The sequence below is a fragment of the Balaenoptera borealis genome (assembly GCF_965194805.1).
Source record: "Balaenoptera borealis genome assembly, chromosome: 5".
Lineage (NCBI taxonomy): Eukaryota > Metazoa > Chordata > Mammalia > Artiodactyla > Balaenopteridae > Balaenoptera > Balaenoptera borealis.
The window spans coordinates 102,923,791-103,067,969 of NC_138862.1; the positions used below are offsets into that span (position 1 = coordinate 102,923,791).

Genomic DNA, 144,179 nt, shown 5'->3' on the forward strand with positions numbered 1-144,179 from the left:
CTTGTGCTGCTGTCTATAACAATTAAAACTTATAATCATCTTAGTTTTAAAGATGTTGCCGGTTATTACATACCAGACTACATTAACATTTCAACACCACTTTGAATGTGTTTTCTGTTTCTTGGTTTATTTTCTTTTTCTTCTCAGTCATCTTTTGTGCCTCTTATATATGCAGAATTCCTCTTGTCCTCTGGTCATCTGAACAAATGCTGAATATGTTGAAACTTCACGTGCACCCAGCTTAGCTCCACCACCACTGTAATCATCAAACCAGGTATTTTGAAGAGGAGCTGGCCGCTGATATCCATCGCCACATACAGACATCCGCAAGCTTAGTGAGCAACCATCACCATTATATGATGCTCCCAGGAATTCAAAGAGCCCATAGTGGGGATGGATGGCTTGCCGCTGCTACACAAATTCTGGGGTCTCAGGTGATACAGGAGTGGGAGAGCAGGATGACTAAATGGCTGAGGGCAAGAATCAGAGGAAGGCTTCTTCTCTCACTGTCTGGCTTTGGGCTGGGGTGACCCAAAGCACCTACACTTGGCTTAATCGCAGCAAGGTTACTTCTGTGTGGTGTGACTTTCTTCTGGATAGCTCAGTGTTCCAAGAGTGTGGAAATGCAAATGCAGGGTAGCAGGCTGTCCCTGGGACCTAACCTTGGGACTTCACACAGCGTCAACTTCTTCAAAACCACCACAGAATGTAATAAACTAATTAAGTACCCGGAAAAAAAAAAAAACATGACTAAAGGTAGGGAGGTAGAAAATTGGATACAACAGTCATAGTTGTTTCGATGATATTTCAAATAAAAAAAACATACCTTCGAAATGTGCCATTTCACATAAAAGACTGCCAACTCGAGCCTTAAAATTATCATTCCAAATATCCGCCTGCTGCACATATTTGTAAAATTTATTTTTCTAAAGTATTTTAAATATACAGGCAAGTATGCATAATAAAAAAATGAAAAACCACATACACAACATCCAGCCCTTTAAAATCTTAACATATTTTTATATTTGCTTTAGAGATACTTTTTCAAACACTAAAACAGAACAGAGTTGAGGCACCCTATGGAAACTTCTTAATCCTATTTGCCTTCTTACCTCCCCAGAATTAACAACTACAATTGATTTGAAGTCTATTATTACATATTTTTAATTCTATTATTATACATGTATACAGCTATAAAAATATATAGGATTTGTTATGTTTTGAACTTCATATACACAGAGACAGATTGAGCACTTGCACTGTACCAGATACTGTTCAAAGCATTTCACATTTTAATTTAGGTAAAATAACAATGGTCCTATGAATAGAAAATATCACACACACACACCCTACTCCATTACAGATGAGAAAAATAAATGAGGTAAAGAGACATTTGCAAAGAACTGTGAAGGTCTGAGATTCCCTCCTACTTACAAACTAACAAGTTATCCTGCCAAAGATTCATGGATACTTGTAGAAAACAGGAGAATCATGGGTTAGATGGAAGACAAAGTATTGCTCATAGTAAAGGCAGTGTCCAGAGTATGAGCATTTATTGCATTGGCTCCCCCTGTCCAGTTCCCACAGGGCTTAACAAGGAGGGTCAGATGATATCTGCACAGGCAGTGGATTGCACTGTAGAAGAAGGGCAATGAGCTGAGGGAAACTGTAATAATGTTCTGTAAACATGCCTTCCCTTTGCTCCAGAGGGAGATGCTATCTCTATCATCAAAGGCTGTTCACTATACAGATAGCCTTGAAAAGACAGTTCTAAGTGAAGTGCTTCACTCACAAGAGGGGCAGAAATGCAAGAAACCCATGGAGAGTTGTCTCACAGCAAGATAAAGTAGTTTGCTCAAGGCACACAATTGTAAGTGTTGTAACAGGTTTCAAACAGATGTGACTGATGCCAGAAACCAACCTCTTTACTGCTGTGTTATTCAACCTCTTCACCAGCAAATAAGAATTCCATTTTTCAAATACTGCCCAACATTGGTATGTCTTTTTCTCTAATCTGATAAAACTAAAACAATAACCTGATTACTGGGATTAGTGATGAATTTGTGCATAACATGTTTCTTGGCCATTTAATTTTCCTTTACTATGATTATATCATTTGCCCTCTACTGCTATTTATTTTTCTTTTTTTCCTTACTTGATTTATAGTAATTTTTGTATATTCTGGAATGCAAAACCTCACTGTTTGTGTGCTTTGGAAAAATCTTTTCGTATCTGTAGCTTGTCCTTTTGTCTACAGGGTCTTGTGTTGTATAAATACAAATAAATGTAAAACAACATTTTATTGTAAGCAAATTAATCAGCATTTTCCTTTATGACTTGTGCTTTCTCTTTTTAGAGAAATCATTTTAAGGAAATATTTTCTATCATCAAGTCTATAAGCCTATATTTTAGTTGTTTCTGATAAATATTAAAAATTTTTGCTCTTCAGGTGTAGGCCTCCAGTCTTTAGTGATCTTTGGTTAGGAATGACTATTCTGATATGATATACATCAAAATGCCTAAATATTTACTTAAAATTATTCTAAATTTTATACATCATGAGTGACAATTTACCTCTGTGACCAGCTATCAGTCATGACTCAAAAATAGAAAAGAAGGAGAACCTCTAGAATAACCTCTAAGCCTTAAATGGACTTTCTAAACACATTTTTAATGTTTGTGAGCTGTTAAAATTTATATCTTAGGGGAGTAGTAAGCATGATTATACAATAAGAAAAGTAACTGGAAAGTTACATAAAAGTAATTAGTTACAATGTTGAGTTTTATGATCCTTGTCATATCTATATGGCAATCCTTTAAAATAAACAAACAAAAAATGAAGCTAAACTATTAGAAACCACATTTTAATATCAAAATAAGTATAAGAGTTCTAGTGTGACATGGATTATAAATGTCTGGGTTTTTCGATACTCATGCCATTTAATCTTTTCATCAAAAGAAATTGATAATTAACAGCAATTATATGTCTAAAAAATTTTAAATTTATCTATCACCAACACTCAGCTTTTTTCCCACACATTTATCAGCTGGGCAGACAACGTGGCACAGGCTAACATTTTCATTCTGATTTGTTTTGACTTGATTCTTAATCTAACATTTCAGAAATGCATGCCATTCCTTTTTTTTCCTATAAGCAAACCATCTATATTGAATACAAGAGCTTCAAAAACAGTGGACACCAGCTAATTACAGAATGATTTGGCTATCTGTGACATAATTTCATTCCTATACTTTTTCTCTTATGGAATGTTATACTAACTTTAGTTTTATTTTTTAGAAGGAAAGAAAAATAGTGACTATGATATAAAAATAATCTGGAATTAGAACCATTATGTTCAAGGTGTTTTATCTTTTCAAATTTAAGAATAGCTCTATGAATGTAAAACTTTATTTTTTTTGATCTGTAAAAATAGACAATTTATGTCTGACTATAGGGGTTATAGGTAACTTTAATTTTTATTTTAGTTTCATACTTGATAGTATTTTTCTAGATTTTCTACAGTTATTTACATTATTTCAGTAATATTGGTGGTATTAGTAGGAAAAATATATTTGGGTTGAGAAATAAATGTTGATAAATCAATTAATCACCTATGCCATATATTATTATCTGCCAATCTATGACTTGACAGGAAGATTATAGAATACATGCTGTTTAAATTTAATTCTGAGAATGAAAAATGCTAAAAGAAGTTAAAACTTTAATAAAAACCTTAAAGAAATATTTCAGTAATAGATAGATATAATATTCAATAGTGATATGATTTAACATGGAGAAAAAAAGGAATTGTCCCAAGTTGATATACAAATCCAATACTGTCACAGTCAAAATTTCAGTTGGAACACATATTGTTCCTTGTAAAAATACATGTAAAAAGTGTCTGAAAAGAGCTAATTCAACTTAAAAAAATAAAAAAGAATAACAGACACATTCTTTATGCCAGACAGTAAGGCATAATGCAAAGACCAAGCAATGGGGATGATACAGAAATCCACATGAAGAAACAAATGGAACGGAATATGGAATTCTGATATGTAGTTAATATATTTGAAATTTTGGTAATGACTGATAAAACAGAGGAATGGGAAATTACAGATTGCTTAGCAGGTTGATATTGGGAGAACTAGCTTATTCTATGCAGAAAATATTCTTTAATGTGCATACTATACAAAGGGAAGCTGCACGTGGATTAAAACATGTAAAATTTTTATAGAAAAAAAAAAGGAAAAATAGTAGAAGAACCTCATCCAGCAGTAGGAAGGTTGATTTTAAAAGATCCCCAAAGTGCTAATCTAGAGCAAAAAAATAAAGATTCAAGTACATCAAGATTAAGGATCTCTGTTCAACCACAAACCTAAAAAAAGATTAAAAATAAGAGAAAATATTTGTAACTTTTAAAACTGATGATATTTATATCTAAAATACACCAACACACACACACACACACACACACACACACACACACACCACAAATACACAAGATAATTACAGGAAATTCAGTAGAAAATAGGAGTAAGAGAGACACAAGAATTTCAAAGAACTAAACTGTAAGCAAAGAGATACTCAACCTCATCTGTCATTAGAGCAATAAAAATTAAATGAAAAAAGTATTTTATGTCCATAAAATAGAAAAATAATATCAGTTAGTGTTGGCAACAGTATGGGTACTCACGAATTTCTGTAGAGTAATTGGGAGGGTGTAAATTGGTACAGCTATTCTGCAAGGTAATCTGGAAGATTATATTCAAATTAAATATACTGTATATGCATCCTAAGACTTAGAGGTGTGTATTCTTGGTATACAAACAAAAAAGTTCTTACTAGGATTGGGATGGAAAGTGTGCTGTGAGAATTTATTCTAGCAGGCCATCTAGCAGGTGTGCCTGAGTTGTTTTACTAAGGCTCCTGCATGGCACTGACCCCTGGTCAAGGCATGAAACATATGGCTTAACAGTGCTGCTTTGTAGCCATGAGTCTGAGGACATTTGGAGCGATCTGTACCAATTTGCCAGTATTGCTATTGATAATAGTGAGATTTAATGATTTGAACATGGTCTCAGTGAAGCACTCCCCTGGAGAGCTCTGTGGCTGAGTTTGGTTAGATAGTTTCCTTATTCATCTCTAACTGGCTGGATTTACCTTATCATGCTTTATATTTTTTGTTGTTTTAAAGAAGATCTCATGAGCACTATATTCCATGTGTTTATATGTATTGCAAAATATGTCCACTGCCAAGAACTTTTATAGAATTTGTGCCACTGCCTTCTCACACTGAATGTTGATGTGGAGATTTCCCCTTCTTGTACGTCATGTGATTTTTTGGCCCAGGTGTCCCCACAGAAATCTTTAATACCCAGAAAGATTAACAAGGTGTGAATCAGTGCTGAATGCACCTCGATCAACTTTTTTTTAAGACTATGAAGCAAGCTTTCTTTTATAACTTTTAATACACTTTCAAATCTTTCCTTCAGGGACTTGAGTTATATTTACTCATACCTCCTTTTTCTTCCATATCTATTATTTTCCCCATTTCATTTCATTTAATTTTCTCAGGTCTATACTATATATGTCCCTGTTCTCAGTATTGCCCATTCTTCTTCATTCAGATTCGTAAGTGACTTTATTACTCTTTTTTTCCATTTATTCTGACTTATTCCAGAGCACTTTTCATCTCTATCTAGGCCTTATCACCTCTTCTTTTAGTCCTTGTCACCAGATACAATGTTTTTGGTAGGCCCCTCAAAACATAAGGGTGATTAGCTGGTGTCCATTTGATTGGTCAGTGTTTTTGTAACCTCTAGTTGTTAATTCTTTGCCATCCTTCTCATTTGCTTTATTGTAAAATTATTCTGATGCATGCTTTTCATCTGTATTATAGTTTTCATGTTCATTTCCTTTTCTAAAAATTTTTTAATTTTAAAATATTTATTTTTTAGTTCTCAAATTTTTGTTTAATTAACTATCTTTTCTTAGGTCCCTGGCTAGTTGTTTTTGCTGTTGCTGGTCATTTTTCAATGCAGCTTCTTTCTTTGTAAGCAATTTCTTCATTGACAATATTGGAGAGAAGGTCCAAAGGAGTGAGATGAGTCAACAAGCCATTGGATTTGGATTTCAGTCTCTTTCCTTTGAACAAATACTAACCCACATTCAGCCCAATGGGTGGATTCCTGTACCAGGCCAGCTATAAGCTGACCTGGCTATAAGTGAGACCCTATACAACACAGGTCCTACATATCATGATCTAGTATTTTAGTTAGATGACAAAAACTCATTAGCACTGGAACTGACTGATACCTAGTTTTCTACTTTCACCTTGTCAAGTTGGTAAGGAAGTGTATTTCCTTCTTGAATCTCTCCTTCCCTGCTGATCTTTGATATGCAAGTGTTACTTGGGAAACTCCAACATGCTCACCATGGAAGATGGAGAAAGCAACTCTTTTGTATCTGTCCACAGTGTTTATCATTTGACCATGTACTCATACAATATTTAATTTTCTTTTTAATGCCAAGAAGCATTATCTGAGAGGAAAGGGTAAGGTTCCTATTAGTGATATCTATTTTTTCTGCCTAACTAGCATCCCCTTCTTCTGAGGGTGTTCTGGGTTAATTGGTGCACTCCCAACAAAAGATACGTTAAAGTCCTAACACTCTTGTACCTGTAAATGAGACGTTATTTGAAAATAGGGTCTTCACTGATATAATCGAGGTAAAATGAGATTATACTGAATTAGGGTAAGTCTAATCCAACATGACCAATGTCCTTGTAAGATGAGAAGAGACACAGACTGAGACATACAAAGAGAACACCGTGTCATGACAGAGGCAGAGACTGGAATGATGTATGCACAAGTAAAGGAACACCAGGGATTGCCAGCAACAGCAGAAGCTAAGAGGAAGGCTGGGACAAATCCTCCCCTAGTACCTTCAGAGATATTTTGGACTTCTAGCCCCAATAACTGTGAGAGAATAAATTACTATTGTTTTAAGTTATCCATTTTGGTAATTCTAATGACAGCCCTAGGAAATTAATACAGAGGGCAGCATGATAACTTTGTTTGGAGAACTACCAGCTTGCTGTCACATGTAATCAATTTTTATGGTTTGACAAAGTTGTTTAGGCTTCATTTGCTTGGTAATTCCTCAAGAATAAAAAATTAATTCATGAATTATTTTATAAAGATGATTAGAAAGAAATCTATATTATTTACATACATTAGATTGAAGATAGTAACCAAAATATCTGTAGAGACACAAACATGTCTTTCATTCATTACCTCTAAGTAGCTTTATATATTTTTTTATTACTATTTGCCTAAAATATTTAAATGCACATTTAGCCACATAATTCCTTTCTTACAGAGAACATTAAATATTTTCTTAAGCAGACAACATGTTATTACAGAATCCCGTTCTAACTAAAGGGGAATTTAGAGGAAGGTTTTAGGGTTTTCACGTAGAACCCAAGAACAAGAAGTCAAACTGGGTCTTCCATAGGAAGAGACAAGGAGAGCAGAGAAACAGTAAGCACAGCATATACTTTCTCTTAGTTCCCCTCTCTTTTTCCCTGAGGTAGAACGGTCTGTCATTTCTGCTTACCCTCTTTACTTTTACAGATTAGAGTTCTCTGCTGATTCAGCCATTTGCACGTTGTTCTTAATGATCACCCCAAAACTGCCATCTCAGCTCCTGAGTCTATGTGACCTTACAGGTCCTGTTCCCAGAACTTGGAACTTAGTAACCGTGCTCTAAATCAAAAATTTTAGTAGAAAGAGACTGGTAGGTCTGGCTTAAGTTACACGCTGATCTCTGATCCTATAAACTATGGCCAAAGGACTGAATTTATGTGAAACACAGGGCTGCAAACTCCAGAGTTATGGAAAAGGTAGGATCTTTTAAAAAGGGTTGTAAAAACGAGAAAGAAATACTCAGTATTTCTAACACAAAATCCTAAAGCTGTACAGATTTCAAATTGTTACTGCTTTTTTAAAGGCTCATTAAGATATACATATTCTACTATATTTCATTTTAAATTTAAGTATGAAAATCTAGGAAATGCTCCATAACTGTTTGAATTGATAAATATAGTTACCCAACATAGTGAGAAAAGTAAATGAGATTTGAAATTAGAAAACCTGGAGACCAAGACCACTGCCACTCACTAGTCACAAAATTCTGTCAAGGATTATAACCTCTCTCAATCTCACATTTGTTATCTTTAAAATGCAAATAAAAATAAGAATACATACTTTAAGTGGTTAATGTGAAGACAAAAAATAGTTCATGTATAACAAAGGGCCTCAAAGTGTGTAAAGTGCTATAAACCCTGAATATAATGTTATATATTACTTTGTTGTAACCCCTATAACAGCTTATGCATAGCTCTGTAATTGGTACATTATAAGTGCTTGGATGCCAGCTGTCCACTGATCAATGCCCATTTGTATTATAATTTTATTTCTACTACTGTTATATACTGAGTTAGTTAGGTTTCTTTTAGTTGCATGGAACATAAACTGACTCTGGCTTAAATAAGCATGGAAATAAATTAGATTAAATTATAGGATCCAAGTCCTAGCTGAGTATCAGAATGAACAGGATCCAAGATAGCACTAGGGACCTTGACACGTCCAAGGAACTTCCACTAGAGGGTATGTGGCATGAATACAATCACATCTCTTCTGAATGTCACTCAGTTCAAACAGTTCCAAATTACTTCAAGAGAAAATGGGATCTACCCAAGTTGGCTAAAAAGTCTAACTCTGCGTCTGTCAGCATCACATAGTGAAAATATAGTCCTGAGGAGCCACCTTATTATTGGTGGCAGATTCAAGACAAAATCAGAATGATACAGGGCATCAGCCCAAGAGATATCTGCTATAACTGAGCAGCAAGGATTTTTATCATTCAATTTTATAAATGGCATTTTTTTCCACGAGTATTCATTTTTTTCTATCTTGAATGTGATTTATCATAGAAAAGTTGCCTTCATTCATGTGTTTATCCATATCCTTTTCCCCTGATTCCACATCTTCTCTCATCTTTGTATCTTTCTGTACATGGCTTAATTCTATTGTATACGTATTGGTCATATTTCTCTACCTCAGTATACATACAGCTGTCCCAACCCAAATTCAAGCAACAAGCTAGTCACTAAGAAGTATCTATGAAACCCAAATCCAAATTCCTGTGAAAGATGGGAGCGATTCTGATTTGACCCAACCTGGGCCAGGTGCCTGTTCAGCTGTGGCTGGGAGGCAAGTTACAATGCCAGATGCCTACTTTTTTTTTTGGCAGGGCTGTTGAAGTTGCCTGAAAAGAGGGGCAGGCATGTTAAGAGCTGTAGGTGGTTAATTTTCCTTAAAGAAAAGTGAATGAGGTGGGAAGGCACACAGAAGTTGCAGTTGATAAGCTCTAACCCATCTAATGAACTCCAGAGCAGTTTTTACAGATATCTCCATCTGCATATCCTGTGAGCATTTTACATTCAGTCTGTCCAAAACTGAGCCCATCATCTTCAGTTAGGACTCCAGTCTTTCATATTTCTGTCATCATTCTCTTAGGCCCCCCCACACTTAAAATACTACAGTCTATTATGACTGGTCTCTACCATCCCGATTACCATTTCCAATCAGTTAACAGGTAAGTCATTTTTACATCTATAGTGACTCTCAATTTAATTTGCTCCTTCATTTACTTAATTCCATCACTCTGTTTGACTCTTATTACCTAGCCAGTGTAATATAATATATGCAAAGAAAAAAAAAACTTCTTTGTCTCTAATATCTGTTCTTTAAATCCATCCTGCAAACGGATGCCAGGAAAAGTTATTCCCCAAAGATCAGTATCTATCTCAGAAAGCTTCAATTCTTGGAACCTGCTCAGTTCCAAATTCCAAAGCCAATATTTAGAATAATACCTGAAATGTGCTCCTATCTGATTAATTGTCTGATCCCAAGCTGGCCCCTCTAGGTGGGAAAAATGTGACCTTTAAAGCATTCTCTGTTCTGATGATTTGTTAATGCATATAGGACTTCCTCTACATAAACTGAAGCTCTTCTCTTTCTTGCTACCATAGTTTTGCTCATCTCACTATTTCACTGAGACACTTCGCCATATAGACCAGCAGAATTTTATGCATCAGCTTAGGAAAAAAAAAAAAAAAACTCTTTCAAGATCTCTTTCCTTGTACCCTCCTCACCACAAAACATGGGAAGAGTCTCTTCTTAATATAAGTAGTCATTGCAAATTTTCTGTACCTCTCCTGTATTACACATCACATTCTGACATAGGTGTTTTTAATGGTTTTCATCATGCTTTCCCCTCTTGTCCATCAAAGAGGAGAGAGAAAAGAGAGAGAGAGAGAGAGAGAGAGAGAGAAAGAAAGAAAGAAAGAAAGAAAGAAAGAAAGAAAGAAAGAAAGAAAGAAAGAAAGGGAGAAGGAATAAAAGAAGCAAGGAGAGAGGGAGGGAGGGAGAGAGAAAAGGAAGGAAGGAAAGAGAGAGAGAGAAGGAATAAAAGAAGCAGGGAAGGAGGGAGGGAGGGAGGGAGAGAGGGAGAGTTGTAAACTCCTTAAGGAAACTCCTTGAAGACAGTCTTAGTCATTTCTCTCCTCCTCAAGAGCATCCAAATACACAGAGAATACAGGTAAAAGCAAGGGCTCTTACAGTATTAAGATGGAAGAGTGTCCCAGCAACCCTCAGGTTATCTGAACCTGCTTCGGCCCTCTCTCATAAGGAATCCATACACACAATGTGCAAGAGAGAAACCAAGTCCTCTCATTGTCTCCCCATGGAATCCTTTGCTCAAGGTAGGTTGATAGATATATTTTTACCTAAAAACCAATATATTTCACTTCCTTCCTCAAAACCATACCCTAAAGATCATTCTTCTGATTGATTCACTCAGAAGACAAGAAAATGTGATGACTGAAGCTGCATCAATACCAACATCCCCTCTTCACAAACAAACATAGAACCAGGGCCTCATTCAAAAGCAAAATGATACTATGTTAATAACTAAAAACCAAGTCAATAATTGTGACCCAATTTGGCTCCTTCACCCTGATGAGTTATAGTAGCAACTTCCTTTTCCTCTGTGCATAAGCAGGTTGAGGGTCAGATACACAACAAAGAGATGGAGGTAGGCTGACGTGCAAAAGTGCTTCCCACGCCTACACCCAGAGGGCAGATTTTCCTTACACTTCTGGCAGTAGCTTCATAAATATGAATAGCTGAAAATTAATTTGAATTTAGATGATATAATTTGTATTCTTCTAATGATAATCATCCTATATGTCATCTAATGTGTATGAATACCATAAGAAATTTTTCAAGAATCAAGTTTTCTGCCCATAGATTTTATCTTCAAGATCCTGCATGACTTAGTCCCTGGTTTCCCCAGAAACTGAACTTCCTATCAGAAATGCAGTGACATACATGGAAAATCAAAAATTTTATAAAACTTGAAAATAAAAAAAAATGGTAGTAGTGTGAAAGGCAAGGGACCCATGAAATTTACTCCTTTTACAGAAAACTAAAATATAATGCAAAAAAATTAAGCCAGAGGTTTACTAAGCTCTTTAAATGCCCTAATTTCCCAAGAGACAAATGGTAGCTTTCAACTTGTTCTATTTCTACTTTTAAGTTTTGTGTAAATTACATGAAAATAGCAGACTGCACTTTTTTTCTAGTTATGGATGAGAAAATAGCAGTTGCTTAGCTAAATCCCTGAAGGCTTTCTTGGACCATCTCTCTATGAGGGGGGACAATTATTATTCTACTTCTGGCAGCTACTGTCTCATGATGAGGGAACACATGTACAGTAATAATGAAACCCTGTGAAGAATGGAATAGAGATATTGCTTCAATATTCAATATTAAAGATGTTTTACTTTGAAACACTTGGGGTTTGAAAAACCATACAGTAACATCTTTTAGAACCCACCTTGCATAAGCACTATATCCTGTTGGACTATATGAAGTCCCATTGTTAACCTGTAATAGAATGGTAGTTGAAAGGAATTTAGAAATATCCTCTTCAGATATCTGTCGGGTTAATCTTATTTTGTGAATATTAATCCATTATTTTGTAGTTTAACTAAAATAACAGTTTTGTGTACATTATACATGGGGAAAAATTCTGCCAAAGAGATGTCACACTCAGCAAAAGTTTTATTTCTCATACTCACGTGGCTAAAAACTTGGCACTAAGAAAACTTATAAAGTCAATTTGTTATATTTTTATCCTAGTTATCCTGGTCTGCCAAGAGAATTAATGTGCTCCTGAGGAAATAAAGCCTCCCTACAAGTCTGGAAATTAAGTTTTTGTTCAAATGTTTATAAGCTAAAAGTCATAAAAGATAGTTGAATGTATATGAGACAGCAGGTCAGAAAGAAAATGTAGGCTGTCTACGTATAAGACTGACTAAGTTGTTTTGATCCAAACCTTTATTTTTGGCAAATAACCACCTACACAAGAAGAATAAAATAACAATCATCCAGTGAGGAAGAAAATAACTTCTTATGTTTATCTCAGGAGGAAGTGGGCATGTGGAGGAAACATGAAAGGAAATCGTACTGTGGAACAGAGTAAACAACCACAGAGTAAACATCTTAACATAATCTGGAGACAGCCTTACGCACGGCAATGAACCTAGAAGATCATAGTTCCCCACCCTATATTCATACAAAGCATTTATTCCAGGAATATGGACTTTTATAAGAGCATTTTGTGATAGCATTTTTATAGATGACATTAGAAGAGGCAGTTAGGAAAGTTATAGCTCCAGAATGTGTACAGACTTCTGAAACAGCAAGTAAAAGAAACAAGCATGACAACCCATCACCACAACAAAAATAACCCTTTCCTAGCCGTTCTTGGTTCAGAGACATTATAAGGAGACATAAAAAATTAAATAAAAGTATTATTATGATGATCTCACCACAAAAAAAGGAGTTGTGAGATACTTTAGGATGTTTATTTATTCAACACATTTATTAACCTCCTACTAAGTGACAGGTGCAGCAGATACAGCAGTGAATAAGAGATTTTTTAAAACTCTCTGCCACCAGTCTTCTTAAAATCTAGGGAAGAAGATCAAATTACACAAATAAAATTAAGCAATTAATTGTTTAATTTACAACTGTGACACCCACTGTGAAGGAGTACAGGATGCTCTCAAAGTATATTAGAATGGCTTCTGAGTGTGAGAACGACCATTTGGGGAAGGTCTCCAAAGACATTCCATCACCTCTTTGACTATTCACCTGGCATCTGTCCCAACTGACCATCTATTCAAAAGAGCCCTTTGTGTTTTGACTTCACTCCGGTGGTATGGGTGGTGAGGGTGCACTTGCACAAGGGGGAATGATTTAGAATATCAGATGCGGAGGTCACATCTCAAAAATACTAGAGAAGCCTGCTATCTGTCTGTGACGCTCCATTAATTCATCTTGAATCATCTCCTGATACTTCTTCTCTATGACCATATTCTCTCAAACCAATAGTAATCATTTATTGAGAAGTTTTCATCATCATCTCATTTAATCCTTATGGCACTCTCGACGAGTTGGATGCTATTATTGCTATATTAACACAAGGACACCAGGATTCAGAGATGTTAAACCTAAATGAGTCACCATAGAAGATGAGTTTCTACTGTGCATCCATCAGTAGTAAATACACCCTGAGGTCTAGTGCCCTGGGAGCAAGTCTGAGAAAAGTGATGGGTATATATATGCTGCATCCTTTGTTGTTTATTGCAATTTTGACACTCTATTTGAAAAGTCTAGGTCTTAGGTCTAAAGCAGAGTTTTTTCTACATAAACGTTGTGTTAGAGATTGGGGAAAATAAGCTATTTTTAAGCTTGTCTATGGACTAGGAACAGGACTAGACTTCAGATACTGCAGGATGTTCCAAAGAGACTAATACCCATTGAAAAGCAGATAAGACTAAGAAGAATCCTTTATCTAACTCCCCCTACTCCAACCATCACCATCAGAATGCCAGTTTTGTTACCAGGATTGGTACCAGATTATAGTTAAGAAGAAAGATAGAAAATCACTTTGGGTGTTTTTGCTTGACTTGTCCCTATTTCCTAAGGATCTAGCATCTGATTAAGTCAACTTTTCAGTGAATTGGACATAATGCAGTGAATTGCTTTCATGATATGGACTCACACATTATAAACTAATGTTTTAGTTGGCATTGCAATACCTTAAGTTAAAAAAACTCTTTCAGTTTTGCGGAACCATTCCCCAAGCTGGAGGGTCCTATTTACTCATGTTATGACAACGCTAGTGCACAAATTGGTCTATCCAGCTGGGCAGAACTTCTTTCCCTGTTCAGGTATGTCACGCCTTATAAGCTGAGGAAAATCAGTGGTTCTCCAGCCCGACTGCACATAATCATCACCTGAGGGGATTTAACAAGTATAGATGTCGTGTTCCCACCTTCAGATATTATGATTTATGTGACTCATATGGGGCCCAGACATTGGTTTTGTTTTTTGAAATCACTTCTCAAGGTGAGTCTAATGTCTAGCCAGGGGTGAAAATCAATGAGCTCTGTTAGCAGGATAAAAGCAGGATTATCTATATATGGAATCTACAAAAAACGGTACTGATGAACCTAGAGGCAGGGCAGGAATAAAGACGCAGACGGAGAGAACGCGGACTTGAGGACACAGCCGGGGAAGAGGAAGCTGGGACGAAGTGAGAGAGTAGCATTGACATATATACACTACTAAATGTAAAATAGCTAGTGGGAAGCAGCCGCATAGCACAGGGAGATCAGCTCGGTGCTTTGTGTCCACCTAGAGGGGTGGGATAGGGAGGGTGGGAGGGAGGGAGACGCAAGAGGGAAGAGATATGGGAACATATGTATATGTATAACTGATTCACTTTGTTATAAAGCAGAAACTAACACACCATTGTAAAGCAATTATACTCCAATAAAGATGTTTTAAAAAAAAAAAGACGCACACCTACTGGAGAATGGACTTGAGGATACGGGGAGGGGGAAGTGTAAGCTGGGATAATGTGAGAGAGTGGCATGGACATATATACACTACCAAATGTAAAATAGATAGCTAGTGAAGAGCAGCCGCATAGCACAGGGAGATCAGCTCGGTGCTTTGTGTTCACCTAGAGGGGTGGGATAGGGTGGGAGGGAGGGAGGGAGATGCAAGAGGGAGGAGATATGGGAATATATGTATACATATAGCTGATTCACTTTGTTATACAGCAGAAACTAACACACCATTGTACAGCAGTTATACTCCAATAAAGATGAAGAGAAGAAAAAAAAAAAAAAAAAAAGAGGATTATCTCACCAAACTCGACTCTAAGCCACCTGAGGAGAGAAAGAGGAGAACATTCGAGCTCTGCCTGGTGGCTGTGGCAGAGTTGATGGTGGTGCCAGTTATAGATTTGTTGCATAATTGTTTGTACGCGTGTTTGGAGACAGGTGGCTTAGAATCACATAGCTACACTGGCTGTGGGGAAATTAGATGCCTAGTCTATCCTCAGTGAACAAACAGGAGTAGAAATGCATTTCTGTGAAAAAAAATAGAAGTTTTGAAGTTAAATAAGTCTGGTGGTGAGTTTCAGAGAAAATACAGAGAGGTCAATTTATTAAATCTGAGTATAAAATTTAAGGCCAGTGGAACAAAAGATTGGTGTGAGGGAAGGATGTGAAAAGCTATCTTATTAGATTGGTACTTTTACTTTCTCTTCTGCTCTGTTACTGTGCTCCTCAAATTAACAATCATTTACTGACTAATCAAGTTACAGAGACCATTATTTGAATGGCATTCATTTTTTCAACAACTGTAGAAATGGATTTTTCTCTCAATGCCTGATTGTGAATGCTTGTGCTAGTAAACTATCACTGAAGAGATTACACAAAATAAAATAATTAAAATTCTTCCCAGTTTACCCCAAACCTAAGGTCACAGTTGTGGAACAATCATTTAAAATGCTGGCATACTCTTTGTCTTTTGCTTTTTAGCTCATTTTTCATTGATTTTGTGCTAAGGAGACTTTGTTTTGCAGTGTTTATTTACCTTTGGCCATGATATTTAACCTCACACAATGCAGATCTTTCATAGCTGCAATTTGAACTTACACAGTGTAGCTCTTCCATCTCCTTTGACTAATTTATGTTCCAGAATACAACACCTATCTCACTTTCCATCCTACACAAATATCTTCTTTTCTTTATTTAAATCATATTCTGCTTTATTATTATCTAAATCACAGCATCAGGTAGCATAAGGTAGATACTGTAGAAAAAATAGCATTTATGAAACTGGTTGCATTAGCATTGATGCAAGCAACTTCAAAGGATATATATTAGGCTTCAACTGCATGCCTGGTATTATATGGAATCAGTGGCTCTCAAGCTTTAGCGTGTATCAGAATCACCTAGAAGGCTTGTTAATACACAGATTGCTGGACGCTCCTCCTAGGGTTTCTGAACAGTAGGTGTGAGATGGGCCCAATAATTTGCCAAATATATATATATGAGTATATATATATATATGTATATATGTGTGTGTATATATATATGTATATATATATGTGTGTGTGTGTATATATATATATATATATATATATATATATATATATATATATGTAATGGTTTGCTACTGCAGATCTATTCACAACTCCATGTTCAATAAGATCCTTTTAGTAGATTGAAATTGGCCATGTTAGAAGTATTTACACCACAGAAATCCACAAACCCTGCAAATCAGGGATTCTCTCCTACCCCTCCCTCCATCTCCCATCGTCCAGTTTTTAAACAGTTTGCCAGCAGACCACTGGGGACATTGGTATTTTTTAAAGCCCCTCTGTGATTCACATGTTTGGTTAGTGTTGAAAACCAATGATCTATGGGGGAAGTTCCAGTAAGAAAGACAAACATATACATATATGTATAATGATTACCATATATATTATTATTTATAATGAGGGAACAAGAGTATGGGTGATTGATTCTCTATGCGAGAAATAACTAATGGAGGGAGTTTGGTTTTGAGCTTGGATTTGAATGCCTTGTAGAACTTAGAAAGGCAGCAAATGGCATTTGGAGAGAAAGAGGACATTTCTGTTGAGAACAATCACAAACAAGGGGATGCGTTTGGGGAACTCATTAATTTCAAATTAATTCCATCAAAACCAATATACATTATTGAAATTATAGTACTTGCTTAATATCCATCCCACTAAAATATAGCCTCCATAAGGGCAAGTATTTGCCTGCCACGGTATTTCCAGGCTAAAATATAGCCTCCATAAGGGCAAGTATTTTGCCTGCCACGGTATTTCCAGGCTCTAATACAATATCTGATACTTAGTAGGTGTATAATAAATATTTGTGTATGAATGAATGTACATCCCAAATGGTCTAAGAGTGGAATAAAAGAGAGGCATTATTCTCAGGGACTGGATCTGAAATATGGAATATTGTACTTAATTTTTCTCAGCTGGAAAAGGATATCTACCATTACATACGGAAAAAGAATTGGCAGTTACAGGTGCCTAAGAAGGAACAAAGATTTGTGGAAAAAAGAAAGAACAATGAATTGTGGGGGTAAAAAAAGTCAAGATTTAAGTTTAAGACATCATAAAATCTGGTACTTTTTATGAAAAAAATTTTTTGAAGACCTTTGAAATGATATACTTCATTTTAAAAAAAAATTTAAATACTTTTTTTTAACATCTTTATTGGAGTATAATTGCTTTACAATGGTGTGTTAGTTTCTGCTTTATAACAAAGTGAATCACCTATACATATAGAGATATCCCCATATCTCCTCCCTCTTGTGTCTCCCTCCCACCCTCCCTATCCCACCCTTCTAGGTGGTCACAAAGCACCGAGCTGATCTCCCCGTGCTATGTGGCTGCTTCCCACTAGCTATCTATTTTACATTTGGTAGTGTATATATGTCCATGCCACTTTCTCATTTTGTCCCAGCTTACCCTTCCCCCTTCCCGTATCCTCAAGTCCATTCTCTACGTCTGCGTCTTTTTTCCTCTCCTGCCCCTAGGTTCTTCAGAACCATATATATATATATATATATATATATATTTTTTTTTTTTAGATTCCATATATATGTGTTAGCATATTTGTTTTTCTCTTTCTGACTTACTTCACTCTGTATAACAGACTCTAGATCCATCCACCTCACTACAAATAACTCAATTTCGTTTCTTTTTATGGCTGAGCAATATTCCATTGTATATATGTGCCACATCTTCTTTATCCATTCATCTGTTGATGGACACTTAGGTTGCTTCCATGTCCTGGCTATTGTAAATAGAGCTGCAGTGAACACTGTGGTACATGACTGTTTCTGAATTATGGTTTTCTCAGGGTATATGCCCAGTAGTGGGATTGCTGGGTCATATGGTAGTTCTATTTTTAGTTTTTTAAGGAACCTCCATACTGTTCTTCATAGTGGCTGTATCAATTTACATTCCCAACAGTGCAAGAGGGTACCCTTTTCTCCACACCCTCTCCAGCATTTACTGTTTGTAGATTTTCTTGATGATGGCCATTCTGACTGGTGTGAGGTGATACCTCTTAAATACTTATTGGGCCCTACCATTAGAGGTAGATATCACTAACCCAAGTTGAGAAAATGATAAATGTTATTTGATTTATAAAAATAATTAAGAAGTCAGTTCTCAATTTACCAAGAAGTGTCTTGAGCATGTAATCTACTTAAATCAAGTACAGTCACAGTCTCTTAAGGGAATAAAATGATTGCTTATTGTTTGTTTGTGTGCTCAAATCTCTCATAGGCTGATATTCAGAAAGACTGCAAAATCCAAAGGTAAAACTCAGATAAATAGTAATATACAGGAAAAATACTTAAAACTACTTTATTTAAGATTACATCTCTCCTAAAATGAAGAAACTGGACTTAAGCCAAAAGCACTAGCTATAATCAGGAAACTATAAAGATGTAGAGTTCTACTGATTATTTCAAATTTAGTTAGAGAAAGATATTTGAAAAATCCCAAAATATGTGGGTATTCAGCAACACACATCTAAATAACTCATGAGTCAAAGAGGAAATATGAAGAGAAATTTAAGAATATTTTGAACTAAATGAAAAGAAAAATACAACTTATCAAAAATTGTGCAATGCAGTGAAAGCAGTGCTTAGAAGAAAATTTATAGCATTGAGAAAAAAAGAATGATCTAAAATAAATCATCTAAACTTCCACTTTAAAAAGACAGGGGGAAAAAAAAGAGCAAATAAATCCAAACTATCAGAGGAAAAGAAATAAGAATCAGAGCAGAAATCAACAAAACTGAAAATAGGTAATCAATGGAGAAAATCAATAAAACAAAAAACTAGTTATTTGAAAAGATCAATAAAACTGAGAAGTTTCCATCCAGACTAACTAAAAAAAAAAAAAAAAAAACAGAGAGAGAAAGGACACAAATATGACTAATATAAGAAACGAAAGAGGGGGATCATTACAAATCCCATGGACATCAAGAGGATAGTATAGATATACTATGAACAACTCTCTGCCCACAAATTTGGTAACCTAGATAAAATGGACCAATTCCTTGAAAGACACCATCTGCCAAAACTCACACAAGAACAAAGACAATATAAAAAGATCTGCACGTACAAAAGAAATTGAATTAATAATTAACTTTTCCAAAACAGAAGCACCAGGCCCAGAAGGTTCACTGGTGAATTACAGCAAATATTTAAAGAAGAAATTATACCAATTCTCTATAATCTCTTCCAGAAGATAGAAGTAGAGGGAATACTTCCTAACTTATTCTCTGAGGCCAGCATTACCCTAATACAAGGACCAGACAAATTTTACATTTACTACAGACCAATATTTCTCATAAACATAGATGCAAAAATCCTCAACAAAATATTAGCAATTTGAATACAATAATGTATAAAAATAATTAATACAATGACCATGTTTATCCCAAGTATGCAAGGCTGGTTTAACTTTCAAAATCAATTAATGTAATCCATCCCATCAACAGGCTAAAGAAGAAAAATCACATGCTCAAAGCAATAGATATGAAAAAGCACCTAAAATTCACTTATTTATGTCAAAAATTCTCTGTAAACTGGGAATAGAAGGAAACTTCCTCAACTTGACAAAAAATGTCTACAAAAATCCTACACCTAACATCATACTTAATGGTGAGAAACTCATAGCTTTCCCACTTCAATCAGGAGGAGGCAAGGATTTCTCCTCTCACTACTGATTTTCAACATTATATGGGAAGTTCTAGCTAATACAATAACACAAGAAAAGGAAATAAGAGGTATACACATTGGGAAGGAAGAAATAAAACAGTCTTTGTTCACAGATGACATATTGTTTAGGTAGAAAATCTGAAAAAATCACCAAAAAACCCTCTTAGAACTAATAAGTGATTATACTAAAGTTGTAGAATACAAGTTAATATACAAAAGTCAATCACTATGCTATATTTTTAAAGAAATAAACTAAATCTAAAATAAATGCTTTCAGAAAATAGAAAAAAATAAAACCACTTATTTTCATTTTATGCCAAAATTTAGTAATAATTTTATGAAAATGGAAAATTATAGGCCAATCTCACTTATGAGAATAAATGCAAAATTCTAAAGATAATAATAATGAACTGAATTTAAGAATGTACCTTTAACAATATTTATGTCATAGCTAAGCTGGCTTTACCTTGGAATTGTAATGATGATTTAACATTAGAAAATCAATTAATATGATTGGTCGTATTAAGTTATTATGGGAGAATAACCTCATAATCAGCTCAAGATATTAAACTTAAGTGTTGAAAATCAGTGTCCATTTATGACTTTTTTCAATGTTTCTAGCAAAAAAAATTGAGGAGAATTTCTTTAAATAAAACATGGACATCTACTAAAACTCTATACATGCCATACTTTTTGGTGAAATTTTAGAAGAATTTATTTTAAAATCATAAATATTCAAAGATATTCCCTATCACTTCTTTCTCTCAACATTGTACTAGAAACTTGACAAATGATAGAGGTAGTATTTAAAATTAATCTGGGGTTCAATAAAAGATACTAAGGTAACTGGTAATCTACAGGGAAAAAAAATAAAACAGGATTACTATTACCACAGACTCATAAGCTAAGTTCAGGAAGATGAGTAAACATAAAAAAATAAAGGAAATAAGTATATACATAATAAAATATTTCTTCAGAGTCATGTATAGAACACCATAGAACATCTTAATGAGCTTGCAGTAGAAATGGATTTGTTAAACAAATCATAGACAGCATAAGTCATAAAGAAAGATTGATACATTTGACTGCCTTGCCACTAAATATTTCTATGTATGTAAATATACATACAGGTAAAAGATGTCATGACAAGACAAGCTACATACTACTAGTGAGAAAAATATAAATAAAAACCACAATAAGATAACTTTTAATACCCATCCAATCGGCAAGAATTTAAATTGTACAATTCCTAAAATTTTTGAGGAAAAGGAGAATTGCAACCCTCATACACTACTAATAGTATTATATACATTATTAAAATCACTTTGGAAATGATGGAGACATTATCCAGTAAAGCAGAAGTTACTTATAGTCTATGACCTACAAATTTCACTTCTAGATGAATTGCATGGAAAAAAACTCTTGTAGAGAAATGAGGGAAGACCTTTTAATGATGTTCATAGTAGCAAGTACATTTTTGAACAATTGGAAATGATTTAAAGCTCCATCAACAGAACTATATTATAGTCAAATGACAGGATACTATACATAAAATAATTAAAATGAACTAAAGTTACGTATATATCAACATAAAAAATCTCATTGATATTTTAAGCAAATAAACAGAAAATACATATAAATATACTTATCAAATTTTAAATATTGCAAAGCCATATTATTAGTGACACATACATATAAAAGTTAAAATAGAAAGGTCATCATAGTAAACACAAACACTAAATTCATTTGGGGAGAGACGAATAGAATTGAGGAGATATAATTATAAACACTTTTTAATGCAGAAATAAAAATTCTAATACTGTCTTCATTTTGCCTACCTCCAGGGATGTGTACAAACTGTTATTAAAAAATATATATCTAAAAATCCCTCTGCACCCACCTTCATGTTACACATGGCCTTGCTAGTACTATAGGAATACTTCAAGTCCCTAGGCAAATTAAATAAGGTCACAAATTCATTGATCTTCTTGTTATAGAGAATTAGTATGTCTTCTTCCTCTTTAATCTGGATTGTGTGTCAGCATTGTCCCATAGGTTATGTTGGAAGTGTTGTTATTCTAGTTTTAGAGCTTCATTCTTAAGAAACTGGAAGCTCCCACTTCCTGTCTCTGGGAGCCCTGAGCAGCCTTATAAGAAATCAGACTATGCTGAGACTGCTATGCCAGAGAGAACACAGGTAGGCACTCTGCTGGACAGTTCCAGTTGGGCCAGGCCTTCCCACTGTCTCTGCCAAGAAACTAGACTTGTCAGTGAAGCCATCTGGGACCCTACAGACCAGCCATTCATCAGCTAAATACACCGAGTGACCTCATTAACCTCCATGGAGAGGAGAAGAATCACTCACTTAATACCTACTGGGTACTCACTCCAAAAATTATGCTAAAATAAAATGGCTGTTTTAAGCAATAAAATTTGGAAGTAGATAGATAAATGGAATTGATATCAATAGATATCAATAGATAAATGGAAAAATCCTTTTAAAATGCTTGTAAACTCTAAGTATTAACTCACCATGGTTAAGGCATAGAAAAATAGTTTTTACAGTGTCCTCTAGATGATCCTTTCATGCCAGAAACCACAAAAAAAAAACAAAACAAAAAAAAACAAGGTACTATTTTGAATTCTTTTAACAGGAATTACTCGTTAGAAAACATTATTTTCCCTTCCATTATATTTTGCCTCTATTCTATTCACACGTCATTGACAACCATGCTAATTTCTCCTGCATCTGCCATATGGGTCCCATGAAGCCTTTCAGTTATTTGTATTTCTCTGCTTAACCTCATACATTTCTATTATTCACCATAGGCTGAACTAAATTCATGAATCTTTAAAGCATTTTGAAAACAAAAGGAACAGTTCTGAGGTTGATATGCCATCCTGAGGGATAGCAGATGCAAAGCCCCTAAATAGAAACAGGTTCAGGGAGAAGAAGAAACGAAATGCAAAAAGCCCATGGGTTTGTGGTATTTAAAAGGAGACAGATATACAGGACAAAGTGGCATACTGAGCATGTTAAGATGCTTGCATTTTATTGCAATATTAAAAGCAACGGAGAATCTTTGGAGGGTTTAAAGCAGGAGCATGATATTGATTTTTGTTTCATAACAATCCCTCTGGCCTCTATGAGAGGGCGCATTTGAGGAGTGCTTTTCCACTTACCGCTGGCAGTCCCAGATCCTAGAGCTGAATCTAGTTCTCGTTTTGCCCAGCCGCATCTTGGTCGGACTCTCTGATTAGCTCACCTTGCCTGGAAGGCTCTAATCATCTTCCTTATCCTCGCAGAACTATGTGCTCACACTGCTATTTTAGCATATTATGCTTGATTATAAATAAGGTTGGAACAGCTACACTCTGATGTTCATTTGATCCCACTCTGAAACACCATTTTAATATTCACCTTGAGTTATGTTCTAATTCTCCCTGTTGGGCATGAATGATTTCCTAAGTCCTCAAATCTAGCTGTCTACAAGCTGATCTTATAACTTTTCTCCAAATAAACTGCATTTGGTTCCTAAAACTATTATTAGTCCTTGGCAAGGACGAACATATCTTACAAAATTTTTCATTGTTATCCCGAACTTCCAGCAATTGATGGGGATCAACTAAGTGCCATGTCTCCCGACCTTCATATTAGAGCCAAAGCTTACAGGAGGTCTTTTTATTTAAGGTATTAATGAAATTTTTAGCTCTAAGGAAAAAAGCAAAAATTAAAGATTCTATAATTTTTGGAGATTAGGCAATTAAGAATCAACTTTAATTGATTTAAAAAATTAAAATTTGAAAACTAAAATCTAAAGTTGAAAATTCATAATGAGTAAGGTGTGTTTTGAAGTCTAAAAAAATATTTTGTAATAACAAATGGAACAAAGTAAACTTAAAAGCTTTTGCACAGCAAAGGAAACCACTAACAAAATGAAAAGACAACCTATGGAATGGGAGAAAATATTTACAAATGATATGACTGACAATGGATTAATATCCAAAGCATATCAACAACTCATACAACTCAATATCAAAAAAACCCAAACAACCCAATCAAAAATTGGACAGAAGACCTGAATAGACATTTTTCCAAAGAAGACATACAGATTACTAACAGACACATGAAGAGATTCTCAACATCACTAATTCTTGGAGAAATACAAATCCAAACAATATATCACCTTACACCTGTCAGAATGGCTATCATCAAAAAGTCTACAAATAAATGTTGGCAAGGATGTGGAAAAAAGGGAATCCTTGTACACTATTGGTGGGAATGTAAATTGGTGCCACCACTATGGAAAACAGTATAGAGGTTCCTCAAAAAACTAAAAATAGAACCACTATATGATCCAGGAATTCCACTCCTGGGTATATATCTGGAAAAAAATGAAAACACTAATTATAAAAGATACACTCACCTCAATGTTCACAGCAGCACTATTTACAATTGCCAAGATATGGAAGCAACCCAAGTGCCCATCAACAGACAAATGGATAAAGAAGACGTGGTATGTATATACAATGGAATACTATCAGCCATAGACGTGAAACTCTGCCATTTGCAGCAACGTGGATGGACCTAGAGAATATTATGCTGAGTGAAATAAGTCAGACATGTGAAGACAAATACTGTATGATATCACTTATATGTAGAATCTAAAAAATAATACAAACAAATGTATATGCAAAACAGAAACAGACTCACAGATATAGAAAACAAATTAGTGGTTATCAGAAGGGAGAGGGGCAAGTTAGGGGTATGGGGTTAAGAGATACAAACTATTATGTATAAAGTATCCATAGATAAGCAACAAGGATGTATTGTATAGCACAGGGAATTACAGCCATTATTTTGTAATAACATTTAATGGAGTATAATCTGTAAAAATAATGAATCACTATGCTGTGTACCTAAAACTAATAGAATATTGTAAATCAACTATACTTCAATTACAAAAAAATATTTTGTGTGTGTATATGCATCCATTCAGCAATAAACACATAAATTTTAAAATTTTCTTTTTATGTAATGGAGTAACTTGCTGAAATACACAAACACATACACGGCAATAGGAGGTTATCTGGAAATTGTTTTGAATCAATGAAGATGTGCTTCCATTGACAGAATGACTGAAGTTTGTGTGGTTATCTGGGAATTGCATAGGTAGATAGGATAAATCATCCTGCAGCCACCTAAAGTAAAGAAAGCACTGAGAAATATTACTAGTCCCACATCTATAGAAAATGATATAATGTTGCCTTATTTTATGAGATTATTAATGGAAATTCGCCTCTAAAAGCTGGGAACAGCCCTCAGTTGATGGCTGCAAGATGAGGACCTCAGTTCTACAAATACAGGAACTGAATTCTGCTGACAGTCTGAAGGTGTGGGAAACTGATTCTTCCTTAGAGACTCTAGAAAAGAAAGCAATTCTTTAGTCTGATGAGACCCATTCCAGACCCCTGACCTAGGCACTATAAAGTAAGTACACTGGCAAAATGACATTGCAGCATATGACATCATTTTATGAGTTATTTTCTACCTAGTAAATAATTATTTGATAGTGTATATATTATAAAGCAATTATACTCCAATAAAAATGTAAAAAAAAAAAGCAACGCAGCCAAAATAAATAAATAAATAAATAAATTTAAAAAATAAAAAATAATTATTTGAGAAAGAAAAACTGTTACTGAGAAACTTTCTTATTTTAGTACTTTATTCATCTCACAGTCTGTATCTATAATGTGTTGTACTATGTTCCAGGTGAGAAACTAAATCTTTACCCTAAAGGAGCTTACTGTTCAGTGCAGATTCCAGTTATTAAGATAGAACATTTGTAGTTCTCCTAGGGGATAGCCAGTCATCCATTTTGTTCCAAATAGAGGCTACAGGAAGAAGTAAGCGATAAATCTGAATATCTTGGTTAAAATTTGATTGTTAATGACCAAGATAAGAAAAGTATATATTTAGCTAGGTAAGAAATGGAGATGCTGTTGGTTTTTGGAAAACAGAGTGCTATGATCAAATCTTACTTTGGAAGATTAATCAGGGAGTTAATATAAAAGATATACTGCCAAAATAAAAATAAATTATAAGCATAAATCCCAGGTGGTTACTGAAATAGTTTACAGCATTCTAGCAATAGAAATGGAAAAATGGATCTGATGATAAAATAGCACAGAAGTTAGACGAAACTTGGTAACAAATTTGATGGGAGAGTGAAGGGAATAGATAATTAAAGCATGATTTCCTGTTTACGAATATGAACGACTTAAATACTCATGACTTTCCAACAGAAATTTGGAAGTCACAAGAAGAAGCTGTTTAAAAAAAATGATGGGTTTTGCTTTGGGCCCAACACCAAATATCTGAATGAAAATGAAAAAAATTCACCTAAATATTTGGATGTTTTCTTTTTTCTAAAATGTGCATTTAGAGTGTTTTTATATATAGTTATTTTATATGACATTTGTTTTAACAATTATATTATACCATAGGTATTTGACAACATGACCTTGGCTAGTTTGAATTCATCCTCTATATACTTAGCCAAGTAATTTCTTTAGCATGACTGAGATACTAAATGAGATTGCCAAATGAATCTTCAGATACCTTAACATAAACATTAATGCCTAGTGTTTTTGACAGTGAATATGTTTAAGCTGTCTAGGAAAAACAGTATTCTGAGATATTTTTAGGAATCTGACAGCTATTGAGAAAGAGACTGCAGATATTGGTATGCAGCATAACATTCAGTTACCTCAGTGCGTACAAATGCACAACAGTCTGGTGGACTGAGTCGATCCAAATCTGCCCCAGACTGTACACTGCATACACTTCGGCTTGGCTGTTGAATTTGTGATTTGATAGTCCATACACAGAGCTCTACCATCTTGTGGTATTATCATAGTGGTCAAATCTCACATACCAATGAGCTTGGGCATTGCTTTATCTGGTCACATATAAATAATGTTCTCTAGCTTTTTAGGATTATTTTGTAACATTTTATAGTGTATTTGAAATACAGAATATCAGAAAACTGACATTTCAAGTTAAACTTATTCATTTTTCCTACTACTGTCATTTCTTTCTAATTCTAGAGTAAAAAAAATGAAATTGAAAGTACTAATATGAGAGAAATAAGAAGGCAATATTTTCTTTGGCTAATCTGTTTTCAGTTTTGAGAGAACTGTCTCATGACGAAAAGAAGCATAAAGAGAGGCAGCAGGTAATCTCTCAGACATTCTAAATTGCTTCTAAATTAGAATATTTTTATGATTGTTTTAATATATTATTTTATGTTTGTTTGACCCCTGGGTGGACATTTACTTGAGTGCAGTAAAGATAACATCATCATCAGCTAAAGTACCCTCCTCAACACGGGAAAGTTATCAAAGCCTTTCCATTTCTTAATCATTAAATTCTAGTTTAATTCTGCTGATGCTATTTATTTATGTGAATATCTGAAAAAAAAAAACAAAAAACAACATTGGAATTCTAATACTCACTATTCATGAAGTGACCAGTGTTGTAATGGACTGCAAAATATCCCTAGTATCTGTAAGTAATGACTCTGACTCAAGTACTATTTAATAATATTTAAATGATTAAATGATGTTAAACTTTTAAAATGTGAAGATGCAACTATATGAAGGTATTGGCTACATTTATAGGTTGGTGTTAACTGGGAATAAAGCAGATTGCTTTTATAATTCAATCATTCAAAAATGAATTTCTTAATTCATTCCTCAGTATATCTCAGAACTATATCAAACGTGAGAATGCACAAACCACAGCTAGAGAAACACTATGTAAAAATTAAAATTAAGTCTTATTCTATGGACGTATTTTCAATTGTAACTTATCATTGCAAAAGAGAAGTCTTGTCTTTATTATTTTTATTTATTTATTTATGGCTGCATTGGGTATTTGTTGCTGCACACGGGCTTTCTCTAGTTGTGGCAACAGGGGGCTACTCTTTATTGTGGTGCACGGGCTTCTCATTGCGATGGCTTCTCTTGTTGCGGAGCATGGGCTATAGGTGCGCTGGCTTCAGTAGCTGTGGCATGTGGGCTTAGTTGCTCCGTGGCATGTGGGATCTTCCCGGACCAGGGATCAAACCCGTGTCCCCTGCATTGGCAGGCGGATTCATAACCACTGCACCACCAGGGAAGTCCCGAGAATTCTTGTCTTTATAATTCATAAAATAATTCAGCATTATTGAGATATAAACACCATGGCTTGATTAATCTCCTACTAAGATAACGTTTCTGAACCCCAGCTTGAAAACATCGTTTCGTCATTGCCTGCAAATCTTGTGCCCATATTAAGCAAATGTGTAATATCAAGGTCATCATTCTGCAGAGGGGATGTAAGAGAAATCAGCATGGTGTGAAGCCCATTGGTATTCTAAGATCATTTTCATTTTCAGTACATTATAATTTTGGCCTTTTCTTTACTGTTGAAAAGGGCACTTTGCTAAGTTATAAGAAGGATTCAAATTAAAGGTGTGGTACAGGACATGAGCTGCCAATGTGAGCAATATTAGGTAACAGCGAAAGAGGTTAAATAGTTGATTTAATTTAGTACAGTCAATTTAGCAATAAGTATCAAAAGCCTTAAAGTTTGTATAACATTTGACCTAGTCATTCCACTTCTAAGAATTTCTCTTAAAAACTTAAACGTACAATTGAATAAAAGTTTAGCAAAAAAAGATTTTCACTGAAATGTTTCTCTTAGTGAATAATTTTTAAAAATTAGATATATAACTCTGGAGTACAGCTTAAATATGTATATTATATCCACAAAATAAAATAATAATTATATAAAATGAAAAAAATTATATCACATAGGAATGTTCAAAAATATTAAGTTGAAAATAGGTTGTTTACATTTAGATACAGATGGATTGATAGAGATAGATAAGTATATATAGAGAGAGATAGATGAATGATAGATGATATGAAGATAGATATATAGACAGATTAAAATATTGACAGTGAATATCTCTGGGCAGTGATAAAAATATAATTTCGGTTTCCTCTTCCTTGTTTTCTTTTATATCTGTGGCTTCAATTTTTTTTTTTTTTAACCAAGAGCCTATATTTTATTTTTCAATAAGGAAAAGGCAATTCTTAAAAAAGAAAAAAATTATAATTGAGTCAGCCTAGACAATATATCAGAAAACCAAACATGGTAAATGTTTAAATTAACTTTTCTGAAATATTTTCCACAGGACTCTATGTTAAAAATATCACTTTACTTGTACACAAAGACATGGACTTCGACGAGTGATTGGGGTTTGCATATGTAGAGAAACGGGAAATACATTCTAAGTGGATGGAATTCTTCTATCAAGTGACAGAGATGGAGAGGACACAGGTTTGTTTAGGAAATAGTGAGCAAAATAGTGGAGCATGATAGAAGTTCAATCAGATAAGTAGATTGTGGCCATTTAAGAAGGGTCTTAAATGCCCAACCAGAGATGTTAGGTTATATCAGACAGGACATGACCCCTGTTTACCTCAGCCACCTCAGTTTGTACCCCTTTCCTCACCGACTCCTTGTTCTCAGCTACATTTACCTCCTTTCTTCTCTCTGCCTAATCTCGGCCCTACCTCAAGGCTTTATGCACCTGCTAGTGTCTGTCTGGAATTCCCTTCTCCTTGATCAAAACACTGCTGTCTCCTTTTAGTCACTCAGAACACAGCTTGCAGTTCACCACCAGGAAGAAGCCTGCCCTGACCACCCATCCTGACTAGTCATACACTACCATACTGCTGTGTTTTAATCCACTAAGAAGCACTTACTATTAACTATTTTTATATTTTTATTGTCTCTCTCTTTTGAATGCAACCTCTTTGCAGGCACAAAATTCGTCTTCTTATTCACCACTATATTCCCAGGACCTAGGGAAATGTCTGTGAAATATCTGTTGGATAAAGGAATGAATAAACAAATACTGATCTGTTACTGACAGAGAGAATTGAGAATTAGTACAATAAGGAGGACAGGAGATATTTTTTTCCAAAAAAGAATTCAGAAAGGTGACGGTATCTAAATTATTCTGAGTTTAGCTTATAGACCAAGGGAAGACAATGCATATTATTCTTATTTGCACTGGTATACCATTTCCTGGACTCTATTAAATATATTACGAATATTACTAGTTTGACATTAAATTATTTCTTTCTTCACTTAAAATGTAGGAAAGTAAACATTCAAACTGTGTTTATTTTCCAAAACCCCCATACACACACACCCGCCCGCCAAGATACCACAAATAGGAATAAGTAGCACCTGCTCCTAAACATTCAGGGACAAAAGGATACTAAACTGGTGAAGGTTAGTCATATATGACCAACACATAAAATGAAATCTGAAAAAATAGGTGTATTTTAAGATCAGCTCACATAAAATATTTACATGAAAAATTGCCAGATTAAATTAATTTTCAGAGCATATTCAGAAGATAATTACATCAATAATTAGTGGATTCAAAATCTTATGTGAATGAATCTTAAAACAAACTCACGAACCTACTTAGTATGATCAATGTCACATAATGTCAAGGCATTTTCATTTTGTGAGTGTAAAACATGAGCTTTGGGCTCATGTTAGATATTTTTGATGCTCGAGCTATAAACCACCAACATTATGCTTTTTGTATGTTGTATTTATTCACTGTCTACAGAGGCAAAAGTCAGACCAGTGAAGAATTATACTTTTATAGAAGAATTTCTATCAAACCTTCAATTTGGTCCTACTGTGATGTCTTATTTTTCTAGACTTTGATTAGAATCCATTCAATTCTAAAGGGACTCTCTCAGACATTGTTTTGATCAATTATTATTACACCTAGACATAAATAATGCATCTCTGGAAATATATAGAACATTGTGTAAACATATAATAGAACCATATTTATCCTTTGTATATACAATTATCTGAGATGACCAAGTGTTTTTAGAACTAAATTATAATCTTTAGATTTAAATGCACTGCTCAAAAAGTATCCTAAACAACCTTTTTGACCATTAATCATATGTTCTAATTTTCCTGATACTACATGTATATGTACTTATGTATTACACATGGAAGCAAAACGATACCAAAATTGTAAGTTTCAAAATGGTAAATAAAAACTCAATTTAAAAAAGTACATTTTCTATGAATTTGCCTACTCTAGGTATCTCATTCAGCGAAACACAAAGTATGATAAGAGACTACAAGGAATGGGAGGAGAAGGAAAAAGGTGTTTCTGTTTAATGGATACAGAGTTTCTACTTGGGATGATGGAAAGGTTTTGGAAATGGATGGGGTCATAGTTACACAACATTGTGAATGTATTTAATGGCACTGAATTGTACACTTAAAATGGTTAAAATGGTAAGTCTTACATTATGTGTATTTTGCCACAATAACAAAATTTTTTAAAAAAGAGAAAAAAGTATACTTTATGCTGAGCAAATTCTGGAAGGGTGGAAAGGCAAACTTGAAAACAAGAGACTTCAGGTATCATCTAGCTTCTTATTTAACCAGCTCCTTATGTAACAGAACCAAAGGCCTAAGTTGATCTTCTGAAATTCAGACAGTAGCAAAATTTAGTCTGAATTCAATTACGCCCCAACCCACCTTATCTTCAATAGATTTAAATGATCAACCAACTGGGTATCCCAGCAACACCACAAACTGAATACATTAAAAGGTGAACAAATAATCACCTCTCCAAATTAGCTCTTCATTTGGAGTTCTCTTGTTGACTAAAGGCATCATCCTCTCCCTAAGCATGCATACCTTCCCACAGCCAATCATCCAAGTCCTATCCCTTGAATTATCCCTGAGTCTCTTGATTTTGCCACTTTCCTACTGTCCTGACCCTACTTAAAATCATGAGGCTTCATTTGTTCCTTACCTCCTGACACTGTCAAGCCAACTGACATCTGGCTTTCCTGGATTACCTTATTTGACACTACATGAAAACATATTGTACTCTCCTATTCCATTCCAAACTTTATCTCTTCATTTGCCTATGAACATCTTACACATTCTCCAAACCTAACTATAACACTCAAAATACTATATTCTTCTCATATTTTCATGCAAAAATTATGTATTAAATGCCAAGCATAGTACACATTGTGTTAGGTTCCCGAAGTTTTGATGGTAAGCCAGAGCTGATACCAACCAATCCCGTCTTTATGTAGTTTACAGACATGTGAAACAGACTAATGTTAATCAAACAATGGTAAACCACTTGAGTGTTATTTCTTCCCCAACAAAGCAACAGTGTCAGATGCTAAGTTCCAAGGCAAAATCAATTGTGAGGATAAACCTATGATTCTGGGTCTTACCCAGGGGGTAGAAATTGGTTTGCATACGTAGAGATTGAAAAAGCCTACAAACTCATTATCATCACGATGAACCAGAAAGCAATGACCGTTCCCTTAAGAATGACTAGCAGGGCTTTCCTGGTGGTGCAGTGGTTGAGAATCTGCCTGACAATGCAGGGGACACGGGTTCGAGCCCTGGTCTGGGAAAATCCCACATGCCACGGAGCAACTAGGCCAGTGAGCTACAACTACCGAGCCTGCGCGTCTGGAGCCTGTGCTCCTCGACAAGAAAGGTCGCGATAGTGAGAGGCCCGCGCACCGCGATGAAGAGTGGCCCCCGCTTGCCGCAAATAGAGAAAGCCCTCGCACAGAAACGAAGACCCAACACAGCCAAAAATAAATAAATAAATTAAAATTAAAAAAAAAAAAAGAATGACTAGCAAATAGGCCACATAGCAGAAAAATTTTATGTGGAGCTTCCTCCTCTGCACTCATGACTGGGAAGGTGACTGCTATGGATGGAATATTTGTATCCTTCGAAAGTTCATGTTGAGGCCCTAATTCCCAACATGGTGGTATTTGGAGGTGGAGCCTTTGGAGAATAATTAGATTTAAATTAGGTAATGAGGTTGGGGCCCTCATAATGGAATTAATGTCCTTATAAAAAGAAAAAATGAGATATGAGAATTCTCTTTGCACCATGTGAAGATACAGGTAGAAGGCAGCCATCTACAAGCCAGGGAGAGGGCTCTCCCCAGACAATGAATCGCCTAACACTTTGATCTTGAACTTCCAGCCTCCAGAATTGTGAGAAATAAACATTTATTGCTTTAAGCCATACAATCTACGGTATTTTACTATAGCAGTCTGAATGCACTAAGACAATGACCAAACAGAACTTAAGAAACAAAAGAACTAGAAGAAAAGCCTATTATACACAGATTTTTTATAAAACTGAGAAATGTAAACAGTCAAGTTGCAGTTGCAATAGGAACAATTGAAAAATCAAGCCTTAGCCGTCACAAAAATTCCCAATTGCTTGAATATGTGTACTGAAAGAGAAAGGCATGCCACTGTATTCCATCATTGACGTAAACTAGTTAAAATGTGGTTCTCATTCTAGAAAATAGAAATCTTTTAACTTAATTTTGTTTCCCAGAATGAAAGAGCACATTCTTCATTTTTTATTTGGTAATTTAAATTTGTTACCCTGTGGAATGTGGCACTACTTCCTATGTTTGTACATATTACCATATAATTCAAGGAAATGATGGTGAACAGAATCTACCCCTTTTTAGATAAGAATTATATTTGAGGTACAAACTTGAGGTACAAACAAAAGGAACAAATTTCCAGTTATAAAATAAACAAGTTATGAGGATGAGATTTACAGCATGGTGACTTATAGCTAATAATACTGTATTACATATTTGGAAGTTGCTAAAAGAGTATACCTTAAAAGTCCTCATCACAAGAAAAAAAATTTTTTGTAACTATGTATGGTGACGAATGTTCTAGACTTACTGTGGTGATCATTTCACAATACATACAAATACCGAATCATTATGTTGTATGCTTGAAACTAATGTTAATGTAATAAGTCAATTATAACTCAATAAAAAAGTTTAAAAGAATGACATGTGATGTGAAACTTGAGGAGCCTCAAGACACTGAAACCAGGATAAAATTTAGAGCAATTGTTCAAATCTATTTTAGAGTGTTTATTTTCCTTAATAAATTTTGGTTCATTCATCATATATTTTTGAAATAGATTAATAATAAGTATATCACTTGTCCATAGTACAATGAAATCCTTTTTTTCCTTTTCTAAGTAAAGCAGAAAGAATGGAATTATTAGGAGAATGAGAAAGAAAATTGAAAGGATTCTACTCTATGGTAAAGAAGTAAGAAAAAAGTGAAATTTCCAGAACCAGTTATAATTCTGTAAAGAAAAAAAAAAGAAAAAAAGAAAAGAAAAGAAATTAATGGTACCTGAAGTTTCTAAATTTCTGGAAATTTAAAAAATTCCTTGATTGTTATGTTTGTTACCTCTGGCAGCTTGCCCAAAAAGCTTTATTGTAAATTCTAAAAAGGAAGAGGGTTGTAAGTGCGCTAGGGTCAACCCCCACACTCATCCTCCATCCTCCATGCTCTCCTCTAGACATCCAGGTCCTAGAAGACTTCCAACTGAATTTCTCATGTGCACCTGCCTCCAAGGTTTCAACGACGTTCTGCTGATAAGAGGTAGAGAATAGAGGGTAGAAAAAAAGGAGATGCCGTTTTTTTCCTGCTTCTGATTCCTTTCCTGGGGAGCAACTGTGTGCTATGAGAGATGCCTGTGAGCCCCTAACATAGCAATAATGTCTAAGACAGTCATATTAGTAGGTCACTGGGGTTGGTCATAGAGGACTGAAGGTCCTGGCAGCATTGGCAGCAAATACAACCCTATCAGTGGGACTGTGGGCTCCTGGCTCCCTGCCCTGTGTCAAGAGGCAGCAGTCCCAACTGCAGCAGTGGCAGCAAGATAGCTCCGGGAGCCTCAGTAGCAAGTATACTGTGAGCTCTGGATAGCACTACCCTCCCTCTCTTGTGCTCTGCTTTACTAATCAATTCCCTTCATTAAATGTCTGCACTTATCAATATGATAAACTTTCCAAAGTCCCTCAATTCAATGTGTCTGCTTCAGCTGCTAGGAGTGGATTTAACAATTATTGGTTGGTTGACCAGGATCTGGACTCAACAGTGGTTTACATTAAATGAGCTTGAGACGCCAGAACTTTCTGATTATGATACAGAGGAAAGATCCAAAGGCATAAGGAGATACAAATATTGGAGTACATATTTGAATTATGGGCAACCTATCCAACAATCCCCCAATTATCCCCCAAGTTTGAGAACTGCATTAATGAGGAGGAAGCTCCTGCATTCTGAGAGAATTTCATAGTTATTCCCTGCAGGTCAGAGATAAAAGTGGGAGATGCTGCCAATGAAATATGAGTTTCTGGGCTGGCAGAGGCCACATGGCAGCACCTCAGCCCTTGAGACAAGGTGGTCAGAGTTACTATAATGGGCAGCAGGTCCAGAGCAGTAGTCAGAATATTTTGAACTACAGACATCTTTGTAATTGTGGTTAATTTATCACTAGAAATAAATTAGAGGTCATCCTTTTAAACAGTTTGTCAATATATAATCACAGAGAAACACGAGGGCTTGTTTTGTGGGGCGGGGGGGTTTGTTTGTTTTTGGCCGCACTGTATGGCATGCGGGACCTTAGTTCCCTGACCAGGGATTGAACACGTGCCCCCTGCATTGTGAGCATGGAGTATTAACCACTGGATCACCAGGGAAGTCTGAGAAACATGAGGGCTTGTGAGCAGAGGTCTGATTTCATCACCACAATGGAGAGTCCCATCCTCTAACAAAGTTTCCATTCCAGAGCTAGATCACAGACCCAGAACACTTTGAATGACAGAGAGGCCAGGTCCACTTAAAGGAGGACCCTGAGATACCATGCCAAGAATAGTCTATAAATCTACCTTAAAGCTTCCCTGATGGGACCCCTTTGGCCATTAATCAAGGAAGCTAGATACACATTGAACAAAGGAAAAAACACACACCATTCAGAGATTGGTAGACTAACAATGAGTTGATTTAAACTGGGGTCCCAAAATACTATTGGGATAATTGGTTAAAGTTGAGGCTTATGGGAATTAGGTGATAAATGGAGTTATTGCTTAAGTCTATCTCTCAATGGATTGGCCAACCCCGGTTTGGGTAATTTCACTAGTTCCTGAAAACAAAGTTGAAATAAACAGGGCAGTGGAACTTATCCATTTTGGTTTAGAGAGGGATCGTAGACTCCACAGAATAGAACAGATTGTCAATCATATGGAAAAAGTAACGCAGGCTAAATTAATGGGACCTGTGAGAGAAAAGGTAAGCTCATTTCGCTGGATAAAGATCAGGAAGTGCACCTAGGAGTGTAGCTGGAAGGAGAGCATGGGAAGTGTTCCCACTGGCAGCCTACTTCATTATTGGCCTTCAACATCAACATACAACATACCCTCCATAGACAAGGCTCTAAATAACTACCTTAAAAATGTCTGACAAAAGTGATAAATCTATTTTGCCAAAAGCCCCTCTTGGGCAATATTTTATTTCCATTACCAGCTTGTTTTTTCCTCTGTTTTTCCTCAGGCTGCATTTAATTTCCTTGAATAAACTCATTGTGGTCACTGTGAAGACAATCCGATGACATTAACAAATGAAAATAGTATAAAAGGACATATGCCTTGTTAGCTGTGTTCCCTCAAAAGACTCTAGGGCCTAAGACAGAACCCAGAGAATTATTGTGATTAAATGAAAACCACTCAGAGGAAACAAAACAATTTAAAAATGTCGCTCAAGCCATCCCTATTGGTTTCAATTGCCCAGGAATTCAGTTGTATGAAGTTGTGACATATGGTTTTTGCATTTCATAGCGCTAATGTAATAAGTATCAGTCAAGATGTCAGCTATCAAATAAAATACAACATTCCAATTATTCCAATGATATTGTAGGGGAACAAAATTTGCTGCCCTAAAATCTCTTTGGTATGAGGATTACCTTAGGCTGATTATCTTTAAGAAAGAAAAGACTCCAGAGTCTTTTTTTTTTCCGACCTCCCCCTTAGCTGCCTAAAGATTTAGATAAAGAACCTGTTCACAGAATAGAGCTATCACCAGAGATATCTGCATAGAATACAGGTTAGATGTGTGGGTGGAAACTCTAGTCAGGGCCTAGACATCAGAGTTCACTCTGTGTCCCAGTGTCTCTGCATGACCCAGCAAACATTTATTTACCAAACATCTGCTTTTCCATCTCCATGTGACTTGCCTTCCTCCCCTTTGTAGTCCCGAAAGACTATCTCCAACATCCTGTTTTGGCTTTAGCTGAAGATGGTATTTAAGGTGAATGCTTCACCCATTTTGGTGAATTACTCAGTTTTCCTGAATCTCTCCCATGTATACATGTTATTAAACTTCGGTTTGATTTTCTCCTGTTAATCTGCTCATGTCAATTTAATTCTTAGACCAGCCAGAAGAACCTAGTAAAGAAAAATTTCTTCCTCCCCAACAATAGCAATAAATATTGTAAATAATAAATTATTACATTTAGAGTATGGCATTGAGTTATAATATGCTGTCTGAACTACACCAGATTTTAAACATTTATTGATTGTTTTAATATTAAATACAGCATGTATATCATAAGACTTTTATAGTAAAACTGGCTGCATAATACTAAAAACTGAAATAAATTTTCTGTTAGATTTATGCAGAATCTTCAAAGAATAAAATATGGAAATGAAAATTCAGAAAGAAAATTATAAATTCAACCATGTAAAACATGAACTCAGATAATGGTGATAAAACATTTCAGGAAATTTAAAATATATGTTATAATATTTGTGTGTGTACATAGCTACTTCATTTCTGCTGAATTTTTCTTGCTGCTCAAAATTGAAATATATTATTGCAGAAAATATTTGGACCCTTGAAAATAATGAAATGTTTAATAAACTATTTTAAATATATAATATGTATATTTTATACATATACATATATATACATATATGTATATATATACTGGGGTACTAAGTTTCAAGCATCTTATAAACTTTTCTGTATTAGATAGGTTGTTATCTAATCCTAACAACCCTATGAGGTAAGTATTATTTTTTGTATTTTACAACTGATAAAATTAAGCCTGAGAAAAATACAGTAGTTTAAGTAACTTGCTTGAGGCAGAATTTTCCACTGAATAGACAATATATGGACTCCAGTTTCTTCAGAAAACCAGTGTTGTTTATATGGTGCTATTGCTTCCTTTTTGAATCTTTAAATTCTGAAACACACACACATACACAGTACTGCACAAATAACTGTATATTTCTATATACATTTTAAAATTTCCTTGAAATATATCTCATACAGTTAATTACATCATCAACTATTCATATGCCAATAATACTTATTGGCATATGAATAGTTAATGATGGACACTTTTACAAGGATATTTCCCTGGCACAGCTATTAAAATATGTGCATTAGTGGATTTAAATATCCCACACAATGCTTGCGTGTTAACAATTACTCTTTTGTTAACTAGAGCTAGAAATATTCAATAAAAGAAAGATACTGTATTGCCAACTTTTATTTTAATGTATTAAATACATTAATATATTCAGAAGTATATTAGGATAGCAAGAGTGAGTTCTATGAAATTTTGTACATTATACTCCATTTCCTAAATAAAGACCTCATTTTAAAAATTATGACTCAAATGCATTATGGCCTCATGTCATAAATAATAAGTTAGCAACACAGATATAAATCAAGTCACTTTTAACAGTTTGTTCCATACTCAAAGGTAAAAGAAATCTTTTATTCTATATGTAAACATTTGTGAAGGATCCAGAAACACTTTCTTCATATATACCTTTTGATAGTATTACTTTACTTTTTCTACACAAGACAAATATGAGATCATCGCAATTACATAATATATTGGCTTGTTAAATATATTTTTTTAAGTTTTGGGAGTTTGGTTAGCAGCTATAAAACGGAACATGAGCTTTTAATAAATCCATGCAATTCAGCTATCCCTCTCCTCATCCCACTGCCGCCACAATTTCTTGTTTTCTCTTCATAACACATTTTCTATATATCAACCATTTTTGGAAAAACACACAAGCATACAAACAAAAAACTTCTGCTCAGTGACTTTCAAATCAAATTGGAAACGTTTTCGTGATGTAAAAGAAGAATTGAAAATAAACTGAGGGGACAAGAGACATTTAACAAAAGGTATTCTCTGGAATTTTATGCATACACATGAAATGGTCTAAAATGTTCAGGACCTGTCAAATTCATGTAAGAAATGACATTTATGAACTGTCAGGTGTTTTCTTATCCTGAATTCTTTCCTGACACATTAAGTCATTTAAGAATCTCTTTGCTTGTTCTCTGTTCCCTCCTTCTGCATCTACCAGGGTGTAGACATAAACAGAATTGGCTAACATAGATAACCAACTCACCACAAGCAGAGCTGATTTGCAAGTAGAATATTTTTACTATTTCATGAGAACAAATGTTCTGATCAGGAAATAGATCAACTGGAAACCTTCCCTTGAAACACTGCCAGGATAAGTTTAAAAAGAAACATTTCCTGCTCTGTTCCTTCCAGCCACTGTTCTGTTTGGAATAGATTTTAAAATCTCTTAAAACATGACCTTATAAGAAATGATTTATAATTTTAAAATGCATTTAAAATCACAGAAGCCCTGAACTCTACATAGGACACAAAGTATTATTAGTTCACTAGTTCACTAGAGGCATATATAAAAATGATCATTTTAATATATTAAATAAATATTAAATTACCATCTTAATTACAGGCTTATCAGATCTGAGTGGCTGCCTTGTTGTGCGTAAGCTGCTATTTATTGCTTTGATTGCTTTCCCAAAGATGATCTTCACATAAATGATAATAACAAGTGCCTTTAGTTACAAGCAGCACATAATAAATACTTATTACACTGCATGAATACCTGCCATTACCCTCTCTTAAGCTATTATTAGTGAATAGTCCCTAGTCACCAAAGTACGTTTCTACTCTTCACCACTGTGGCAGTTTCAATCTGTGCATTCTCAGTAGGTGTCAAGATACATGAAGCTTCTCAGCGTTGTGGAAGGATAACTTTTACTGCTTCGTGGCAGGGAATGAAAGAAGGTTGGTTGGTCAAGACCTGCCCTTGCAGCTTGTCAGCTGTTCTATTTGAAGATAGGGTGCTTTGGATCAGGCTCTGGGTGTCACCAGGGCTTGGGGGACATAACTAATGAAAAAATCAATGGGCAGTTGTTTTTGAAGTGTCAGGGAGAACTAAAGAAATATCTGAAGTGTAAAAATGCACTTGAAATAGGATACAGTGAACCAAAGGCACTGAAGTAATTTAGGGGTTCATACACAAAAGCCCTGCAACAGGGCAGTGGAAGTCCTTCAGTAATCTGTAGGTCTGTATTCTATGAACTACTGCATTTGGTTCAGTTCTCAACAGTTTTTTTTTTTTTTTAAACATCTTTATTGGAGTATAATTGCTTTACAATGTTGTGTTAGTTTCTGTTGTATAACAAAGTGAACTCTAAAACAAAACAAACAAAAAGCAAGCTCATAGATATAGAGAACAGATTGGTTGCTGCCAGAGGTGGGGATTAGGGAGAGGCAAAATAGGTGAAGGGAGTCCAAAGGTACAAACGTTCAGTTATAAAATAAATAAGTCATGGGGATGTAATGTACTGCATAGCCACTATAGTTAATAATACTGAGTTGCATATTTGAAAAATCGCTAGAGTATAAATCTTAAAAGTTCTAATTATAAGAAAAAAACGTTCCATAACTATGTATGGTGATAAATACTAACTAGACTTACTGTGGTGATCATTTTGTAATACATACAAATATCAAATCACTATGCTATATACCTGAAACTAATATAATATTGTATGTCAATTATACCTAAATTTAAAAAAAGAAAAAAAGTAATTATGAATTCTTCAACTCTTCTATCTGGATCTCTTTGAAATGTAAGGAATAAAATCCCTTTCAGTTGAGCCTAACTGAAAAGGAGGTTCTAGGACATGGTTAGAAAATATCACAGAATCCAAAGTAGAGGCAGATTTCCTGGGAACTGGAAAAGGAATGTTGCACAGACCAACCAAGGATTATGTTGATCAAGAAGAAGGTTTTGATTCCCCTGCTGTGCTTTTCTCAGTAAATCTGCTCCATCCTCCTACCATTCAAGAGCTTCTCTACCTGGTCAGGTGGCATGCATCTCAGCACTGCCATTCCAACCCCAAATCTACAAGTCCTTTCTGGAACATAATAACTGTTAAGTGATCATGGTATTTGAGTATAACTACTTCCATGGAAGATAATCTGATGAGTTTAGTGTAGTCTCCAGATGAGTCCCTCTTTCGTCAGCTGAGGCAACATAGTGGAATCCTTCAATTGTTCCTAAGAATCAGCTTTGAGAAAGAAAAGAGAAAGCATGCCCCTTGCTTACAGCTACAGCATCCCAGGCCTTTCAACTCAGCGCCACGCATTATCTGAGAGTCAGGCACTCACTTCTATAGCATCTTGTGTCAGGCACATGTCCCTGTGCAAGAAGATCTTTTCGGATGATAAGAGTCTTATAGAATTTGCTTATATTTTCATTCTTGGGAATTATATGCATTAAAAGCCAAATCCAGATATGTAGTTCCTGCCATGGCCTGTATCAGAGCATCCACCTAACCAAAATTTAATAACAGCCTCAGCTGACTAGAGATGATGAGTCTGCGGATTTGCAGCCTGGCTTTCCCACACACACTGGTCCTCCCAAGACTTCCCTAAGAAGAGATCCCCAGCAACACAGGAAACCCTGCTCATTCCAGATACTCAGTTGCAATTACTGAAATGTTTTTGTCTTTTATTTCTTTTTTCAAATGAAAACACTGATTTAATCTAAAACACAACACACTTGGGATATCAGCTTCAAATGGCAAGCTGCTTTGTAACTGAATCCCAACGGTCTCAGAGTGCCAGCAATGAGTAGAAATGGCTTCATACAGCAATTTTCAAAATATAATAATATATTTATATTAACAATAGCATTATTTTCATTTTTCATCATCTGGCTTCAGCCAGGCACCCTCAAACAAAAGTGTATCTGGGTCCTCAACATTCTTAGAGCTATAAGTAGTAACCAATAAATAACGATACATATCACCAACCTGACCTTTTTTCTAAACTCCTCAATTCTTCTCCCTAAGAAGTTGCATGTTCTACATTCTAAAAGTTTGTGTTAACTGTTTTTCCATCACATATCCATGAACTGATAGCTCTCTTCCTAGGTGAAGGGGTCTAAATGCCTTCCTCTCAGCCATGACACCTTAACCAGTCTGGTAAAATTTCTAAATCCCATTGCTTGTAACCACACTCATACCTCAAAAAATTTCTTTTCACTACAGAATCTTTTGAATACAAAAAACAAAACCCCACTAAACTTGGGTGAAATGAAAAGCAAGCTTTTTGTGTGAAAGCAGGTATTGAAAATAGTCCAAAGTATGGAAATGCCAGGACTACTGCAAATTGAACTTAAAGAACAGGAACTTCACTGGGAAATGAGGGCACTCCCACCCTCCATCAGGAAGAGGTCCACATGGTGTCTGTCACCTCAATATGTGTTTATGTGCATTTAGTCCATTCTCTCCTCCTTCTTGAATTAGCTTACTTAGCTTTTTCATTTTGCAAATGTTGGACATCACCGCCCTGTGGCTTTTTAGATGAAATCCTTACTGCTGACTCTAGTCTCTGTGTCTTTAGTTCTCATGGCTGAGGACACAATGTGATTGTGAAACAAAACTGCTGGAAAGCAGGTTTGCTCAGGACAGTCCAAAAATGGGCTCCTCTTACATCAGTTCTCCACTTTAAATCAATCTGATGTGATAAATCTTTAATCTTTCTGGTTTTTAAAAGGGCTTAGAAACGTAAAGAAGGGTGATATAGAAGATATTTATCCAGAGAGTGTTCCTGAAAGTCACCGCCAAAGACCAGAAGATGAGAGAACCCAAATGTCAGAACAGCTCTGATTCATCCACTTTGTTCACCCATTTATAAAATATTTCATTTGAATGAAAAATTCTACAGCTAGAAAGAAGCATTTGAAAAACTCAACCTAGTCTCACCCTGATCCACTCAAAAGTGTCTTTATTTTAAATAACGGTACTTCGGGATACTTTGTAGAAGGACATGGCTATCTTTATTTCCTCTGACAAACTATTCTTGGTACTTATTCATAATTCTAATTTCTTCTTAGATATATTTATATGTTTAGTCTATATCATCTGGGTAAATACTTGATAATATTCCTTCTCAGTTTACTTCTTTCTAGCAATATTATCCAAGTTAGGTACACCAGTAGGTCCCCGAAAGGCATTTTTGATTTGGTTTCCAGTTTTGTTGCAGATGATAGAGGACTGGCCCTTATATTGGGCACTTTATTAATTTAAAAAATGGGCTTCTCTATCTTCTGGCTAGCCTTTTAAAAAAGAACTTAACAAAGAGAATTTTCTCCTGTTCTAAGTTCTTGGTAAAATGCATTTAAGTAGAATTATAATATTCACACATTAAATTCTGCTATAGTATGTGTGATGGTTAATTTTATATGTCAAGTTAATTGCATCATACTGTGCCCAGATATTTGGCTAAACATAATTCTGGATGTGTCTGTGATGGTGTTTCTGAATAAGATTAGCATTTGAATTGGTGAACTCAGTAAAGTAGATAGCCTTCCCCAAAGGAGTAGACACCATTCAATCCACTGAGGACCTGAATAGAAAAAATGGTGGAGGAAGGTTGTACTAGGCCCTTTCTGCCTGAATGATTGAGCTGGGACATTGGTTGTCTCCTGCCCTCAGACTACGATTTACACCATTAGCCACCCTGGTCCTTAGGCCTTTAGGCTCAGATTGAATTACACTACTGGTTTCCCGGGTCTCCAGATTGCAGAGGGCAGATCACGAGACTTCTCATCCTCCATAATTATGTGAGGTAATTTTAAAACCCACGCACACACACATGCAAAAATCTCCTATTGGATTCAGTTTCTCTGAAGAGCTCTAATGCAATATCATTATAAGCAAACTTCAGTGGTAGTAGGGAGAAATTAAAACCAGAGGGAGTTGTGAAGACTTTATGCAAAAGACAATTTGGTGTGGCACCAATGGGGATGTAGAAGGCTTCAAGGGAGAGGAAAGGTGGAGAATGGGCCTTTCAGACATAGGTGATAAAATAACTGAATGTAAGTCTAATGTGTTTAGAGGACACTAAATAGTCCAGTTTGTCAAAATGAAAGAATATATGAAAAGGTAAGAGGGGTGTATGATGGGAGTATACACTGAACAAGAAGATAAAGTATCTGTCAATAAGGTTTTTAAACTGTAATTGCAAAGAAAGTAAAAATAATTGTCATTTACTAGTTAACTACTATGTTACTATTATATGCTATGTGATTGGTATCTTAAGCTTCATTTAATTCTCAAATATGAGAATACAGGTATTATTACCCCTGCTTTGAAGATGAGGAGACTGAAGGCCTCACTAGTAAATGGTAGATCTGGGATATTAACTCAGGCCAATGTAGGTTTAAAGCACAGCTCATTTCTATAATTTTTTAAGAGTAATTTGAGTTATTCTACTTACAAAATAATATTCATACTCTATTTTCATTTTAACTTGTCTTTCACTACCCACTTACCCTAAGAGAGCTTCTTAAATAGCCTAGGAAGGAAATAATTATGATTTAGGTTTTACAAACCCTTGAAACAAATAAAAAGAAGTCTTCAAAATGAAGCCATATAACAAAAAACTTGACTAAATATTTAGGACTCTGAGGATAGGAGAGTGATCATTATGATTCTTAGCTTATATTCTCCAGCAACAGTTTGCGAAGGAATGAAACAGAGCTTTCTTTTATTCCACCCAACATTGAGACCCCTCAGTGTGGTATGGATAGGAGAGGTAGGTTAAGGGAAAGGACCAGGAATATTACTTGGGGACATGCCCACAAGGGCTGTGCACAGGGATTTGTTCAGAGTCAGTGTAGTGACACCCGGAGCACAGACATCGCCATTGCCTTCACCCAAGGAAGTGGCAGGAGGATGGGCCATTCACTTTTATCATTGCAAAGGGGTATAGGAGCTGATGAAATAGGGCAAAGAATGAAAACATTCTGAGTTCAGGAAGACAGTGAGTTACAGAAATTTTTTAAGTGCACATGGCTTTTACTATGGCAACCCACTTTTTAGAATTCAAAAAGAATAATCAAATTACAATACTAAACCATCTCATGTAGTATGAGATGGGAAGACTTCATCAGAATGGAATAAGTTGTCTGATGTCTTATCAGTAAAACTTCTCTTCTACTATTGGCTCAGGAAGAAAGTCAAAGATTATGAGATTTGTGATTAAATGGAGGAAGAACATCACTAAGAAACAGAAAGTTTCTTCTAGGGAATCATTTTTCTGTGTATCAGACATCAGAATTATATTTAAATTATCATTATATAAGCATAGACTCACTCGGCTTGATTATCTCCCATTATAATCTAGGAACCATACCAATATCCACATTTTTACTATATTTTAAATATTAACATTTAGTACTTAGCCTCCATATTATATATGATAAAACTCTGTATGATTCTCAAATGATAATAATTATCTCTCCATATATTTTTTCCGTAGAAAAAAATATCACTCTTGTTTTAGTGGATATGTGCTGTGTTTTTTTCCAGCCCAGCATTCCTATTCCTTTGGGAACCTTTTCCTCCTCATTTCTCTCTGATCCTGGAAGTGACTCTTCCCCCTATCTCAGCTATAAGCTCTATCCAATGGTGACCTAATTAGAACATTTTTTGCCTTGGCAACATTTTTTTGTTCCATGTGGAGAATCAATATAGCATTTTTGTTGGAATGAGACTGTTGTGCTCTAATTCTGGCTCTTTCACTTATTAAATATGTGACTTTAACCTCTCTGTGTCTCAACTCCCTCATGGGTAAGAGAGAGATAATAATAGTACATCCCTCTCAGCGTTTTCACAAGGATTAATGAGTTAGTGTGTGTTAACACTTAGAAGAGTGCTTGGAATATAGTATGTGATATATAAATATTTGTTAAATCAATGCATTTGTGTAAAATCATGTGCAATTACTCAGTGCTCTACTCAGGACTGACGTGTGGACATGTGGAAAGCAAAGTGATCTTTTTCACTGTGGCTGCTTGGGTATGTTGAGGCTCGCGATGAATAAAATAGAGAGGCGTGTTATTCCACTCAGGCTACGGTAACAAAACACCACAAAGTAGGTGGCTTAAAAACAGCAGAAATTTATTTCTCACACTTCTGTGGTCTGGAAATCAGACATCAGGGTGACCACATGGTGAGGCTCTATGTCTGGTGAAGCCCACTTCCTAGTTCTTAGATGATATCTTTTCATCACGTCCTCACATGGAGGAGGGGGGTGAAGAGCTTTCTCAGGCAACTTTTATTAGGGCACTAATTCCATTTATGAGGGCTCTGCTCTGATGACCCAGTGATCTCCCAAAGGCCCCAATCTCCTATTATCACCTTGGGGGTTAGGTGAATTCAACGTACCAATTTGCGAGAGACACAAACATTCAACCATAGCAAGAGGTAAATTTAAGGAGTCAGCAACCTTCCTGTTTACCACATAGAGAAACTAAACAATGAAATCAGCAACACAATTGGTAGTAGAACCAAGCTACAGAGACAGACAAAGCCCCAAATATTATCCTTGTGTCCAGCTGTAGCTAATGAGACTTAGATTCCTCAGATACATAAGCCAGTAAATTTCTCTTTTTTTTCCTCTGCTAAAGCTTTGTTCAGATGGGTTTCTGTTACTTGCCACCAAAATATTCCTGACCAAAAAAAAAAAAAAAAAATTAAGATTTTAATATATTTTTAAGGGAACTTCAGCAAATCTACACTTAAAAATCTCAACATGTGACTCTCAAAAGAGGAAACATTTGACTTTTAGCTATTCAAATAAGTCCCTCCCACACCTACTAATACACATTCAGTATTTCATTTGGCTGAATATTAAGCCACTTCAGTTTTTCAGAGCTAAATTTTATTTTTTCTTAAATATTGATTGAGCAAGAATTTCCTTCCACTAATTAGTTTGCTACCACATTTTTTATCACCATATCTCAATTCACAATATGTTACATTAAAGAGGTGTTAATTGTGTAATGCCATTAGAAGATTCACCACAGCTGACATGCCAAGACAATGAGTGATTTGATTAGGTTACATAAAGGTTGTCTAAAAGAACTGAGAATAGTCAGTGTTAGTAATGCAAGTTTCTATAAACAATATTACTTGGGAAAATGATCTTAAATGAGAATGATCTCAATGAGGTTTAAAAAAATCTGTCTTCTGTGGATGACCTATTATAAGAAGAAATAAGACGTATTTAAAGGCTAAAGGATTCAAGTCAGAAAAATATAGGTTCAAATCCTGGCTCTTAAGGTACCAGTTGGTTTTGGAAATTTACTTAACCTCTCTAATCCATACTTTTTCATTCCTAAAACTAGAGAATAGAATGTCCATTTTTTCAGGTCTGTAATGGGGATTGCATATTACATGAAATCATATAGCATCATGCTAGGTACAGCAACAAAAACAGTAACAAATAAACATGTGAACAAAACATATAAAGATTCTCAACACTATTGTATCAGTCAATTACCAGTTAGACATACGTTACACAATAGACATTCTCAAGAAGAATGCATTTAATGCGAGGAATTAGTTACTTACAAAACTGTAGAAAGGACAAGAGAATCAAAGATCAGTGAAAGTTTTCAGGAGAAAAGGAAGTTTCAAGAACTTCAATAAAGCACCACTGATAGCTCAGTTGCCGTGCCAAAGCAGGAATGCCGCTACTAGCTCATTTGACCCCTTTCTGTTAATAGAAAAATGATTCTGTTTCTGCAAGACACTATACCTCCAATTAGTATAACTACTGTAATACAAAGATCCTGTTAGAATAATAACTTTAATTACATCTGTTAATTACAAGTTGTAATAAAATGTGTGTCCACCTAAAATATGAAGTTTGGCCCCTTAGATGAAATGCCCTTGTGCAGTACACAACCTACAGGCTTCTGACTTATGTTCCTCTTGATGAGGCTCAAAATAAAATTTTACTTCTCTACTATTATATAAAACCTGTTACATGATACTAATAGTGTCAAACACCAAGATGATCTATTTCTTCACTGCTTCATCCTAACTAGTAATATGAGAATTTATGATTTTGCTTAAGATCCTAACTTTGAATTCTACATTTCACATATATGAATTCACAAGCACTCATGATTTTTTCCTCCACTTATTTATTCCTATATTGAGACCTGCGTTTTAACTCATTTTTTCCTTGGTTAAACCCCATTTTTTGAGAATTGAATGTTTATATGATATATTCTCTGAATCCTTGTATATCTGCAAATAACATATGTATAGCCCTAACAGTTAAAATGTTACCTTGGCTGGTATTTGATTGTTATTTTTTCAGTAGTCCATATGTGATATAGATGAAAACTCCAAGACTAGCTTGAATCCTTTCTTCTCACTTTTAACTGTGTTATTTTAGTGTGGAAACTACTATGATTTCTGTTATTTCTATAGTTTAATATTACTTCAGGATATGACTTTGTATTGCTTTTCTAATCAACCTTGCCTGAAATTTGGTGTACATTTTCATCTTCTTTCTCCAGTCTGTTAAATTTTTACAATATTTTAACTATTGCCTCAAATTCAATTCTTCTGATTTCTCTTTCTGTAGCAAGTTATTTCCAGATTAATTCTTCTAGATCTTCCAATTCTCTCATCTTTTCCCTCACAATTTCCATCACTGTATTTTTGCTCTGTGCTTTGAAACAATTATCCCACTTCTTCCAGGCCACATATTCAAATCTCAAGAGTAAATATACTCATCATTTTACCTACTGGGTTTTTCCAATTTGAAGATCAAATTTTACATTCCAGAAAGCAATTTGTATACTGTAATCAAATCTCTTTATGTGGATTTATTAATTTTTGTTTATGTTGTTATTAGTTGCCTTCAGCAACATCATTTCATTGAATTGCAGCTGTTTAGGTTATTCTGATAGTATGTGAAATTCTCATTCTCTTTCTCCTTCTCTCCCCCCACCCGACATTTTCTAGGACCCATAGGTTAGTGTTGTGTTTCTTCTACTGATTATTCGTCATTCTGTTTAATTTAGGGGTATAGGACCAGTAGTTGTGTTGGCTTACATGGTGATAACATTATTAGTATATTAGTATCATTACTGTTATTCATGGCAGTCTGTCCTGGTAAGTGTATAGCAGACAGTCAGGTATGTTTCCAGGCCTCAACCAAGTTACAACCAAGAAAAAGTCATCTGTCCTTTGGCACCTGATAACGATATCAAGAGATCCTCGAACTGTCCATGATCCAGTGTCACTTTATGTTATTATCCTCTTTTTCATAGGACAAGTTCTCTCCATGAATCCCTGATGAAATCTTCTGTTAGAAATCAGAAGAATGGTGGCTTATAGGAGGGGCATACTGACCTGAAGGAGATGCAAGGTAAATTTCTGGTTTGAGGAAAATGTTCTATATCTTGATTACAGGATGTATACATTTTTCCAACTCATAGAATTTTACACCTAATATATGTGGATACCACCATATGTAAATTATACCTCAAAAGAAAATAAATAATTCTTTAAAGCTACTAGAATAGTAGCAAATACACTAGCATATGTTTACTAAGATATAAATCTAGCTATCTTATCCATCCCTTTATGTGTATGCATAGAGATGTCTTGAATGTTGTTTTTGTTTTTTATGAGCACTATGGATTTTTAAAAATTTATTTTCGGTAATTGTGTTTGTTACTGTTTGAGAGAGACACACGTACAGAGTCAAAAGAAAGGAGTGATAGTCTTAAAATCCAGTTCTTTTCCAGTTTGGGGTGAATTGACAACTTTGGTATAGTGTCTTATGGTTGAGGGCCTTAATTTGATGAGTCATATCATTCAGGGACGCCCCCCCGCCCGGCCACATACTTGTTTTTGTTTACAGCTTTCTTTCTCTTATTTTTCTCCTCTGAAATTTTCTTCTTTTCCAGTCAAAATCTTCCCTGTCAATGGGAAGGAAGGTGGCTTTTCAGATACTCTGTTAAAAATTGCTTCTGAATTGTGCTGCCTCACATTTTTCCTGGCATTTTATAGAATTCATTAACAACCTGGCTGCCTCCTTACGTCAATCCTACTTATATTTATAGACACAGCTTGTAGTCCTTTTGTAGATAAAATTGTATTTTAAACAAGAAAAATAAATGAACAAAGAAAATAATTTCTGATTAGATGCTCTAGAAACTCTTTAGCCAAGATGACTACTTTCTCTAAACCTATTGAACTTGTTAGGACATAAGATAAAACAACAACAACAATAAAGCTTATAGTTTATTGGTTTATGCTTGTTTTTGTTTTTTGCTTTGTATTTACCCTGAATTTGGAAAGAATTACTTCTTACCATTGCTCTGAATGTGAATAAATTTTATGTTTGTGAAAGACAAGCTTCTGTTTATCGTCCCTAATCTTTTCTCAAAATGATAACCAGCCAAAAGACCCTCAGAGATTCATATCTTTGGGAAGAATTACTTGAGGCTTTTTCCTAGATTGGAAATTATAGCTTAAAGAGATGATACGGTATTCTATTTTTATGTCAATATTTTCATATCACAATTTCACTTTAACTACAACATTTTAATTGGAGACTTTTAGATGAAAAAAGCAGAGGAAGTGATTAGCAAATGACACCTATAAGTTTTCAAATATTACTGAAACTATTTATCCACAATCTGTTCCCACCCATTGGAATGAAGGGAGAAAGCCACACACTACAAAACATCTAACTTCCGTTAGTAAAATATTATTATCCTGTGCAAATACTGTGTAGCATTACTGCCCAGAAGCTAAGATTATTAAAGCATTACCATAGAAAAGCTGATGTTATATTTATCACAGAGAGTATACAGATGTCAAGTGTAGTGGTGTTGGGCCTAAAAGATTTTTTAAATTGTGTTTTTCACTTCTCTATTAGCGTTATAATGCTACAAGGAAAAAAGAAAGAGTCTGACGGCTACATTATGGATTTATGCAAACTACCACAAACTAAGCAAAATAGCAGACACCTTCATACAAGGGGAAAATGTTCCAAAGCAGGTGCACTAGAATTCTTTCATGACTGTCAAAAACCATACCCTGTGAACTCTTTCTTGAATTAATTTAGAATAATTTCCTCTAAATATAGAAGCCTTCATTCAGACTATCAATTTACAGTAGCCTTCTAAATGCCAAGCAAACAGTCTTTAATATACTGCGCATCTGATTATAGCAAACAATTAACTGAAAACAAATTCCTTCCACAGAGTTTCAAGGATTTTTAGTATTAACTATTTAACAGTGTTTAGGTTTTAATTGTTTTTTTCCCTTCAATCTCTTTTGGCTATCTCACATTCTGCTTATTAAAAGAAAAGTTAATATCTATTTCTATCTACCTCTAATTTATTGCCTTCCACTTCAGAATGCTCCCTATTCTCATATGATACAGAATAAATTAGACCTCATTGGTTTCCATTATAATCATAGCTATCGTGTAGCCTTCATTATTATATCTGTCATTTGCTTTCTTTTCTCTCCCATATAAATAATGACAATATTTCCAATTGTTTTTTTAGTAAGTTCTGAATTAAGGGCAAAGTTGTGCTTCTTATTGGGCTTATTCTCCTCTCAACTTTTTAAATCAACCTTTAAAAGTTAATGTAAACAAACTTGACTGTTGCATTCAAGATGAAAACATACTTTGACACAGAATTTTGACTGATTTTTCATCCTGGTAGAGGGAATGAAAGAAATTTATCATTGCCAGTTAGAAACTTGCTTAAAATCTGATAATATAAACAAGAATATTTGAGATTGCGCTGTACGTATTTCCTTCCCCAAAAGATTAAAGCCTCCAAAATATTTAATAGCATCAAAAAGATACTTCAATTATTAAGTAAGTATGGAGAAAGCTAGCTTCATTCATGGGGAAAAACCTAATTTCATAATTATCAAATAAATTATATCTTTAACATTTTCTGATATATAATTCAACTGGAAAAAGGTTTCAATTTTCTATCAAATATATTTAAATTACCAAAATTGCCATTTAAAAAACTCAATTACTAAATCTTAAAAACAAATCAAATCTTAGAAAACAATCCAAGTTTTAAAAGGTCCTATGAATATCTCTTGGTGTACAAGATTTTCTGTTTATATAAATAAGCCCCTAAAAACTTCTCTCTAAAAGTTTTATAGAAATATCTATCATTTGCACTAATGTAGAATAAAGTGGTACCATGCCAGTCATTCTTCAGTAGTGAGAAATTCTGAGTAAATTAATTAATGAAGTTAGATACATGCAAACTAATTTGAACAAAAATGGTGTAGCATTTATTCCATTATTAATTGCAACTGGTGTTTCAATATCTTTTCAATTATGACTTTATTTTGTAATAGTTGCTGGCAAAAAATATGCGTTAAATGAATAAATATTCACAAAAGACAAAATATAAATGACTAAGAAATATATTTTTAAATGCTCAACACCAATATTTTCAAAGATGTTAAATACAGACATAACCTTAATTCATTTTTATCTTACCAAATTAATAAATTATTGTAAATACCCATTTCTTGAAGTCAAACATTGTTGGTTGGTGAGTATATACATTGTTCAAGATCTGGAAGACAGTATGGGCTACCATGAAATATATATCAAAACCCTTTACAAAGTACCCATGTAGCAGTCTCACTTCTGGGGATTTATTCCAAGAAAATAATTTTAATATTCTTTGCATTTTTCTTTATTAGAGTAAAATATGAAGCCACATTAAAAACTCCACCAGTGGATTTATTAAATAAACAATGCATAACATGGAAACAGTACAGGCATTAAACATAAGAGAATAATATTTATTGTTATTGAAAGATGTTCATATATTAAAACTTAAATAGAAAACAATCAACAACACAGTAAAACTGTGAAGAAAGAGTTAACAGAGCAGGCTTAACTGTTATTCTTTGTAAGGATTATTTATAAAGTTGGCTCTTGGCTAGCATCTGGAAACTTAGATATTGGGAGCCTTCCCAACGCCATTAACTGAGATGAGTGTTTCTGTATACCTCAGCTACACCTGCTTTTCTTCTGGGAATCTGGAATTTGATTATATGCCAGGCAGAGGGTGCCTACATGATCAACACCCAGTAAAAACCTGGGCACTGAATCTCTTATGAACTTGCCTGGTTGGTGACATTTCACATGTGCTGTCACACTCATTTTTGAAAGAATTAAGCATGTCCTGTGTGACTCCACTAGGAGAAGACCTTTGAAATTTGCAACTGGTTTCCCCAGACTTTACCCACACGTCTTTTCCCTTTGCTGATTTTGCTTTTCATCCTCTCACCAAAATGAATCATTATGACTATATGCTGAGTCTATAGAGTCCTCCTAGTGAGAAATCAAACCTGGGGGTGGTTGGTGTCCCTTGACACTGAAATATTTTTTAGTACAAATAAATACTTATAAATGAATAAGAATAAACAAATTAGCATGTTAAGAATATAAGTGGTAAATTATATATAACTTTTTTTCTTAAACTTACTGATCCTGTCTACAATGAGTTCTGTAATTAATAAAAAAATAAATACCACAGTTATTTAAATGATTGAATTATTTCCCTCTTGTTCTTGAAATTAAATAAGAACCCTAGAACAAATGTAATATTTACCAAAGTTATAACATAATTGGAGGTGGCAGAAGAGATGATCACCACTAAATACACAGAAAGTATAAAATAATTCTCATTATTATGACAAACACTCAAAATATTATTGATTTCCTCACTGCTTTCGAAACATTTTATTATTTGCTAGGATATGTAAAATTATCCTACTGTTAGTTTGCTTCTCAACAGCTTCACAAACCGAACACATTAAATTTGAAGCAAAAGCCAATCTGTTTTTGTGTTTGACATTTAAAAATTTTTAATATGTGACATGGATTTGAGCATTTTTATAAGTTTAGTTTCCTCATGCACTAATTTTCTCAACAAGAGTAATTTCTGTTGAGTTCCGAAGTGTTATTGATTTGCTTACTTGTTATTTAGTCATCTTCATGTACTTATGGGAGATAATTTGAGGAAAACTTTAGAGAAAAATTAACAAATGGATACACAAGTGAACAAATTTACAAATACTGGTTACTTTCTTTCTAATGAAAAGAAACCACATGAATAAAAAAATTTAAATAGTGTTTTTAATCTATTTACAACCAACGCTTAATCTTATGTATATTAATTGCTAAATCATGTCACCTAACAATAAAACAGAATTTCTTCCACTTCAAGTGAATAGATTGCTGTGGTAGAGTAAATTTTTGTCCTTTGTCCAAGAATTCATAAACTTCAAGGCATTTAAATATTTCACCTACAAGATATTTTATTTTTATTTTTATGTATCAGAAATACAGAAGCTCAAAAATAGGTTTAAATTTATTATACTTTGGCTTTTGGTACAAGTAGGTAAAGAGGCTAATGTGTACGTTTAGAGTTATGGAAAGAGAGTGTATGAGTCTCAAAATTAAGAACTCAAATTTTAAAAGTTCCCATTAACTTAGATCTTTTTTATTGTAAAATATGTGATACTTCACATGTCATAAAGCAGAAAGAGAAAATAGAAAACCTTAGTTAAGCATACATATTTTGTAATTTTTTAAAAATACTAAAAATTTATCCTTCCAATCTAGAGGATCGCATTTTTATCCTTCCAATCTGGAGGATCGCATTCTCTTTCAAATATATTTGCATTAACCTCAATGAACCATACTGCATTTCAAAGTACAAGTTTTTGCATGTTAAAATATCATTCTTATCTGGTGCATAGCAAGAAGATTTTCATTGTTATTGTTATTTATTTGGCATTTTAAGATATTTTGGTTTTGATAGGGGCACATTGAGGAAAAACTGCAGAGAATGTTTTCCTTCTATGTTTAAACCTGTCATTGAAGATTCCTACCCCTTTTTACTTAAAGGAAATTTTCTAGGCCACTCATTGTTTAAGGCCTCTAGTGAAATCACACACTCTTCAGTGCTTGTTTATTTGGTTTGGCTGCCACTGTGGGAACAATTTAGATTGTTTGAAGAATATGCCCATAATAATGAGACTGATAGACAGCTGAGTGAGATTAAATATCCCATAAAAGCAGAAGAAATGAGAAACATTTTTTTATACCTTTAGGCTTTTTTTCCTATTCTTTTTTTCATTTTGAACTGTTATATACTGAATTCTCATTTAGTCTTTTTCTTTTTTTTTGAAGATATAAAAGTACTTTATTCATAGACAACATGATAGTTTACTTGGAAAATGATTCTAAAAATCTACCCAAAAAACCCAAACTTAATAGAAATAAGAGAATTTAGCAAGGACACAGGATATAATTTCAACATTAAAAAATCAATTATATTTCTATATACTAGCTATAAACAGTTGGAAATAATTTTTAAGTATTATTTATACTAGTATTAAGAAAAATCCTTGGGGATGAATTTAATGAATGATGACTGAAAACTACCAAGAAATTGAAGAAGGCCTAAATACATGGAAAGCTAGACCATGATAGCTGATAATTCATCAGATTGGGGAGACTGGGAAAATGGCATTACTGTACATTGTTTGTGGTTACTTTTTCTGTTTTTTTTTTTTTTTTTGTGGGGGGGTGGTTTGCTGTAAGTACTTTTCTTTTTTTTTAACAGAACTTTATTGGAGTATAATTGCTTCACAATACTGTGTTAGTTTCTGTCATACACCAAAGTGAATCATCCATATGCATACATATGTCCCCATATCCCCTCCCTCTTGCGCCTCATGCCCATCCTCCCTATCCTACACCTCTAGGTCATTGCAAAGCACCGAGCTGATCTCCCTGCGGTATGCTCCTGCTTCCCACTAGCTAACTATTTTACATTCAGTAGTGTATATAGGTCGATGTTAGTCTCACTTTGCCCCAGCTTCCCCCCTCCCATCCCATGGCCTCAAGTCCATTTTCTATGTCTACATCTTTATTCCTGCCCTGCAACTAGGTTCATCATCACCATTTTTTTTTTTTTTTTTTTAGATTCCATATATATGCGTTAGCATATCGTGTTTGTTTTCCTCTTTCTGACTTACTTCACTCTATATGACAGACTCTAGGTCCATCCACCTCACTACAAAAAACTCAGTTTCTTTTCTTTTTATGGCTGAGTAATACTCCATTGTATATATGTGCCACATCTTCTTTATCCATTCATCTGTCAATGAACATTTAGGTTGCTTCCATTTCCTGGCTATGGCAAATAGTGCTGCAATGAACATTGTGGTACATGACTCTTTTTTAGTTGTGGTTTTCTCAGGGTATATGCCCAGTAGTGGGATTGCTGGGTCACATGATAGCTCTATTTTTGGTTTTTTAAGGAACCTCTATACTGTTTTCCATAATGGTTGTATCAATTTACATTCCCACCAAGAGTGCAGGAGGGTTGCCTTTTTATCACACCCTTTCGAGCATTTACTGTTTCTAGATATTTTGATAATGGCCATTCTGACTGGTATGAGGTGATACTTCATTGTAGTTTTGACTTGCGTTTCTCTAAAAATTAGTGATGTTGAGCATCTTTTCACGTGCCGCTTGGCCATCTGTATGTCTTCCTTGGTGAAATGTCTATTTAGGTCCTCTGCCCATTTTTAAACTGGATTGTTTGTTGTTTTTTGATATTGAGCTACATGAGCTGTTTGCATATTTTGGAGATTAAACCTTTGTCTGTTGTTTCATTCACAAATATTTTCCCCCATTCTGAGGGTTGTCTTTTTGTCCTGTTTATGGTTTCCTTTGCTGTGCAAAAGCTTTTAAGTTTAATTGAGTCCCATTTGTTTATTTTTGGTTTTATTTCCATTACTCCAGGAGGAGGGTCAAAAAAGATCTTGCTGTGGTTTATGTCATGGAGTGTTCTGCCTATGTCTTCTTCTAAGAGTTTTATAGTGTCTGGTCTTACATTTAGGTCTTTAATCCATTTGGAGTTTATTTTTGTGTATGGTGTTAGGGAGTGTTCTAATTTCATTCTTTTACATGTAGCTGTCCACTTTTCCCAACGCCACTTATTGAAGAGGCTGTCTTTGCTCCATTGTATATTCTGGCCTCCTTTGTCATAGATTAGGTGACCACAGCTGTGTGGGTTTATCTCTGGGCTTTCTATCCTGTACCATTGATCTATATTTCTGTTTTTGTGCCAGTACCATACTGTCTTCATTACTGTAGCTTTGTAGTATAGTCTGAAGTCAGGGAGACTGATTCCTCCAGCTCTGCTTTTCTTTCTCAAGATTGCTTTGGCTATTCGGGGACTTTTGTGTTTCCATACGAATTTTTAAATTTTTGTTCTAATTTTGTGAAGAATGTCACTGGTAGTTTGATAGGGATTGCATTGAATCTGTAGATTGCTTTGGGTAGTATACTCATTTTTACAGTACTGATTCTTCTAAACCAAGAACCTGATATATTTCTCCACCTGTTTTTGTCATCTTTGATTTCTTTCATCAGTGTTTTATACTTTTCTGTGTACAAGTCTTTCACCTCCTTAGGCAGGTCTATTCCTAGGTATTTTATTCTTTTTGTTGCCATGGTAAATGGGATTGTTTCCTTAATTTCTCCTTCTGATTTTTTGTTATTGGTGTATTGGAATGCCAGAGATTTCTGTGCATTAATTTTGGATCCTGCAACCTTACCAAATTCATTGATTAATTCTAGTAGTTTTCTGGTGGCATCTTTAGGATTTTCTGTGTATAGTATCATGTCATCTGGAAACAATGACTGTTTTACTTCTTCTTTTCCTATTTGTATTCCTTTTATTTCTTTTTCTTCTCTGATTGTCATGGCTAGGACTTCCAAAACAATGTTTAATAAGAGTGGCAAGAGTGGACATCCTTGTCTTGTTCCTGATGTTAGTGGAAATGCTTTCAGTTTTTCACCATTGAGTGTGATGCTTGCTGTGGGTTTGTCATATACGGCCTTTATTATGTTGAGGTAGTTTCCCTCTATGTCCATATACTGGAGAGTTTTTATCATAAATGGGTGTTGAATTTTGTCAAAAGCTTTTTTGGCCTCTATTGAGATCATCACATGGTTTTTATTCCTTAATTAGTTAATGTGGTGTATCACATTCATTGATTTGCATATATTGAGGAATCCTTGCATCCCTGGGATAAATCCCACTTGATCATGGTGTATGATCCTTTTAATGTGTTGTTGGATTCTGTTTGCTAGTATTTTGTTCAGGATTTTTGCATCTATGTTCATCAGTGATATTAGCATATAATTTTCTTTTTTTGTGATATATTTTTCTGGTTTTGGTGTCAGCGTGATGGTGGCTTCATAGAATGAATTTGGAAGTGTTTCTCCTTCTGCAAATTTTTGGAAGAGTTTGAGAAGGACGGGTGTTAGCTCTTCTCTAAATGTTTGATAGAATTCACCTGTGAAGCCATCTGGTCCTGGACTTTTGTTTGTTGGAAGATTTTAATTAGGTTTCAATTTCATTACTTGTGATAGGCCTGTTTATATTTTCTAATTCTTCCTGGTTCAGTCTTGGAAGGTTGTACTTTTCTAAGAATTTGTCCATTTCTTCCAGGTTGTCCATTTTATTGGCATATAGTTGTTTGTAGTAGTGCCTTATAATTCTTTGTATTTCTGCAGTATCAGTTGTGATTTCTCCTTTTTTCATTTCTAATTTTATTGATTTGTATTCTCTCCCTTTTTTTCTTGATGAGTCTGGCTACAGGTTTATCAATTTTGTTTATCTTCCAAAGAACCAGCTTTTAGTTTTATTGATCTTTGCTATTGTTTTCTTCATTTCTATTTCATTTATTTCTGCTCTGATCTTTATGATTTCTTTCCTTCTACAGACTTTGGGTTTTCTTTGTTCTTCTTTCTCCAGTTGTTTTAAGTGTAGGGTTAGATTGTTTTTTTGTGAATTTTCTTGTTTCTTGAAGTGAGATTTAATTGCTATAAACTTCCCTTTTACAACTGCTTTTGATGCATCCCATAGGTTTCGGGTCATCGTGTTTTCATTGTCATTTGTTTATAGGTATTCCATGGTTTCTTCAGGGATCTCTTGGTTATTTAGTAGCGCACTGTTTAGCCTCCATGTATTTGTGTTTTTATAGTTTTTTTTTTTCCCTGTAATTGATTTCTAATCTCATAGTGTTGTGGTCAGAAAAGATGCTTGATACGATTTCAATTTTCTTAAATTTTCCGAGGCTTGATTTGTAACCCAAGATGTGATCTATCCTGGAAAATGTTCCATGTACACTTGAGAAGAAAGTGTATTCTACCACTTTTGGGTGGAATGTTCTATAAATATCAATTAAATCTATCTGTCCTATTGTGTCATTTAAAGCTTGTGTTTCCTTATTTATTTTCATTTTGGATGATCTGTCCATGGCAAAAGTGGGGTGTTAAAGTCCCCTACTCTTATTGTGTTACTGTCAATTTCTCCTTTCTCGGTTGTTAGCATTTGCCTTATGTATTGAGGTGCTCTTATGTTGGATGCATAAACATTTATAATTGTTATATCTTCTTCTTGTATTGATCCTTTGATCATTATGTAGTGTCCCTCCTTATCTCTTGTAACATTCTTTATTTTAAAGTCTATTTTATCTGATATGAGTATTGCTACTCCAGCTTTCTTTTTATTTCGATTTGCATGGAATATCTTTTTCCATCCCTTCATTTTCAGTCTGTACGTGTCCCTAGGTCTGAAGTGGGTCTCTTGTAGACAGCATATATATGGGTCTTGTTTTTGCATCCATTCAGCCAGTCTGTGTCTTTTGGTTGAGGCAGTTAATCCATTTACAATCAAGGTTATGATCTATATGTATGCTCCTATTATCGTTTTCTTAATTGTTTTGGCAAAACAAATCTCATTTAGTCTTTAATTAGTTGGATATTCATTTTATGTGTAAACCACAAATACAGAGAGAACAATAGCCAACTTTCTAAGAAATATTTATGTCTTCTTATCCTTGTTTTAATGGTAAAGTATTGAGTTTTATTCTAATACTAACTTACCAAATAGTTTGTATTTCATTTCCTTAAAAAAATCTCACCATATGTAAATTTCAAAAAAAAAAAGTAAATTTCATGATTTTTAGCTTATTGTTTCCTTTATAACATCCTTTATTTTTCCATTGGTAACTGAGGATTTCACAATCATGCCTTTTAGAGTTGTTATATTCTTATTTAGTCTGATGTTAAAGAAGAATCTAGAGGATCCTGCTCACTTCTACAGAAGCTCCACCCCCTCAAAAAGCCAGGAATAAACCAGAGTAAACATGGCAAGGATAATTTTCCAGAGTTCATATCAAAGCCAGGATAACATGGGAGGATGAAGGATAACTAGAGAAATGGATGGAAGGATAACTGGAATTAATTTCCAGCTAAACCAATAAATATTCTTTTCCCAAGTCTTGTCTTCTGAGAATGTGTTTAAAAATACCATAGAAATAAATAAGCAGCTACTTGAGAATAATATTTAAGTGTCAAGTTTCCTGGACCAATTTAATAAATCAGCCTCTCATCTCTCCTTTCATCACTTCTCCATCAGTAACACCTGCTCTGGATGATGGATACATGTTCTGAACTGGCTGAAGTTTTTCTTTGGACAAACTGTGTGGCTATGAACAGCAGATACCCCAGCACTGCCAAGACGGTCCTCAGAATCTGTGCCATCCTTTGGGAGGGACCAAAGTAGGCATGGCCATGTCAAAAAATCCAAAAGTCAAGATAATTTTTAGTATTGTACCTCTTTGATCTTGAGAAGCAGAGTAAATAATGGGTTCTCCCCAATTCAAAAATTTGCAGACCTATTCTAAATCAATTTAAAAGGAAATTAATGTTAGCCCTGCTGATTAATACTTGTTGCTTTTGAATCAGATATTATAAAATCTTAAGGACAGAACATCTTTTATGAAGAAAAAGTTTTTCTACCAAGATCCCTGTTTGAGTTTCCAAGTTGGATTATGGCATCAAAGTTTTTTGTCTTTCAGAAGTGAAAGAAAAATAAGAAAAAATCCGTAAACAAGTTGAACCTTTCTCTCTGAACAAACGAAGTGACTAGAAGACTCTGGGATAAATGTGCACATAATCAGAAAAAAAAACAAAACAAAACTGCGGCTATCCACTTGCATTGAAGGCATAAGCGTATATGTTTTTGATTGAGCTAAGTTAAGATTTTCTTTGGTCCCAATATATTAATTAAAATAATAATAACAGCACTTGTGATGACAAAATATAAAAATCAAGAAGGTGATACTAGAAAACATCCAGCAGCTCAGAATTCTCTATTATTCATAAGCCGGAAATATGGAAATCACCTTTGACTTTTCCTTTTCTGTCATCTCCCTAATTAATTACTGAACCTATCAATTCTTCCTTTTATATCTCTCTTGAATTCATGCACATTTCTCTTACTCCTAGTAGTATTACTCTATCATAATCTCCTACTTGTTTTACAGTTCATACAACTAACTTCTCTCCCTGATTCCAACTTTTTAACCTTAAATTTCACTTCCCTCACCACGATAGACTAATATTCTTAAAAACATATAATCAGTCTTCTCTATCCACTTAGGATGTATAAAGCAGGAAAGAATATTACTTCCACAGTAGCAGTGAGAAAAGTTGGATAAGCAACAAGATTATAATTTCATTGTGTCCATCAGAGAACTGAGATCATAAGACAACTACGTAATCTGAATTTCAAAGGGAAAGAAACCTCGAAGGAGAAATGAGACAATGAGGAGACAACATATAAGAGCCTAAGGAGAAACTGAACAATTTGCTAAGATCAAACGTGCATTAGCTTGTCAGTCTAGAATACCCTAGAGCCCAAGACACAAAGGGGGTTTTGCACACTTGTAAGATCTTTTCCTTGGACTTCCACTGTGTGCTCAGAAAAAAGATTAGGGGTAGGGGAAAAAAAACAGAGAGCCCACACTGTTGATGCAGGCACATAGGAGATGATTAGCCCACAAGAAGCGCATGATTGGTAGCAAGAGATAAAATTCTAGGGGAGGGACAACAGACCTACTGCTCTCTTCCTCCCCTAATTAAGCTGACTTTTCCAATCATGTTAGACTTCTTTCAATTACTTGCATGTCCTATGTTGTCTCTTATTTTAAGGCTTCTGCAGATGCCATTTCCTCTGCCCAGTAAATTCCTATCCACCCTTTCTCCTGGATAATTTGTTTGTTAATTCTTTAAATATTCACTTAATTTTGATGTCACTTTTCCTTAGTAAGTTTTCATTACCTGATCCCATCATTTCTACCTGAAGATATAATTTTATGCCTTGGATAATTCATCTATTTGCATGTCTTCTTTTATTGTCTGCTTCTTCCAGACTCTAAGCTTCTTGAGAACAGGAAGCACCTCCATCGTGTGCAAATTTGTATTCCTAGCACCTAACAAAGAAAAACTCCTCAATACAGATTATTGATTGAATAAAAAGCCAATACAGTTTTTGTGGGAAAATTGCATGCTGATACTTCAATGTAACACACTTTGTGTTCTTGCTGAATCTTATGTCTAGCCATGATGATTTTCTTTTCTACAATACTTCTGGACTTTTCAGATTCTTAACACATACTCTGCCAAATAAGTGCATTCTGTAACAAAAATGCACTATTTTTAAAATAAACCACCCAGTAATAACTCCTCTGCAGACTTTAATTGCCAACCTAAATATCATGCAAACATAAAGCCTGGTTATCAACATTGGTACCTTTGCTTCCCATTCATCCACAATGGTAGCTTACATTGGAGGATATTAGCTAACAGTCAAGGATACATATTTGATTATATCTGTAACCAGAAACACAAATTGTAGAAGGAATGCAAGGTATTATAAATTGGGAAAAGAAATTAACTACCAACCTGAGGAACTGAAACAGCCAAATTTCATTTACCAAGAGAGTTTTATTATGGTTAGTGAACTATATTATAAAATAAAATAGATTCTTTCCCTGAGATCTTCCTCAAAAAGCACAAGTATAGCCCACTCTCATTGCTTTTTAAAGACATAACAGAATCTTGGGATTGGGGCCTGGAAAGGACAGGTGTATATATGTTTATACTTTTATTGTGAAATGTAACCCATTTTAATAGAAGAGTGCAAAGTTATATATAAATTTGATGTATTCCAATATTAATTTACTTATTTATATAAGAAAATTCTAGCGAAAAAAATTGTGTGCCTTTTTCCACATCTACTGAAAGTTGAATCAATAAAATAAAAATATTTTCCTCCTTCACTGTCGTTTAATGATCACTGTTAATCTCTGTACTATATTTCTCTTCCTGTTGCTACTGCACAACTTGATAAAAAACAGACTATATCTACAATTCTAAGTCCCTTTTGCAGTAACCCTTTGATTATCCTCAGGTGATATCCTTATACTGGCTACTAAAACCACTATTTAGAGGCTATGTGAGTTCCAGCATCAAAATAATCATTTAGGGCATAGTTCTAAGTTAGAAGAATCTTTCTTATTACTCAAATAACCTCTCCCTTACTACCTTCTTAGTTTCTTCCCAGAAGTTCTACTGATACCAAAATTAAAGAGACTACCAACATCCAAAGTAAAAGCTTAACTTGTTTCACAATAGTAGATCAATCTTCCAACTCACTGAATTCTACACTTGCTAATTACATGTTACTTTTGATATCATCGATTGACTGAATTCTTCAGTATTTCATTTGTAACTAAGTTGACGTAAACTTTGCTATAGCCAAGACTGTTTATGGTAAAAGAGCAGCTGGTTGATACAAAATTGGTCTTTTTAACATGTCTTTATAGCCTTCTCACTATTCCTTAAATTCTGTCTTATAATGGGAGCACATATTCTTTTTATTTTATTACTATTTCATTTCACATTTAGATTATAGCTTTGAGATTACAAAATTCTTGCATTGCCACTTACTAAGATTCAACTTATACTTTAACTGTTGGACAATATTATTTTCTTCAAAACAATGTTTAGTTCCCTATCCCTCAAATTAATTTTAAATAGAGGACAATTTTCAAGACAAAAACCTTATAGTTTTTTTTCAAGAGAAATACTTGTGTTTTTTTTTAAATGAACCAGAATGCTAGTCATATTAACTTTAAAAAAACTATTTACATTTCTGAAACCTAACGTAAGTTTAGAGAAAGTTAGCATTCTAAACTAGTCTATTCCTCAATTTATCTTAAGGTATCTGATATATGTAAAGTTTAATGTCTTGACGGCATTTTTTCTTTAAAAACAAACAAAAAAGATAAGCAGTAATGAAATGATATTATTAACATTGGTTGAATTAACTAATTTGAAAGAAAAACAATGATAAAATTAGACCAGTTTTATAAAAAATATTCAATTTTTATATAATATTAACAATGTGGTGTTCTTATGACAATGATTTGCTTTTTAATTTGGCTTTGTGCTGTCCTTTATTGTTCTCTGGAACTTGAATACAGGCTTGTCTTTGACAGTTACAAGGAAAATGTCTCAAGACTGCTGTTTTTTTAAAGATGTTTTACAAAATGGTCCTAGTTAAAACAAAAGGACAACCAAAAATGTAGTAGAAATGACACCTTAATGTTCTATATATATCACTTTTTCATATCTTCAATGACAGAATGAATCAGTTTATTTACTAATGCAGAGCATTCCTTTCCAAACTTCACGGTCAAGTATATTTTTGCAAACCAAAAATATGTGTCTTATGCTGGATCACTTTGAATTAGTAGTAATAAAATCTTTAGGAAAAGAATATGTTTTCTCTTGCTTGTTGAGAAAGTGATCAACTAAAAAGAAAATGTCAATGTAGACAAAATGTTAAGGCTAAATATGGTAAAAGAAAAGTTGCAAAAGCATCTCTAATTTGTTGTCCACAGAAATCTGCATGATTGAGATTTGTGATATGGAGTCACTTTAATTCCCATAATGACATTTGTGTACTTTAGGAACCAACACACTTAAAGGCAAAAATGAATTGTTTTTTAAAAGAGGTATTCTTTGCTTTACTGGCAGGTATAAATAAGAATGAAGCACTTAGGAGTTTATGAATTTCTTCTTTAAATAGAATCCATGACTATCCTTTTCTACCTCCTTGGTGCCTCTCAGACCTGAATTACTGGGACTTTTATATAACTATACTTAAAGGTAATATAAGACTCCTTCTCCAGAGCAAGTATTTATTCCTGGCTCCAGAGACTTATCTTTCATAGCCAAATGAGTTTCATATAATTTATTCCATCGGTTTCATCATTTTATTAACCCTCTTTTTTTTTTTTTAACGTCTTCATGGCACAACTTAAGAAATCCTGTTATAACCTTCTCAAGATTGTTCCCCCCTTTGCCTGAATCCTGTTTTCTCCGCTCCATTAAGTTCAAGCAGGACTGGTTCCTTCAGATGTGCTGACTTTCCCCATCAAAGAGAATAAGATTCAACCTGGTGGATCTATTCTGAGATTCAATGTAGATTTCTTAACTTGTCTGCATTATCTGAGGCTCATTTTTGAGAAAGTGTTTACTTTTCTCCATTCCAGGGGCCAGAGAGTACATGAGTCTTTAATGGTAGTACAGGACTATAAAACATTTTTGATATATTTTACACTGTTTTCTCTTCATTTTAATGCATTCTAAACATAATAAGTGTTCTTATTTTCTGAGTAGTCTTTCAATAACCCTATTGAAGTTACTATTTTAAATTCCTTGTCAAGGAGAGTACATTTATCAATTTTTAAAAAGTTTATTCAATATTCATTTAATTTGTTAAGTGTCTACTCTATACTAGAAACTACATATTATATTATTACATAAACCACACAAATATATAAATGAATAAAATTACCATTATCTGGCATAGTGAATAACATTTCCAAATTATTTTTAGAAGTTTCTCTTTAAATTGCAAATTTGAGATTTTTTTCCTTTAAAAAGTCCTAATTCAGAGATAATTAATTTTAATAGTACTCTAATAAACAGTAACCAGCTATTTTATCTCTTTACATGAAAGTAGTTCTTCAACATTCAGAAAATGCAGTATCTAAAAGTATTAGGACTTCTTAAACACATATAACTGAAAATAGACATATAAAGAAAATGAAATCATACACACTGAAGTCAATTTCTCAAATTTTAAATAACTTTTAGATACCAATGTCAGATTAAAAGTTACAGCAAACTCTACTTTTGCAAATAAATTTACATAAACTTCAAATCCTGAACTTAAATCATTTGCTATACATATTTAAATGGATGAAGTTTTGTGGTGAGAAATTTATCTTTATTACAATAGTAATCACAATAATTTAAAGGATAATAAAGATAAATGATACAATTTCTCTCTATTACAATGATATTGTAATATTACAATTACAATAGATAGGGCAATGATTTCAAACTCAAACATGACATAGTTCCAAAAATAAAGCAGATGGTATCATTAAAACCTGCCTGTTTTAATGGGGTTGTACTGAGTGTTACAACCAGTACAAACATGTATTCATACTCCAAAGATTTTTCAAAAAAGTTTTACTACATTGGATAAAATAGTTATTTTCTTCAATAGTTTATAAGTAGCATTTGTGACAAATTACTTACAGGTGACTGTTTACTATCCATTGTTATCCATATTCCTTGATTTTGTTGAGAACAACATATCAAGCTCCAGAAAATGAAAAGAATGTTTTAAGACATTCGCGATCCTATTTCCTGATTCTTTGGAATTCCTTGCTGCTGGGGTACCTATGGGACTCAGTTTTAGGCAATGAGACTGAAGTAGAAGCCTGACAAGTGATTTCTAGGAATGTTTTTGCTTTCCTGCTAAATGATAACAGCTCTGGCACTGACTTTTCTCTCATGCCTGGAGATGTAGCAGCCATCTTGAAGACAAGATGATGATGGAATAGAAAGCCAGGAGGATGAACCCTTAAGCTACTTATCAATGCCAGCAACCGACCAACCTCCCTCTAGTTTTCTTACTATAAGAAACAAATAAATGCCAAATTTGTGACAGACACTTTAAGTAGTGATTCCTGCTTCTTATAAGTAGATACAAACTAACATAATTTTTAGAATATATGAAAGATGCAGTGAACGACTTGATATTACACAAAAACAAATAAGCCCCTAATCATAAAAGATAAAATCAGTGAGAATCTAGTATCACTGAGCTGTACAGAAAACAGACATTTCAAGAGTGTTTTTATATGAAGGAATAAGAGAATAGATGGTCCAAAATAAAAGTTTGTTCTTCATTGAACCACTGTCTTCTGACATGATTAAATCTATGATTTGCTTTAACTTGGAATAGATATAGCCTTCAAATAAAGTCCAGAGTCCCTTACATCATTAAATTCTCTGTGATAATGACAATCTCGTGTTTATAAAAATAAATCCACCCACTCACTCACCCACCAACAAAAAAAGATGCTGAAAAGAACAGAGAAGTAAATATAAAGAAAATAAAACCTCCCCAATGCTCTGAACCTTTATCTCATCATACGATATTTTTCCCTTTAACTGTCATGAACTATAAGAACCCACAACTCGGGCTTCCCTGGTGGTGAAGTGGTTAAGAATCCACCTGCCAATGCAGGGGACACAGGTTCAAACCCTGGTCCGGGAAGATCCCACATGCCGCGGAGCAACTAAGCCTATGCGCCACAACTACTGAGCTTGTGCTCTAGAGTCCACAAGCCATAACTACTGAAGCCTGCACACCTAGAGCCCACGCTCTGCGACAAGAGAAGCCACCACAATGAGAATCCGCGCACTGCAACGAAGAGTAGCCCCCGCTCACCGCAACTAGAGAAAGCCCGCGTGCAGAAATGAAGACCCAACACAGCCAAAAATAATAAACAAATAAAATAAATAAATTTATATTAAAAAAAGACCCCACAATTCACCTCCAATCCCGACCTCACCCCCACTCCCACCAGTGTCTGTCATTCAAAATTAATCCCTTTTGTTTTATTTTAAGTACTATTACCTATTAAAAATTATCTTACTGTTGTTTTCTCTCTCTCTTGCTCACTCATTCTCTCTTTTTTTGGCTTACTGGTTTGTCTCCCCTCCTCACAAATTAAATATAAGCTACATCAGGGCATAGTTGAGATCCTTATGAAAACTTAATCTAAAGACTTAGAAAGGCTCCCAAAATATTGGAGGCAATAAATAAGTGATGAATGAATTAAGAAATAATGGAAGAAATGATAATGATAATGATAAATAAACATAGCCCTCACAATATCCAAGTATCTAGTATAGAACAGGCATCAATGAATATTAAATAATTTTAAGAAAACATTCATATACTCTTGCTGTCAGAGTACCGCAAACTCATTTGCAGTTCAATGCAGGTTTTCTACAGAATCATTAGAGTTTGTATTATAAACATGCAGCTAATTTATTACATGAATCACAATAATTTTTTATTATTTCTAATCCCCAAATATATAGGAGCAAAGAATCCGTGAAATTGTTGCTCACTGCTCAGAATAAAGTCTGATTTTGAATTAGTAAAATTACTACGCTAATGAAAATAATACAGAGTATGTTTAACTTCTCCCAACTCTAAACCATCTTCAGACTTGCACCATCAATTACCAATGTGCACCTAAAGATGAAACAACATTCTAAAACAATGAATGGAAAAGAGACCTCATGCAATAAGTTTTAAATTAAGAGTCTTGAAGTTTCATTTTCTAATAACTTTCCTATATACAAAAATACAAAAGTGTGATAAAGAAATTCAAACAAGAGAGGCTACACAATGAAAAATATCTTTCTCCCACTTCAGAATATGTTCCTACTTGAGTGAGGCAATAGTCATCAACAGAGTTTCATAAATCCTTCTTTCATTTTTTTTCAAACATGCACAAATACATTACCAAAATACACATATAACTTCTTACACATATGGAAGCAGATTTAATGCTTTTCTATTTTTTTTGTGCTTACAAGTTATTAATTTGCTTAGCCACATGTTCTGGAGCTCTAACTCACTGTGCAGTCTTCCACTGTATGGCTACAGCCCCTACTGATTATCATTTAAGGTGTGTCCAGATTTTGCTATATCAGCAAAGCTACAATGAAGATGTGCCTGCATCTGTGAGCATCACAAAACAGATGCCAGAGAAATTTTCATAAATACTGAAAAACTCCCACCACATTTGTTACACCACAGTACATTTTGTCAATAATGTATGAAAAAAACTATTTTCCTACAAACTTTCTAACATTGTATATGAGCAAAAATTTTTTATTGATGACAAGCTGAAAAGTGGGAAATGCCATTTCATTACTGCCTTAATTTCCACTACTTAAAATATGAAATAGCTCAGTATGGGGGAATTTGAACACCTTTTGGTCTATTTTAAGCCATTGGTATCTTTTACTCCAAGTTTTGCCAGTCCACATCTGCCTTTCTTTCTTTCTTTTCTTCCTTCCTTCCTTCCTTTTCAGGGATTTGGTGTTTATATTATTGATTTATAAGAATTATTTTAGTAAATTAGTCTTTTGTCATAATTAATACAAATTATATTTAATTATTCCTTTTAATTTTTTTATTTAATGTTTTTGCTATGCAGAAGGCTTTACATTTTATGTAATAAAATTTGTCATCTTATACCTCTTGATTACCAGGTGTTCTATGTTAAATAACATGGTGAGATACTATCTTGATATGTTTATATTTTCAACTCTCTTTTCTCACTGCCAAGACCTTATTCCTATTTATCCACAATGCAGATAAATAGGATCTTTCAAGTAGAAATAGGAAAAGAAAGAAAGATTAATGCTTAGGGTTTCTGACCTCCCACTCCCACCGTCACAAAAAATCTGAACTCTTCAGCATTAAAAGGCAAGAAGCAAAGGGGAACTAGAGATAGAGCTGTGTCATTATAATAAATTGGAGAGGAAGTGAAGGGAGATATAGACACTGCCTGCCCCTAACATGGTCTTAAGGATACACAGACCTTACAGTCTTCACAAAGTTTAACTTAAAATGGATCACAGGCCTAAATGTAAAATACAGAACTATAAAACTCCTAGAAGACAACATAGGAGACAATTTAAATGACTCTAAGTATGGCGATGCCTTTTTAGATATCACATCAAATACATGCCCTATGAAAGAAGTAACTGATAAGCTGAACTTAATTAAAACTACAGACTTCTGCAAAAGACAATATGGAGAGAATTAGAAGAAAAAGCCACAGACTGGAAGAAAATATTTGCAAAAGATACATCTGATAAAAGAATGTTATCCAAAACATATAAAAAACTCTTAAAACTCAACAATAAGAAATCAAGCAACCCAATTAAATAATAGGCCATAGAGCTTAAAAGACATCTCATCTAAAAAGATATACAGATGGCAAATAAGCATATGAACAGATGCTCCACACCATATCTCATCAGGGAAATGTAAATTAAAACAACAATGAGATACCACTGCATACCTATTAGAGTGGCCAAAATCCAGAGTACTGATAACACAAAATGCTGACAAAGGTGTGGAGCACTAAGAACTCTCATTCATTGCTGGTGAGGATGCAAAATGGTACAGACATTTGGAAGATAGTTTGGTCATTTCCTATAAAAACTAAGCATAATTTTACCACATGATCCAGCAATCATGTTCCTTGCTATTTACCCAAAGGAACTGAAAACATATGTCCACACAAAAACCTGCACATGGATGTTTGTAGCAGCTTTATTCATAATTGTTAAAATTTGGAAGCAACCAAGATGTCTCTCAGTAGGTGATGGATAAACTGTAGTACATACAGACAATGGAATAAGTTCAGTGCTAACAAGCAATGAGCTATCAAGCCATGTAAAAACATAGAGGAACCTTAAATGCATAACTGAAATAACTGAAATAAGCCAATCTGAAAACGCTGCATACTGTATGATTCCAACTATACAACATTCTGGAAAAGGCAAAACTATGGAGAGAGTAAACAGATCAGTCGTTGCCAGGGGCTGGGGTTGGGGTGAGGGAGTATGGTTAAATAGGCAGAAGCACAGAGGATTTTTAGGGCAATGAAAATACTCTGTATAATATTACAATGATGGATATGTGTCATTATACAATTGTCCAAACCCTTAAAATGTACAGCATCAATCATGAATCCCAATGTAAACTATGGACTTTGGGTGATTATGATGTGCCAATGTAGATTTATTCTTGGTAAAAAAATGTACCAAGCTGGTTAACAGTGTTGATATTGTGAGAGGCTATGCAACTGTCGGGGCAGGAGGTATATTGAAAAAATCTGTGCTTTCCTCTCAGTTTTGTTTAGAACATAAAACTGCTCTAAAGAATAAAATCTTAAAAAAAAAAAAAAAAAAAAAACCAGAAGAAGAAGGCAATAGGGAAAGTTGGAGAGATGAGGGCATGAGAAACATTCAATCTACTGTTGCTGGCTTTGAAGATAGAGGGTCTATGTGTAAGGATGATCTAAGAGCCAAGAAAAAAGAAGAGACCTCTGGTCAAAGTCAGCAAGGAAACAGACTTACAGACTTCAGTCCTACAACTGCAAACAACTTAATCCTCATAATAAGCTAAATGAGTTTAGCGGTGGATTCCTTTTTTTCACAGCCACTGGAAAAAAGCCCAGACTAGCCAACATTTAAGCTTCATGAGACCCCAAACAGATAATTCAGTTACACCATCCCAAATTGTGACTTATAAAACTGTAAGCAAATAAATGGGTATTGATATCAGCACCAAATTTGTGGTGATTTTTTATTTAGTAGTATAAAACTAACATAGAGTTCTTGTATACTAGTATAAAACTAATTTACTCAATATATGCACATAAGTGTACACATAAATGATCCTTCCAATATACTGATTTAAGAGTACCTTGACCTCCTTTCTTTCAATTTATCTTGATCTCCACTTCACCTTAGCCACCCAGACTCACGGTCATACCCTATGCATTGCCATTATTCATATATATATTTTTTTTTAATTTCAATTTAATGATCCCATTCTTCAAATGTGACCTCCAAGTTTACTAGCTGATTGTCTCTAATACCTTGACTATAACAATCATTTGACTATATCTTGCCAGTAATCTATTGATATCACCATCCTCCTTTTCTGTACTTCTTCTTCCTCTTATATTTACAGCTGGCCCTCAGTATCCACAGGGGATTAGTTCCAGGACCCGTAGATGATACCAAAATATGTGGATGCTCAAGTCTCATAGTCAACCTTCTGTATCCGAGGTTCTGCATCTGCAGATTCAACCAACTGCAGATAGTGTAATACTGTAGTATGTATTTATTGAAAAACGTCTGAGTATAAGTGGACCTGTACAGTTCAAACCTATGCTGTTCCATGGTCAACTGTGCTTTCCTTCTAAAACCTTAAGTTCCTTGAAGAAGCATTATAATCACTCCTTAAACCACATCTTCAACTCAATTTCTCCTCTTTTGCTTCTCTGTACTCACTTAAATAAGAACCATGAGTTAAATACAACTCTTTACCTGTATGTGCACCCATGCATCTGAGCACAGTTGGAGAAAAACACCGCAGCGATGTTGCTTTTAGAATCTGATCACTTGCCTCAAGTGGACCCTCAATGTTACCTCTAACTCCACTGTATTTCTTATTCCAGCCACTCTCACTCTCAAACTCTCGTAGACTAATGGTCTTCTTTTTACTTTTTTAAATTCTAAAGAATTTTTTTAAAATACAATGTCCTACTCAAATATTTTTAAGACTGTATCTAAAACTTTTCATCACAATTTTAAATATATTTATACCTTATTAATAGGAAAGTAAAATATTAAATAATCTATAAGATAATTGAGGAATACTATTACTTGGAATAAATATTTTATGTATTTTTATAAGAGATGTTAAATATCTCATTAAATAAAGCACAAGAACACTGAAAAATATCATATAAAATTTCACCTGTGGATTTTTTCAAATGCATCCCCTCTCCCAAAATTTGGTAGTCTCACAAAACACTCCTGTTAAATGTAAATATTCAGTGCTGCTAAACTATCTTGGTTTGTTGTTGTTGTTTTTGTTGTTCTAAATTCAGAGGATACCATCATAGGTCAAAATATTCTCATTTCTAATAATGTTAAGCTTCATGTCTCCTTTCCATCAATCAATACCTTATTTCCTAGCCTCACTCAGCTCCATCATCTAAGTAAGTAGCAGTTCCATCTATCTAGTTTTCCAAACCAAAAGCTTGAGTCATCCTTGCCTTCTTTTTCTCGTATTCTACATTACATTTATCAACATGTCCTTCTGATTCTACCTTTAAAATATATCCAGAATTAGACTATGTACCCTTCCCTCTGCTGCTACAACCCTTAATCAAGACATTATCTCTCGCCTGGACTTTTACAAACCTTCAACATGGTCTCCATTGCTCTGTCCTTGTCCACCTCCATCTACTCTTAACATAGCAGCCAGAATGAGGCCACTAAAATGTCAGTCAAATCATTTCACTTCTTTGTTCAAGCACCTGCAAATAACTTCCCATCTCAGTGAGAATAGAAGCCAAACATTTTTTTATGACTTACTAGGCTTATATGCTCTACAACCCCCCTTCCACCTCTATTCCCATTCTCACCTTATTTTCTCATCTTCTTCCCTTTCTCATTCTACTCTAAGCCCAAAGTCACATTTACTGCTTCTCAAATATGCCCAGCACAATCTTGCCTTGGGGCTTGGGGCTTTGCATTTGCCTTTTTTTCCACTTGAACTGTCCTTCCTCTCAGATACCCACAAGGTTTAAAATCTCATCTACTACAGATCTTATTCAAATGACACTGCATAACACAACTGTGTTAAATATGGTACTGCACAGGAAAAACACACTCCTGAATGTTTCCCCTTTACTCCCTCACAATACTTCACTTCTGACACTTCTGGTCACCAAATGTGTAGAGGTTTTCCCACACCTAGCAGTTCTCTGTGACACCAGCTGGGTGTTGTACAATTAACAATTCTGACACAGTCCCACAAGACTGCCCCTCCCCCACTTTAGATACCAATTACAAGTCCCAGGTTGTCACCTATACTTCTGCCCAACGAACTATAAATTAGGACTCCCAAGATCCCCTCCTTGAGTTTGATCATTTGCCAGAATGGCTCATGGAATTCAGGGAAATACTTATGTTAACCACTTTATTATAAAAGTATATGATAAAGGATACATATGAACATCCAAATCGAAAAGATGCAGAGCATGAATCATGGGAGAAGGGACACAGAGTTTCCATGCTCTCACTAGACACCCCACCCTCAGTACTTTCTTGTGTTCATCAACCCAGAAGCTCTCCAAATCCTATACTTGGGGGATGTTTATGGAGGATTCATCACACAGGCATATTTGATCAGTGGCTCCATTTCTAGCCCCTCTCAACTTCCTGGAGGATGGAGAGTGGGGCTGAAAGTTCCAAGCTTCTAATCATGGCTTGGTCTTTCTGGTGACCAGTCCCCATTTAGGAGCTATTTAGGAGTTGCCTCATTAGAACAAAAGACATTCCTGTGACCCCTAAAATCTCAAAGAATTTTGTAAACCTGTCAGGAACTGGGGTCAAAGATCAAATATTAGAACAAAAGATACTCCTAGTACTCTTATCACTTAGGAAACTATAAGAGTTTTAGGAGCTCTGCACCAGGAACTGAGGACAGAGACCAATATAAACATGTTCAATTACTTAACAGTAACATATTTTAATATTTGGTAAAACTAGTCTCACTGTCTTTCTCCTTTTATATAATTGTGCATGTTTATTTATGCAGATGAGCTTTAGAATCCTATTGTTACCTTCACAGGTATCACAATGAGTCTCAAGATTAATTGATAAATTAAAAATACAATGATCTTCAATAAAAGAATAAGGTTTTTATTCCCATATATTCAAGTTATTTTATTGTCCTTTAGTAAAGTATTACCATTATAATCACATAGGTGTGGTTGATGCCTTGTTCAGTTTATTTCTAGGTATTTTACTTTTGTGGTTCTGTTGAAAAGAGGCTTATTTCTCCTACTGTAGAGTCTGTATTGTATAGTATTGTATGGTCTGGCTAATAATAGTTTATAGCTAGGAAAACTTTATTATGTTTGTTTGCTTTGTTTTAGTTCTATAGCCATTACCTTATGGATTTTTAAAATTTTGATTGCAAATTTTAGAGTTTCGAGGTATAGAGTTATGTAATCTGCTATTAATAGTATTTTCTGCTGTTTCATATAAAGTTTAAAACCTCTCATTTTTTTTCTCCTAACTTCCTTGACTAGTACTTCAAGAACAATGTTAAATAAAGTAGCAGGAATCCGCCTAGCTAATTATTGATTACAGTGGGAATGCCTCCTGTGTTTCACCACTAACTTGATTGTGGCTTTGGCTGAGTACACAGTTTTATTATGTTAAGGATACATCATTCTTATCTGATTAAGAGACCTATTATTACTGTTAGACATGAATATAAAATTGTATAAAATGGCTTTTCAACGTCTATGGCAGAAACACACATTTTTTTCTACTTGAGCTATTCATATGTTGAATTATGTAAAACTCCTAATATGAATCCATCTATACATTTACGGAATGAGTTTAACTGAAGTAAACTATGTATGGCTTGGCTGTATTTTATATCCAATAATAGATCTTAATCTAATAGGTAATTTTGGACTCAATTATATTTATTGCTTAATTTTTCTTATTTTAATGGTTTTACAGTTTTTATTAAATATTTTATTAAATCATTTCTATTTTTGTTTTTTGGTCTTTTTTTTCTTGCAGGGCAGAATATTTATAACCCTTCTTAGTATATCTAATGATTAATTCTATAATTTTCAATACGCTATATAATATTTTCTAAATTCAACAATTACTACGAAGTTGGTTTCCAGTTATGAACTATTTCCCATGTAAATGTTTATTGAAAGCCCCTGATGAAGATGACTCTTAATAAGGTAGAAACATGACACACTCCCTGGTTTTAGGCAGCCTTCCCCTTAGCTAATGTAGTGCTTATTCAATGGATTCAAGAGCAGAAGGTCAGCATTCTTTAGTAATGGAGGCTATGCATGGGCTCAGTAACATGAATTCCCCTGACCAAGTTTGACTTGTTTGCAACCACTGCTGTGAGCCTATTTTGCCAGTCATCATACCATACTATGGGACACCATATTTTAGGCACCACCTGGATATTTTGGTGGCATATGGATTATATTTGACCCCTTCCAAGGCAAAAAAAATTAATTCTTTATCCTCATTGGAATATAGACTTATTCAGGATTGGATTTGCTATTCTTACTCATCAGTCATCTGTACACAACATTATCTCTTGACTCACTGAGTGCTATGGTATCCTGCACAGTATTGCTTCTTTCTTTGACAGTCCATTTACAAAGAAACAGAAAAGTTTATAGGCTGATGAAAATCAGTTACAACGGCAACTATTGACAACATGTGACATATACTCTGAACATACAACTTATATATGGTACCATTTTTTCACAAAAATGGAACCCCTGAATTCATGAATCAAGACTTCACTCCATCTAATTACTTAAATCTAATAATTCATGCATTAAAAAAAATTTCTCCCTATGCAGACCTAGTGGTTACAGTACACAAGAGAGGAAATTCTCTAAGAAGGGGCAAAACTATGTGCATATGACATACAATTGATTAATATTTTTCTTTCATTTTTCTTCTAATCTAGTAATGTATATCCTAGTATTGCTAGTAGTTAACTTTGCAATTTAATATGGCTGAAAAATATTGATAGAGGGACAAACTTGAACCAGAAGATAAATGGACATTATTCAGAGATTCTGAACTTGGATACGTTCACAGAAAATGTTCATAATTTGAATTGGTTCCCATTAGGAATGGTTTCAGCATATTTTGGACTGTACAAAGAAAAGTTCCATTATGTTAGATGGGAGCTTTTCTCTTTTTTAAAGTAAAAACATAGGGCAAATATATATATATGTGTATGTGTGTGTGGGTGTGTGTGTGTTTAAAACATATTTATGTATACATGTGGGGCAAAAGGTTTAAATGCAATAGAAATTTGTTTTTATGAGTTCACTCAGTATCCAAACAACCTTCCTAATTTATGAAACTCCATCACTGTATACGATTGATGGTAGGCAGGAAGTCAAGAAAGCTAATGGTTTCTCTACCCCCTCCAGGTTTCCAAGATATGGAGACATGAACTAGGATCTTACCTTGAGGAACTGATGCACAGCCTGATACTAATCATGGTGGCAACGAAAAGTCCACAGTTCAGCAGTGAGAGCACTTTGTTCCTGTAATGGAAGTCAGTGGTAATAAGTGTCCTCTAATGGAGGCTACAACAATAGAATCTTAACAGTTTTTTCTTGCTGCAAAGACTGCTATGGCTCATGTTCATTCACTACACTGGGTCCCCCAGCACTGCCACAAATTCTTTATGCTACGTTATATATTCCAGTCAATTCCATTACTTGTGACCAAGAATGTTGACTATAAAATAGTTATGAAGTGTTGGGGATGTTACATTCATTATGGCTCAGAGCTGAGAGTGAGAGAGAGAGTTGGAGACAGAAAGAGAGATACAGATACAGATAGAGAGAAAGAGAGGGAGAAAGAGGGAGAGAAAGAAGGAGAAAGGAGAAGGAGGAAGAGGACAAAAACTACATGATTCTGCTTCTAAATCCAAAGAAACAATCCCCGCAGTGCTAAACACCCACCAGCTAAGAAATAGCGGCATTTCATCAGTACTTTTTTAAGACCAAGGAAGAGCAGTATAGGAAAAGTAAACAACACTGATGAATTTCCTTAAACATAATAAAATAACACAATTGAAAAATAAATAATCAGTTATCAAAAAACCTAAATGGGTTAAACCCTTCTATTAAAACACAATTATTCATTTATTGGGTCAAAAAGAGAGAGAGCAGTAAAAATTACAAGGACACCAGGGGAACAAAATATTCAAAATAAAGAGATACTCTAAAAATACACAGTGCTTTTACTGACTACACTCTTGGGTTTATAACCAATAAAACTTTAATACTTAGAAATTCATATGTTTCCTAAATAATCCCTGGATCAAAATTAAAATAAAATGAGATCCAACCATAGACAAAGTAATCAAAAGCAGATTCATACCAAAATATATGTTTTATAACATAAGCTCCAAGGAAAATCTATAGGTATAAATGCTGTAATTATTGAAAGTGTAAAAAGATGAAAGGAAGAGAGAGAGAGGGAGGGAGGAAGGAAGAAAGTGAATTATCTTCATTTAATGTAAAGAAATAAGAAAAAAAAATACACCCTACAAAAAGACTGAAATGATATTTTTTAAAAAATGACTTGAGAAGTTTTTAAAAGAGAAAAATAAAAAAAATAACAAAAAGGGGTAAATGTTGCTAAAATCTAAGGTTGGGTTTTTAAAAAATGAATAAAATGGATAAATTCTGAACAGATTGATTAATGGTAAAAGAGAATGCAAATTGTAAGTTAAAAATAAAATAAAATAGTATTATGAGCAAATTCAATGTACAACTCAGAGAAAATAATTTTGAAATACTAAAGGAAATGGCTTATATCTTCTAACAGAATATAATGCATGGAAATGATGTTTTTTTAAAGTAAAAGAAAAAGCCCCAACAGATATATGACCATACATGCTATTGGAGAATACATTCCAAGGGAGCTATCTTTGTGCAATCGTGTGTGTGGTGACATCAGAATTCCTCAGTGATTTCTCATTATCTCCAGCAGTGGTTACATACTGTGTTCTCATGAGCCATGGGGTCCACAGAAGTGCCTGCATGGTCCTCAATGTTGATGTCATGGTGGATATCACCACACACACATGATAAAAGCTTGAGGCAGGACAGTATGAAAATAGACAGCGATGGAGAGTCAGGGACAAATAGGACAAATGTTTTGAAGGTAGAATTGACAGCACTGGGTGACAGATTGGATGGTATAATTAAGGGACATGAAGGCTTCTAGAATTGGTTCCAGTTTTAGGTCATGTGCAGCTGGGGGGCATGCAAAATAAGGATAATAGAAAAAAATAATAGGGTTACAGCAGATTGAGGGAAGGGCCTAAGAAGTGAACAAAGGGACAAAGCCTACTTCTCTAGTGTTCTGTTGCTGGAAATTAAAGGATGCCTTTCTGAGCCATTACATAGTGTAGTGAGTAATTGCTATAGTGAAGCAGCTTCCAATACAGACACACAAACACACATTGAAGAACTGGGATTTATCTATGCCAAATATTCCAAAGCAAAATAGTTTAAAAATTCTAGTTTCTGCTGTGAAAAGCAGCAGCTTACATTTATTAGAACTAAGTTTATCTAAAAGTTACAGAAAACTAAAAATGAGCAATGGTTTAAACAATATAGAAATTTATTTATTTCCTATATAATCAGAGCAGTCTTATCCTGGTTTAACAAATCCACAATTGTCCAGGACCACAACTTCTTCTGTCTTGTATCATTAACCTTGATGGCTTTCAATAGCACTCCAAATTAGCTATTCCATAGTCAGACAATAGGAAGACATGTCTCTTTCCCTTAAGTATACCTTCCAAAAGTTACTTAAACCAATTCCCCTTAAATCTCATTATATGTCATGGACACTTGATCCTGCTTCTCTAAAAAGGGGCAACCATGCACCCACCTAAAGTTGGAAGGTGTTATTACCATAGAAGAAATGGATATTGGATTTGGGGGGACAACCATACAGCTAATTGAAATAAGAAAAATTTTGCATTCTAATATGTGGATAAATCATGTTTTGCTTTGTTAGTGAGATAGAAACTCCTCTGTAATGCTATCTTTGCATGGAAGCATTTAGATCTAGAACACCTATTACTGGTTTTGAACCTTCATGACTCCCTATTGTATACAGACTGCCACAGAAGCTTATGCTTTTGGGTTTCCTTGGCATCTTTTCATTTTTATCTATTAATAATAGATGTATCAAAGCCTTTCATTGCCTGTTGCACTTTATTGCAAATTTGGGCAAAGAAATTGAATGACACTCACACAGGTTCTAAGAGCATAGGCAGAAAATCTGTAACCAAAGACATGACAATGAAATAAAAGAGGACTTTGAAGAACAAGGGCATAAAGCCAAGAAAGAGAAAAGAATAAATCAAGTGGAAGAGAAAAAAAAAATAAAGGAGTTTTCTCTAAAAGGAAGAAAAACACAAGAAATAACATATTGGAGAAGTCAGAAAACATGAGAATGAGCCCCCAAATCCAAATAATATAATTAAAGTAGAATTTTAATGGCACCAAAGCCTTTCTAATCATAATAGTATTAGTAGTATTATATACTATAAAAATGTAAGTCCAGAAATATCTCTAGAGATAATAAGGCTATTTCTAAAAATGCTAAATATTCTGTCAATCACTTAGGTTAACTGATTTGTTTTATTGTCCAGACAATTTAGTCAAAACGATTCAAGCAGATTGATCACATACCAAAGTTTGAATACTTTCAAATGATACCTTCATTCACCTGGCGGTGAAATAAAGAGGAAAGATACTAAGATTAGCTCCCTTATTCTTGGTTCCCCCAAACTGCCTTGCTTGTAAATACATTTTTATTCTAAGTGCATGAAATTTAAAATGAACATTGCCCAATGTATCCTGGCTTCTTGTGGAACTAAGTAAAGGAATGCTGCATTATCACCTACATTTATTTTGGGGCAATAATGATATAAGTTTAATTAGATTTTCCTCAGGCAAGAATGAGTGAAATATAACACAAGAAGTATTTATTTACAGAGAAACATAATACATCTGAATTTTTTTCAACATAAAAAATTTGCAATTCAGGAAGAAGTTCCTTGCATAGACAAAATAATTATAATTCCTTCCTTTGAAAAAGAAAATTATAAATAAGACTAGAAACAACATTTAATTAAAATCAGAGATTTTCTGCAATAAAATTTCCAAGAAAAAGAAAACACGTAATTCAGACACACATTTTTAAAAACAGCTACAGAAACAGGCTTCAGCAATGAAGTTTCTTAACTGGAGAATATATATATAAGAAGACCAAAATGAAATAAGAAGCTGACCAGGGGAAGGACGAGAAAAGAGTTGGGATCAACAGACCCTGCTTTCTATTTTGTATAGCACACAATACCTAAATTCAGTATCTCTATACTTAGCTCATATAACTCTATCATTCTTTGATACTGATGAGAACTGTTTTGACCTATGAGAAGTCTTGCATTTTGCACGTCGACACTGTGAGAAAGAATGTTTACAGAAATGAAGATGCCAATATTTCCAATACTAAGAGCTAAGCAGCTCCTAAAGTAGCATTTTATAAATACCATGATATTTCATAGCTATAAAAAAATGGAAAGTCAGAATAATATGTACATGATAGAAGACGATTGAGGGCAGAGAAACAGAATATATTTTTATGCTAGAGAAGTAGACATAATAAAACGTAAAGTATACATTTTAAAAGCTGAGATTAAGATGAAGATTGAAAGTTTATTTTATGTTGAAATAGGCCATAAGAAATAAAACATTTTAATAGCTGTAATCTTAATTTAAGTGTCAGTTAAAAAAAAAAAGATGATTTATTTTTCAATAGACATATGTAAGCATTTACTTTGGAGGGCCTCAGGCCCTACCATATTTATTTTGTGGGTCTTTAAAAATATCCTCTTTATTTTGTTCTGGAGTAAGTCCTAAGGATTGATTAATAGTAATAAAACTAAATTATTCTGAACAAAACACATCTGTAAGTGATGGATAATAAAAACTTACATTTCGGGGGGTAATGAAGAATCACAGCTCAATACTTTAAACAAATAAGCCATAATGGGCTTGTATTCACATTTTGGTTAATTACTGGAAAAGATAATTTACTAATATTTTCTCATGTCACAAAATTACTCCCTGATGAGGTTTCTGTGCTGTAATGGAGATTACTCAAGAACCTTGACATTCATAGATTTAAAAAACATGTGTAATTTCAGCAGTTCCCAAGGGACACAGTGGTCCATAGCCTGTAGTGATTTAAGTTTTTGCTGAAGTATCCATTTGAGTGTGTTAATTGTGAGCAGAAATGGCACTAGAACTAGAAATGTCCTGAGCTAAAATCATAAAAGAGGACCAATTGAAACTTTTCAGAATCACCCAATTTTATCTTTTTGTTTAACCTTATTTAAGTGTTCTAACCTTAAGGGACCAATCTGGCAATGATTTTTGTGATATTACTTTACTTAACCAATTGGTCTATATAGCTGAATCATCTACACCAATGTTTATTTATCCTTTTTTGATTCATGATTTAAGTAAACCATTCCACATATGTGACAAGCAAACTGTATATTTTACATTGTTAATATTTCAGTATCAAGCCATCCTTAATTCAACAAATTCCACAGATGTAATATAACAAATTGTGTATCCTTTAAAAGTTAGGGCTAAGAAACAAATTCACATTTGCTTGCATGTTTTACATAAACTACATGTATAAATTAAGTAGTAGAACATTTATCTGTTGTATAATTAAATAAAACACCCCATTAAACTAGAAAAACAGTCACTGAGGCCATTCATGAGATTTCACACACTCAGGAGACTAAGCAGCTTCCAAATTCAATAAAATGCAATGACCCTGGAATCAGGCTGCCTGGGTTTGAATTCTGGTTCCTCCACTTACCTCTGTGACTTCAGGCAAGTTACTTAACCTCTCTGTGCCTATTCCTTACAGACTATAACAGTAAGGACCTCAGAAGTTTCTGTTGTGAGAATTAAATCAGATAATGCCTCGCAGAGTACTTGGCACACACTAAGGGCTTAGTAACTTTTAACTTTGCTGATGCTGACTCCCTGGCTGGGGGTGGTCTAATTTGAGAGAGTGGGTTAATTAGGTTCTTAACAGACTTAACCAATTTCCCAGACTGTATCTCAGCACAGTATTAGTTGTTGGTTTTTTTTTTTTGCTTCTTCTTCTTAGTTACTATATAATCTCATTCATCCAACTGACAGGCACTTATTTTCCCCTTTCTATAAATGAGGCAAATAAGAAAATTATGTTTTAGAACAGCTATAGCCGGAAACAGGAGAAAGAAACAGAAATAGATAGGAGAGAGACAGAGAGATTGAAATAGAAACAGTGATAGATGATAGAACATTAGATAGATAGGCCTATTAGAAGATTAGTAGGTAGGCAGATAAAATGGATGGATGGAAGGGTGGATGGAGAGAGAGAGAGAGAGAGAGAGAGAGATGATACACTGATGATATAGTTTATGTTAACATTCCAGTTAAAAGGTGATAACTTTTGTAGGGAAAGGGCTCTGAGAATAAAGAATAAGCTAATTTAATAAAAATAATAATTATATATTTAAAATTTGTCCCAAAACTTAAATGCTTAATGGGGAAACTTTTCCTGTATAGCCAGGAGAACAGAACATACAGTTTACAAGTCTATTTCAGTTTCTAATTTGTACAGTGTTAAAATATGATATTATTTGCCTGATTATATTGGCTCTGTACGTATAAATTTAAATAGCTATGATTCAATAAACTATTCCTTCAACTATAGAAAATGAAATTCAATGTGGGAAATCTCTCTCCACATCCCTCCCTCCCTTCCTCTCTTCCTCCGTTTATTCATTTATTACTTCTGTGTACAACTTCCATCTAATGTAGCCTATCAGCATCTGAAAAACAGTTTGAAGTCATAGTTATTCAGAACGTAACACTGCTTTAACTATTCATAAGACTCTGGACTTTTTGAGAAGATTACAAATAGTATTATTTTTAACTTTAAAAATAGAATTGAACACAGGGAACTCTACTCAATACTCTGTGATGAGGTATATGGGAAAAGAATCTAAAAAAGAGTGGATATATGTATATGTATAACTGATTCACTTTGCTGTACACCTGAAACTAACACAACACTGTAAATCAGCAATACTCCAATAAAAATTAAAAAAAAAAATAGAATTGAAGATAAATATGCCATAGGAAGCAAAATACTAAAAATATAAAATGTAGCCTTGAATGACTTAGAGTAACTTTTTTATACAAAACAAAAATAAAAACAAAATATTAACTCTTTCAGAACCTGAAAGATGGTGTAATAAAATATTTGAGGAAGTATTTACTTTCCTAACCCTAAAAGCCCCATTTTCTCCCTTTATAATTTCTTTATAAATTGGGGATACCCTAATAATAAAATAAAATCTGTTGCTTCAAAGTCTATTTCCAGAACACTCTGTTTTCAGTTCTGTAACAGCACTTACCATATTTTATAATTTATCAATGTGCCCTTCAGTCTCCCTCATCATCAGGTTGTCCAGTCCTTAAAAGATATTGACTATATCTTATTCATGTTTGTGACTCCCATGCTTGGCCTTGATTTCCTACATAGTATGTGTTCAAAATATTTTTAATAAATGAATGAAGAAGATGATTATTAGGGCATATGATATTAGGGCATATTATTAGGGCATACTTCACCAGTATTTGATTGTAAAGATACCAGTAATTACAAACAATTATAGAACTTTCTTGAGAAATATCAGAAGACAAGATGCTTTGACTGACAAGACAAAATATTTAGTATTAGAACTAGTTTATACAAAACGGTTATGCAAAGTAATCAGCTTACTTTCAAGTAATGAAGATAAGACAGAAACATTGAACCTGGGCCTATAGTTTCAATGCATATGAAAATGTCAGCCCCACAGAATATATTCTTTGCTAGGACATCTACCAGATTAGGAAAAACATTTATTTTGCCATCCATTCACATATTTATTTGATAACTTTTTTCCTGAGTGCTAACTAGTGTGTCAAATACATATACTGTAGTTTCCAAAATTCTTCTAAAATGGATTTCACAGTCAACAACATGAAACAGGAAATGAACATATTCAAAGAAATAGTTAAAGGGGTTACACATGCACAGGGGATGCAATGAGGACACAATGGGAAGAATCATCAATTTTACCTGTATGCAAATAAAGGTGTTAGAAAATGTAGCATTTAAATAGTTGTGGCAACTTTTTGAGTACAAACTTCAGGATATGTTGAATGTATGGAGCATCTGTTGCGTCAGAGTGACTAAGTTTCAAATAGAAATCACCAAAATTAAAGTGAGTTTTGCCCTCCAAGAATAAGTATCGCAAGAATCTGAAGGCAAAGACAAAAACCTGCTACCAAAATCCTGGACCTGTACACCAAACTCTTGAGCTTCATTTTGTTCTCCATGGACCTATGAAAATATTTCCTATTTGCTAAGCAACTGTAAGAACACCCCCAGTTATAAAAGCTTAGAATCAGAAACTGATGTGTATAGTGATGAATTTTCCAGAATACTTTATTCGCTAAATATCCATCAGTGGTGTGATGGAGCCACTTGACTGTTAAAATTTCAGGAATTTTGTGAGCTTTTGCTAAGTTAAATAAATAAGCAGAGGTATAAATACACAAAATTTTCTAATAATTTCACTATATTTTGCTACCATCTATGCTCTTGGGCTTATTTCTGCTATTGTATGCGTGGGGTAGAAATACTATGTAACATTGTGCTACTTCATATCTTTTCCCAACCCCATGTTCAGTGACCACATTGCTAGGAAATCAGCCACTGTGGAAGTCTTAACACCATGGAAACTGTCAAATACTACAAATCAGGGATTAATTTATTGTTTTCCTTATGGTCTAGACTTAAGAAAGTGATGAAGAAAATGTTATTTATACAGATTAAACTTAAATTAGGCATGCTTATATTCACATTGTGAGTAGCACAAACATTCAAGGAAATATCCTTCCAATATTCTAAAAACTATCATCTGATTCAGCAAAGAAGTTGCTCAAGTCATTGAAGAAGTAATGAAGGTCCAACATATATTTTCATTATTTCACTTTTGTCTTAATTGTCAATATAAGTAAAAATATCAACCAATATTTATGTTAAAATTATACTCATTTGTCATTTACAACCATAGTTTAGCTATATAGACAAGAGTCCAGCAAAAATCAATGAAAGCATTCTGAAAGAATCAATTGGTTATATAGAATTCACAACAAAGAATATTGTAAGCTTATTATGTACTGTGAGCTATATATCCTTATATCTCTAAAATTTATAATTATGTATATTTATATAAACATATATACATACATTCTGTCTATATTCTTAAGTTATCAAAATTCATGAAAGAATAAAGTTAAGCCCAAAAATGCATGTACATAGGTTTTGTACAGAGTTAGCTGAAGTGAATGGAATTGATTATAATTAAATTAGTTCTATAAACCTTACCCAAGATCCCAGTTCCAACTTATATCTTGTCCCCCTTTTATTTGTTCACTGTGTACTTCTTTTCTTGTCCCACTTATGACAATTGTTATTAGTTTGAAAATTTTTTGGTTTAATGTCTGTCTTCCTATATCCTCAACATAAGCCATTTGGAAGTAGGTCTGTGTCTATCTTGTTCTCTTCCAGATACACAGTGTCTATCATACACCTGAAATTGGTATAGTGGGAGTATTTATACCATGATTCATAGAAAATTCCCATTAAGTACTTGCCTTATAAACAAATAAGTGAATAACTAGAAGAATGAATACTCCTCAATGACCTTATTTTATTGTTATTTGAGCCATGGACACTGATGAGAGCATTCAGAAAAAGTTTGAATTTGTCAATAATGTGCTGTAGAAGAAAAAATAAGTCACTTTTTTAGCTGATTAACTCTTTCATAGCATTGAAACACTCAGAACTTCAAGGGAAAGTTTGCTCCCTCTTTCCTCTCTTTACCTCTTCATAAAGCTTTACCTAAATTGGGTAAATGCTAAAGAGAAATTTGCAGGGGGGAGGAATTTAGAATACAGAAAATTTAAAACACTATGCAATTTATTTTATAAGTCACCAGTACTTAAAAAAAAGGCCAAAAAAAAAAAAAAAACCCACAAGAAAAACAAACAAGAGCTTGTCTCCATTCTCCTCTGCTTAAATTTTCCCTTCTGCATATATAAATCAACAGCGTTGTTAAGAGGGGAAAAAAAGGAAGGGGGGTGGATATTTAGAGTTCTTGCAAGTTTTAGAACAATTAAAGTGTTGCTTAGACCTGTCTCCCTGATGACTTTCAGTCATGGGTTTGAGGAAGTTCTGGCTTAGACAAAAGCTCAGAAACCAATGAGATTCTTTTTTTTTCTTCTTTCTCAAAGCAGCCAATCAATCTATGATGGGCAGTACTGAATGTAGCAATTGCCTTTTTAAATGAGGATTAAAATTCTAAACCACTTACGGTCTTACAAGTTGTAGGACATTTAAGAAATGTTTTAAACACTTTAACAAATGCATTTAAACTAGGAGCAAAAAGAAAAAAGAAAAAATGTGTAATAAAAATACCTGAGGAGTAGGTTGTGAAATACTGAAATGATCATATGTTTATTTATAGATAAATCTAACAAGCAGATATAATATAGTTTCTTTGTTTTTAAAAACTCTCAAATATATGCCAATTAAATCCTCAATGCACTAACTTTATACTTGAATTGCCTTTGATTAAAAATATAACAACAATAAAGAGATCTGGAAAAACTAATTATGTCAAATTATAGTAATATGATTTTGATATCAGATTTTGAAAGGACCCCTAGGCATTTCATCATGAGATATTTTTATGCTTCTGTAAACTGTTCATTATTTGAAAAACAAAAGAGAGCACATGGCTTTTTTAAAGTAATTTTTTTAATAAAAATTGCCAAGCACAATCATAGCTATCCGAGGGAAAGTCATTATGTCATGAAGCAGTCTTCCAGATATCTAGATATAAGTATTAAGGTAGAGGAGTCCTTAAAGAACTGTAAAGTGCAAGTCACTTAATTTACCAAATTTGTATCTACTTCTTAGACCTTAAGGCTCTTCTTTCCCAGACCCAACACTGTAGGACCACAACATTCTAATTTCTGAATTGATAGAGCTGAAAATAATGAGTGAATTCAAAGCCTCCTGTGTGACAGCCAACAGAGGGGAAAATTCCTGAACAGTGAAAAATCTTCTAGAAATACACAGAACTATAATAAAAATGAGGAAAGGGAGAATTTATCAGTGAGCAGTTTTGAGAGGAAAGGTAGGGTTTCCTTCTGCACAGGCTCCAGGCATCCACGTAAGCCTCCATTAAAAACAATCAAAAAGTGAAAAATCTTTACTTTGTAATTACATCTCTGTGAGTTCTAAAAGCATTTTTTTTCTTTCCAAAAGCTCCCCATGACAATGTCAACTCCCTCTGGAATGACCATTACTCCAATATTATGCCCCTCAAAGTCAAATGTGCTCTCCAAAGCTTTGTAAACTCAGCCCCCCAAGGAACCACAACTAAATGATCATTGCTGCACCTACTTGTGATTCATGGCTTAAAGCATTTTCAGTTAACAAATTAGCATTGAGAATCAAAATTTTAGTCCACGGACATTAGATGAGATACATAATAGACAAAGGAATCAAGAACTCACTGAGTGGCAGAATACTATCTACTATGAACTTCTACAGGCTCAATGATTTGACCTATGGCCCTCGACCCAGTGAGACACTTGAAGTAACCATTTATCACTGGATGCTATGAGTGTAAAATCTTCCACTTCATAAATATGCAAAAGAGGACATATTGCTAGGATTAAAATATGCATACAATATGGGTAGGCCTCAAGCATAAGAAGTTATAGGTGGGAAGGTGGGTGACCCATGAATGAACTCTTCTTGATGTGTTAGTATGTCCCAACCCACAGCTAAAAAAATTTCCTTTAGCTTTTTCAACCTTGGATTTGTAGCTCCACATTTTGAAACAGCTATTGAATGTAAGGGTATTAGAATTAACGAGGTTATAAGCAGTCAACACATGGCCTTTGTGAAATAAAAACATGTTTATACTGTGAAAGTAATGGACTATGGTTAAACTAGCCAGACCACCCAATTCATCTCATTAAGAAGCACATTCTGGAATGTAGTCAGGAAGTGTAATTGAAAAGAGAAAATGATGTGTCCCTCCCTCCAGCTACTAATACGACTGGCAATACTGTCTTTTCATGGTTCTCAATATTTTAAGGTGGATAGTTTATGTTTTTAAAATAAACCAGTAGTCTGTTTCTCAGTTTTTGCTGAATTAGCCTTATCTCATATGTACATACATATTAAAAACATAAATGTAAGTAAAGTGTTGTTCAATGACCTGAAGTAAATAAAGTTGTTGATTGTTTCACCGTTCTGTGGTGATACATAGGTCTTAAGGGATAGATGTTAATTCTATGAAAAGCTGACCTGGCTAAAATGAAAAATAGCATTAGTAAAATACAGAAGCAAATGTAGTCAACAGCCCACTACAGAAGTATGTTTCACACATCTTTTGATGACTTAGTTCAGTTAAATTCATGAGCCATAAAGCACAGAGCAATAAAATCCATTCCTTGTTCTTCTGTTGAATAAAAGTATTGCTAATCATGCTTGAAAAGCCATTGCCTTTGAAAAGACACTGTAATTCCAGTTAGAGAGAAGACTAAATAACTACAGATATTTTTCCATTTTGACAAGCAATTGATGAAAACAGCATTGTGAATCTTCTTCTAAAATTCTTCAAAATAACTAATAAAAAGGGTTTTGGTCATCCATGCTCCTACACTGATCAAATGCCAAGTGAAAGTGTCCACAAAAATCAACTCATTTACAAAATTCCTCTTTTTACCTATTTTGTTTTCTAAGAATATGGTGACCCATAGATGGAACAGGGAAGATGTTAATTTTGGATGTTAGGATGTTTAATATTTTTCTCTACAAGTTTATGTAAAAGTAACTGAACCTTAAAATAAACTTAATCTACACTAAAAAGCACTTTAACGCATTATAGTGAGTCATATAGAGTTTTATTTTGCCTAATTCATCTCCTTCCATACATATTTAAATTCCTGTGTTGATCATGAAAACAAATCGGTAAACACATAACTGTTTATTATAAATTTGGGGGACTTCATTTTTTAAATTAAACTTTCTCAGATAGCTTTATCTTATCTTAAAAAGCTATCACTGGAGTGTGACCAAAGATTATGAATATAGCAAAATGCTGGGGGACATTCCTAAGTACATTTAACACTCACTATAAAATTTTGAAAATTCATTTGGGGGAAAATTGGTTTGGGGGCTTTAAATGAAAATATGAGGAAAAAACCCCAAAATTTATTAAATTCTTTCCAGTTTAATGCAATTCCTCCAAAAATTAAAATTTAATATTTAAATGATTGTTAATATTACTCATATTATTCTACAACTGATATTTGTTTTGGCTATTTATATGTATTGGACTATTTTCAATGGAATTTCAAGTATAAGACACAATTAGAAACAGGTTACTGAACAACGCGTCACAAGGACTGAAGGGCAGAGGCCAAGGGAATGTGGGTAGTCACAGATTTTTCCCTTAAGCACCTCAAGCCACAATTCACAAAGGTGAAGGTAGTTCCTCTTTTAGGGCTTTTATGGGGAGCTGCTGAGCAAAGAGCACCATTTCTAACTCCAAGGTTGCTTTGATGGTAATAATAATGCAATTTGACATAATGAGCACCAGCTATTTGCTAGATGCTGTTCAAAATGTTTATTGACTCAATGACTCTTCACAGCAACCCTGTGCTAGGTGTTAATACGATATTTATTTTATAAATGAGAAAACAGTCAGAGAGTAGGTTGTTTATTTACCTCAGAACTAGTTAACTGGTTAGTAAAGTGAAGGAGGCAGGGTGGAATGAGAGGGTCCCAGTTATTGCCTAGGCCATGTAAATTAATAGAACTCTCCTGTCTGAGTTTGTCTGGTAAACTGATAGCCTGGGCTACTAATTCAATTTCCATGAGGAGTGAGAATCATCTTGGGAAAGGACTATACCTGAAGAAGTGGGGACCCAGGTGTGACCAGCCTGAGCTGGGAGCAATGCCTTGGCATAAGGGTGTAAGGGAGAAACAATTCTCATCACCTCAAAAAATCTGTCATTCAAACTTATCTCCTGGTCTAGCTCCAATGAACAATCAAGTCTGTGGATAGAGGTTATAGCTGCAGTAAAAACTGACAAAGCTGTCTCACTAGAAACTCTGTAAGGCCCTGAGACACTGCAGGAGAGGACAGTGCAACTAACATATGTGATACAGAAATAATCCAAGGCAGGAAATTTAGTCACTTAACTTTGGAAATAGTGCTTCTCCAAGAACTTTAGGTCTCTGAATTTCCCCAAGTCTAAATTATCTGTGAGTCTCTTATACCTATTGTATCCTGAGAAAACTGTGAATTGTGGAGTTGCTAAACTTACCCATTAAATCCCAATTTCATTACTATTATCCAAAAGAAACATGGAAACAAATTATGTAAAAATAAAATATACAAAAAAACTATGAGACTGTTCCTTATATGCTCACCAAACAACTAAGTAACCTGATTCCTGAGTGTTTACCCTAGATAAATGAAAACATATGTTCACACAAAACTTATGTTCACTTATATGCTCACAGCAGCTCTATTAATAAACACCACAAACTGAAACAACCCACATAGCCTTCAAGGACAAATGAGAGTATATACATTGGTATATGCAGTCAATGGAATATTACTCAGAAACAAAAAAGAATGAATTAGTGGCACACGCACAATTTCAACAACTGTCAAAGGCATTATGCTGAGTAAAAGAAAACAATCTCAAAAGGTTACATACTATATAATTCTATTTATCTGACACCCCTCAAACACCACTATTATGGAGAAGAGATCAGTGATTCTCAAGGATTATGGGGAGGAGGGAGCAACGATAAAGGATAGTATAAGGAAATTCTTTGCATTGATAGAATCATTCTGCATCCTGATTGTGGTGGTAGTTACCCAAATATAAACATGTTAAAATTCATAGAACTGAACACCAAAGGAAAAAGTGTCGAATTTACTAAGTGATACCTTTAAAAATGATAAATAAGCAAACAAAAATACCTATTAATGATCTTAGCATATAGGTTGAAGTGTCAATAAAATGATTTACTTTTAGATAAGAATTTTTTAAAAGCTATAAAAGAGGGGGGCTGACACAGAAGCAAGAGGAACTCCAACCCTGCAGCCTGATGAAAGGAGACTTCAAATGCAGTAAGTTAGACAAACTGAGAAGACAAAGAAACATGTTGCAGAAGAAGGGGCAAGATAAAAACCCACAAGACCAAATAAATGAAGAGGAAATAGGCAAGCTACCCCAAAAAAGAAATCAGAATAACGATAGTAAAGATATCCAAAATCTCGGAAATAAAATGGAGAAAATAAATGTTTAACAAGGACCTAGAAGAACTACAGAACAAACAAACAGTGATGAACAACACAATAACTTAAATTAAAAAAACACTAGAAAGAATCAATCTCAGAATAACTATCAGAATATCAATATCAGACAGAAGAATGGATAAGTGAGCTGGAAGATAGAACGGTGGAAATAACTGCTGCGGAGCAGAATGAAGAAAAAAGAATGAAAAGAATTGAGGGCAGTCTCAGAGACATCTGGGACAACCTTAAATGCACCAATATTTGAAGTATAGGGGTCCCAGAAGAAGAAGAGAAAGACGAAGGGTCTGAGAAAATATTTGAAGAGATTACAGTCAAAAACTTCCTTAACATGGGAAAGGAAATAGTCAATCAAGTCCAGGAAGCACAGAGAGTCCCACACAGGATAAACCCAAGGAGAAACACACTGAGACAGATATTAATCAAACTAACCAAAATTAAATACAAATAAAAAATATTAAAAGCAGCAAGGGAAAAGCAACAAATAACGTAAAAGGGAATTCCCATAAGGTTATCAGCTGACCTCTCAGCAGAAACTCTGGAGGACAGAAGGAAGTGGCATGATATATTTAAAGTGATGAAAGGGGAAAACTTACAACCAAGAATACTCTACCCAGCAAGGGTCTTATTCAGATTTGACAGAGAAATCAAAAGCTGTACAGACAAGCAAAAACTAAAACAATTCAACACCACCAGACCAACTTTGCAACAAACGCTAAAAGAACTTCGTTAGGCAGGAAACACAAGAGAAGAAAAAGACCTTTAAAAACAAACCCAAAACAATTAAGAAAATGGTAGTAGGAACATACATATAGATAATTACCTTAAATGTAAATGGATTAAATGCTCCAACCAAAAGACACAGACTGGCTGAATGGATACAAAAATAAGACCCATATAAATGTTGTCTACAGGAGACCCACTTCAGACCCAGGGACACATACAGAGTGAAAGTGAGGGGATGGAAAAAGATATTCCATAAAAATGGAAATAAAAAGAAAGTTGGAGCAACAATACTCATATCAGATAAAATAGACTTTAAAATAAAGAATGTTACAAGAGACAAGGAAGGACACTACATAATGCTCAAGGGATCAATCCAAGAAGAAGATATAACAATTGTAAATATTTATGCACCCAACATAGGAGCACCTCAATACATAAGGCAAATGCTAACAGCCAAAAAAGGAGAAATCCACAGTAACACAATAATGGTGGGGGACTTTAACACTCCATTTACACCAATGTATATATCATCCAGACAAAAATTAATAAGGAAACACAAGCCTTCAATAACACATTAGACCAGATAGACTTAAATGATATTTATAGGACATTCTGTCTGAAAGTAGCAGAATACACTTTCTTCTCAAGTGCACGCGGAACATTCTCCAGGATAGACCACATCTTGGGTCACAAATCAAGCCTCAGTAAATTTAACAATACTGAAGTTGTATCAGGCATCTTTTCTGACCACAACACTATGAGATTAGAAATCAATTACAGGAAAAAAAAAAAACTGTAAAAACCACAAACACATGGAGGCTAAACAGTGTGTTGCTAAATAACCATGAGATCACTGAAGAAATCAAAGAGAAAATCAAAAAATACCTAAAAACAAATGACAACAAAAACACAACAACCCAAAACCTATGGGACACAGCAAAAGCAGTTCTAAGAGGGAAGTTTATAGCAATACAATCATACCTCAAGAAACAAGAAACATCTCAAATAAACAACCTAACCTTACACCTAGAGCAACTAGAGAAAGAAGAGCAAACAAAACCTAAAGTTAGTAGAAGGAAAGAAATCATAAAGGTCAGAGCAAAAATAAATAAAAAAGAGATGAAAAAACAATAACAAAGATCAATAAAACTAAAAGCTGGTTCTTTGAGAAGATAAACAAAATTGATAAACCTTTAGCCAGATTCATTAAGAAAAAAAGGGAGAGGACTCAAATCAGTAAAATCTGAAATGAAAAAGGAGAAATTACAATGGACACCGGAGAAATACAGAGGATCATAAGAGACTACTACAAGCAACTCTATGCCAATAAAATAGACAACCTGGAAGAAATAGACAAATTCTTAGAAAAGTACAACCTTCCAATACTGAACAAGGAAGAAATAGAAAATATGAACAGACAAATCAGAAGTAATGAAATTCAAACTGTGTTTAAAAATCTTCCAGCAAACAAAAGTCCAAGACCAGATGGCTTCACAGGCAAATTCTATCAAACAATTAGAGAAGAGCTAACAGCCATCCTTCTCAAACTCTTCTAAAAATTACAGAGGGAAGAACACTCCCAGACTCATTCTATGAGGCCACTATCACCCTGATACCAAAACCAGACAAAGATATCACAAAAAAAGAAAACTACAGGTCAATATCTCTGAGGAACATAGATGCAAAAATCCTCAGCAAAATACTTGCAAACAGAATCCAACAACACATTAAAAGGACCATGTGCCATGATCAAGTGGGATTTATCCCAGGGATGCAAGGATTATTTAATATACACAAATCAATCAACGTGATACACCATATTAACAAATTGGAGGATAAAACCATATGATCATCTCAATAGATGCAGAAAAAGCTTTCAACAAAATTCAACACCCATTTATGATAAAAACCCTCCGGAAAGTAGACACAGAGGGAACTTACTTCAACATAATAAAGGCCATATATGACAAACCCACAGCAAATATCATTCTCAATGGTGAAAAACTGAAACCATTTCCACTAAGATAAGGAACAAGACAAGGTTGCCCACTCTCACCACTATTATTCAACATAATTTTGGAAGTTTTAGCCACAGCAATCAGAGAAGAAAAAGAAATAAAAGGAATCCAAGTCAGAAAAGAAGAAGTAAAGCTGTCACTGTTTGCAGATGACATGATACTATACAGAGAGAACCCTAAAGATGCTACCAGAAAGCTACTAGAGCTAATCAATGAATTTGGTAAAGTAGCAGGATACAAAATTAATGCACAGAAATCTCTTGCATTCCTATACACTAACAACAAAAGATCAGAAAGAGAAATTAAGGAAACGATCCCATTTACCATTGCAACAAAAATAATAAAATACCTAGGAATAAACCTACCTAAGGAGACAAAAGACCTGTATGCAGAAAACTATAAGATACTTATGAAAGAAATCAAAGACAACACAAACAGATGGAGAGATATACCATGTTCTTGGATTGGAAGATTCAATATTGTGAAAATGACTATACTACCCAAAGCAATCTACAGATTCAATGCAATCCCTATAAAATTACCAGTGGAATTTCTCACAGAACTAGAACAAAAAATTTTACAATTTGTATGGAAACACAAAAAGACCTCAAATAGCAAAAGCAATCTTGAGAAACAAAAATGGAGCTGGAGGAATCAGTCTCCCTGACTTCAGACTATACTAAAAAGCTACATTAATGAAGACAGTATGGTACTGGCACAAAAACAGAAATATAGATCAATGGTACAGGATAGAAAGCCCAGAGATAAACCCACGCACCTATGGTCACCTAATCTATGACAAAGGAGGCCAGAATATACAATGGAGCAAAGACAGCCTGTTCAATAAGTGATGCTTGGAAAACTGTACAGCTACATGTAAAAGAATGAAATTAGAACACTCCCTAACACCATACACAAAAATAAAGTCAAAATGGATTAAACACCTAAATGTAAGGCCGGACACTCTAAAACTCTTAGGAAAAACCTAGGCAGAACACTCTTTGACATAAATCACAGCAAGATCTTTTTTGACCCACCTACTAGAGTAATGAGAATAAAAACAAAAATAAACAAATGGAACCTAATTAAACTTAGAAGTTTTTGCACAGCAGAAGGAAACCATAAAGAAAAGACAACCTTCAGAATGGGAGAAAATGTCTGCAAATGAACCAAGTGACAAAGGATTAATCTCCAAAATTAATTAACAAGCAGCTCATGCAGCTCAATATCAAAAAACAAACAACCCAGTCAAAAAATGGGCAGAAGACCTAAATAGACATTTCTCTAAAGAAGATATACAGATGGCCAAGAGGTACATGAAAAGATGCTCAACATCACTAATTATTAGAGAAATGCAAGTCAAAACTACAATGAGGTATCACCAGACACCGGTTAGAATGGGCATCATCAGAAAATCTACAAACAACAAATGCTGGAGAGGGTGTGGAGAAAAGGGAACCCTCTTGCACTGTTGGTGGGAATGCAAACTGATACAGCCACTATGGAGAACAGTATGGAGGTTCCTTAAAAAACTAAAAATAGAACTACCATATGACCCAGCAATCCCACTACTGCGCATATACCCAGAGAAAACCATAATTCAAAAAGACACATGCACCCCAATGTTCATTGCAGCACTATTTACAACAGCCAGGACATGGAACCAACCTAAATGTCCATCATTAGAAGAATGGAAAGGAACAAAATTGGGTCATTTGTAGAGACGTGGATGGACCTAGAGACTGTCATACAGAGTGACGTAAGTCAGAAAGAGAAAGACAAAAATCGTATATTAACACATATATGTGGAATCTGAAAAAATTGGTATAGACAATCTTATTTACAAAACAGAAATAGAGACACAGATGTAGAAAACAAACTTATGGATGCCAAGAGGGAGGGGAGTGGGATGAACTGGGAGATGGGGATTGACATAGATACACTACTGATACCATGTATAAAATACCTAACTAATGAGAACCTACAGTATAGCACAGGGAATGCTACTCAGTGCTCTGTAATGATCTAAATGAGAAGGAAATCCAAAAAAGAGGGGATATATGTATACATATAGCTGATTCACTTTGCTGTACAGTATAAACTAACAGAATATTTTAAAGCAACTCTACTCCAATAAAAAAATAAAGCTATAAGAGAATTAGAGAGAAATAATTACAAACTGCACGTCTCAACGTCAGTTATCAGCTATGAGTCAATCTCATGTTAAGAACAGAATAGGAAACAGATGTAATTGCTAAGGCTCTCTTAAGAGCAAACACCTTTTGTTTTAGTTCAGCTCCGCAAATAACGTATTGAGCTCCTCCTGCACCCTTCTGTCTTGAGTGGCCCCAGAGATACCAACAAAAGTGGGGGTAGTCACTTAAGCACAGCTAGTTTAGTGGAGTTTTCACTAAATGAGTTGCCTCAGTTGGGTTACCGGGACAACACTTAGTTCAGCAGATCTAATACTTAGAACTTTTCTATGAAGATTTTGTATTCTTTGGCAGAATATCCTGTTCTGAGGCATAAAGGACTCATCCGGCATTTTCCCCCTTCTCTGTTTATTTGCCTCTGCCCTATAAAACTCTGAACAGCTTCAAAGCCAAACACTGTACCCAGCAAAGAACTTCGTGTTTGGCCCTGCTCTATGCACTTCACACAGAAGGTGTTCACATAGAAGAGTAACTACAGAATTTAAAGAGGGTGGGGAAGAGAGCTTTATTTTAGGATTTCTTTCTTCCACTGAAAGCAGGCATTCTGTTTTTTAATCCTTTAACTCACCTTTCCCACATTCTAGAAGTCACATTAGAAAAGTCATAAATTGTAAACACAAGATTGACTTGTTGATAACCATAGGAAACTCACTTTGATGAATTTCATAACTTCTCAAAATTACTTTGGAAACTTTCATGTAATTATATCTGGACAAGAACAGAGTAAGATGGAGTTCCTGTTAGAAGAATTTCAGAGAGGACCTCTAAGTCTTTTGTGTGCGTTTGTTTTTATCACCTGAAATCCATTCTTACCCTTAGCCTTCTATTTTGTGGCAGAGAACATGGTTTAGCTTACCTATTCTCTCTCTTTCCTCATCTTATTCTTCACCTTCAGTGTCCCTGGTAGAAAATTTGAGTCATTCTCTAATTCACACAAAAGGGCTTTTTTACTCAGAGATTATGCTATAGTCAAGTACTCCTGAATCTCTTCTTAATTGAAGCCTAAATGATCTGTTTGGATTGACAAACAGAATCCTTTCCTCCAGTAGCACATTTTTTTTCCATCTGGGCGCTATTTGCTAAAGCAATTCTCTCAGTCATGCAGCGGTAGCTGTGGCCTTCTCACTTGCTTTACCAAGTCTGCAGAAAAGGCAATGAAAGAGAAGGCAGCAGGAATCTCGAATTCTTTCTCTCTTGGGCAGAGGGGTAGGACTATCACCTACGCTGGGTGCACTTTCAGAACAGGCTAGAAAGGAGAAGAAAAACTAACAAGAGTCCAAAATCCTTCATTTCACAGTTACTCAGTGTGTCCTGTTTTACATTAAGGTCAATGATAGTGGTGTTTATGCAGCTCTTTTTTTCTCAGTAATTTGGCCACAAGTTTCTATTTAATTTTCTGTGGAGACTAAAAGTATGCACTGATGTGATTTTTAACTGAACCAGAGCTCCTGTGCTAGGGAATCACACTTTAAATAAGGGTGTACTTGTTTTTTCCACCATCCTAACCCCCCAAGAATTTAAGATGGCATCCTTCAGGCCAGAGAAGCTTGCCTTCCTGTGGTTGCATTAATTCATGTCCTTCATTTGGGCATTAACATGAAGAAATCCACCAGCAAACCCCATGTATCCCTGGCATTAACACCTCAGTGGAGTGTAAATTGAAGGTAACTACTCACCCATGAGTAAAAGTGGATTGATGAATCACATAAGAGGATGATGGATGGGCTAACAGGCTAGGCAGGCAGTGCTTATAACTGGCTTTGAACTGGAGTGGCTGAAAAATATTCTTCCATCTTTTGCCCTACCTTGCTTCAAAGTTTTAATTCATTGCTCTTTATCTCTAGCAAGATAAAAGGGAGTTCACCACCACATAGACAGTAATTTGATACAAAGGACTGTCCAGATCACAAAAGGTTTGTAAACAAACATCATCCGGACCCTGCCATCCCCCCGCCCTCTCCCTGGGTCTCAAGGATCTGTGCCGTGAAAGCAGCTGATTAATGCACGAGAGCCATTTGCCATGGATGAGGTATCCTTACTCTACCACTTGCTGCTGGAGCTGTTGGCTCTGGCTGTGCATTAGAGAGAGCTTTTAGTTTTCCATCGCAGGGTCTTGTTATTTGAGTTGTTTGCAAACAAAGCCTCTGCTTTCAGAGGTGTTGCTCTCAGCTGCAGGTACTAACTGACATACTTCATTAGTTCACAAGAGCCAAACAGTTGCAAATAAAGATTTTTCTTTTTTTTTTTTTCCCCAAAAAACAAGGAGGAGGTGATGAGCATTCCTTATCAGTTACTTCATTATTGTTTGAGATTCATTTCACACAGCTTTATCCTATTCTAATCATATTAACCATGTTTTTCATTTTCTGTATTCTGAGGCTTTGACATCTTGGGGCCTTGCTGACCCAGGAGAGACTGTCCCTCCAGGGTTAGCCAATTCCTAGATAGTAAACAACTCACTTGTGAGCATACCTTTGTTATTCAAAGCAGTCAATCTAGAGCCCTGTACCCTAAGCTCCTTCCTTTATTAGGGTCTCTCACTCCAGGCCATTATCTACCCTCTCTAATCATACCAGAGTCAGGAACCAGATAAGCAGCTCCTATGCCCCAGGGTCTGCTGAAATTATTCAAACTAGTCATTCCTAAACCTGCTTACCTTGCTTTGCTGTTTCCTTCTAAGGAAACTACAATAAGCCTCCTGCCCATGATTTCCCTCACCTCCCTCCACCTCCTGACCCATCTTGATGCCTGCCTGTGCCATTCCCTTATGTGTCTGCTGTGACTCCTGTTCCTAGGGAACTACCCAAGTATAATAAGCTTCTTCCTTCATAATACTCATTTCCAGGTCTGAGTATCTTACCATACCTGATGAAAGCAAATACCCTTAAAAGACTGATTTAAACCTTGTATTTTTTTCTTTTCCTTTTCTTATTCTCAAAAGGTGATTGTCAATCAAAACTTTTTCTAAGCATGAGCATCATTAAGTCAACCATTTAGCTGAACTAATTTAACTTAGCAAGACTTCTACTTTAGTGAGATTCTTTGGCTTTGCTGAAAAAGCCACCATATTCATAACCGTACTCCTGTTTTAAATGCGTCTCTGCTCTTTCTTTAACTTTTATTACTTAACCACTGATGCTTCAGTTTCCTAATCTATAAAATCTAATCACTCATTCTATCATTCAGCACATACGAAGTGAAATGCATACTATATGTCAGAAAATGTGTTAAGTTACAAAGATAAATATATGTATACCCTTTAGGGATCTCAAAGAGCTGAAGAGGGAGGACCTCACTATAAGGGGAGGGAATTTAAATAAATCTGCATCACTTAAATAGTGGAGAAGAGCAGATTGTTATTCAAGAGGGCTACAAAGATATCAAAACTTGAACCATCATGGAATTTACTTAAAATAGTGAAGATTCCACAGTGTCTGGAATAGCTGTCCCTGGATGCTGTAAAGGTAGGTTGTGATCAAACAGTAAAGATTCTTAAATGACAAACAAAAGGAATTTAGACTTTATCCTGCAGTAGTAAGGGGTTAAAGCAGGAGAGTGTTATAATACTCTAGATTTCTACTTTACAATGATAATGTTGTTAGCAATTTGAAGGACTGATTGAAGGAGAAATAGACCAAAAGTAGTAATATTGGTTGGTAGGCTCTCACTACTTTCCAAATGGGAGATAATGAATATTCATCTCAGACAGGGGCAGTAAGAGAAAAGAATAGTTTCAAATGATAATTAGAAGATTGAGTCTAAAAAGAACAAGGGTGATTTAATATGGGAAGAAGAGGAAATCTAGAAGGTTTCCAATTGCTCTTACATAGATAACTAGCGATACCATTAATGATGCAGAGAACAAAGAAAAGTCAATGCACAACTCTACAAATTCCCTATTTTCATGCTGAACAAATTATACTAACTAAAAGACAAAAAGAAATTTCAAATATGTTGAAATTTGTGATACAGGCCCAAAAATTGTTAGAAGGAAATAGAAAAATAATTAAGTTTAGAAAACATAGTTATGTACTGCATTTTCAATATTATGCAAAAATTATTATAATTGCTTTTCAAAAAGCAATTGTAACAAAAGATAAAACTTATTCATTAATCACTTTGAAATATTTTTAGACCAGACCCATTTTTTTTTTTTTTTTTTTTTTTTTTTTTTTTTTTTTTTTTTTTTTTTTTTTTTTTTTTTTTATTTATGGCTGTGTTGGGTCTTCGTTTCTGCGCGAGGGCTTTCTCTAGTTGCGGCAAGTGGGGGCCACTCTTCATCGCGGTGCACGGGCCTCTCATTATCTCGGCCTCTCTTGTTGCGGAGCACAGGCTCCAGACGCGCAGGCTCAGTAATTGTGGCTCACGGGCTTAGTTGCTCCGCGGCATGTGGGATCTTCCCAGACCAGGGCTCGAACCCGTGTCCCCTGCATTGGCAGGCAGATTCTCAACCACTGCGCCACCAGGGAAGCCCCAGACCCATTTTTAAAGCCAGATCTTTAGATTAATCTATGTTACATTTTTACTTACTAAAGTTTCAATAAAAATTACTGAGTCACACTCCGTCCACATTATTTCACTAACACTGCTCACTATTCAACTACATTTTTAGAAAGTAAGATTCAAAGGCAGATGTGACTCTCATACCAACAATTAGAATAGTTTTGGGACTTCCCTGGTGGCCCAGGGGTTAAGAATCCGCCTGACAATGCAGGGGACACGGGTTCGAGCCCTAGTCCAGGAAGATCCCACATGCCGCGGAGCAACTAAGCCTGTGTGCCACAACTAATGAGCCTGGGTTCTAGAGCCTGCAAGCCACAACTACTGAGCCTGCGTGCCACAACTACGGAAGCCCACACACCTAGAGCCCGTGCTCCACAACAAGAGAAGCCACTGCAATGAGAAGCCTGTGCACCACAACGAAGACCCAACACAGCCAAAAATAAATAAATAAATTAAAAAAAAAAAAAAAAAAGAATAGTTTTGAGTCCCTAAATGTTATTATAAAGAATTCTAACTCACTGACTTTTATTTGAATGCCTTTTTTTTGTGCCAAAATTTAGAGTAAATTGCAGATATATATGTGAATAGATTTCACATAGCATATCTGCAAAATAAAATGAACAAAATGCATTGCTTAAAATTTGTTATGTGTAATGTTTTACCCCAAGAAGCTCTAAAAAGATCAAAGCTATAACCTCAGTACTGCAGATGATACCATAACTATCATAGTACATCATTAAATATTGGAAACAGACAATTTGTTTTAATATTACTATAGAGACTTTATAGATAATGAGCACCAATTGCTTGAACTATAGTCAGAGCATATTTTTACAGAGCATGATCTTATGAGAAAAATAAATTATTCAGGAAAAAAATCCCAATGAAGAAAAATGACCTATAATGTGAATGCCAGTGCCTGTTTGGCAGGAGCCATTGGATCAATGTCAGAGAACAATTACACACAGCACACCTCCAAGCTCTGCAAGCCTGGAAACAATGGCAAATGTATCTCAATAATACCAAGATTTAATATCAAGAAAAATACCTAGATATGTAGTATCACATACAAGGTATAAATTTTGGATAAGTCCACCCATTAACATCTTTGGAAAGAAAAATGGACACATAGTTTTATTAAAAAATGAGTACACAGCTATCAAATATATCAGTCCAGGTTTAGATAATGTTTGGAATGTGGGGAATTTTTGTGTCTTTGTTGAACTTTCTTGATCATTTGTTAAGTTATGCAATTGCTTATATGATTTCAATTTAAGATGGCAGGGGTTGTTTAAAAAAAAGATCATCAATAAAGTAAAATCCTGTGTTAAAGAAATCCTTCACATTACATTAGATAAGACTGATAAAATTTTAAAGAAAAAATTATGAGAGAAAAACCAGTTTTTCAAGAAAGCCCTAATATGACATTTCCATGTAAGACTCTCTCTCTTTCATAAACAAATTTACCAAATGGAAAATAAAATGATTGTAGGGCTTCCCTCGTGGTGCAGTGGTTGAGAATCTGCCTGCTAGTGCAGGGGACACGGGTTCGAGCCCTGGTCTGGGAAGATCCCACATGCCGTAGAACAGCTGGGCCCGTGAGCCACGATTACTGAGCCTGCGCATCTGGAGCCTGTGCTCTGCAACAAGAGAGGCCGCGATGGTGAGAGGTCCGCGCACGGCGATGAAGAGTGGCCCCCGCTTGCCACGGCTAGAGAAAGCCCTCGCACAGAAACAAAGACCCAACACAGCCATAAATAAATAAATAAATTAATTAAATTAAAAAAAAAAAAAAAAAGAAATGAAGTGTGTACTGATACACACTTCATGGGTGAATCTTGAAAACATGTTATGTGTGAAAAAAAAAAAATGATTGTAAAATATTATGTATTGGATGATTTCTATATTAAACATATATGGATGTGTGTATATGTATCCAAATATAATATAAAGTAACTTTAAAAATAATAAAATTCTTAAAATAATGATTAACATTTATGAGATTTTAAAGATTGTGACTCATATCCATTTTATGATAATCAAAACTCAAAAATGATTTGGTGAAGTTTAAGATTTCCTACAGTTTTTGTTTGTATGTTTGTTATTTTGAAAATATCCCTTTGAGCAAGCAGAGTTATTTTGATTAATTTTTCTTCTGTGCAGTTATGCTAAAAATTTGATATACATTTGTCTTTGCTTGTATTCAAGCTCAGTTTTAATTTCTCCATCTTTGTTATCTGTAGTTATTTTTCTGTTTTATAAATCATGTATATAAGGTCAAAACTATGTAAGAACTTATACTCACAGGGGCATTGTTTTTCCTGTTTCTTTTCCCTATCCCACTTTCTCCTGTAAGTAACTAATTCATTAGTTTCTGGTTTATTCTTTCCATGCTTTGTTATTACTTTTTGTGAATATAAGCAGATAATGGTATACATTTTGTTTCCCCTTTTTTACACAAATGTTAGTAAACTCTATATAATCTTTGTACCTATATTTTTTCATGTACAATGCACCCTAGGATCATTGAGAACTAGACGTCCTCCTCATTCTTTTTTAGAGCTTCACAGTGCTCCATTAGTTGGATGTGGCATAGTTTACTTAAGCAATCTCTTATTAATGGATGGAAATACTTAATCAAAAATTAAGTAGCCAAAAGTCCAAACCTCTTTACATTTCAATTTATAAAAGCTTCACACAGTGTATTCCAAGTAGAATTTTTTCTAATGAATTGTTTTTAATGCATATTTTATGCTATTTTTAATCAAAAATATTTTTTAAACTTAACACCAAAAAACAATTTTGAAAAATAATATAAAGTTGGAGAAATTGTACCACCCAATTTTAAAACTTATGAAGTCACAGTAATCAAGACAGTGTGGTATTGGTAAGAGAGTGGACAAATAAATCAATGCAAGAATACAGAGGGTCCAGAAATAAACCCACATATAGATGAACCTGTAATTTTTGAAAAGGTTATAAAAACAATTCAATAGGGCTTCCCTGGTGGCGCAATGGTTAAGGTGCCTGTCAATGCAGGGGACACGGGTTCGAACCCTGGTCTGGGAATATCCCACATGTCACGGAGCAACTAATCCCATGCGCCACAACTACTGAGCCTGTGCTCTGAAGCCTGCAAGCCACAACTACTGAAGCCTGCACACCTAGAGCCCGTGCTCCGCAACAAGAGAAGCCACCACAGTGAGAAGCCCGTGGGCAGCAACGAAGACCCAATGCAGTCAAAAATAGATAATTAAAAAAAAAAAGTTATTTATTAAAAAAAAAACATCAATAGAGAAACAATTCAACGAAAGGTGGAGGAACAATTGGACATTTACATGTAAAAATGAACCTTAATTTACACTTCAAATACAAAAATCATACATAAACCATATGCAAAAACTAGCACAAACGTAACACGTAAAATTCTGAAGTTTTAGAAGAAAACATAAAAGAAAATCTTTATGTCTTGGCATTAGGCAAGCCTAATGAGACATGACACTAGAATCATAATGTATAAAATATAAAATCATAAATTGGACTTCATCAAAATTAAAAAAAACTTTTCTGTGCAAATGACACTTTTAAGAGAATGAAAAGACAAGGTACCAACTAGGAAAAAATATTTGCATATCACATATCCAACAAGAGATTTTCATCCAGTGTATATAAAGAAATCTCAAAACTCAACAGCAAGAAAAGAACCCATTTAAAAATGAACAAAAAGACTTGAACAGATATTTCACCAATGAGGATATACTGATGGCCATAAAAAGTAAATGAAGAGATGTTCACTACCAGCAAATATTAGGGAAATATCAAGGAGATTCCTCTACATGCATTCTATTTATTTATTTTTTTTTAACATCTTAATTGGAGTATAATTGCTTTACAATGTTGTGTTAGTTTCTGCTGTATAACAAAGTGAATCAGTGATATGCATACGTATATCCCCATATGCCCTCCCTTTTGAGCCTCCCTCCCACCCTTCTACATGCATTTTAGAATGACTAAAATAAAAAATACTGACAATGTCAAGTGTTGGCAAGAACATGGAGCAGCTAGACTCTAAAATCTTGCTGTTGGGAATGCTAAAGGATTTGACCACTTTGAAAAACTGTTTGGCAGTTCTTGAAAAAGTTAAACATACACCTACCATGAACCCAGCAATCCCACTTTTGGGTATTTACCTTAGAGAAATGAAAGCATATGTCCATACAAAACCTATACAAGAATACTTATAGCAGCTCTATTAGTAAGTACTAAACACTGTAAACAACCCAGATGTCCTTCAGTGAGTGAATGGGTAAAGCTCCACACAATGGAATACAAATGCAGCAATAAAAATGAATTATTGATAAATGCAACAATTTGGATTAACACCAAATAAATGCATTATGCTTACTGAATAAAATATGCCAGTCTCAAAAGGTTACATTTGGTATGATTATGTTCCTATAACACTCTTAAAAAGATAAAACTATAATGATGAGAAATGCAGATTAGTGATTGTCAGAGATGAAGAGTGGGAGGAGGGAGTGACGACAAAGAGGTAGCACAAGAAATCTCCTTGGAATGATGTAACTGTTCTGTCCCTAATTATGGTGGTAGTTATGTGAATCTATTCATATGTTAAATTCAGAGAACTGCATATTTAAGGAGTCAATTTTACTGAATAGTATCAAAATTAAATTAAAATCTAAACAAAATGATAAAGAAAACATGGTCCCTGTAACTTCTCTAAACAAAAAGTCAAAGGTCTCTGTTCTGCCCTATTCTTCAAGTGGAAAAGGTCTGAATGAGTACAGTGGAAGAAGGCTAAGTCCATTTTTATACTTATGTATTTTTGTGTATGTATTATTTTTCAGAAAATAATTAACACTTCATTCCCTCAAGCTGAGCATTTGCAATTTTATTTGGGTTACTATTTCCACAATTCTCATCTTTACACTATGAATTAAAATAATGTCTACAAAAATAGTCCCAGAAGGTAAAGTTATTTTTATATGCAAACAGGAAGAGATACACCCTGCTTATCATTTATACAACGTGTTAAGTGATAGCACTGGATTTCAGCTCATAGGAGCTTTTAGAATTGTGGTGTTGAAGCAGTTACTTTACATGCAAATGTTTTTCAAAGACCAATCTTCTTTCTGTTTCACAGATTATAAACTGTTGTATTTCACTCAGTTTGAATCTGGCATATGTTAAAGTATTCCCTGTTGTGCTTTTATTGTCACAAACAGTAAATTATTCAAAGCTCAGAGGACTGGAACTAACAACATGTTTATGGAGTTTCATCCAAACAGTTAGGGAGAATACAAATTAGTTAATTCATCAGTTTCATTTGTCTGTGTAATTGACTCTGCTTTTGAAACTACAACCATAAGATTTTGAAAAGGCTAAATACACTGGTTCGGGAAAGGTGTGATACAAGATTGGCTTATTTTATTTTGTTGTAAATGGTGATGTCGACAGGTTGGACAACATAATTTTGTCCCAAAGACTTTGGTTTTAATAAAAAGCTAAGCTACTTCGTTTTTGTGTTTTAGTTACTACCAGTTAGTGTAAAAAAGAATAATTTTAGTATTTTATTCTCTGTGTCAGTTATTCTCTCATATCTGCCTAGCAAATGAAAGGATAGTCTGATGAAAAGTAATTGTCCTTGATTCTGTCAGTAGCTAGTTTATAGAACTCCAGCCATTGCATCATATTTTCTTCATTGAGGTTTTATTTAACTGTTCAGAGATGGAGTTTTTTCTTTTTATTTGGTGTATATGGAGACAAATAATTTTAAAATAATGAAGTATAACAGTATCTGTGGCAATCAGGTTGTTTTTTTAAAAATCTAAAGAAAACTACAACAAAAAATAAAATGTTCCTTGAGACAAATCACGTTCCCCAGTAAGAAACTCCGGCTGTACCTTTGCTTCAATACCACTGAATATTCTAAGAGAGGGAATCTTAAACTTTACCTAATCCAATTCAAAGATAAGCTTCATAGGACTAAAGTTATAGCTGTTTTGTTCAACAGTTTATTATAACTATCTAATAATTATATATTGCACAAATGAATTAACCACCTCATTTTACAAAATGAAGAAAGCCTAGTCCTGATAAAATGGAGAGAACTAAACCAGGTTGCAGTATTGATAGATTGGGTTTCTAACAATGGTCACAGCAATATGTCCTACCCCATATGCTCATCTGCAATGTGATCTTGCCAGTTCTCCATCAAGGGATGGAGTCTAGTTCCTCCCCCTTTGGACCTAGACTGACCTTGTGTCTTGTTTTGACCAATAGAAAGCAGCCAAAATGATGCTATTCAACTTCTGAGTCTGGGCCTAAAAAGACCTGCAGTTTTGCCTCTGCTACTCAGAAGACTTGCTCCTGGTACCTTCCTAGGTAAAGAAGCCCAGGCAGGCTACGTGGAAAGAGCCATATGGAAAGTAAGAGACAGGCTCAGCCTCCAAACCATCCTTGCCAAGGCACCAGGTGAGTGAAGCCATATTGGATATTCAGGCTCAGCTTCCATCTCACTATAACCACTTGAGAATTGATGACACATGGAACAGAAAAACAGTGACCCAAGTTTTACCTGAATGTTAACAAAGACAATGGTGGATGCTTTAAACATTAAATTTTGAAACACTTTGTTAGATAGTAATAGAAAACTAAAATGTAGGTCATATATCTAGTTTTGGTGGAACTCTCATAGAAACCAAGTCTTTTTCCCCTCTCTCCAAATCCAAAGCCTAATATTCTCACATTTACTTTTTGTTGTACAAAACTTAAATCTCTATTCTTAATTTTAAAATAATGGATAGAACGAAATACAGGCAGTTACTTTATTTCCAGAGTTAGTCTCAATTTTATGCGATTTATTAAGAAGAAACACAAATAATACTCTTAAAACACCTAACAAGATGTGATATTTGGATAATTAGCACCTGTACAAATAACAAAGAAGATCCTAAAACCAGAATCAAAATGTGGCACAAGGAATTTCAGATACTTTTAAGATGAATACATTTATATCTTCCTGTACATACGATGAAAATAGGAAAAGTGCTTGAAGCATTGCCTCTGGATAAAGAAAGAGGGCTGCCAATTCCCATAAATTTAAAATAAGTAGAAATCCAAACAACTATGCTGAACAAATTTTCTACAGCTCAGCATACTTTTTGTAGCAGAGTATCAGTCTATGAGTTTTTGAAATTCAGTCTCTTCGAATGGCAAGTGAATATATTATTAGTGTTTTCAAGTTATAAAGTTTGAATAGCAAGTTATAAAAGTTGAATGTAAAATATGAAGAAACAAAATTAAGGACAAAAAATGTACATATTCAGTTGTAAATATGATTCAGTGTTTTCAGATACCATAGAATACAAACAAATTTATGAGTATTTATTAACCAGAATGTTACGAGATTAAAACATATTTATAAGTATTTATTAACCAGAATGTTATGTTCAGTGGTAAAAACTCTAAGGCAAAGGAAGGAAGAGAGGAAGGAAGGCAGGGATGGAAGCAGGGAAGGAGGAGAGAAAGAGGGAGGGAGGTAAAGAGAGGGAGAAAAAGAGGAAGTGCCATATTATTCCATTGAGGATACTATAATAGGAGTAGAAAGATAAACGTGATAAGGAACCAATATGAGAATACTGATTCCCACAACTACAGTCTTATGTGCACAATCTACAAACAGTTTTTTTTACTCCCTCTCCCACTCTCCTTCTCAAGTCCACATAGGCTCCCTCTGATTTTATACCACACATTCAACCCTCAACCCACAGAAGTTAGGACTCGCACAGTAATACCGACCGGTGAATGCAAATGCATTCTTTTATTTCTTACATTACACGAGCTCTTTGAAACATGTGAAGGTGTTTTGGCACATTGTCTCAATTTCCTCTTCATTACTTTACTCCTTTTCGTCTGAGTTAGGGTTCACCTCACCTCTTATGGGTAGAGAATTTTTTAAGCCTGAAACTTGTTGTCTAGCAAGAACTGTGAAGTTAGAGATTAAATAACAAAAGGTAGCCAAGCTCCATATGAGTTTCTTCTCATAAGATTGTGAAGTTCTTGAAAGGAAAAGGGGTTAGTAGGGGGCTTTACATCGGCCAATCCAAAATTAATTGCTCTTAATCTTGTTTTGAACTCCACCTGTTTCTCGGTCCCTATGAAGGAACTGGAGAGGGGCAAATTTGGATTCACCTGGAATATTCATGGGCTCCTGGAGTCTCTGCCCCATCTGTCCCCTTTATACATCTTAAGTTGTCTCTGATTTGTCAGATGTATGTGTATGGATAACAGTCTTGCATTTCAAAGATCAAGACAGAGAGATTTATCAGATTCTACTGATGCTGGCAATTTGGATATTCTCTCACTGTACCTGATTTATAAAGTAAATTGCCAGCATCAGTAGTCTTGTGTTTGCAACCACTGTTAAATAAAATAAGGGTTACTTGAACACAAGTGCTGTGATACCCAACAGCCAATCTGATGACAGAGGTGGCTACTGAGTGGCCAATGGGTGGGTGGCATATACAGTGTGGATATGCTGGACAAAGGGATGATTCACATCCAGGGGTATGGAGCAGAATGGCCTGAGATTTCATCACGCTAGTCAGAACGGCACCACAATTGAAAACTTATAAACTGTTTATTTTTGGAATTTTCCCTTTAATATTTATGGGCCACGATTGACCCATGGGTAAAACTGAAACTGTGAAAAGTGAAACCGAAGATAAGAGGGGTATCTACTGCACTTAGATTTTTCTGCTTAGATAACCAGGTGGTACATTAGCTCAGACAAGACAGGATGAAAAACTGGATGATGGATGCAGTATATTCTGTTTCATAAATGCTGATTTAGAAGCTGCTATGAATCCAGGAAGTGGTCATTTGTAAAATAGGCTATTGGATATATCTGTCTTGGTCTAATAGGAAATATCTGGGTTGAGGATGTAGATTTGGTTATTAGAATGGAAATGAGTAAAATCAATCAGAAAGATGATTAAGAATGAAAAGCACAGCAGGCCAGGCACATACTCTTGAGGGACACAGGTGTCTAAGGGCTCCCATTCCTTGTCATAAGTGCATCAATAAATCTCTCTGTCTTGATCTTTGAAATGTAAGACTGTTATCCATACACATACATCTGACAAATCAGAGACAACTTAAGACGTATAAAGGGGACAGATGGGGCAGAGACTCCAGGAGCCCATGAATATTCCAGGTGAGTCCAAATTTGCCCCTCTCCAGAGTCTTCATTGGGGCTGAGAAACAGGTGGAGTTCAAAACAAGATTAAGAGCAATTTTTTTTGGATTGACCGATGTAAAGTCCCCTACTAACCCCTTTTCCTTTTAAGAACTTCACATTCTTATGAAAAGAAACTCATATGGAGCTTGGCTACCTTTTGTTATTTAATCTCTAACTTCACAGTTCTTGCTAGACAACAAGTTTCAGGCTTAAAAGATTCTCTACCCATAAGAGGTGAGGTGAACCCTAACTCAGAAGAAAAGGAGTAAAGTAATGAAGAGGAATTGAGACAATGTGCCAAAACACCTTCACATGTTTCAAAGAGCTCGTGTAATGTAAGAAATAAAAGAATGCATTTGCATTCACGGGTGGGCATTACTGTGCAAGTCCTAACTTGAGGGTATAGGAAAAAAACAAAGTCAATACAGGGCTTGGTACTCTCTGTGGTTTCAGGCATCCACGTGGTGTCTTAGAACATACCGCTCGCAGATAAAGGGGAACACTCTATCATCTTTTGGTTCCTCTCTTCCCTTACTTGCTGTAACCAATCAGTGACAAAATCTTGTCTATTTTACCTGAAAAACTACTTTTATCCTTCTCTCTCTTCCCACTACCAATCATAAGGCCCTCCTTAGTTGGACTACTGAAACAGATCCTTAACTTTATCCCCTGCCCTTTATTTCTTCTATCCTCCATCCATTTTCCACCATTCCACAAGGGTAATAGTTTGAATATACAAATGTGATCCTGGTACCTTACTGATTAAATCCTTCAAGAATGTCCCTTCAATTTCAAGATAAACCCCAAACCCCACTGCAAGTCATCAAGGCCCTCTTCTACCTTATTAGTCTCATCTTGTGCTTTCCCATTCCTAACCTCATGATTCAACCATACCACAGCACCTGAAGCTCCCTGATATACCTTTTCTGCTCTTTAATGTATGCTACTTCTCTCTAGAAATATAAATAATTAGTCTATTAAACACTCCATCCCTCACAAACCTATAAACATTCCTCCTTTCTATAAAGTGTTCGCTGAATTTCACCACCTCAACTCCCATGTACAGCCGCAATGGATGAGTTGTTATTTTCCCCCATTGTGGTACCTCTATATCATATAAATAATCCCAAAATTTGTTTCAATATCTGGCTTCCCCATTAGACTCTGAACTCCTGAAGAACATGAACCATGTTCACTTCTTTTTTTTTTTTTTTTTTTTTTTTTCCATGTTCACTTCTGACCTCCAGTACCTGACAGGTGCTTTTGCACATACTAGGGACACGATTACTTGAAAACTGAATGAAAAAATGCACAAAGTAGTCATTAGTAGATCTTTAGGTAGTTTCTTAGTATAATTTTCTCTGTAAAAATGGAAGATGATGTATAAATCCCTAAAAGCTCAATTTTATGAACTATGAAACCAGAGAAGAAAAAGACAATGCACAAAATATAAAGATGGGGGACGGAGAATATCAGCGCTATAAAAATTTTTCCAATAGAAGCTGGAAGACTTATGTAAGAGCAAGTATTTAAGCTTAGTCTTGATGGCTACCTTAAATATAGAGAGTTGAAAGAAGAGCAGAGTGAGCTCATCTCCTGTGAGAACAAAAAGTGAAATCGTTAAAGTCAAAGGCAGAATAATGTTTGTTAGAGACATTACAGAGGCGTTTACTCTGGACCAATGGTTGGGCATTTTTGAGGAGTTGTGAGACATGAAATTGGAGGAGATAACTGTGGCTATTATAAGATTTTAAATCATTCTTTACAAGGTACCAATTATCATCATCAGGATATTTAAAAGTAATTTGCTACAAAATTGAAGTAATTAAAAGAAATAACTGGATCTTGAATTCCAAATTATAAACATACTTTTTAAAATGACTTGTCAAGGCTGAAAGAGTTTATCACAATTAAATAGTGATTTCATTTATTGACATTTCATCCTAACACACAAAAAAGCTCTTCCTGCCTTGCTGCACAATCTTTCATGTTTCATCCCTTGTAGTTCTAAGAACTACTCTCACTAAATGCTCCAATACCTGACTTTTTTTTTTTTTTACCATTCCTTTTGTTTTCACGCCTCCTTACTTTGGTTATTCTCTATTTCTTTCCTAAAACACTCTACTTTATAAACCCCTATTCATCCATCAAGACAAATGTAAATGTCATCTCCTCCAGGAAGTTCTTTAAGACAACACAGGACAGAATAAAGAGCTCTTCAGGGCTCAAAAGCGCATTTTCACTCCTATCATAGAACTCATCATGCAGTATCATTACTGCTATCATATAGCTTTCTATCAAGGCTCCTGAAGCACCAGAGTGGGCCTTATTTATCTTGAACTTGATAAACTTGCAGAGTTTCTGGTAAATGGAATGACCTCATTAAAGATTGAAATTAATAAATATTTATAAGAAAATAATACAGAGAGTTTTTGTTAATTGCCAGCAATCTAAAATTCATGTTTATTTTTGTTTTCATGTATAATATTCTGTTTAAAAAGAACATCCAACAAGAAAATAGAAAATGTATTGTCTTTCAAGTAAACCAAACTTAAAAAAAATATTTATTATAGGCTAGATGGAAATAAAAATAATACTTTCACATACTACTGGTAGGAGTATGAACTTCTGAAAACAGTTTGGCAATATTTATCAAAAACTTTTTAAAAGTTGATTCATTTTAACCAGTAATACTGTTTCTAGCAACATTTCCTAAGAAAAACTTCAAAATGATTAAGAAAGTGTATGTCTAAATGATGAAATGTTATGTAATCATTGAATTTTGTGTTTTCAAATATTACATAAAAAATAGAAATTAAAAAAGTTATCATTGAGACTTTTTTGGAAGGTAATGAAGACTGACTTGTATTCAAATCCTATTTCTGCCCCATACTTGCTAAGTGACTTTGAACAAGTAACTTATATTCTCAAACCGTAATTTTCACATCCATAAATTGAGCATAAGAATAGTAATCATTTCATATGGTTGATGTGAGAAATAACTGAGACTTAAAAAGGCAAAAGTTGGGCTTCCCTGGTGGCGCAGTGGTTGAGAATCTGCCTGCCGATGCAGGGGACATGGGTTCGAGCCCCGGTCTGGGAAGATCCCACGTGCCGCGGAGCAACTAGACCCGTGAGCCACAACTACTGAGCCTGCGTGTCTGGAGCCTGTGCTCCGCAACAAGAGAGGCCGCGACAGTGAGAGGCCCGCGCACTGCGATGAAGAGTGGCCCCCTCTTGCCACAACTAGAGAAAGCCCTCGCACAGAAACGAAGACCCAACACAGCCAAAAATAAAAAAAAAAAAAAAAAAAAAAAAAAAAGTTAGTGTTTAGGTTTGTATTTGAAAAAAAAAAGAAAAACTTTCCCCCAGATTCATTTTTTTAAAAAAAATGCAGAAGTTTTAGAACAATGACTAGCAGAGAATAAGTGATCAACAACTAGTCTATTATACCAATGACAATAATGATGATGGATGTGACTCGTAAAAAATTAAATACGACTTGTTTTTGCAGGAGTTAGTAGGATCTAAAGATGTGGTATTTCATGTTTGATACAGCTCAAGTGCTAGAATAGCATTTTATAGTGAATGGAAGATTAAGAGACATAGAGAACAACTTCAATATTTTCTTTATGAGCATTTTTGTTGAAAAATACGGAATCCTATATTTAGTTATTATTCTGGGCATAGTCATGCTGGATGTCATGGCTTTCATTAATAGGATGGATATTTTGGAGTTCCTTTTCAGATATTTTAAAACACTTTATTTTTGACAAGATAATTCTGCCACCTTGCTAACTAATCATCTCAGAGCCTACACAATTATTTACATTGTACCATTAATGGCCCCTTTCTTTTTTAAAGCTTAGGCAATCATTGTGACAGTAACGAGTCAGGATTTTATGATTATTTGAGCTGCCGGTTTCCTTTGTTCTTCCTTAAAAGAGATGTCGCTCAAATCCATGTCTGATTGGTACTTCCCAAAGAACAAGGAGGAAAATTTGCACTTGTCATCAAGTCATCTATAATGATGTTAGAAAAGATTGAAACATTTATAAATTTCTTTAGAGGTGCTCACTGTGCAAATGTGCTGAGTGGGATGTTTTAAAAAAAATACTTCTTTAAAATCATATCTTTTTGAGAATCATTTTAAGAGCCCAATTAATTGTAGCTGAAGTGTTAGGAGTCATGTGATAACTGAAAATAATTTTAAAGTGACTGCTGCATATCAATCATTTTTGTGCCAAAACATTTACTTTGAAAGTATTTATTATGAGATTATCCATCCAGTTAAAATTGTAACATTAATGAAATAAAGATTAAATCAGTATATAATTATCATTGGGAAAGGGGTGAAAAAGTACAGGAAAAATGAAGTGTGATTTATTTAAAAACACACAAGTACAAAGAGTATAAGCAATAATGAATATAAGCAAGTATAAGCAATAATGAGCCATTTTCATTGTTGACTGGATTTATTTCTTTTGTCCTACATATGTGTGTGCATGTGTGTGAAATTCCTATGGAAAATATATGTATATATCTATATGTATAATTCTTGCAAGCACACAATTCTTGGGGTAACTTTAACAAACAGACTTTGTATGTTTAATATTATCTTAAACTCCGGTGGTGTAAGCTGTTTTATGCATCATTAGCACTTGCTTTTATATGAAGGACATTTCTGTCAGTTCTTTTTGTGGAGTGTGAGTGGGTACTAGACACACTCTACTCAGCACAGTGGAGAAATGGAGTCTTTGTGTGACTCAAACGTGGAGTCTTTGAAGCTACAACATTAATCCCAACTCCTCACCAAGTGAAACATCAACTACTCTTAAAAAAAAAACCCAAAAAACTATTTAAGTTTGTAGAGAAACACCAGCTTCAAAGTTCTTGTGGCCTGGGAAACTTTCCCAGGCTTGTGGATGGAGATTTAGATGATAATAGGAAAACTGGACTTTGAGTGTTTAAAATACATCAGAAACTTCCAAAAATTATTCAAACCTGGTAATCTTTACATAAGTCATTTCGTATAACTGAGTTACTCACTTACTGTTTCAGGCCTGATATTTGCAAAATGATGGTGCGGTGCTGGGCTCTATGATGTTTTCTAGCTCTAAACCCTCTGAAGGCACCAAAGATCCCACAGGAACAAAAGTGGATTCTCATCAATACACACTGTACTGTTTATATATGACTTGGAGAAAATCATCAAAAAGGATGAAATGATTTGTATCAGGTTAAAGATATGATGCAAGTTGTTGGTATTATGCAAAGGTGAAGAGGACTTCTGAAGTCTGAGAATATGGAGAAGGGGGAGAGAAATTGAATGGAGGATTCACTGATGAAAGTGAGGTCACTTTATCCTAGCAGCTGGAGAGCACCATGATGAATGGAAAAAAACAGAAGATAAACAATGAATGAATGAATATGTTTAATAGAACCAGAATCCAACGAAGACAAAAACCAGGATGCTAAGGAAACGTAATTTTGAGTAAAAGTAAACAAACAAACAAAACCTTAGAGCTAGAATAACAACAAAAAGATCTTATGACTTCTGTAATCATAAATAAAATTTAAAACAATAACTCAGTCTGGGATTGGAATATAATCAAGTATAAAATAAGAACTTTGGTAAAATAAATTAATACAAATAATAACAACTACTATTTATTAAGCACTTAGTGTATTCTAGCACTAAGATTCTACATAGATTTTTCTGAAACTTGTAATTTGGGCACGGGAATTCTCTCAGCCATTGCTAATCTGATAAAAGTGACCAAAGGATTATAAAAAAGGAAGCAATCTGAATCATTGCAAGGAACTAAACAAACCTAGCAAGAAACTCTGTTCTGTAATATCTTTGAGGACAAGAGGGTGAAATTTTGAGCTCTACTACATCTTCGATACAGAATCTTCTGCCAAATTAAGCAGTTATTTCACCTAATGGTATTTCCCACAAAATCAAATCCACTTCTTCTCAGATCAACTGTATCAACAATTAAAAACAAAAACAAACCAGCTTAAGGTCTGAGAAGATCCTAAAATACAAGGGTAATTGTCCTACCTGATTTGGATGCAAATAAAAGCCCTGAATAAGAGATTCTTCTGCAAGGTTTAATTTAAAAAACAAACAAACAAACAAAAACAATAGTAACATGAAATATTTTTTAAAATTCTAAAACATAAGGAAAGAAGGTAGCACTAAAAAGATAAAGAAAGATATACTGTATTTAACACAAATAAACAAAAAAATATGATTTATTTTAGGAAATAAACCATAAAGGACCTCAGCTTTTTGCCCTTAGTAAAATACATAAATACCATGAGACAAAAATTTAAACATAAGGTGAAAATATAGCACACGGAGGTCAAAAGAGGTAGGACAGGTAGATATAAAAAGGTAACAGAAACATAGGAGAAAATATGTAATAAAATATAAATAGGAATGTATCTACACAGGGATAAAGCATCCATGCACATTCAAGAGTAACTCCTTTGAGAAAAAAATTAAATAAATTTGTATGAATATAAACATATGTGTGTGCATATATATATAGTTATACACGTACATATATACATATGATTATTTTCATAGATGTTGAAAAGACATGTGATAAATTCAAAGCCATTCTTTATTTTAAAGCAATCTATAAAGTAGGAATAGGAAAAAAAAAATCTATAAACATCCAAACTCAGTGTTATGTTTCATGGAAAAGTTAATACAATTATTCTCACTAAAAATAGAAAAATAACAGGAAAGGCCACACTCACTACCATTATTTAATACTGTCCTAGAGGACATAGAGAATTGCACATAGAGAATGAAATATGATGTATAAAATTGAAAAGGTGATAAAGATGTCACTATGTATTGATTAAATACCTGAAAACCCTTGAAAATCAAGTGTAAAAATTACTGACAGCAAGAGAATTCAGTGAAATAATGAATACAACTTTAATATGAAGAAATCAATAGCTTGTATATTTAGAAAGAAGAGAGAATATATACTACTTTCAACAGCAATAACTACAAATAATAATAATAAAATACCTTGGATAAACTCACTAAGAAGTATATAGAACTTTATTAGACATTTAAAAAAAAACTATGAACACCCAGAGTTGAACATATGTTTTTTTATAGGTTCACTTCTTCCTAAATTGGCCTGTAAGTGAAATACTACCCTAAGAAAATACCAAGAGAATTTTTAAAGCTAGAAAAGCTGTAATTTCTTATAGAAAATTAAACAGAAAAATTCTTTGAAAACTCAGAAGGAGGGGAAAGAGGAAAAGGAGAAAGAGAAGAAGACTACTAATGGGAATTAGACTTTCCAGCAAAAAAAATATAATGTATAAGGATGGCCTTGGGTTCCTGACAGCCTTGTGAAATATACAGCATGGGTTTCTAGATCTGTTCCCCCAAAATCAACCTGAAAAAAAATATAAATATGAGAGGGGAACACAGGAGAAGACTCTTCATTCAACCATTATTTTACATCTTACATTGCTGTTTCAATCTTACCCTTTAAACTGAATCAACTGAATCAAGATCCAGGTTACTAAAACAATAAAATAAAATGGGCAACAACTGACCAAGTCACTAATTTCCCCAAGGTTTAATCAGGGTAAAGTAAAAACCCATCAAGCACAGATGTATATTGCCTTGAGCCCAAAGAGCTACAATACCATAACTCACTAAAGAATAAGGAACTTCTTTTAGTTCCATATACCCTCTTCCTTAAGCCACCTGCAAAAGTAGACTGACAGGATTGCCAAGAGTGTGAGTTCTCTTTCAGTTATGTCGTTTATTATTTTCAATTTTTAATTTTAAAAAAACCCACCTTATTTTACAATCACATAGCTAACAATGCAAACAAAGACTATATTTAACCTTTTTCTCTTCAGCAATGTCTGTTCTATGAAGTAGAGAGAAGAATCATGACACAGGCCTCTGATCTCAAAGAGCTCAAATTCTAATAGAAGCAATAAAATTTGACATTATAAGTTTAGAAGACAATATGAGACAATATCTAAGGCTGAGTTGTGTGGTATAAGGTTATAATGGAACCCTATTGTGAACAACCAGAAGACTAAGGACATTTTTTTTAAAGTGACCAGTGTCATTCAAATTATCAGTTCCAACAATAATCAGTCATTCAAAACAAGAACTCAAACCCTGGGCTAGTGGTATCTCTTCTCTCTTGGAGATAATATATCTGGGGTTCTAACACATCTTTATTGCCCATTTATTTTACTGTTATTTTGTATAATACACATAATTTCTGACAGTACTTAAGATGGTTGCCATAGCAGAAGTCTTTGGAAATTTCTTACGGGCTTAGCCCTAAGAGTCATCAGGTCAGCAAAACCACAATGAGACAATGCGATACCTAGCCATGAGGATGGCTGTTATTACATAAGTAAGTCAGTAGGAAATACATAAATAAACAAATGTTGGGAAGGATGTGGAGACATTGGAACCTTTCTGTATTACTGGTGGGATTATAAAATTCCGCGGTCACTGTGAAAGATACTGTGGCGATTCTACAAAAACTTAAACAGAATTACCTTATGATCCAGCAATTCTACTTCTAGGTATATACTCCAAAGAAATTAAAGCAGGGACTTGACCAAATATCTGTATACCAATGCTCACAGCAGCATTATTCACAATAGTCAGAAGGTGGAAGCAACCAAAGTGTCCATGGATAGATGAATGGATAAACAAGATGTGATATATACATACAATGGGATATTATTCAGCTTTAAAAAATAAGTAATTTCTGACTCATGCGGCAACATGGATGACCTTGAAGACGTTAGGTTAAGTGAAATAATCCAGTTACAAAAAGACAAATACTGTATGAGTCCATTTATATGAAATGCCTAGAGTAGTCAAATTGGTAAAGACAGAAAGTAGGTGGTAGGTTCCAGGGCTGGAGCAAAGGGGGAATGGGGAGTTGTTGTTTAATGAGCATAGAATTTCAGTTTCACAAGATGAAAAGAGCTTTGGAGATTGGTTGTATAAACAATGTGAATGTCCTTAATATCACAGAATTGTACACTTCAATGTTTAAAATGGTAAATTTGATGTATGTATACTTTATCACAATAAAAATAGAGTCAACAGGCTAAAAGCTTTATGAACAATGTCAAGTGACAACTTCTCTAAACAGTCCATGGAGAAATAAGGTCACTTACTGGCCCCCACTTCTATAGTCCCTTGGGTGGGTCCTGTTGTTTTTCTGTCTCCTTCACATCTGTGTCTTAAACCACTACTCCCTAGCTCCACCACTCGCAACAGATCACTTTGAATTTGGGGTAACAGAGAGTCCTGTTGTCTTCAGCCCACTGTGGGGATGTTCTCTCATCTTACCCTTTTTACCCCTGTTTTCCAAAGGCTTGATTCTCAATAATTCTATCCTTGGTGAATGGGTGACCCTAGAAATTACTGGCACGCTGTCCTCCAGCATACCTGAAGTTGTAACAAATTTTTACTCTCTGGATTAGATTCCTAGGATCTCAGCGCTTGTCTGGAGCTTGACTGGATTTTTCATGCACCTATTTAATACCTGTGACTTTTAAAAAAATTGAGGTTTAGTTGATTTACAATGTTACATTAATTTCAGGTATACAACACAGTGATTTAAATTTTTATAGATTAAACTCCATTTATAGTTATTATAAAATACTGTCTATATTCCCTGTGCAGTACAATATATCCTTATAGCCTGTTTATTCTATACATAGTAGTTTGTACCTGTTAATCCCCTGCCCCTATCTTGTCCCTCCCCCCTACCTGTGACTTATTACATCTCATGAAGTCATGGTCCTTGATGAACTCACAATGACTCTAGCTCCCTTCACTTCTGATTTGCTTTACAGTCTGTGTTGGGCTGCACCCCGCAGGCCTGCAAGCTTTGACGTTGCCCAGCCTCAAGATGGAAGAAAGAACCCAGAGACAGCGACAGAGATATTAATGGTCTATGGGACAGGGGATCTTACATAAAGGGTGCTGGAGGACACAGCATGTTGTGCTGCAGACGGCGGGCAGGACATGGTAACAGTCTTTGCTACTCAGGGGAGGAGGATACCATTTATAGGAGAAATTGATGTCAGGTGGGCTCATCAGTTACCAAGGACTAATTAAGCCCTATAATTAAGAAGATTGGATAGTCATGTGAGTGAAGCAGGGCCTAGGTGAGCAGGGGCTGTACAGAGAGCAAGAAAGCAGCCATTTTGAATGGCCTGACCATACAGGTCTGCCTGAGGGGGCAGTGCATTTTAACAGCCTCCCAGGAGCTTAAAATCAAGAGCATCTAGAATTTGATTGGTGGGAACCAAAGAAAGGAATATTTACTGTATGGCAAAGACAAAAATGAGACAAGAGTTTATATCAAGTTTTAATATGAAATAACATTGTGTTTGTGAGATTTGGTGAGATTCCTTTTTGTATTATAGCAACCACTACAATTTTTATGCAGAGGTTCAATTCATCCAAAAGTTTCTACTGTGGAAAATAATTGATTAAATAAGGGAAAATAGCTCTCCCAGCTTTCTACATCATGAAGCCAAATCTGTTATTTATTCTTAACAGTAAGCTTAATCTAAGCATTTTTTTTAAGTTTACTCAGTGAAAGTGCCAGAAGTTGAGAACAGAATGGTTAATACCTGAGCCTTAATGCTAAGTCCATCCTTACAGATTCCTGAGGATGACCACCTGGAAACAGGGTAGAGCAGAGAGCCTGCAGGTTAGGGATGGCTGACTGATGGCAGGTGGCCCTCCTTCCCCTTTTGTGTAGGGAAGGGATGCTGAGACTAAGCAGGGAGGGGAAGAGAGGAAAGCAGCCAGGTCTGAAACAACCAGATGGGCAGCTGTGTCACAGCCAGAAAGTGCACAGGAAACTGAAACTATAAAATAATACAAAATCATCACTTTAAAAAATTCATTAAGGTTAAATTGAGACCTCAGCTATCAACAAAATGCAGGAACTAAGAGAAGGTTCTAGGGTTGACCGAGAAAATTGAGGGGATTGGATCTATTGAGGAAAGGACCCTTTGAGGCAGTTCTCTAAGTTTCTCTCTTAACCTGAAACAAACTTTCTTTTATTCCTCACATGTCATTAGAGTCCTGATCAGATGACATTTCTGGAGCAGTAAAAAGTCAAACAGTAATTCTCATTTTCCACAGTCACTTGGAAACATGGTCTAATAGTCTTTTTCTTCTTTCATTTTCTAATGCTAACTAAAATAAAATGAAGTAAAATAAAATAAAAAACAAACTCTGGGAGGCAATTTTTTCCTGATGGGAAATAAAAGATAGAAATGTCTCATATGTTTGAGCTTTTGAAAAACTAAATATAACAAGAAACTAATATTGTGTTTAGCAGTATGTCTCTGAAATCACACTGTCTGGGTCCAGATCCTAGCTCTATCCCTCACTAGGAGCTTGTGGCTTTTTATGATTGACTCACCTTCTCTGGTCTTCAGTTTCCCTGTTTATAAAATAGTGATAATAGTGCCGACATTATAAGGAGGATAAATTACTTACTATGAGGATAAATTGAGCAAATATATGTGAAACACTTAAAATAGTACCAGGTAGATAAAGGACCAGGTAAGTATTTGATATTAGAAAATGTTAGAAAAGAAAAACAATTAGAACCTCAAAAGAAGGAAAGAAGGAAGGAAAGAAGGAAGGAAGGAAGGGAGGGAGGGAGGGAGGGAGGAAGGAGGAGAGAGATGATTATTGTCTTGGGTGTTCCATTGATTAATTAACATATTAAGCCAAATAAATAAATAATGTATAATTACAACAGGAGGATGGAAGAGGAACAGGTAGTTATATAAGTGAATTAAACCCTTATTGTAACAGAAAACAAACAGTTATAACTAAATTTGGTAAATATCAAATATGTGGAGGTAATACTAAAAGAAACAGCTAAAATAATTGAAAGTCTGGAGAGGGAAACTTAATGGTAAGAACGTAGTACTTGATATTTTAATTTATCACTTTGATAAACTTTATATGTATATATATGCATACACACATACACAAATTTTAACTGTACTTGAGAAATACAAGTGTTTAAACAGGTGGAATCACACTAAAATTTGGTTTGCTATATTATAGTGCGTAATTTGTATAACTTTTTAAAGCCTAGAAACAGAGACATCTGGTTTAAAGTATCAGAAGACATTATGCCCTAAATTGTTTTTAAAAGCAGCTAACTGGAAAACAATCTAAATGTTAAACACTTTGGCTTGGCTAGCAAAGTCACATCATGGTCAATTTCCATTGATATGTGGGCTTGTTACCACTGCTTCCTAGCTGCTTCTGCCCAATGAAAACTGGTAATAAGGTTGAAAATTTTCTCTATTTCTTGTAAGAAACAACATGTGGAAATTATTCCCTTCTCTTAAACAGTGGACAGAAAGGGTCATTTCATAGCCACATCCCTCTTCAACAGTTGGAAAGAGAGCAGAGATCAGCCTACTACTTCACTTTATTCACCAGCTACTATGTGAGATTCCTTTTCCAACATCTTTTAATTAAAGTGGGCTTTAATTTTAATTTTAATTTTTTGGCAGTATCTTTAAATAAAAACTTCATTTTCAGACAATGAAGTCATTTTCCATGACCCGCTTAAAAGTGAGAGAGAACTAACAGTGTGACCTTGAGCATGTTTGAATTCTCTAAACAACAATTTCCTCATTTGTGAGATGAAAGGAGGTTGAGTTAAATTCTCCAGGACCCTTCTATGCCTCAGTTCTAGGATTTCTCAATTTCTGCCCAGTAAGAACATCTTTTCTTTCCAGTAACATCACAGAACCCTTCTCCATCAGGCATTATAGATGATAATGGTGCCAATGTACCCAGACAAAATTTTGTTCCCTTTTGCTTTCATGAGAATGTAAGTTTTTAACATACTTTAAAGTGAACCATTTCTGCATCCTTCCAAATAATCAAGTTACAGTACTCTAAGATACAGTCAAAGCATTATTAGAAACCATATTGCCTCTCAGTTGAACTTTTAGTTCCACTGTTAAGGAAGACTGAGAAAAGTTTCCCATTTGTGGTAGAAAAGGATAAAGTTAAAAGTGAGAAAACAAATGAAAATAAAATTAATCCAAACACTAAAAAGTTGAAAATAATAATGGTTCTTTTACTATTATTAAAAGTCGCTATTACTCATAATTATTTAACTGAGAGCTACATCAATTTTGATTTATTCAAATTATCCAGCTGCATTCAGGAAATACTCTTCTCTGAGACAAATTCTATACTTTCATATGGTCCATTCTTCATTATGTTTCTCTGTACATAATCTTAAATATTTAATGATTGCCTGGCTAGAATTTAGGAATTTTGAATTTTTAACATTTTAGAACTGACTTTATTACTATTTTTTAAGCAACATAAAGCAAGACCTTGTTAATAGAATACTAGCATTTTAGTGAAAATAAAAGTCACTCAACCAATAAAAGAAATTAAAAAATCAAATTTTCAAGCAAATCACAGATCAGTGGGTCTGAGTCTCCTATTATTAATTTTATGGTAAATCTTTAAAATCTTAACTTAATTAAACATTAAAAGGATATTTTACTCATGTAATTACTCTCTAAGCAAATAAGTTAATTTCCCTTTTTCTAATTACCTTTCAACTGCTTCCAGTAATACTTTTCCCTATAATAATTGGCCACAAAATATCCAATTTTCTTATAAAGGATACATGCAGTCAAAACTAATGACCCTAAAATAATTTTCCAAATTTGGAAAACTCAACTCTGTAACCATTTCTCATGTTCATACCTATCTACAACATATCAATTTGTGCATGTTTTATTGGTTTTCATGTTTCTATGCAAGTGTTCTTAGTAGGAGACAAAATGGAAGTGATTTTGGTTTGAAGTTCTACATGCTAAAACTTGAATCCTGGCTCAGTATCTTATTAACTGAAATATTATTGTAAGGAAAAAAGAAACAGGAACACCACTTGATTTAAATGCTCTGTTCTCCATCTCCTGCTTTTCTGAGAACAATATCTCATCCATATGGAAGCAGGAGGAGAAGTCATGTTCGTACAAAGTAACACAGTTGTACCCTGGGGCCACAGTTCATTGGTGCAGGAAGGGTGAAAAAGGCAAACTGAGACAATCAGAGTCCTTTCCTGGAAACTGGAATTAGGACTGTGATATCAGCTGTCTATCATTCCTCAACCTTGTATTTATAGAAGCAGCCTCTTTTTGCTTATCAATTCACACATATAACTCCTATTTTCTTGTGTCCTCTAAAAGAATTCAATCACAAAAATGCATTAGAGAGAAGTGTGCATTTTGCTGAATACTTGTTATAAAGAAGGTGGTAAAGAATATTTATTTCACACTACACACACACAGCAAACAAAAACTATTCAAGCAGCATTTCTGATCACCAAAGCCCTTCTTGTCACTGTATGGTTTTGTTTTCCTCTGGCTCTCTTTTACTCTGGACTCTGTCTCCTGACTCATCTGCTAAATTCCTCTCTCTTCTAATGTGTAAAACAATTCAGCTTTCCTCTAGTTTCTACACCCAAGTTACAGATCGAAATTCAGTTCCAGGTGCATTAAAACAAGGGTATAAACACTTGCCTGGACACACTCTCTGAAGAAAATCATAGTGCCTTTGTTTATTACAAGAGCATAGCCTTTAGGGTCCTCCTTCCCCTCCTTTATCAACATATGCAATGCATTTCGTAAGAAAAATTTTAGAGGATAAAATATCCATGTATCTCCATCACTTAATACAGATGAAAGGTTGCAGGGCTAAAAGGCATGACTTAATGGTACTAGATGAAGGGGCTAAGACTTTTCTTGCCTTTCTCCAAATGACACCGTGTGGGTACAGGGCGGGTGGTAAGAGGCAGTAAGAGGGAGCTGGGGCAGAGACAGGAAAGGGGATCAAAGAACTGGCAACATTTTCCTTTGCCATGACACCAGGCCACTTTAATTAAGAGATGTTGGAAAAGGAGTCTCACATGGTAGCTGGCGAATAAAGTAAAGTAGTAGGCTGATCTCTGTGCTCTTTTTCCATAGACATATATATCTGCACTTGCCCTGTGCAAAGCTTCCTCCAACCCTATTTCCCACCAAAGTTTCTCTTTTCTTGTTTTTCTCAGCACTTTCCCTCTACTGTTCTTAAAATAAGAATAAAGATGCCATTTTCCCCAAAGTTATACAATAATTAGAAAATGAAAGAAAAAGGAGATACAAGAATAGCAGATGGGAAGAATCAAGCCTTTGCAAAACTGTTTCAAACATCTAACAGCAGCTATTCCTCGCTTCATTCACGTGTCTGAACTCCTCTCTTAGGTGGTGGTGCCACCACGTTGATTCTAAGGAATGCCAGCAGTTTATTCGCCATTGCTTTTGTATTCTCATTGGAAATGTCAGCATAGTGGACTATTGTTATTATTGTTAATTTATTATTATGAAAATAGTTTGACCATGCAGACCCCCTAAAAGGGTCTAATGCACTCCTCAAATTGCATGGACTACACTTCGATAAATGCTAACCTAGAGCTTCCCTTATCCTCCACACCTAGATATAAACGTTTGGGGCATAAGCCTGATGGTTTTGTGGATAATGATCCATGACATATGCAGTCAAGATTACATAAAACTTATTTTCTTATAAGAAAATACAGATTCTAAAATCATTGCAATTTGCCTGAAAAAAAGTCATTTGGTTGTCTAAAATTTTCATCATATAAAGTCATACATAGTACTACAAATGGTCTGCTAAATAATAAAAAATAATCAGTTTATATCATATTTAAGTATCTTAGGTAAGGAAAAATTACTTTTAATAACTTCTAAGGATATCACAAATAATTTATTACATCTAAAAGAAAACAAAGCATTTTGTCACATTTCAGGATCTGGTACCCACTCATTCAGTGAAAGCCTGTATGGTAAATAGCTATTTGGGAAGCTCTATTCATCCTTACAACTAAAAATAATTGTTTTAATGATGTAACACTATGTAGATATTACCTACATGGTAGGTGGCTTTTACTTTAATGCATTTTGTATGTACTGTAATTTATTTACATAAATTTGTATGTTCTTCCAGACAATAGCATAGAAACAGAATTGAGTTATTCAAGATCATTTTCAGCATCCATTTAAACATTTTTGGATGTGTTGCTGAATATTTAAATGAGGTATCTTCAAAATGGCCACAATTGTTAATAAACCAATACTACTTACTCAATAGTGAAATTTTTCCTTAAGAATGCACAAAGACATATTTTTCTACTTCTTGACTCCATCTAAGTTTCATTGTATGAATGAATATTTAATGTACCAGAATATAATAAGTTGAATAAAATTGTCTCTACAACTAGAAGTATAAAACTTTGGCAAGAAAATTTTATCTGACTCTAGAAAACTCAATTCCCATGAAATGCAAAAATTAAAATAGTATACTCTTCTCATTTTTAAGATAATACAAGAGTTAATATGGCTTCTATTGGTTCGTGGAATCAATATGGCTACTCTGAGTTTATTAATTGTGTAATCTCCTCAAAAAAGTTGAATACTTAGGAACACTGGACTTAGAGCCATAAGGTTTTCTCAGGACCTGGCTCCTTTGCTTTCTAAAGATGTAATACTGAAAAGTCACTTAATCTCTCTTAATCTTAATTTTCTCATTTATAATATGTTGGTAATCTCATAGATTGAAGTTAGTTTCATATGAAATATGTTAAAAAAAATTAAAGCAAATATAAATCTATGCCTACAATTAAAATAGTTAGAATCATAATAGTTATTCTTTTAATTATAACATAGCATTGAGCCATAAACTAGTTTCTATTTTAAAATTAATATATTTTGAAGAAATTATGTATATGCTGTGGGTAATCGACTAGAACAGGGGTGGGACAACTACAGCCTTTGGGACAAATCTAGTCTGCCTTTTGCTTTCAGAAATAAAGTTTTATTGAAACATAGGCACACCCATGTCTATGCATATTGTCTGTGGCTGCTTTCATGCTACAATGGCAGAGTTGAGTAGTTGCAACGAATCATATAGCCCAGAAAACCTAAAATATTAAGAACAAGATTAATTTACCAAATCAAAATATTTCTGAAAATGTAAGTTGAAGTTATGTCTTTCACTAAAACTGTTACATTAATACTACAGTAACCAGGTCAAGCAGAACCTTGGAGAAAACCCGAGAGACTAGAATCTTTAAGCAACTGGCAGATAATACAGCATAGTGTTTCTCAAAATTTGTCCATCCTACCAGGATCAAAATTAATTGCAACACTTGTGAAAACATATTTGGATGTTGTGCTTGAGGACATTTTTTAAGCAGAAGTCAAAGGAAGCCTACAATATCTAGGACCTTGATACTCAAAGTATGGCCCATGGACCAAGCAGTATTAATATCACTTATTATCAATACTTGTTACAAAGGCAGCATCTCAAGCTCCACGTCAAACCTACTGAATCAGAATTTTCATTTAAAAAGACCCTTAGTATGCATATTAAATTGTGAAAGGCTATAATTTAAAACGTAAATATTTAGACTAAAAATCTACCTGGAGTTGTTAGGCAAAAATAAAAGGACATGAGAAATCTCAGTGAAAAGATTTCCCACAGTATTTACAAAATTAAAGATCAGGCACGAGGGGAATCCTGTCTGAAAAATTTTGATTTATTCTTCCTCTTAACTAAGATGACTTATTTACAGAGAAATATGTGGCATATGAATTGCAACCAAAACACTGTTTTTGGAGTTTGCAACAGACCTATGCACAGAGTGATGGCGGCTACCACTCAGGTTAATTTAAGAGAATTCAGGAGAAGCTTGCATTTGGGTAAGTTGTATGCAGAGAAGAGCATCAATTATATATGTACAAAAGGTAAAGATTTTTAAGGTAGAGCAAGTAGCTTAAAGTTAATATACTTCAACAAAAAAAGGGGAAAACACTTTACCTTAGACCCAGCTTAACTTGGCAACTACTATTCTTTAGAATTGCATCTAGCTTCTTGCATTTCTAAAGAAGTTTTATTATTAAAATTCTTTTCATTGCTCAAGGAATTTTGAAACTTTCTGCTCTCTACTTCCATCAATGTTTGCAGAATGGTTTTATTTACAACTTCAATGTATTTATTTTACCTAAAATCAGTACAGGCAGTAGTATAGTATTATTAGGAAGTTTTATTTTAAAGACCCTACCCTGATCAGGAATACCCTTACCCAGACATTTTTGATCTTTACTCAGGAATTATTCATTTACCTTGCCTTTCACATCTATATTAACTTTTTTTTGTTCCAAGAGTATTAAGTAGTTAACATTTCATAGATACACATGGCCATACAACTAAACCAATTATAGCATCTCTATTACTGTCTGTGCAAATTTTGTTTAGAATAAAAATAAAGTATGGTAGGCTACACCTTATATGCAATTAGTTACATAAATTAATTATACAAAACGTTAGAGAATAAACTCAGTCTTTTTCCTAAATTAACAATTTTTCTTGATTATTTTATCTACTGATTTTCAATTTAATTATATTTAAACTAGATCTTCAGTAAATTAAAGCTAGGACCAATTAGTATTTCCACTTCTGGCATTGTGGATAAATACTACTTTCTGGCCAGAAGCACTGAAAAGAGAAATGATTTGAAGTCACATATTTTTAATATTACTTCTGCCTCTAATTAAAACCATTTAATTAATACTTCTAATTAAAGCCATTCATTAATATAATATAGTTTACTGGTTATTCCATTTTCCCTAACAAACTCCATTTAAATCTTAGAATTAACTCAAGCAAACTAGGTTGTAACTTTGGCCAGAAAAAAATTGTTTTCAATGTCAAACTACTATGGTTGTGGAAATTATAGGCACCATGGTAGAGAAAAAATTTTCCAACCAACATCTTATGTATAATCCCAATAAAAAGAGCTAAGTAAGGTAGGGATGCTCTTTTTCAAGTGTGGGGGGGGCAGAGGAGGTCCATCTATAAATCACTGTAACGTCCCCTCCCAGTGCCCTGGTTTGCCCTTAAAGAGCCTCTAAGAAAAAAATAAGCACACTTGAGCTGATGGTGACTAAGATTATCACCTGCTGGGTTCTATGCATCTCCCTACTCCCAACGGCATAAAATTCCTTGGCTACAGAAAAGAGAAAATACATCTTCCCCTTGGAATGGAAAGCATGTCTATATTTAGATTTCATTATTGACTGAAAAGAAGCAATATGAATTTCACCTTTCCATTTATGGAGTAGCTTGACATGCGTAAGTGTAAATTTAACCTAATTCTTTGTCAAAGGAGAATAACTAGAGGGTGGGAGAGGAGAATTACAGGTAATAACAAGATAAAAATAAAACCTACCCTAGTTATGTATGACAGGTGTCCTGGGTGGATCTGTGTCAAGAGAGGACTATGGCTACTCACCTGACTGTCCTGAATAAGGATGAGCAGAGCTGGGCTCTTGAACAGAGGTCTATTTATTAGGATACATTGATCAAGATAGGAAATACATGTGGTGGATTGGTATATAAAATTATAATGTATTAATAGTTTTCTGGGAATTGTAAATTCTTAGTGTACTTGACCACCTCTATCTCTCAAACTGGACCTCATCCTCCCTGCCCAATGGAAAGAGAAGCCCCTTTAGAAATACGAAGAGAAATGAAGAGTGTAATCATGGAATTCCAACATCCAAGAGCCAGGTCCTGAAATAAAGAGAATAGAAAGAATAATTTGCTAACCAGATTTCCTCCCCATAAAATAAAGCCACAAAATTATCTTATTTGGAGCAGGATAGAAAAATATTTACACATAAAGCAAGAGTTACATGTGATTATGGGATACTTTGGGTAGACCTAGAACACAGGGGATTTCTTCCGTTATTCCCTAGGTATGTGTAATTTTGTGGGTCAGCCAAGACAAGCAGAAGTTCTATGTGAGGTGTTCAAGTGTTGGTCTTACAATGCAGGGTATCTTGGTGAGTGATGGCAAGAGGAGACACACTGCTGAGCTGATCTTTGGAGATCAATTGAAGAAAGAAATTCACTGTTACGGCAGAAACAAGATGACTTTGCAGTAGACGATGCTGCTTTGATACCTCCATCCAGCCTGTGACTGGATTGGCAAGGGACCATTTTAGTCAATGGCAATGCAGATATGAGAAGCTTAGGACTAGGCAGATAGGATCAGTTAGTTATAGCACAGCAGGAAACAGTAAGTACAGATGCTGACAGAGGACCAGATATTGTCCTCCCAGTGCTGTGACATCAGGCATGACTCTACTGAACCCAGATGGCACCAAGGAAAAGGAGGGAAGTTTTCCTGATATGGACTTAAATCAAAGATACTGCCACTGTGTTGAGAATCCGCCTGCCAGTGCAAGGGACACAGGTTCGAGCCCTGGTCCGGGAGGATCCCATGTACCGCAGAGCAAATATGCCCGTGCGCCACAACTACTGAGCCTGTGCTCTAGAGTCCGTGAGCCACAACTACTGAAAACTGCGTGCCTAGAGCCCGTGCTCTGCAACAAGAGAGGCCACCGTAATGAGAAGCCCACGCACTGAAACCAAGAGTAGCCCCCACTCACTGCAACTAGAGAAAACCCGTGCACAGCAACGAAAACCCAACGTGGCCAAAAATAAATAAATGAATAAATAAAAGTTATAAAAAAAAAAAAAGAAGATACTACCACTGTAGAAAATCACTTAAATAATTAAGACATTTCAAGGCACTGTAATAAAGAAGAAATGCAAGGAATAAGCTCATACCAAAGATAGGATATTCCAGTACCCAGAAAGTAAGCAACAATGGATTTTCTAAATTTCTTCATCTCCCCCAACTAATACATGCAAGAAACTGATCTGGTGATAACATATCATAGAGTTTAATTCATATTATGTGTTCTCCAACAAAAAAGAGGAAGAGAAGAAAGCTCACACTTATGAGAGTAAGGAGTTATATGAGAAGATAAGAAATAGAAATGGATCACGGAAATCAGAAGCCAAGGATCTTGACAACAATCCCTCTGTTTTAGGGTATAGGATAAGTTACTATAACTGAGAGTCCTCAAAGTAAAATAGGAATATGTTTCTCATTCATATAATAACTATTTAAATGTGAATCACCCAAAGCTACTGGGGTAGCCCTGATGTTCTGATTTCATGGCTTCCATTTCTGGACCTAAGATGACTGTTCCATGAGTCATCACTTCTCAGCTCATGGATGAGAGGAAAGAGATAATGGAGGGCAAACAGCTTCCTTCTTAGAGAAGCTAATCCAGAAGTTCCACAAATCATTATCACTGACATCTCATTATCCAGAATGTAGTTACATAGTCACACATAGCTGCAAGGGAGGCTGAAAATGTCTTTAGTTTGTTACCATATGCCCAACTAAATCTCTATTATTTTAGAAAAATGTGAGTATGGATTTTGGGGGACAGAGAGCAAAATAGAGCTCATGCTCTTTCTCCCTCTCTCACATACACACACACACACACACACACACAGAAGAAATCAAACTTCTAGCATTTTGAGTATTTTAATAGAGTGACCAACTTGTCCCAGTTTGTGAGAAACTTTTCCCTCACAAAACCCATCCTGGGGAAGTCACCCATCCTGGGAACCCCCTCAGTTCCAAGCAATCTGGAGCATTTGGACATCTTATCAATATTACTAATGATTTCTTAAAAAGCAATATATACTACTACAAACTACTCCTGGCCCAGTTCACCCTATAAATTTTATAACTCTTTAGTATTTATTTTAATACACTTCAGTGTGCTTAGATTCTAACAATTCTTACAACTTAGAGATAAAAATCACTGATGCAATTTATTGAGAGATTGAAAAGAAGCAAGGAATACTCAGAATAGTCTCCAAGAGAAAATATTAAACAGACTTCAGGAAATGTTACTAAGAAATTCATTAAATTTAAATGGTCTCTAAGCAAATTTCTGTATTTTCTTATCAATCATTTACCTCAGTTGAAACCACAAAATATAATAATAAATACGGATTTAGGGGTGAAGATGCTCACATTACCACTTTGGTTGGTAGAATAATGGAAACCCACATCCACATTCTTGACTAGAATCTTAATTCTGAGTTATCTATTATGCAATTATCTTTTGTGAAAAAATCAGTTGAAATTATTGGCATGGGAGAGCCCACAGGAAGACAGATCTCAAAAAAACTATGTAGCTGAGAAATATCACTTGACTTACCTAAGTAAATGCCTTCACAGAGTTGGAATTTCACATTATACTTTTGGATCTATCAAGAGTCCATAAAAGAAATACTTGTGAAAAACAGCGGCCCTTCTTCTCAGTCTCCACTGGGCACTTCTTCCACCTGCTTATCAAATGGCTTCTTGGGTTCCATGATCCACCTTCATTTCAGTCCATACTATCTCCCTAGTTTTCTTATTTACTGTCATGGTTTTAACCTCCCCCCGCCTCTACACATATTGCTAACTTCCAAATCATTATTTCACATCTAGATTTTTCCTAAGATCTAAGTTCATATATCCAGTCATCCAACTGCAAGATGAAAATTTATTTCTGAACATCCTGCACATATCTAAAAACTCATTGTGTCCATACTGCTCCTTCTCCTCTATTTCCACTTTTGGTTGATGTTAGTTCATTTTTCACTCATTTTTCTTCTATAATTTTAATAAGTCCCTAATTCTCACTCTGACTCCTGAGTGTCTGGAAACTTTTTTCCATATCCACCACCACTGGCTGAGTTTAGACCCATTTCATCCACTAATTTGACCAGTGTTTTACTAAAATATACAAAAGAGTTATCTGGGTAGCTTGTTAAATATGCAGATTCCTAGGTCTGCTACTCCAAATCCTAAACTACTTTGTTGGGGGAGAGCTCCCTACCAAGGGTTGAGCTGAGTTTCAGAGAAAGCTGAACTCCCAGATGCCAAGGTAGCTGATTAGGACAAGACAAAATGAAAGCAACAGTCAAGCCTTGAATCACTCACTGGGATAGTATAAGCAAAAGCTAAACAGGAGAAAGTGCCCACCGACTCCCTTCCTGGTCCATGTTGCTTCATTCAAGGGCAACAGTTGAGGGACAAGTAGATCAGCATAGACACGGGGCTCCTGCAGTTTTATGGACCCAGAGACCTGGGGGCAGGAGGAAAAGACTAGGAGTGGAAAAGTACTGAGTATTGAATAAGAGTGGAGCAAAGGGTCTTCAAGGAGCCCCTCTTTCCCTGATAAGGAGGTCCAAGCAGAGACACCTGAGGAATTCCTCTGCTGAAGATCCTTAATAAAGCGGCCTCCAACTGGAGGTATCCAGGCTGGGAATGCAACTACATGTAAGAGCATGGTCAGTGGGGGGCGGGGGGGGGCTTGGTGAGGGGGTGTTAGTCCTTGATATAATGCACTGTCTGTACACAAAGTCGTGGTTGGGGAGTGCAGCTTCTCCCAAGGGGCCTGCCAGGTAAATCCTTTGTAACTGCCCATGGTCAGACCTGAAGAATCACACTTAGGTTTCTGGCCAGGAGCCAGACATCTCACTGCCTTCTTAGCAGCAGATGATTTTAATGCAGGCAAATGTGGTCCATATTTTGAGCAATATTGGCCTAGACTTTTGAATAGATTTTTAACTGGCTTTCCTGATTTCAATTTCTGCTTTTATATAAACCATCCTTCACACATTGCCAGAGTGAAATTATTTTAAAAATTCAATTCCCAACACGCCTCTTATTCAACATAAAACTTTTTGCACGAAATCGTTACCTGCATAAAAGAGTAAAGACTAAGGCATTTGTTTGAGTTGTGGCCTACAGAATCCTCTCATTGACTCTCATCTTCCCCCCTCGCCCTTTAACATCTAACAATACTAAAGTACCGGTTTTGAGGGCAAGGTCTTCTACATATTTTTTCTTTATCTCAACTCTTAACCTCGTGTGAAAATGAGCATCAAGAAAAGTTTGTTAAATTCAACTGAATCTAATTTTTCCACATAGCTCTTACTATTAAAAGCATGGTTCATCACAAGCAAATGCGGTTACTTAAAACCTAGTACAATATATTCCTCTTTAATTTCAGAACAACCAAAATGCTTATGGACCCTAAAGAGCTTCATTTTTATCTTCTTTTGTTAACTAATGAAGCAGCCATAACCTATAATGCTTCTCTTTTCACTTTGGCTGCCAGAAAATCAGGAATTAAATTTTGTGCTGAATTCCACTAAAACTCAGCCATGTCTTAATTTTATTGTGTTTTTATCTTTCAGAGTAAGGGACCCCAAACTGATGAGGAAGTATCATTACCTAAGTAATATATAAAGTTAAATACATAAACATACATACAGACACAGCTCTCAAACTGATTCATCTTTGAAAAAAGCAAAATATATTTGCACTTCAATTAAAGTTATCTAGAACTCCAAACAGTATTTGTTTTTGTTTTTGTAATAAACTGAAGGGAGCAATATTTTATTTGCTTTAAGAATCTAAATTAGGAAAAGGATTTTGGTGCTAAGGGGAGAGCATTTAGCTGAGCTATCTGGATAACTGCCTCATTTTTCTTTTTTAAACATCTTTATTGGAGTTTAATTGCTTTACAGTGTTGTGTTAGTTTCTGCTATATAACAAAGTGAATGAGCTATATGCATACGTATATCCCCATATCCCCTCCCTCTTGCGTCTCCCTCCCACCCTCCTTATCCTACCTCTATAGGTGGTCACAAAGCACTGAGCTGATCTCCCTGTGCCATTCAGCTGCTTCCCACTAGCTATTTATTTTACATTTGGTACTGTATATATGTCAATGCTACTCTGTTACTTTGTCCCAGCTTACCCTTCCCCCTCCCTGTGTCTTCAAGTCCATTCTCTACGTCTGTGTCTTTATTACTGTCCTGCCCCTAGGTGCATCAGAGCCAGTTTTATTTTTAGATTCCATATATATGTGTTAGCATATGGTATCTGTTTTTCTCTTTCTGACTTACTTCACTTTGTATGACAGTCTCTAGGTCCATCCACATCACTACAAATAACTCAATTTCATTTCTTTTTATGGCTGAGTAATATTCCATTGTACATATGTGCCACATCTTCTTTATCCATTCATCTGTCAGTGGACACTTAGGTTGGTTCCATGTCCTGGCTATCGTAAATAGTGCTGCAATGAGCATTGCAGTACATGACTCTTTTTGAATGATGTTTTTCTCAGGGTATATGCCCAGTAGTGGGATTGCTGGGTCATATGATAGTTTTATTTTTAGTTTTTTAAGGAACTGCCATACTGTTCTCCATAGTGGCTGTATCAATTTACATTCCTACCACCAGTGCAAGAGGGTTTGCTTTTCTCCACACCCTCTCCAGCATTTATTGCTTGTAGATTTTTTGATGATGGCCATTCTGACCAGTGTGAGGTGATACCTCATTTTAGTTTTGATTTGTACTTCTCTAATGATTAGTGACGTTGAGCATCTTTTCATGTGTTTGTTGGCAATCTGTATATCTTTTTTGGAGAAATGTCTATTAAGGTCTTCTGCCCATTTTTGGATTGGGTTGTTTGTTTTTATGGTATTGAGCTGCATGAGCTGCTTGTATATTTTGGAGAGTAAACCTTTGTCAGTTGCTTCACTTGCAAATATTTTCTCCCATTCTGAGGGTTGTCTTTTCATCTTGTTTTTGGTTTCCTTTGCTGCGTAAAATCTTTTTAGTTTCATTAGGTTCCATTTGTTTATTTTTGTTTTTATTTCCATTTCTCTAGGAGGTGGGTCAAAAAGGATCTTGCTGTGATTTATGTCATAGAGTGTTTTTCCTATGTTTTCCTCTAAGAGTTTTATAGTGTCTGGCCTTACATTTAGGTCTTTAATCTATTTTGAGTTTATTTTTGTGTATGGTATTAGGAAGTGTTCTAATTTCATTTTTTACATGTAGCTGTCCACTTTTCCCAGCAGCACATATTGAAGAGGTTGTCTTTTCTCCATTGTATACTCTTGCCTCCTTTATCAAAGATAAGGTGACCATAGGTGCATGAGTTTATCTCTGGGCTTTCTATTCTGTTCCATTGATCTATATTTCTGTTTTTGTGCTAGTACCATACTGTCTTGATTACTGTAGCTTTGTAGTATACTCTGAAGTCAGGGAGCCTGATTCCTCCAGCTCCATATTTCTTTTTCAAGATTGTTTTCGCTATTTGGGGTCTTTTGTGCTTCCATACAAATTTTAAAAATTTTTGTTCTAGTTCTGTGAGAAATGCCACTGGTAGTTTGATAGGGATTGCACTGAATCTGTAGATTGCTTTGGGTAGTATAGTCATTTTCACAATGTTGATTCTTCCAGTCCAAGAACATGGTATATCTCTCCATCTGTTTGTACCATCTTTAATTTCTTTGATCTGTGTCTTATAGCTTTCGGAATACAGGTCTTTTGTCTCCTTTGGTAGGTTTATTCCTAGGTATTTTATTCTTTTTGTTGCAATGGTAAATGGGAGTGTTTCTTTAATTTCTCTTTCAGATATTTCATCATTAGTGTATAGGAATGCAAGAGATTTCAGTGCATTAATTTTGTATCCTGCTACTTTATCAAATTCATTGATTAGCTCTAGCAGTTTTCTGGTTGCATCTTTAGGATTCTCTATGTATAGCATCATGTCATCTGCAAACAGTGACAGTTTTACTTCTTCTTTTCTGATTTAGATTCCTTTTATTTCTTTTTCTTCTCTGACTCCTGTGGCTAAAACTTCCAAAAGTATGTTAAATAATACTGGTGAGAGTGGGCAACCTTGTCTTGTTCCTGATCTTAGAGAAAATGGTTTCAGTTTTTCACCACTGAGAAAGATGTTGGCTGTGGGTCTGTCATATATGGCCTTTATTATGTTGAGGTAGGTTCCCTCTATGCCTACATTCTAGAGAGGTTTTATCACAAAGGGGTGTTGAATTTTGTCAAAAGCTTTTTCTGCATCTATTGAGATTATCAGATGGTTTTTATCCTTCAATTTGTTAATATGGTGTATCACGTTGATTGATTTGCGTATATTGAAGAATACTTGCATTCCTGGGATAAACCCCACTTAATCATAGTGTATGATCCTTTTAATGTGCTGTTGGATTCTGTTTGCTAGTATTTTTTTGAGGATTTTTGCATATATGTTCATCAGAGATATTGGCCTATAGTTTTCTTTTTTTGTGATATCTTTGTCTGGTTTTGGTATCAGGGTGATGGTGACCTCATAGAATGAGTTTGGGAGTGATCCTCCTCTGCTATATTTTGGAAGAGTTGGAGAAGGATAGGTGTTAGCTCTTCTCTAAATGTTTGATAGAATTCACCTGTGAAGCCATCTGGTCCTGCACTTTGGTTTGTTGGAAGATTTTTTTTTTTAATTTATTTATTTTATTTTTGGCTGTGTTGGGTCTTCGTTTCTGTGCGAGAGCTCTCTCTAGTTGCGGCAAGTGGGGGCCACTCTTCATCATGGTGCGCAGGCCTCTCACTATTGCAGCCTATCTTGCAGAGCACAGGCTCCAGACATGCAGGCTCAGTAATTGTGGCTCATGGGCCCAGTTGCTCCATGGCGTGTGGGATCTTCCCAGACCAGGGCTTGAACCCGTGTCCCCTGCATTGGCAGGCAGATTCTCAACCACTGCGCCACCAGGGAAGCCCTGTTGGAAGATTTTTAATCACTGTTTCAATTTCAGAGCTTGTGATATGTCTGTTTATATTTTCTATTTCTTCCTGGTTCAGTCTTGGAAGGTTGTGCTTTTCTAAGAATTTGTTCATTTCTTCCAGATTGTCCATTTTATTGGCATATGGTTTCTTTTAGTAATCTCTCACGATCCTTTGTATTTCTGCAACGTCAGTTGTTACTTCTCCTTTTTCATTTCTAATTCTGTTGATTTGAGTCTTTTCCCTTTTCTTCTTGATCAGTCTGGCTAATGGTTTATCAATTTTGTTTATCTTCTCAAAGTACCAGATTTTAGTTTTATTGATCTTTGCTATTGTTTCTTTCATTCCTTTTTCATTTATTTCTGATCTGATCTTTATGATTTCTTTCCTTCTGCTATCTTTGAGATTTTTTGTTCTTCTTTCTCTAATTGCTATAGGTGTAAGTTTAGGTTGTTTATTTGAGATTTTTCTTGTTTCTTGAGGTAGGATTGTATTGCTATAAACTTCCCTCTTAGAATGGCTTTTGCTGCATCCCATAGGTTTTGGGTCATCGTGTTTTCATTGTCATTTATTTCTAGGTATTTTTTTGATTTCCTCTTTGATTTCTTCAGTGATCTCTTGGTTATTTAGTAATGTATTGTTTAGCCTACATATGCTTGTATTTTTTACAGTTTTCTTTTTTTCTGTAATTGATACCTAGTCTCATAGCTCTGTGGTCGGAAAAGATACTTGGTATGATTTCAGTTTTATTAAATTTACCAAGGCTTGATTTGTGATGCAAGATATGGTCTATCCTGGAGACTGTTCCATGAGCAGTTGAGAAAAAGTGTATTCTGTTGTTTTTGGATGGAATGTCCTATAAATACCAATTAAGTCCTTCTTGTTTAATGTGTCATTTAAAGCTTGTGTTTCCTTATTTATTTTCATTTTGGATGATCTGTCCATTGGTGAAAGTGGGGTATTAAAGTCCCCTACTATTACTGTGTTACTGTCGATTTCCCCTTTTATGGCTGTTAGCATTTGTCTTATGTATTGAGGTGCTCCTATGTTGGGTGCATAAATATTTACAATTGTTATATCTTCTTGGATTGATCCCTTGATCATTATGTAGTGTCCTTCTTTGTCTCTTGTAATAGTCTTTATTTTAAAGTCTATTTTGTCTGATATGAGAATTGCTACTCCAGCTTCCTTTTGATTTCCATTTGCATGGAATACCTTTTTGCATCCCCTCACTTTCAGTCTGTATGTGTCCCTAGGTCTAAAGTGGGTCTCTTGTAGACAGCATACATATGGGTCTTGTTTTTGTATCCATTCAGCCAGTTTGTGTCTTTTGGTTGGAGCATTTAATCCATTTACATTTAAGGTAATCACCGATATGTATGTTCGTATTACCATTTTCTTAATTGTTTTGGGTTTGTTATTGTAGGTCTTTTCCTTCTCCTGTGTTTCCTGCCTAGAGAAGTTCCTTTAGCATTTGTTGTAAAGCTGTCTTGGTGGTGCTGAATTCTCTTAACTTTTGCTTCTCTGTAAAGGTTTTAATTTCTCCGTCGAATCTGAATGAGATCCTTGCCGGGTAGAGTAATCTTTGTTGTAGGTTTTTCCCTGTCATCACTTTAAATATGTCCTGCCACTATCTTTATGGCTTGCAGAGTTTCCGCTGAAAAATCAGCTGTTAACCTTATGGGGATTCCCTTGCATATTATTTGTTGCTTTTCCCTTGCTGCTTTCAATATTTTTTCTTTGTATTTAATTTTTGATAGTTTGATTAATATCTCTTGGAGTGTTTCTCTTTGGGTTTATCCTGTATGGTACTTTCTGTGCTTCCTGGACTTGATTGACTATTTCCTTTCCCGTATTAGGAAAGTTTTCAACTATAATCTCTTCAAATACTTTCTCAGACCCTTGCTTTTTCTCTTCTTCTTCTGGGACCCCTGTAATTCGAATGTTGCTGCATTTAATGTTGTCCCAGAATTCTCTGAGACTGTCCTCAATTCTTTTCATTCCTTTTTCTTTATTCTGCTCCCTGGAAGTTATTTCCACCTTTTTATCTTCCAGCTCACTTATCTGTTCTTCTGCCTCAGTTATTCTGTTATTGATTCCTTCTAGAGTATTTTTAGTTTCAGTAATTGTGTTGTTAATCACTGTTTGCTCTTTAGTTCTTCTAAGATCCTTTTTAAATGTTTCTTGTATTTTCTCCATTCTGTTTCTGAGATTTTTGGATCATCTTTACTATCATTACTCAGAATTCTTTTTCAGGTAGGTTGCCTATTTCATCTTCATTTATTTGGTCTTGTAGCTTTTTACCTTTTTTTTTTATTCGTGGTGCTGTATTCCTGTCTTACTGGTTGTTTGGCCTGAGACGTCCAGCCCTGGAGTTTGCAGGCAATTGGATAGACTGGGTCTTGGTGCTGAGATGAGGACCTCTGGGAGGCCTCACTGTGATTGATATTCCCTGGGGTCTGAGGTTCTCTGTTAGTCCAGTGGTTTGGACTCGGACCTCACCACAGGAGCTCAGGCCCAACCTCCAGCCTGGGAACCAAGATCCCACAAGCTTCGTGGAGTGGTAAAACAAAAAACAAGGAAGAAAGAAAGAAAAAAAGGAGCAGTACAATATCAAAGAATAAGAAACAAAATAAAATTAGAAAGATAAAAAATGTATTAGGAAAAATGGGCTTCCCTGGTGGTGCAGTGGTTGAGAATCTGCCTGCCAATGCAGGGGACACAGCTTCGAGCCCTGGTCTGGGAAGTTCCCACATGCTGTGGAGCAACTGGGCCCATGAGCCACAACTACCGAGCCTGCACATCTGGAGCTTGTGCTCTGCAACAAGAGAGGCCGCGATAGTGAGAGGCCTGTGCACCGCGATGAAGAGTGGCCACCGCTCGCCACAACTAGAGAAAGCCCTCACACATAAACGGGGATCCAACACAGCCAAAAATAAATAAATAAATAAATAAATAAAAATTTAAAAATAAATAAATAAAAAACCTCTCCTTCAGCAGGATTCATGTTGCAAAACCTCCTTTAAAATATATATATATATATATATATATATATATATTAGGAAAAATAAAACTATAATTGAAACAACAGGTCACTGGGGGTTCCTCCCATCCCCTACCGGTGTCTGGTAGGTGCCCTAGTTCTGAGAAGACACGAATTCCGTGTCATCCTAGTGTGCCATCTTGACTCCATCCCCCTCCAAATAGTTTTAAAATTGCATTTGTATGGGAATAATGTAGCAAGAGTGTAGCAATCTGAATTATAACAGATACTATACATGGTTTACAACGACAGCAGCCATTAACTGTCTTTAACTTATCTTAATGGTATTCAACACTTGATTTTAAACTCTAAGTTAGAGTGCTTAAAGTTCTCCTGATTTAATAATTCAAAATGTATTTGAATATGAAATAGTAGGATATAAAAAACAATATTAAATTTCTGAATTTACTGATACAGCATAATATATTAAATATTTATATATCTTTGTGCTATAATCAGAAATTAAAATTAAAATTAAAAAAATTCTCACTCCTTGCCAGCTGATATTTTTGTGCCCTCACAGAACTCTGGGTGTGTATGTATGTATACATATGGGTGAGGATATTTATCTATAAAAAACATTTCATTTTTAAAAATATTTTTTGTTCCTAATATTATCAGGCTCATTTCTCATTCAGACAGTGGTATGAGTATTTTCCATGCCAAGGTTTTCCATGGTTCAGGTTTATAAGGAAATTGCTCTATATGGTTATAATTTTATTTACAAACAATTTTGCACACAGATGTTTTGTAATGTTTAACAGAAAGGAGGGAGTTAGAGTTTGTCTTTCTCTCATATCCCACACCCAAGTCATCAGAAAGTCTGACAGGCTTTTTTCAAAATGGATTCAGAATCTGACCTTGGCTCACCACCTACCTCTCCTGTTGCCACCCTGGCCCACATCATCCACACCTTTGGCCTGGATTATTACAATAGCCTACTAACTAGTCCCCCTTTTTCTGCCCTGATCCCCTTTTATTCTTAATTTCCAATACAGAAGTCAGAGTGAGCCTTTTAAAACAGGAGTGAGAACATGCTTCTCTGCTCAAAATCCTTTAACACCTTCTCACATCACTCACAATAAAAGCTAAGGTCCTTATGATGCTCAACTCAGTGCACGTGTAACCATCCTCCCAGTGCTTCACCAGCCTCCACTCAAAGGCTCTGGCTCTCGTTCACATGCTCAAGCACAACAACCTCTCAGATCTATTTGAAACATGAATGCTGAGGTATCTCCCATCTCGGGGTCTTTACACTTACTGTTTTCGCTGCCTAGAATCCTCTTCCCACAATTATTGGCAAAGCTCACTCTCAACTCCTTACAGTCTTTGTTCAAACATCACTACAGTGAGGCATTACCAGCCTACTTTAAGATTACACAATCTCTCCTTCCTATAATATTCTCATTTTCACGCTTTATTTATATTTTTCTCCATAGCCCATATCATACGTGCATATATATATATGATATATCTACATACTATGTATATATACATACTATACATAGCTATAGTATGTATATATAATTATATATACAGTGTTTTTAAATTTGTCTCTGTTTATTGACAACCTTTTCCTACTAGAATGTAAGTTTTATACAGTCAAGAATTTTTGAATATTTTGTTGTCATATTCTGTTACCTAGAATAGAATTTGGCATATATTAGACAGTCCACAGATATTTGTTGAATAAATAAGAAAAACAATCCAAAAGTACATCATAGGGTTAGCAAAGACCCTATGGGGACTTGGGAAAAATAGATTTAATTTTGTTCTGTTTCTTTCCCTTATCTGAAAAACTCTGGAGTAGATAATATAGAAAGATTATAATGCCCCCATACAATACATAATATAGAATTTTTAACACAAATTCCCCAAACAGCTTTCTAGGATATCATTCAGAGACTGCTAGGAACAATTTTTTTCAACCTTTGAAATC

At 34.8% G+C, this 144,179-nt stretch overlaps 1 long non-coding RNA gene across 1 annotated transcript; it reads left to right on the forward strand.

Annotated features, from left to right (window-relative positions):
- The first annotated feature begins 14,992 nt into the window (after positions 1 to 14,992).
- LOC309629834 lies at positions 14,993 to 101,994 on the forward strand. Its single transcript, XR_014245255.1, has 3 exons — positions 14,993 to 17,276; positions 17,331 to 28,478; positions 101,898 to 101,994. It is a non-coding gene; the product is annotated as an uncharacterized lncRNA (long non-coding RNA).
- The last annotated feature ends 42,185 nt before the right edge of the window (positions 101,995 to 144,179 follow it).